Genomic DNA, 144,179 nt, shown 5'->3' with positions numbered 1-144,179 from the left:
TAATTTAGTACATTATACTTCATTTCCAATTTTTTTGACTATATTTATTAATCAATTTACAAAAATTTGACCAACCAATTTAGGGAGGCATTTGTCAAAATAAGTATCTTCAAATGACATGTCAAAAATTTTATTCAAATTTGACTTCTAAAGAAATTACGAGTTTGAATTGAAACTTGAACTCGAATCATGCAACACAGATGAAACGAGTTTGAAAAAACTCATATGTGCTTGCATATCCTATATATTTAGGGATGGCAATAGGGGCGGGCACTTGTCCCACGGGGGTACAAATGGGGTAGGGGATGGGGCAACATACACCCGCCCCGTCCCCCGCATAAATATATATATATATATATATACAAAAGTAACAAAACCCCTAGCTGTTCAAGGTATTTTTTGTTAGTGTTTGGGAATTCTTCCTCTCTCCTGTTAGTTCTCAAAAATGCTTGGACATACGAGGAGAGTTTTGCTTTTCGTATAGGTTTGCTCTGATTTTTTTTTGTTTCATGTACTAGGCTTTTGTGTGCATAAATTTCTGAGTTGTTCAATCCTTTTAGATAGTCATGGATATAATTTATTATGGTGGGGGTCATCTTTAGCTAATTAGTTCAGGAGACCTGTGAATGCTATTATTTAATGGGAAATGCTCTATGTTGTTGTAAAGTTATGCTGTGGCTTTGGATATGAATCTCTGGCATCTTATGTACTAATACTCGTTTTATGGCAATTAAATGGTTTAAGATTTTAGTATTATATAAAAAAAAAGATAGCCATGGAAATATGTATAATGCTGAAATAACTCCAAATGATATATTTTGATCAGGAGATGGGCTGGTAACTGAAAAGTCAGATATTCATAGAGGGGCAATCAAGTGTAGCGTAATAAAAAATTCAGTGAATTATTGTAAATGAATATTTTATGATAAGTTGATTTCTTTTCTCGCGGGGGACCGCGGGGAAAATGGGGGGGGAACGGGGCGGGGGGTGGGAGGCAAGGGGCGGAGGACAGGGAGAGTTATTTGACAACGAGGCGGGGGATAAGGGAAGGAACCCCCGCCCCATTGCCATCCATATATATATATTATTGCAACTCAACAAATTTAACCAATTTAGTTAACCTACTAAATGAGAAATTTTCACCAAATATAACAAAATCTCCAAAACTTTTTTTTTTTTAAGAAAACAAATCCTAAACAATCATGGCAAGTTAAATCTATATAATTGTTAAGGAAAATTAAACACACTACCTTGAATAAATATAAACGAGGCTCAATGAGCTATTTCAGAGCTATCATTTATGAAAAAAGCCTAATTTTATCTTCGAACTTGGCTCTTATAGTCGAACGAATGATGCCGAACTCAAACTTATACTAGTCGAATCGAGTCTAACTCTTGAACAACTCGATTCATTTAATAGCTTTTAGTTGTGCCCACGAAGGAACACTCCAAGCGGTCGAACCGCTTTGATCTTTATTTCTTTTCTTTTATGGTTTTATTTTTCTCATATTGCATGCTGCATTATGATTTTGTTTTGGAAAATTGAAACCGAGGCTCAACCACTCAATATCAGTTTTTTTTTTTACGGAAACGATAGGAAATATATTGATTTCAAAAACAAGCTATACAAACTTGAGCAAAGGCCTATCACGAGCTTTACAATTGTGTTGCTTGACACAGAGGACTTAGATATTCCTCATCTTGCACTAATGTAGTAGCATACTTGCTAATTCTTTTCCCTAATCTATTACACTGGTTTTCAGCCAAGTTGAATAAGCAGTTCATAAACAAAGCTTTGAGCATGTGAATATCTTCTAATTGAGCAAAAAGTCTGATGTCTTGTGTGTTGTGAGTTCGCAGCATTCGTAACAACTGAGCGGATGAAACTAGTAGATTAACATCTAGCCAAGGCTTTTGTCTAATTTTACACAATGATAATTTGAGCGCGGTAGAATAATCCAGTAAAAAGTCACACGTACTTCTGTCTCGCATGGCCCATGCAGCGTGCACATTGTTTTCTTTTGTTGCCACTATGCCAATGCCAACAATTTTGCTTTCCTTCAGCTGGCTCACCTCCACTTCAATTGTCATCTTGTTGCTGTGTATAAAGTCGCACGGTCCCTCTTCATCACTAGCTGATGTTTCGTGGCTGCTCACCCGCTTCTCCCTACTTTTCACTTCAGTGTACTCTATCCATTCTAGATGAGCTTTCTGTACAATGTCAAAAGGAGTCCTGCACTTGTTGTTAAAGACCTTCTCATTTCGAGCTTTCCACAGTTGCCAGAGAATGTTCACAGTAAGAGCTTGGTGCTTGTGCCCTTCATTTCTGCTTGTTGCTTCCATTAGACCACTCCACCATTTGTTGAAATTGCCTCTACTGTCATCAATGCCATCCCACTGCACTGGTGCGAACCTCCATACTTCCTTTGCCGGGTTGCAAAAGAAAAACAAGTGTTCTATGGTTTCCTCTCCTGCGCCACAAATTTGGCAAATTGGTTCCCCCATTCTGGTTCGGCAGTATATTAGCTCATTCACTGGTAGAGCTTGGTTCAGACATTTCCAAAGAAAAGTCTTGTGTTTACCCTTGATGTCCAGTCTCCACATTTTGCTCCAGTCTTTCTCCTTCTGTCCATTAAAGCTGGTTTCCCCTTGCCATCCAGCTACTCCGCTTCCAATATTAGTAGTTTTCTCCTCCCCCTCCAACATCTTGTAGGCTGACTTCACAGTGTAGTTTCCATTGGTGCTTGCTATCCAGTAACTGCTATCTGCCCTTCCTGCCACACTTATTGGGATTTTGAGGATTTCTTCAGCATCTTTGCCATTGAAAGTATTGAAAATCAGTAGTCTATTCCACCTGAAGTTTGTTATCAGTTCTTTCACTTTGTTTAGGCAGCAACTTTGGAGTTTAGGAGTAGTAGGTGTCCCTCTTTTATTACCTGGGATCCAACGATCATTCCAAATGTTGGTACTGCTACCATCCCCAATTTTCCGGCAAATTCCATTCCCCACTGCATCTCTAACACTGGCTATACTCTTCCAAACCCAAGAAGCAGCTGGGCTCACCTTACACTGGAATAATGATCTGTCTGGGAAGTACTTCGCCTTCATAACTTTACTTAGCAATAAATTGGGGCATGTTACCAGTCTCCAGAGTTGCTTGCCATGGAGAGCCTTATTAAAATTTTGCAGGTCCCTGAATCCCATTCCCCCCTGCCTTTGTCCTTCGTAAGTTTTGACCAGGAACACCAATGCATCTTCTTTTTTCCTTTGTCTTCTCCTCACCAGTACCTTACCATCATAGCACTAATATCTTTACAGAGTTTTCCTGGAAGTTTAAAACAGGACATGGCATATGTAGGCAAGGCCATTGTGATGGCTTTCAGTAGCACTTCCTTCCCTGCATTACTGAGCATTTTATTTTTCCAGCTTGCCATCCTTTGTTGGCAATTATTTTTGATAAAACCAAACAGCTGCTCCTTCGTCCTTGTAATGACCATAGGTAGTCCAAGATATTTACCTTGGTTTACCATTTGGACATTTCCTAACTTTCTGCAAACAGCAACTTTCTCCCCCTCCGGTGTGTTCTTACTGAAAAACACGGATGATTTGTCATAGTTTACCATCTGACCAGAGCCTCTTTCATATGTGACTAGAACGTTCATGAGTTCCTCAGCTTGATCTGGGCTGGCTTTACAAAAAACTAAAGTATCATCAGCAAAGAACAAATGTGATACTGATGGGCCTCTTCGACTGATACTAATACCTGATATCAGTTTGCTTGCCTCAGCTCTTCGCAACAGGTTTGATAGACCCTCAGAACAGATTAAGAACAAATAGGGGGATAGAGGATCCCCTTGTCTTATCCCTCTCTTGGGAGTGACAAAGCCTTTCTGATCACCATTAATCTTGAAAGAGTATGAGACAGTTGATAAGCATTGCCATATCCAGTTTATCCATCTCTCTGAGAATCCCATTTTCTGCATAATTGCATCTAAGAATTTCCACTCAACCCTATCATAGGCTTTTGCAATGTCAAGTTTTAAAGCCATACACCCTACTAAACCTTGTCTTTTGTTTTTCAGATAATGGAGATATTCATGGGACACAATGACATTATCTAAAATTTGTCTCCCTGGAACAAAAGCTGCCTGGTTCTTGCTTATACAACAGTCCAGAATATGTTTAAGTCTGTTGGCAAGCACTTTGGAAATAATTTTATACAAAACATTGCAAAGGCTTATGGGTCTATACTGTTTAAGATTGATTGGCATCTCAACATTGGTTGAGGGACTTTAGCATAAAACCTGAGTGGAAAAAGCTCTGTATAGTTGGAACAACATCAGACCTGATAACCCTCCAGAATATTTGAAAAAATAGAGGTGTCATCCCATCAGGCCCAAGGGCTTTGTTGGGATTCATAGAAAAAAGTGCAGACTTAATCTCAGCCTCAGTAACAGTTCTAGTTAGATTTGCATTCATTCGATCAGAAATTGTGTTTGGAATTCCCCTCAAGATATCCTCAACGCCTACAGTGCCTTGACTATCAAAGAGCTGTTGGTAATAGCTAGCCACTTCCTCTCCTAGTTCCTTCTCATTTGAAGTCCATGAGCCATCATCTCGTTGTACATTACCCATTCTATTCCTTTTCATTCTTCCTTTGACACTAGCATGGAAAAACTGTGAATTTTTGTCCCCCTCCTTCAATCAAGTAACTCTAGATTTTTGAGACCAGTACATTTCCTCATTAGAGTAAGCTCGCTTAAGTTGAGTCTTAAGGTCATCCATAGCACCTTTGTGAAACTCAGTTGACTCTTTAAGCCTCTCTATGTCTGCCTTGATTCTGTTAATCTCTTTCCTAGAGTTATGCTGAAAACTATTTTTCCACATCAGAAGAGCCACTCTACAATTAGAAATCTTTCTAGTGACTTGGTACATTCTTGATTCTTCCACTTCTAAATTCCAAGCTTCCGCAATCACTTGTGTAATCCCTTCTTGCTGAATCCATCTTTTGTCAAAAATGAATTTTTTCCTTCTTTTGTTCTTTTCAGGTTCAGTATCAACCATAAGCATACTATGATCTGAGCTGTAATTGTCGACATGTTTGCACCTTGTTTTGTCAAAAATCTGGAACCAGGTATGAGTACAAAGCATTCTATCCAACCTCTGTTTAATTTCTCCTACATTGTCCCAGTTATTACACCAAGTCCAAGGATTTCCATCAAAACCTACATCAATCAGTTCATTATCAGCAATGAATTGCTTAAAATCTCTAAAGGTCCACTCCTCTCTTCGTCTTCCTCCCCATTTCTCTTCGTTGGACACTATATCATTAAAATCTCCTGCAACAATCCACCTTTGGCCCCAAAGTCTTTTCCTTGCATTCAACACTTCCCACTGATTCTTCCTAGTTGCCGCATCACAACTTGCATATATACCAATCAGCCACCAGTCCGTATGTTGACTGTGGTCCACTATATGAGCCTCAATGGTGAAAGCTGTCTTATGTATTTCTGTAATTTTCACTTCCTGTTTCCAAAAAAGGGCCATCCCCCCAGATCTATTCATAGACTCTACAATCGCACCATGATCAAAATTCAGCCTTTTCCTAACAGTCTCCATATACTTGTCCCTATTCTTAGTTTCACATAAGAAAACAACACTTGGGGAGAGGAGGTTGCAAACCTCCCTCAGTTGGAAAATTGTCAAGGGGCTCCCTGCACCTTGGCAATTCCACACCAGCACCCTCATTGTCCACTTGGGGACCCATTAAGGCTGGTCCTCCTCCCACCTTCAGCAATCTCTAAACGTATTTCCAAAGACTGATCCCTCTTATTTCTTTTTAAATTCAAGCACTCACCATTAGCTTCTTCCATATCAGTATCCTCTTTAAACGTTTTCCTCTTTCCTCTAGTCTCTATTTTCCTGACCTCTCCATCCGAATCACCTAAAGGAGGCCTCTTCCTGCTCGGAGGCTTAAGTTGTCTTCTAATCCTAGTGTTCATCTTCTGGATAGCCACTTGTTTCCTCTCCTGTATCTCATTTGCTACCTGCAGCATTTCTTCCATCCTTACATCCCCCTCATCCACAGTTACAACATTTGTTTCCTCACTTCTCCTCTCCCTCTCAAAACTACATTGGTCTCCTGTCCTCATATCCTGTCCTTCAGTTAATGTTAATTATCTCCATGTCTTGTACCTCAACAGGTGCTGAAAATCTCGGATTTCTACTTGTCCCCTCTAAACTATCCTCCCGGCTCCTTATACTTGGAAATGCTTGGGCCTTCCTTTCCTGTCCTTCTATCACCTTAGGTGGCACCTCTTTCCCCATAACCCTTTGTTCATATCCTCCCTTCGTGCCAATCTCCAAATCTTGAGGGTCCTCACTTCCTCCTTTTCTCACCAGTTCCCCATCCTTAAAACCCCACAACACCTTATCTTGTCTTCCTCTACTTATGGACTGTTCAGCCTGTGGAATTCCTTTATTCCAGGTACCTCTTAACCAGGGTCCGTATTGGTTATCTGATAGACCTCTCCCTAAACTAGAAGAAGTTTTACAATTTCTCTCACTGTATCCAACTATACCACACCCATAACAGAAGTCCGGGCACCTTTCGTACTTGAAACTAATCCATTTCCCTACTCCGCTAAGATTTACTACTGAACCTCTCGGCAGTGGATGGGAAATATCTACAATCACCAACAACTTCAAATGCCTCCCTTCTTTTCCTCCCGTTTGGGGTATTATAAACTCCTTCACATCTGAAAAAATGGATCCAATTTTTCATCCAACCTCTTTCGAAAGCCAATGCACAGGAAGATTCCACACCTGTAACCACAAAGGAGCCAACTTAAAAGCACCATCGTCCTCCTCTATCCCATTATACCACCTTCTGAGGATCAATATTTGGCTATCTACTAACCAGGGCCCTCCATTCAAAATCCTCTCTCTGTCAGTAGCACTCGGAATGATAAACTGAAACAAGTTAGGTCCTAACTCCATAACAGTCAACCCACGAGGATAGCCCCAAGCCAAGCTAACGAAATTTTTCACCCCCACAAAATTAATCAGCTTCTCTCCTATCACTTTGCCTACCAGACTCAGCTGGCACTCCTGAATACCAGAATTGGCATTTCCCATTTCAAGAGTTGTACCTCCCAACTCTTGTTCCGAGAGTGCGAACCTCTGCATTATAGAAGCTAGTTCCTCTGCCATCGATGCTAAACCTCCCAGGAAAGCCAAACACAACTTATGATAATGAAAGCAAAGCTAAGCAAGAGCTGATCCCGCCAAGCAAGAGAAAAGTCTGACCTTTATTGACCAAGAAGGACTACTACTCCTAAGACTTACGCAAAAAGAAAATAAGAACTACAGTCACCAGAGGAAAAAAAAAAAAAGGAGAGGAAGAGACAAAAAAACACGATCGGACAAAGTTCAGCAGGGAGATGTTAACCCTTTACCTGACAAAGCTAATGGAACGGTCGAGTGGAAAGACTCAGTTGTTGTTGCACCCGTGCAGGTATGAGCTCTGTTTTCAGTACCCATATGCTCTTCATTTGTTAGCCATAAAAGATGTTGGTAGGTAAGTGGTTGTCGGACAAAAGTGCAGATTTGTCGCCGGTCCCTACATAATCTGATTTTGTTGGTAGCAAGGCATTTGGGAATTCAATGTCTCGGGTGAGTGAGCTTTTGAAAACTTTTTGGAACTGTTTGGCCTTTCAGACATAAACTCCCACACTCAGGAAGAAGAAAGCACAACTCTCAAGAGAGAGAAAAGAGACTCCCAAGAGAGAGACGGACTCAATATCAGTTAGTGGATCTCCAAGCTGGCTTTGCTAAACAGTATTTACTTAGTCCCATCCAGAGGACACTCGCGTTGTGCATGAGATTTGCCTGTAGTCCCTCTTTTTTTGTTACCAGAAAGAGTTTATCCAAAGATCTTGACCTTGTTTGATAGATAAGTTTTTTTTGCAAGTTTGTCCGTAATAAATTTTTTAAAAACTTTAGTTACAATAACCTCAAAAAATTTCTCAAGATTTTTAAACTATATACTTCAAAATATTAAAAAAAACACTTCAAAAATTTTTTTTAAAAATTTTACAGTAAATTACAGTAAAATTTTAGATAAACATCTAAAAAATTTATTTGTCAAACGGCCCTTGTTAGCAACCTATATACGCTAACCCTCCCAAGATTGCCTTCTCCATCACAAAATGGACTTTCAAGAGATAATCAAATAGGCCTGCTTTGAGGCATCAAATTGCGAAATTGGCTAGGTGTTGAAGAACTGTTATACTTGATCTAAGTGAAATAGAAGAAGCAACACCTTAAGAACTACATCAGCAGGAAAAGTGCTACAGTAATTGTTTCAAATAATACTCTGTCCAAACAAACAGTGTTGCAAACACCCACAAGGCGTATGTACCAAAAAACTGATGGATGAACTAAAAATTGAAGAACTTCACACGCATTGGCAGTTTTTGACCAAAGTGGCGAACAAATAACAAACAAGAAAGTGAAACAATTTGGAATAGTAAGAAATTGGACTTCCTAGTTATTCAGAATGCAGATATATCATGTATCCAAGTTTCATAACTATATCATACATCCTACATAGAATAATCTTGACCCGCTATATCAATTCCTGAAAAAGACGACTCGAACTATTACCAAATACCAATATCCTCAACAGAAGAGTCAGGCATTCGAGTCCAATGAGCAAAGGGAAAGCCACTAACAATATTAAAAAACTAAGTACATCACAAACTGTAGGCCCTCAAAATATTTAATCAACTAAATTGCAAACAGTGGACACAAAACATGCCCGAAAGCTTCGCTCCTCGATCAAGCAAGAAAGGAAAAACAAGTTCCTGAGGCCAGAAGACAAAAACAAAGAAACGGGACTACGAGGCCTTTTGTTATTAAAACTCTGAATCTTTTCTTTCTCTTATATCGATAGACCAACTGTTATGATCTTTACATAAACTATCAAGTATCAAAATTTTATTGGAATTTAAACTACCAAAACATACTAATAATAGGAAATCACTACTAAACAATAAAATAATTAGTTTCCAAAATAAATAAATAAATCCTAAAAAGATTTGGTTTAATAATCCTACATTACCTCCTTTAAACCAATGTTTTCAAACCGTATCATACCAAACATCTTCTCCAACTTAAGAAACAACTCCACCTTCAATAGTTTTGTGAAAATATCCGCGACTTGATTTTTACTTTTGCAATAATCAATGATAATTTCTTGATTTTGAACTAGTTCACGAATAAAGTGAATGTTGATATTAATGTGCTTGTTTCTTCCATGAAATATCGGATTTTTTGACAATTTAATAACAGTTTTGCTATCATAATAGATCTTGGTAAGATCAACTTGTTCATGTTGTAGAAAATCAAACATTCTTCTCAGTCATAATGCTTGAGTAGCACTATGTGTAGTTGCCATATACTCCGACTATACTGTAAATAATGCCACCACTTATTATTTCTTAAAAGACCATGAAAATACACCATTACTTAGATAAAAGACATAGTTTGATGTACTTCTCCTTTGAATCATGCTACCAGCCCAATCACTATCTGCAAAGTCAACAAGACTAGAATTGTTAGCATATGTATAAAAGATACTATCAGATTGTGTGCCTCTAATGTATCTTAAAATTCTCTTGGCTGCCTGCCAATGTGATTGGCATGGAGGCTGCATAAACCTACTAATAACCCAACACCAAAAGTAAAATGAGGTCTTGTTGACGTCAAATATCTCAGCCTTCCAACCAATATCCTAAAATTAGTGGCATCAACAAACTCACCATTGCCATCTTTCACCAATTTTAACTTTTCTTCAACTGAAGTCAACATAGGTTTGGCGGTATCCATTTTAAACCTCTTTACTATGTCACCTGCATATTTCTTTTGCATCATTAATATGCTAACAACTATTTGAGAAACCTCAATGGCAAGAAAATATGATGTCACTCCTAATCAGTCATCTCAAAATGACTAATCATAACCTCCATAAACTCTAAAATTACCTTGGAATCATTGCCAGTAAAAAGTAGATCATACATATATAAGTATATAACAAGAATATCAGCACCAGAATTGAATTTAATATACAAAGTATGCTTATATGGACATTAATGAAATCCATTTCCAATAAAGTAAGAGTAGATATGAGTGTACCAACCTCGAGGAGTTTGTTTCAAGCCAAATAAAACCTTTTTTAACCTGTCAACTTTATTTTCTTTGCCTTCCCTCACATATCCTGCTGGTTACTCAATATATACTTCCTTCTCAAGAATACCATTCAAGAAAGCAGACTTCACATCTATTTGATAAATCTTCTAAGAATTATTGGAAGCAAAAGATATAATCATATGAACAGTGTCAAGTTTAGCAATATGTACAAAAACTTCAAAGTAATCAATACTTATCTTTTGCTTGTATCCTTTAACCACCGATCTTACCTTATAACGATCTACCTTTCCAGTTGGCTTGTACTTGATCTTATAGACCCATTTGACACCAATTGACTTTTTCTCAAGTAGAAGTGAAATCAACACCCATGTCTTATTTTTCACAATTGCATGGATCTCCTCATCCATTGTTTGATTCCAATGATCATCGTTGACAATCTCTTCAAATGTAATTGGATCACAATTTGCAGATAAATCAAAATTTACAATATTTTCGTCAGACAAGTCATTATCATTACTAACTACATAATCCTCCAAGTGAGTTCGCTTGCGACATTCTCGATGTGGACAAATAGATAACTATATAGGATTTGACTGCACCCCAAAAGTTGAAAAATCTTCAGTAGGTTGTCTGGACTACTCTACTGGTTGATTAGAAGAATTCCCTTCATTCAAATACAGCGGTATTAGTGAATGCTTTTGTGTAGAATCTTACACTTTCTTAGACTAATCTCAAATTTCTTACTTATCAAATGTGACATCCCTATGAATAATCACCTTTCATGTGTTTGGATTGAAGTGCCTGTAACCTTTAGTTTCATGACTATAGTCAAGAAAGATACACTTTTCTACCTTGTCATCCAATTTCTTTCTTATAGCATCTGGGATATGGGAATAGGTAAGACAACCCAATACTTCTAAATGAGAAATATTTGGTTTCTAATCAATCCATAACTCCTGTGGTATCTTTCCAAAATTGCATCACATAGGAGATCTATTAGAAACATGTACAACATATGCAACAGCTTCTACCCAAAAATTTTTAAGCATATTATTGGTATGCATTATCGACCTCACCATATCCATCAAAGTGTGATTTTTTCTCTCTACTACTCCATTTTGCCGAGAAGTATATCTAGTTGTCAATTGATATTTAATTCCTTGTTTCTCCAAAAAATCATCACAAATAGTAAATTCAGTGCCTCGTCAATTCTTAAAATTTTAATAGGGAAAATCGTTCAAAACGTCCTTCACATTTTGTAAAATAACTTTTTTCGTCCCTCACTTTTAAAAGTGTAATTTTATGTCCCTTACTTATTCATATCGATCAAATTTAGTCCCTAACTAAGTTTCCGATCATTTTTTTGGCTGGAATCCATCACGTGCAAGGCACATGATCATTTTTTAAGGGTAAATTTGTCAAATTATATTTTACATAATCTGATCTATAGTTCTCCACATTTTATAAAACAAATTTTTTCGTCCCTCACATTTTATAAAATGATTTTTTCATCCCTCACATTTCACAAAATGAATTTCTCCATCCCTCACATTTCAAAAAATAAATATTTCCATCCCTCACTAATTATGTATGTGAGGGAAACCCTAAAAAAAAAAAATGCATGTGAATACATTTTGTTTAAACACATGTATATGTCTATTTGATTTTGCTTAATAATACGAATAGAATAAATATATGTATGTGTCTATTTGATTTCACTTAACAATACGAATACCATATATTATTCGTGATCATTTGATTTCATCTGGTATTAGCTAGTAAATAATCTTGCATTCATTGTCAAGTTGGCCAATAAAGCTATTTTCGGTCAAAATACAATAAGAATATACAAATTAAGGTTCTATTGGTAAATATTAGTCATAATCATACAAAAAGAGAAGATAGCCCATAAGTTGGGCTCAATTACATACATGTGTTTATGCTATTATTATTAAGCAAAATCAAATAGACATATACATGTGTTTAAAAAAATGTATTCACACACATAATTAGTGAGAAATGAAAAATTCATTTTTTGAAATGTGAGGGATAAAGAAATTCATTTTGTGAAATGTGAGGGAAGAAAAAAATCATTTTATAAAATGTAAGGGACGAAAAAATTTATTTTATAAAATATGGAGGACTATAGTCAGATTATGTAAAATATAATTTGACAAAGTTACCCTTCAAAAATGATCACGTGCCTTGCACATGATGGATTCCGGCCAAAAAATGATCGGAAACCTAGTTAGGGACTAAATTTGTCCGATTTGAATATGTAAGAGATATAAAATTACACTTTTAAAAGTGAGAGACGAAAAAAGTTATTTTACAAAATGTGAGGGACATTTTGGACGATTTTTCCATTTTAATAAAAATGGCTACTTTGCTTCTCAACATACATTTTAAAATTCTTAAAAATATCACAAGTATCATATTTATTTTTCAAAAAATGTACCCAAAATTTTCTGCTAAAATAATTAATGAAGGTATTAAAATATTTACTACCATCATTGAAAGGTATCTCAACTGAGCACAAGTCTGAATGTTTCAATTCCAACTGATGACTAACCTTCTAAACCTTGCCTTTAGGAAAATGATCTCCATGTTTCTCTTCCAAAATACAAGACTCACAGTGCTTAGCAGAAAAATCAATAAAAGGAAGCCCATACATCATATTCTTCCTGACAAGAAAGCTTAAATTCCTAAAATTCAAGCGACTAAAGCGCATGTGCCATAACCAAATATCATCAAGAACAACAGAACTAAAGTAAGGTAAATCATGACAATTAAGAGTGATAAACTATGAACGGCTAGTGTTCATGTATACCTTTGTTATTTGTTCCAGATGATCATCAGTAATAGTACCAATGCCATATTTAAACCGTAAATCATATCCTTTCTCAGAAAGCTGCCTAAAACTCAGCAAATTATGATAAAGGTTCGGTATATAGAAAATATCAGAGATAAAATTAGATTTACCATTATTCAAAGTAATCTTGATTTTTCCTTTCCCAAGCACAGGTACTCTTTCATTATTACCAAATTTAATAAATAATTTGAAAGACTCATCCAAATCAACAAACATATTTTTATCACCACACATATTGTTATTGTAGTTAGAATTCAAAAACCAATTATTCTTCTCATTTTCTTCTATCCTTGAGTTAGAAAATAAAATAATCTCAACTTTTTTACCATTATTCTCTGCCATATTAGGATACCCGCATTTATGGTACCAACACTTATATTTATAATGATTATTTTTTGTAATTATGGCACTGAATATTACATTTACGAGAATTATTATTGTTTTCTAACTTATTATTGGGATATTTATTACCTCTCTGGTGGTAAAAATTACCTCTGCCACGACTTCCAAAATTGCATCTACCACATCCTCGTTCTCTTCCTCTGAAATTCTAGTTCCTTTGATTGGAACTATCACCCTTCTCTTGGATTTATCTATTTGCACCTATAATTCCTTGTCCACCGTTTCTTTTTCTGCACCATCTTCCAGTTTTCTGTTAATTCTCTGCTTGTGAAGAATTAACGAATCCTGTAATTCCTCAATGGTCATAGTTAAAAGATTTTTTGTCCCTGGAATCATAGCCACCACAAGATCAAATTTCATGGGTAATGTATTGAGAGTTTTTTCTACTAGCACATCATTGCTAAAATCATAACCATTAAGCTTTGTCACGTTTTTTTATGTCAATGAATCTGAAAAAATATGATTCAATGATTTCTAATTTTTCCATGGTAATCAATTCAAATTTCTATTTTACCATCAGCAAATTATTTTTCTGGACTTTATCATCTCCTTTGTATGTCTTTGCCAAAATATCTCATGCCCGTTTTACAGTTTGGCATTAGCAATTTATTTAAAAATTGAAACATCAATTGTCTGGTGGATTTGAGACAGTGTCATATTTCTTTGCCTCTTGACACTTGCATCTTTATCTGCAGCAATTTTTTGCTGAACAAAATGAAACAAATTATATGTCTCAAGATGGGTTTCCATCTGAATTCTCCGAAAACAGCAATTTTTTTTTTCCGGTGAGTTTTGGTACTACATAGGTAATATTAGTTGGTACAATTGATGCAATTGGTGCAGACATATCTTCTTATTAACAAAAACGAAGAAAAAAAAATGAAGAAATGAAGAAAAAACGTAGCTGATGCAGTTGGCCCAGAAGACAAAAACTAAGAAACGAGACTAGAAGGCCTTTTCTTAGTAACATTCTAAAACTTTTCTTTCTTTTAAATCGAAAGACCAAAAGTTATGGTCTTTATATAAACTGTCAAGTACCAAAATTCTATTGGGATTTAAACTAACAAAACATACTAATAATAAGAGTTCAGAACTAAACAACAGAATAAGTAGTTTCCAGAATAAGTAAATAAATTCTAAAAAGGCTTGATTTAATAATCCTACACCAACAAAAGCTGACTGAAGATCTTCTTTGATAATAACAAATTTTCCAACAACTTGCTTAACGTTTGGTCCGTGAAGAACAGGAGTCGGAGTCTACTATGGTTTTGCTTTCTCCTCATGCATCCAGCCAAGTTGCCAAACCCTACGATGGTGGCTAAGCAAGCTATGATTCACGATCTTGAATTTAGTGGTCATCATGCTCTTTTTCTACTCGTATCTTTCAAAAAACAAACACGCAATGATGAGAAGAAGCTATTATTTCATGCACCTAAGATTCGTGCATGCCGGCTCTTTTTTGTCTCTTATGTTCAAGTTATTTTTATACAAATCTAGGTTAGATAACACTCCAACAAGGATCTTTGTATGGTCTGTTACAGTCCCAGAGGCTGTTTCTTTGATAATGGCCTTGCCTCCAATGTTCTAGGGACAGGAACACAAATTTTTTTTGTATACAAAACTATTGACATCTATGCTTTTCTTTTTTTAAGGGTAAAAAACAAAAAAATCCCATGGTAAACCTAATATACAGAAAAGTATCCCGTGATTTTAAAATGTACAACACGAGATCTTATGTTTGAACTAAATTACAAAGGTGACGGAATCCGTTAAATTTAATAAAAATGGACCAAATGACAAAAATGCCCTGATATAATTAAGCAAAAAATAGCTCAACAAAATCATTTGTTTTATTCTCTAGAGATAGAAAATTGATGGCTAAGGGGTAAATCATGTATATTTGTTAAAAATTAGATATATTTTTTAAATTCCAATAAGTCATTTCTGTTAAATTTAAAGGATTCCATCACCTTTACAATTTAGTTCAAAATATGGGGTGTTTTGTTGTACGTTTTGAAATCACGGGAGGCTTTTCGATCTGTATATTAGATTTATCACATGAGACTTTTTTTTTTACCCTTTTTTTAAAGAGAACTTTCTTAATCTGACATTTCACATTGAACAACACAATGTCATGTTTTTCCTGCTAAGCTACACCAATTATCGTATGCGATGGTGTGGAGATTCGAGCCTCCAAGATTTTAATATTGTGATATTTTTCAACTTAAGCATAAGGTGTTTTATTGTAGATATGGCGTTAGAAACATTAGATAACCCCATTCCCAACCCCAAAATTATGCTTAGGCCCCCAAGTCCCATACATTGTACATGTACCCCACCCTGATCCTTAAAATCCTGAATCCCATGATTGTTTTAGTTACTTTTTTTCAATAATAAAATACATCATAGTTTTATTAAATAACAAAATGTACACTAGTGGCAGAAGTTAAATGAGGTATGCCTAAATACAACAGATTAAAAAAAACAGATACTAAAAATCTAAAAAATTATACTGTCAAGCTAGTTACTTAAACCTTGCACGATATTTGGAGACACAATAATGCTGAAAGCACTACCATGAAGTGACCCCAAAAGAAGGGGGGAGCGGGGTGGTGTTGGGGGAAACAGGTATGCCCTGGTTGTGATGTGAAGAATGAGAACTGACGAGGGGAGGCAGGAACCAGCGGGACATCAAAACTGTAAGACTTTTTGGGCATAAGAATCGATCGGAAACGTAGAATTGGCTAATGATGTTGCGTCCATTTTGGAAGGGACATTTAAGAAGAAAAGTACATTGAAAAGAGTAGGATTAATTGATTAAGCTGTCATTGCCCACGAGATATTGGTCAAGTGATGGAAAAGATTAATTTAACGCCCTAAAAGTAATTAAGTAGGATATTTTAAATTCATATGTCAAAATTGTGCTTTATAATCTAAAATTATGTCAAGAAGAGTAGCGGTATGCAATCCCAACTCCAAAACTCAGATCGCGCAAGTTTATAGTAGTGCTCCTATAAGTGATTAAAACTTGGGGGTAAAGATAATTTAAACACTAGATAATTTGTATATTTTATCTTCCAAAATTTAGGGTTTAAGTTTACGTTAGTTCATATCTGAAATTCGGTTTCACGTTCTTTATCATTATTTCAACTTGTGATTAAAGCATACTTCATTATAAATTTGTTTAAAAATTTGATAAAAATTAAATGTGCAAATGATTGGTTATTTGGTAGATGCCTACAATTATGAAATGTTATAATCCTTTAAATATGATAGGACCATTTTACCCTTGACAACAATGGTAAAAGATCACAAAATGACTTGCTCCGTTATGCCCTTAGGTTTTGTATACTTAATCATCACAACTTTGTTGCACTCTTATCATTCTCAGCCCTACAATAACGAATAGTAATTTGATAGTTGCCTACAATTATGAACAGTTATGATCTTTCAAATATGATTCGACCATTTTACCCTCACGACAATGGTAAAAGATCACAAAATGACTTGCTCCATCATCCCTTCAGGCTTTATATACTCAACGTATCACACGATTCACACCCTTGTTGCACGCTTATCATTCTAAAACCCCCGCAACAACCCCCTCCCCCCCCCCCCCCCCCCCCACAAAACACTATAAAACACAAGAGCTGTCATATTGTTTCCTACATTCTATGCTGTGATGATGAAGGAATGATTGCTACGTGCGACTGTCAACGCATTAGACCCCACTAATAGATACAGAAGATTATGTATGAGAATATTATGTTGACATACTGGCACCATGCATGAGAAACTTTCAGTGGCATTGTTGAAGTTCAAAAGATGAGACAGTATACTCTCTAATGGCAGATAGATCATTTAAAAGATCTTCTTCTGCTGTTAACAGTTCTAGCCATTATTGTATACATAGACTGGCGACTTTACTACACCCTGGTTATGCTCTGCAACTGGTATGTCAATCCACCAATTCACAGCCATTCTTCCTTTAATCATTTGTAAGCATATTCGTGGTTTCTGCCTTGATTCCAATGAGCTAGAATCTAAGACAACATTATTGCAGAAATAGCCACCAATAATATCAGAAAGTGTGACTCGAGTGCAGCGATTTTCTGTTTTGGAATAATGGCTGAGGTCCAAAGAGAGTGGAATAATTGTCTGGTTTTGCATATTCATGGAGCTTAGGACTACTCCCTAATGCTAGCGTACGTGCATGAATGACCATTGATTAGTTGCTGCGAATGAAGGGAAACCAATATTCATCATACACGTACATATGCGTGCCTGAGGCCCTGATGTTCCATCTTTGTCATTTTGGTAGGTCCTCGGCATATCCAACACCGACTTTATAAGTTTATATGATTAGAGGAATGATACTTATGCCTCAACTATCACTAGCAAGTTAAGCATGCTAAATCAAAAAGTTGCGTTTGACACAATGAAGAGTTGACGGGTTTCTGTATCCTTATTGGGGGTAACATTTTCCCTTTAAATGGGGTTTCACTATTTTGGGAAAGCAAGAATATTAAGAACTCCCCCCAAGTGTGACAATTTCTTAAGATTTCCAAGATACACTTGTCTCCCTCTTTTGAGTTTCGATGTAACATATCGACTTCAAAAATTCATATAAGATGCTAAGAGTATTATCCTGTGTAAAGTTGAAAACCTTCTCTTGCATTCCTTTTCTTGAAAATCAATGAAGTACATATGTAAATCTTCCCTTATATTCATGTTCTTTGATGACATATTTTAAACCAAGCATATTTAGAATTTTAATAGTTTTATAAATTTTAGTAACTATATTAGATTTGGTATAATAGTTGGTTTAGGAAATAGGATGGGTCGTGTTTTTGTATTATAATTAGAATAGGATTTGTGGTTATATTTGTCTATTTAAGCATTTGGAGTCCTAGGTTTGTAATTGAGGGAAATTAATGAATTGAAACAGAATTTTTTGTTTCCTCCCGTGGCTTTTTTATTGTTTATTAGTTGTAAGATTTTAATGTTACTTTCATTGCAGGATTTTTTTTTAAGCTAACAGGTGATATCAGAACTCTAGATTTTTCGAGTTTGATTTTGGGGTGTCTATGTTGCCTGTAGGGTGCGCAAAGGTTTTGATAGAGGAGCTTGTACCATAGAAGGGTGCAGAGGTTGTGGTAGAGTATTCATATATTAAAGAATTGGACCATAAGAGTTGGTTTTAAGTACTCGTTCGTTAATTGAAATTAGGAAAAAATGATTCTAATTGGACAGAGATCTAAAAAGAAGGATTCTGTTGAGATTATTAGTATTGTGCAGTGATCAGGAAAAAAAGGGTCCTACCAGATTATTGATTGTCATAATGCTGTTTGATCACATTGAAACTAGGGAAAGCAAGAAATTCAAGTAGGGAAGAAAAATTTTGTGAAGGTACATAAATTATTTGGAATTGCCATGGAGAGAGAATTTGTCAATAGTGAAAATTATTACTATAAAGAAGATTATGAAAGGCATGATTTATTAGTTGAAAGTTATATAGATTATTTAAGAAAATATAATGGCTCTAATTGCGAATATGTCAATATCGATGACTTTTTTGATCGAGGAGAATTAGCAGCAAAATTGAATGCAGATAGCCGATTTCCACAGGTAAATATGTAGATGAATATTAGTTATAAATTGGAGTTGTAGCTGAGTTATACTGTTTTAGAGGTTGCAATAGCGATTGAAACTCATGATCGTATTAGAAATGACTACATCAAGAACTTGATTTACGGGAGATATTGTTGAAATATTTTAAACCAAACATATTTAGAATTTTAATAGTTTTAGAATTTGATTTATTATTTGGTAGCTATATTAGATTTGGCATGACGGTTTAGGAAATAGGTTGAGTCTTGTTTTTGTATTATAATTAGAATAGGATTTGTTGTTATATTTATCTATGTAAGCACAGGGAGTCCTAGGTTTGTAGTCGAAGAAAATTAATAAATTGAAACAGAATATTTTATTCATTCCGTGCCTTTCTTATTATTTATTATTTGTAAAATTATAATGTTACTTCTGCTATGTGATTTTTTGTACTAACATTCTTGAAGATCAATAAAGGATTGCTAATAGTACTTTCACGTGGAGATTGGCCTTGCATGGCCAACAAAGTTGATAGGCAAACACTTGGCTACACTCAGTCTATGTTAGGGTTGAAAATGAGTCAGGTCGAATCGAGTTTTGAACTTATCGAGTCGAGCTGAACTTGTTAATATGCGAGCTCCTTGAACTCGTTGAGCCCAAAAAAATGAAGGTCGAGGTCGACTCGACTTAGGAAAAGGAAAATTCGACCTCGACTCGTTTCTGGCTCACGAGCAGCTTGAGTTTTGCTCGACATTTTGACTCGTGAGGAGTTCGAAATTAGCTCGAGTTTAATTGATGGATATTTTTATAATTTCACGTCAACTCAAACTTTTTGAGCGGCTCGTTAAGGTATCAAATCAAAAAAATGGTTGGTCGAGCTCAACTTGTATATATTATCGACATGCTCGAGCTTGAGTCGAGCTTCGACTAACGAGTAGTTCGAGTTAATTGCAACCCTAGTCTATGTAGACCATGCGATCCATATTTTGTCATACCGCTCGCGAGCAACTCGAGTCGATTATAGCCCTAGTTTATGTAGATCATATGATCCATATTTTATCACATCACCTCACCACTCCAAGAATTAAAGGTGTTAAAATTTGAACCACACAATATTTTTTTTAAAAAAAATTATTCTAAATAATCTCTTATCCAACCACACAACTTACTCACCGAAAAGTTCTAAAAAATGCAAGAGAGAGAGAGAGAGAGAGAGAGAGAGAGAGAGAGGTTGGTTTGAACTTTGAAGCATATCTTCTAGCAACCAGCGAAAAAGTAGGTATCCTATAACAAGCCGCGGTGGAATTATATCTAAGGGTGTGTTTGGATCCCTTGTTTTTGGGGTTGTTTTTGAAAAACTGTTTTTCACATTCCAAATGCTACAGTAAATGTGTATTTTCAAAACAATTCCAAAAACACCATATCCAAATATTATATCAAAAACAACTACATATGTATATTTCAATTATGTATATTATATATATAAATATATATATTATATTAATATAAATTGAAATATACAAATTGAAAATTATATATATTATATATTATATAAATATTTATATAAATTAATATTATACATAATATTGTATATTATACATAATATAATATACATAATATGTAATATTGTATACATACATGTGTAAATATTTATACATAATATATTATGTACATTATATTATAATATATACATTATTAATGTATAATATTATTATGTACATTATTGTGTATAATAATGTATAATAATGTTATGTATAATATATAATATACATAATATGTAATAATGTAATAATGTATATTATGTATATTATGTATAATATATTATATTATGTATATTATGTTATATATACAATATTATGTAGATTATACAAATTGAAAATTATATATTATATATTTATATAATATATATTATATGAATATTTATATAATGAAATATACAATAAATATTACAAATTGAAATATTATATAAACACCATATTTATAATATTATAATATTTATAATTAATATTAATGTATATAATAAATTTTAAATATTTATTTATTTATTTATACATATTATAAATACTTTTATATATTTATATGAATATTATATATTATATAAATTATATATCATATAACATATATTATATATTATATATTATATATATTATACATTTATATAAATGTACATTTATACATAATATATATATATATATATTAATGCATATTTATAATATACATTTATATTATGTATTATATCTAATATAATACATTTATACATAAAGCTTTAGCTTTTCTTTGAATGTACCTAAGCCCACTACGTAAAGAAAAGGAAGAACCATTAATCGCTGTCAGCAGTTACTTTTTCACAGTATCCAAAGTAGATAATACTTTTTAATAAACATATAAATTCAAGAGACAGTAGAAATCTTCTTCTCATATGAAAAGTCAACAATAGATACAACTTTCAACACTAAATTAAATCTATGTAACCTTTAACATTAAATTTTCTTACTTGTACATATAGCCCGTTATATTATAACATTTTTTATGTGGTGTGTATAAAATAAAAATAAAAAATATTAAAAAAATATATTTATTATGTAATCAAATAAAATTTAACAAATAAATCACAGTCCAGATATACTCTCTTTATTGTGGTTATTAAAAGTATTTAATTTCCGGGCAAAGGCAAGTGAAATCCTTTGTTGCTTTTTCCTTGCAAGATCTTGTAAGAAGGCTTCTGACAATTCCATCAAGCACCCTAAGATTGGTGCACAGTCCTAGGGTCGGCATTCCCTGATTTGACAGCATATTGACACAATTAAAAAGGTTAATGAAAAAACTCGCTTTTGGTATATCTAATTTCACACTTTACCTTATAACTTTATCTTTTTGTCACTTAGTCCTCTCCATTAGTAAAACTCATCAATGTTGCCAAAATGCCTCTGCTGTAAATCGTTGAAATTAAAAAAAACTGCCTCTCAGCATATTATATTGAAAAATGACCCTAAAAGCTTTGGAAGCCAAATCTACCATGTTTCTCCCCTTTTTTATTATGACTAACATAAAAAAAAGAGTAGATTTTATATATATCATCGGTGTATACACTATCACTATTAGAGTATAACACAGGTAAAGAAGTTAATTTTAAATTCAAATTTTGCATAGTTGTTATTCATCCAAAAGTGATAGACAATGTATACATAATCAGTGTATAAAAGATTATTTTTTTTAAAAAAAAATATCTAGTTTCATACGCTAAATGCATACCCACATGCGCATTGGGAAAGAGAAACTAACAGCCTATGGGAATTTTCAGACATTAGTAGTATTTTTCAAATTTTAATTTTTCAATAACAGTAAGTTTTATTTATTTTTTTCTCTTATCATTTGAAATTAGGGGATATTTCCCTTTATCTTAAAAAGGTAAAATTATGAGATGACAGTGAACTAGACTTTTGTCCCCAAGACCAACTCGGTGGAAAATATGCATCAAGTCACCTTGAGATTGTTAATACGATCCTCAAGCCCTTTCTCGATCTCCTTTGTAAGGCTAACGTCTTTTTGGGGGAAAAAAAATAACTGGAGAAGTATCCATAAATTTATTATTCTGTTCATTGTTGTGTCAGGATCAGGGCCCTTACTTTGCCCCCATCCGAGTGAGGGCCATGGCCCAAATAATATGGGCCTGTTGCTTTTTACATGCATAAAGAGCTGCTAATGAAAGCCGCCTGACTTCATAAGGGTCTCTTTTTTGTACTTTGTTTTTAAACTAATCACAAAAAGTTTGTGTTGCTATTGAATTTGTTTATATTCCATGATATTATTTATATACGAACGTCGGTATTTTTTTTTCTGTGTTCGTAAACATCTCCGTAGTTTTTGGAATATGAATGACAAATATTCTGATTTCTTGAACAAAAATTTTAGTTGAAAGACAAAACGACATAAACCAGTGACATTTTATGATAAGTCATAATTTTTTATTCCATCCGTCTCATTTTATATGTCGTGGTCAATTTTACATGCTGTTTAAGAAAAGTAAAATTTGATCAAGACACATAAATTACCAAAAAATGCCTTCCCATTATTACCCCTCAATTAAATTTTAACATTTTGTTAGTTGGGTTTGGATTTATAAAAAAAAGGCACAACTACTCAAACATAAAAATAGTTTGTAGCATGGTTTATTACAAAAGATGATTTAAATGCTTCTCCTTGAAAATTGTATTAATTAAGGGTATAATAGAAAAGTTGGACTTCATTTATTTCTATTTTAAACCATGATAAATATTTTGGGTCATGATAGGGCGTAATTTGTGGTACATTTATAGGTATAAGTTGCTAGTTAACCGTGTTACTTGATCTTTATCTTGAGTAGAAACTACTTAATTTTGATTTTATATTGTTCTAATTGGTGAAAAGTTCAATTGAAGAGAAAATGGCTAAAACGTGGTGTGAAGAAACAATGGAAGAACAAAACATGAAAAGTGAGAGGTTTGGCAGGATTGACATGTTCCAAAGTTTTGGCGATAAATTGAGCTACGCAAATTGGATTGAGATGATTCTTAATTTATCTTGAAGCTAAGAGAATGCTCTCCAAATCTTATGAGACATCAAAGTTTGGTTTTCACGTTTTCATAGCCAAATATTCAAAATACTGAAGTATAGTTGCATTGTGAAGTTCTTCTGACTAGTTATTAGTATTTTGGGCATATCTTAGCAATCAGATTCCAAAGACTTGATTCTTGTGGCGTTGGAAAACTAATTCAAAGGGTTACAATTTTCATGTTTTGAGTAAGAGCTGATTTGGCCTCGATGATGGAGATTTTTGGCCTTGGAGTGGATTCGCGTGTCCGAAGCAATCTGTCCGCGGATCTTTAATAGATTGTGCCAATATTCATGTTGGAGTTCTTCTGGTCAAGTCATTTGAAAGAACTCCGGCGCCAGAGTTTAGGCCGCTGTTTGGGCTGGTGTTCATTGAGAAAATGCACGAAATTGACGTTTTCAGCTCCAGTAAGTCCAATCCTACCCTTGTTTTAGATACTACTTTAAGAAACTATAAATAAGGGCTATCTAGAATGTTTTTTGGGGTGGAAAACACTAGTCTAAATTAATTTTAACATATTTTCAGTTTATTCTTGAGAGATCAAGATCAAATGGAGGCGAATCAAAAGAACACGCAAGGAGAAGTTAGAGCAAGCAACTAAGAAGTTTCCATACTCCTTTTCTTATTTTTGTAGCAACTCTTTGAATTTGTGGTTTTAATTTTCAAATCATGTTGAACTAAATTGTTTCTAGGGTTAGGGTTTTTATGAAGGAATTTGATTAATTTTTCTAGTTTAATTTCTTGCATTTTGCTATATTTATCTATTTTGATTTAATTACGTGTTTTTGTTTGGCCATCATAGACATGCTTTTAGGGTTTGTATTGAATTGAGAAGGGATATACAACCGTGCACTAGATAGATACACATATTTAATCTAATCACGAGAGTAGGTTAGGATTCACTTATATCACTAAAGTTCTTAAAGGGTTTAATTGAATACTTGCAATTTTGAGAGAGACGTACGATTTAATTAGGCACACTTTAAATGTATCGAGAGATAATCTTAAATATAATTGTGTGATGTGTTCATGGTTTATTGAGAAATTAATGAGAAATTAACTAGATAATTGATTCAAATTTTGGATTAAAACCTGAAACCCTACGCTCGCGTCTATTGTTTTCTCACCACTACTCTATTTGAATTGATTATTCCTTTATTGTTTAGTTAGAAAAAACCACTCCTTGAATTTAAATTTTATTATTTTAAAATAATTAAAGTAGAAAATTAACTCGTTTTTATGGGTTCAATCCTGGAATACTCCAAATAAATTATTACTACGATTGATCTTGTGCGCTTGTAGAAAATCGCTAATCAAGTTTTTGGTGCCGTTGCTGAGGATGACACTAAGTTTTTCTACTTTAGTTCTTTTTTTTATTTTGTCTTTTATTTTTATTTTTATTTTTTTTATTTTGTCTTTTATTTCTACAAAGTTTTTGTTTTTCTTGTTTAGGTACCTTGGTTTAAGATGGCTTTGAACATTCCTAATAATCAAAATCCACCACCAGCTCCATCTGCTTGACTTCTTCTGAGGGACATTCAACATTTTGTAATAGCAGTTTCCCCACATTATATTTGGCTAAGTGATGGGGTTAGGAATCACAAACTCAAGACCTTGCATTTTAATATGCTTCTTACTTTTCACGGTCTACCTAATGAAAACTCACTATCTTTTATCTGAGAATTTTACTTGGTGATGCAGACTTTTCCATTGAGTGGGATATCAGAAGATCATCTGTGGATGAGGTGTTTTCTTACTATCTCAAGGGCTGTGCTAAATTTTGGCTACTAAACTTACTTAAGGGATCCTTGAGAACTTGGGAAGCTGTTTACAATATCTTTATGATCAAGTACTACTCTCCACAGAAAACTATTGATCTAAAGAACAAAATTTGCTCCTTTACTCAAATGGAGGGAGTGCTCACTCACGAAGCTTAGGAATGATTTAAGTTGATGCTTGCTCAATGTCCTCATCACCAGTATCCGTTGGCTCTACAAATGCAGTTTTTCTATGATGGGTTGACTTCACGACTCAAAACATGGTAGATTTTGTAGCATGAGGGTACATTGGTGATAAAACTCCGGAAGAATTAGTTGCAATATTATGCGATCTCGACCCAAAAAGAACTTATCTTGAAGAACCGAATCAATCAGGCAGCGGAAGGATCTATCTTAATTAGGTTATGGATAAATTGGACGGATTCTAGACAATCAAGGACCACTCAAGATTAAATAGAAAGGTAGAATGACGCCACAATTCAACGTGATCTTGAATTGATAAGTCAATTGAAAAACTCAAAAATCCTCTCAAGTATTCAAGTTGGATCTCTTGGACAAAAGATGTTGCTAACACAAAGTGTTTGCTGGAAATTTTCTTTCATAATTCACCTCCAAAAAACATTGGACTTTAAGGCTCTTTTATGGCCTTTACAAAGACTCAAAAGAAATCTAACTAAATTGGGAAACTTCTTAACTAAACCTAATTCAACCCTAACTAGGAAACTAACTCGTCTTAAGGCTTAACTATGGTCAACATGACCTAGCCTTTTAGTTAACCAACCTAATGATTCATTTAACTCTTCGGCTAACATGAATCGGACCAACTAACAATACTTGAACCAACCACAACAATTGGTTGGAAAATATCATAAACACATGATGCTAAGGACTTAATAACCAAATAAACACACTAATTCTCAAGAAAGAGATGGCTGAAATGTTGGACTTCAATTACTCAACCATCTTCATGACTTGAACATGAATCATAGACCCCATGTTCATATCATTCCCCTCCTCTTGAAAGCGATTTGCTCACAAATTGTCAGATTGGAGAAATTGTAGTAATTCGGGCATCACTTTCATATGAGCATACCTAGTTGCATGGCGTTTATGCAACTACAAGAAACTCACAAGTAACGTTTTCAACCAAGGAATGTACCAACGTAGATGAAGTTGATTACAGTGCCTTCTTGCTCTTTGTTTCTCACAAACAATCTTGACCAAGCTGTTATCAAAGCTTGGGAAATCGACACCTTGGATTCGAATGTACTTCTTGATGCTCAAGAATTCAAGTTGCGCATAAAACTTAGCTCATGTTAGCAGCAACATGATAGAATTAGCAGCTATATCTTCTTGTGAACAAGCAATCGGCAATGAAGTACTTAAAGAGAACAAATGACCCAAGTCTATGGATCAATGGTGATTAGAAAAATCATGGGTAGCTGTTGGTTTGGGAACGCCAAATTCGTCGGGAACAAACATGAAATCTGGTTACATTCCACAAGATAAGTCTGAAAATTTTTGGACAGCTTTACAACCTACAAAAATGAAGTAAGTTTCAGCTTGTAACGAACCAGAAATATGGTATATAAGCAATGGAACATCATTAGCTAAGTGATAAGAAGGTGTAGAATAAGAGTTAAACGTGAAAACTCCTTTTGACACTTCATTATTCCTTCCATCAACAAATTCAATTAGATGAGTCATTGCTGGCTCTTTACACTTTCCATCAATAAGAACGACAAGAATTAAGACTAGTAACATGCTCAAAATAAGACAAAGATGATGAATGAATCATAGGTAAAGAATAAGAAGTAAAATCTAGAATTCCCTGTTTAAGGTGAACTGGAGTTGACTTTCCAAAGGTACGGACAGATTTGACCTTATCCGATTCCATGAATTGACATCAAATTGACTTAATTCCTAGAAGACAAATTCCGTAGAGACCAGTGAATTGTACAAGTGACTTTGGAATGAAATATTGCATGACTAACTCCACTTGACTTTGCTTAATCTGCATAAAAGAAAAAATACTAAACAAAGCAAAGGTAAGTTTGTTAGAAAAACAATATGCTCTGACATTCTCAGTTGAAATTAGCTCACTTGATTTTGCACTCATCTCATCAGATTTTTCCATCTCTTTTTTTAGCTCACTTTCTTCAACTTTTACCTCAAGTGTTACTTCACATTTCTCACTAACAACTTCATCTTTCCACTTTTCAGTGTGAATGACAACTTTCTCAATCTCGGCCTTTTCAACTGGCTTTTTCTTTTGCTTTTATTGAAGAAGACGTTGGTAAATATCTCACCAGGACTTCTCCTTAGATGACTCAAATGCAGCTTTTGACTTTGAGGAAATTGATGTAATAGACTTCTTATCCCTTTTGAGTGGTCTTTCCTCTTTTAGTTCACCATATGTTGACCAATTGTGAGAACTTTTAGGATTCACAGCTTGATTATGGTCATGAGACCTCTCATATGAACAAACTGATATGGTGTAGAATGAGCTCTTTTTAGATGCTCGACACGTCCTCTTTTATTTTTTCATATAGTCATCACAAGTGCGCTTGTATCTCTCATAAGCTCGTTGTGCACAATCACGATCCATCTCCTCCTTGAGGGTATGAAATTTATGGTTTGACACTTTAGCATGGCTAGATTGAATGGAATCCCTCATCTTGTGGATTCGTTCTCGATTCAATCAAGCCTTTTATGCATGAGTTGGACTGATTTGTCTAACCTCCGTTCAAGGTCCCCCAATATGGATTCCAACATAAGGGTAGGATCAAAGTGGTGTAAACTACCTTTGGTATTCATCTTTGACCTGCAAAATGGTTAGTAAAAACAAACAAAAGTTTCCTCACAGCACTCCCTTACGTGTATGCACTCGCACTCATGTATCACTCAAGTATTTAAAACACTCTAATAAGCTTACCAAGCAAATCTCTTGGTCATTGATCTCCTTATTTGAAGAAATCAGAAATGTTAGGAGAATATTAGTATTCTTATAAATAATAAATTAGTAAGGGTATTCTTGTAAATAGTCTGTTAGGTTTGTATTCCTATAAATACTAGTTGGTCACTCATAATACGGTGACTAGATATTTTCCTCCCAAGATACCTGTTGACATGGTATCAGAGCAAAAGTCCTAGGGTTAGGGTTAAACATCTAGCAAAAGTTTTGGCAATCGCGACTGTTCACGCGATACTGTTCATCGCGACTGTTCACGCGGGGGACTGTTCATCGGGTACTGTTCATGCGACACTGTTCACTGTTCACGGCACTGTTCACGCGGCGCTGTTCACTGTTCACGGCACTGTTCACGCGCTGTTCATATCGAGTTTTGACCCTTCGTTTGGTTTGGAGTGCTATTCGCTATGGCTGAAAGTCTATCAAAAGGTATTGTGACGTCTACTAATATTATGCCAATGGTGATGCCTCAAATCACAAATTGGAAGTTGAATGACACTAATTATCAACAGTGGTCAAAAGCCGTTAAGATTTATCTGACAGGCTTAGGAAAGCAACGATATCTCACAGATGACTCTCCTACGGAGGACATCAAGAAACTAATGTGGATTCAAGAGGATGCCCAAATTCTTGGAGCAATATGGAATTCTATGGAGCCACGAATTGCCTACATGTGTTCTCATTGTGAGACAACAAAAGAAGTTTGGGATTATGTCCGGTTATTATACTGTAGTAATCTTTCACAAATGTATGATATTTCTTTGGAGTATTTTCAGTTGCAACAAGACAACAAGACAGTAACTGAATACTTTGCTGATCTTAAGCGAGTATCAGAAGAATTAAATGCTGTAATGCCTCTCTCAAGTGATATTACAGTTATGCAGAGGTAAAGAGAACAAATGCTTGTGCTCAAATTCTTGGCCGTTCTCAAGCCAGAATTTGAACAAATCAAATCTCAAATTTTAGCAGGTGAACAATTACCATCCTTTGCAGAGGCGTATGCTCGGGTCTTACGTTCTGCATCTAAGGACACTGCACAGGGTGATGGTGCTCTAATTAATGACAAATCTGCTTTAGTTGCTAACAATGGTCGGATAGAGCAACTTAACTTGGGACGTGGCTCTCGTGGAGGAAGAAGTAGAGGAGGTCGTGGGGGTCGTGGAGGTCGAGGCACCCGTGAGTGCACTCATTGTGGTTTGAAGAATCACACTCATGATACTTGTTGGGATTTACATGGAAAACCACCTCGGTTTGCTAATGCAGTTACCATTGACCAAGCTGAATCAAGTTCTTCAGCACAAGGGTCCCAGAAGACTTTTACCATATCCGAGGAAGATTATGTCAAATTTCTGCAGTACCAAACTGCAAATCACGCATCTCTTCCCTCTGCTTCTTTAGCACAAAAAGGTAATGCTATGGCTTGTCTCTCCACTTCCAAAAATTTTGACTCATGGATCATTGATTCCGAAGCTACTGATCATATGTCATGTACCTCTAGAAATTTTTTTAATTTTCAAGAGTCTACTTCCTTCTCTCATGTTACTTTAGCTGATGGATCTACAACTAAAGTTAAAGGACTAGGCACTGTAGAAATTAACCCATCTCTTCCGCTGTCTTCTGTTCTTTACGTACCCAATTTGCCTTTTAATCTAATGTCCGTTAGTAAGCTTACCAAATTTCTACAGTGTTCAGTTATTACCATCACAGACTTTTATCTAACTAAATATGGCCTTCTCTGCTTTCTCTGATCAACACTTCTTTTTCCAGCCGGCCCCTCACGCTCAAGGTTCATTAACTTCTTCAGACGGTACAATGCTGCTGAATAGTTTCAATGTCCAAGCCTTTGAGCTTCACCACTGACTCAACATGACCCTTGAGTGTATGCAGCTCCCGAAGCCTGGCCATTTCAGCTCTCCTTTTGGCTTGTTCAGCAATTTCAGAAAGTTCTCTGTAGCTGCTCTTTTCGTCCAAGATGCCAGAGGCATCAGGTGGTTGAAGTCCGTGCAAAGTCCTCTGAGCAAAAACCCATTGAGCTTCCCTCTCCTCTTTGCCATAATCCTTCTTGGTTGTGAAAGCGATCTTGTTGTCGATCAAGTTTAGCCAAGCCTTTCCACTTAATACATAACGAATGAAGAACTTAAGGAAGTCAAGTGGCACATAAAACACTACACTGTAAAGCCAGATTACACCAGCCCATCCCCAACCGCATCCTTTAATTCTAGCGAAACTCCAGTTAGCATAAACAGCAATCAATGTTGCAACCAGCTGAGCAATGACAAAAGCAGTTAACAACAACAGCCCAGGGCGTTCAACATAAGACCAACTGCGCGACCGAGTGACAAAAATCAGAGCCTGGCTAACAATACTGACTTGTAGGTATAGAGCAGCCATCATTTCATCCTCACTGTTCCTTATATTTTTTACCCCAAATTTGTCGTGGAAAAAGTCAGTTTTATGCATTGCCCAAAAGAAAACAACAGTCATCACTGCCAGGTAGCCTCCAAGCACAACGCCAGTGGCAAAAATCTCTTTTAGTTTCCAGCTATCAGGGAGAGGTGATGGCTTCACTCTGTTCTTTGAGATTGTCATAATTGTTCCGTCATTCAAGATAGCAATAATCAAAACCATAAAGGGAAAGAAATCAAACTTCCATATCAAAGCAATAAGCATAAAGCCAAACATAATACGAATGGTAATGGAGACTGCATATATCGTGTAATTCTTCATTCTCTGGAAAATAGCTCTACTAGTCAAAACAGCACTTATGATAACACTTAGACCAGGTTCAGTAAGCACAATATCAGAAGCACTTCTTGCAGCATCAGTAGCATCTGCAACTGCAATTCCAATGTCTGCCTTCTTCAATGCAGGGGCATCATTTACTCCATCTCCAGTCATCCCAACAATATGCTTCCTCTCCTGCAACTTCTTCACTATTTCATATTTGTGCTCCGAAAATACTCCAGCAAATCCATCAGCCTTCTCGATCAACTCTTCAACAGGAAGGCCAGCAATGGACTCATCTTTGTGTTGACCAAGTAGAGAAGCAGAAGGATACATGTTTGTTCCCATTCCAAGTCTGCGTCCAGTCTCATTTCCAATAGCAAGTTGATCACCTGTAATCATCTTGACATTTACACCAAGATTAAGGGCCCTGCGGATTGTCTCGGCACTATCATGTCTTGGAGGATCAAAGAGGGATAGCAAACCCACAAATTGCCATGGACCACCAGGACTGTCTTTTGATTTTGCAGGCACTTCCTGTCTTGCAACAGCTAATGATCGCAACCCACGTTCAGCAAACTTATCTATGATAGCATGAACCTTCCTTTTAAAGTCTTCACTTGCATTGCAGAGAGTTAGAATCTGCTCTGGGGCTCCCTTGCTAGCTCTATGCCAGTTGCCTTCGGCATCAATATAAGTCAAAGCAGTTCTCTTGTCCACAAGGTTGCGAGGGTTTGTCAGGAGGAGAATCCGCGGTTGGTTTGTCGTTTGAAAAAATCCTTATATGGATTAAAACAGTCTCCGAGGGCTTGGTTTGGCAAGTTTAGTAGTATTGTCATGGAATTCGATCTAACAAGATGTGGAGTAGATCACTCTGTATTTTATCGGCATTCTAATGCTGGTAAAATTTTATTAGTTGTTTATGTGGATGACATTGTGATTACAGGTGATGATGTTGTGGGAATCCAGAAACTTAAATCCAATCTGCAGGCAAACTTTCAGACAAAGGATTTAGGTCATCTACAATATTTTCTGGGTATTGAGATAGCTCAGTCTAAATATGGAATTTATTTATGTCAAAGAAAATATGTACTCGATATGTTGAGTGAAGTTGGAATGTTAGGTTGCCGACCTGTGGATACTCCTATGGATCCCAATGTGAAATTAGCAGGAGATCAAGGTGCATTACTTGATGATCCTAAGCAATATCGAAAACTTGTGGGTAAATTAAATTATCTCACTGTAACGAGACCTGACATTTCGTTTGCAGTGAGTGTTGTGAGTCAATTTCTTGACACCCCTCGTACTAGTCATTAGGATGCTGTTATACGGATTCTCAGGTATCTTAAGAGTGCTCCTGGAAAAGGGTTGCTGTATCAAAATCATGGACACACTGATATTGAAGGATATAGTGATGCAGATTGGGCTGGTTCTGCCTCAGATCGAAGATCGACTACAGGATATTGTGTGTTTGTTGGTGGTAATTTAGTGTCGTGGAAGAGTAAGAAGCAAACAGTTGTATCCAGATCAAGTGCAGAATCTGAATACCGTGCTATGGCTCACACTGTGTGTGAGTTGGTTTGGTTGAAGAGCATGTTACTGGAACTTGGGTTTGAGCATAAACAGCCTATGAATTTAGTGTGTGATAATCAGGCGGCTGTTCATATTGCGTCTAATCCAGTGTTTCGTGAAAGGACAAAACATATTGAAGTTGATTGTCATTTCATTCGAGAGAAATTGCTTGACGGGGTCATCAAGACATCTCATGTACCGTCTGTAGATCAATTGGCTGATGTGTTTATCAAGAGTTTAGGGGGCTCTAGGGTGAAATACATTTGTAACAAGTTGGGTGCTTATGATATATATGCTCCAACTTGAGGGGGAGTGTTAGGAGAATATTAGTATTTTTATAGATAATAAATTAGTAAGGGTATTCTTGTAAATAGTCTGTTAGGTTTGTATTCCTATAAATACTAGTTGGTCACTCATAATATGGTGACTAGATGTTTTCCTCCCAAGATACCTGTTGACAAGAAATTCCTCAAGTAGTTCAATGACTTATCCAACAATGCACAAGGAAGTGATGTAGATGAGATTCGGTACACTTGAGTTGAGATTTGATCACAACAAAGACTGATTTGAATGACTCAAAAGTGCTAAAACAAGGCTGAAAATTCCCAAGTTTGGTTCGTGGTAAGTGGAACTCGAAGACCCTAATAAAATTTGGTGAAATCCGAATAGATTTGATGCCAGTTTGTACCAATTTTGGACTAGATTTAAGACACAATTTACACTTAAATTCTTACTGAAAATCAGCACCAAAAACTTGATTTGATTTGGTGATTAATTCAACCAAAAAAGACACAAGACAAAGAAGACTCGAATTAGGAAACTATGGACTCAACTTAGTAAACTTACGGACTCTTAGACTCCAAAACTGACTTGGATTGTTTGGACTCATTTAAAAGCTAGAAAAAGAACTTAGACGCGGACTCTCAATGGCTAGACAAGACTCAAATAAACAAGACACAAATGACAGAAATTTTGGGATCCTAGAAAATTTCTACCCAACTAGGAGTGGCTGAAATTTGGAAACTTGTTTGGGTGACGAAATTTGGGAATTTGTTTGGGAAACTTTGGTTCACTTTTGAAAAGAAAGATATTAGTTTAAGAGTTTTCCTAAGTGCGGCTTAACAAACGAAATTGGACAAGGATTGATATGACCAGATTTGGCAACAATCCAAGTCAAATTAAGTTTTCAAATTCAAAACTATTTTCTTGTTTGGCTTGGATCTATTTCCTTTTTTTGTCTTTCCTTTTTTTTCGTTTATTTTCTCTTTTTTTTCACGATCAATCTATGTTCTTTCTTTCTTTTTTCTTTTTCAATTCAACTTGTAACTTCAAGAAACAAAAATTAGCCGCAAATACCCAAGAAGATGAACTAGGGTTTCAAGAATTTGGAAAGTTGAAAACTTTTGTATCAAGATTTCAAGAACCCAACTAGGTGATCCAAGAACTTTAAGAAATTACCAAACCAATTACAAGACTCAAGCACAACAAGAAACAAACACAAGGCATGCAATTTTTTTTCGGATGAACAGTACCACTACAGTATTTCAGATGAACAGTAAAACGACGCGGTGAACAGTATCACTACAGTAGCGATGAACAGTAGCTATGCTACAGTACGACATTTTTTTTTTTACTCAAACAATGAATCTGATCAAGGGAAACAAATGACACAAGGAAAAAAAAAGAACCAAACGAGCGACATAAGGTAATCACAAGATATTCAAACCCTATAACGATGAACAGTTTTTTTTTTTTTGAATAAGAATGATTAGGGCTTGGTAGCAAAACAAAGAGAAAATCAAGAAGAACAAAATGATATTAACCTGAATCAAGAGCCGAAACTCTGATACCAGATGATGCGATCTCGACCTAGCAAGAACCTATTTTGAAGAGCCGAATCGATCAGGCAGAGAAATTATTTATCTTGATTAGGTTATGGATAAATTGGATGGATTCTAGATAATCAAGGACTGCTCGAGATTGAATAGAAGAGTAGAATGACGTCACAATTCAACGTGATCTTGAATTGATAAATTAATTGAAAAACTCAAGAATCTTCTCAAGTATTCAAGTTGGATCTCTTGGACAAAAGATGTTGCTAACACAAAGCGTTTGCTGGAAATTTTCTTTCATAATTTACCTCCAAAAAACGTTGGACTTTAAGGCTCTTTTATAGCCTTTACCAAGACTCAAAAGAAATCTAACTAAATTAGGAAACTTCTTAACTATACCTAATTCAACCCTAACTAAGAAAATAACTCGTCCTAAGGCTTAACTATGGTCAACATGATCTAGCCGTTTAGTTAACCAAACTAATGATTTGTTTAACTCTTAGGCTAATATGAATCGGACCAACTAACAATACTTGAACCAACGACAACAATTGGCTGGAAATTATCATAAACATATGATGCTAAGGATTAAATAACTAAGTAAACATACTAATTCTCAAGAAAGGGATGGCTGGAATGTTAGACTTCAATTACTCAACCATCTTCATGACTTGAACATGAATCATAGACCCCTTGTTCATATCACAATATATGAGTTACTTGCTAGTAACTCTCAACAAAAGGCAGGTCGAGATAAAAGAGCAATTGTCCATGAAGTGTCTATTTGTAAAGATTTGGATTCACAAGTGGCCGAATTAAGTCGTCAGATGCATCATATGCAATTGTTGCTAAAAGGCAAAACTCAATCTTTTGAGCCATGTTCTCAAATGAATGATCTTTTTTCTAATACGTACAATGAGGAATGGAGAAATGTCCCTAATTTATCATGAAGAAATCAAGGGATCACCATTTTGGGACCACCTCGGTTCCCAGATCAGCTGCAGGGATCTTAATATTTGCTTTCGCCAGCTCAAGAAAAGAAGCCAAGTGTTGAAAATATGATGTTGCAATACATGCAGAAACTGGAGCAAATAACTCAATTTCAACAAGCTTCTATTCAAAGTTTGGAGAAACAAGTAGGCCAATTGGCAAAGTCAATGACTGAGAGGGGTAAGGTAAACTGTCCAGTACCACTGAAGTGAATCCTAAAGAAGCTACAATGGCAATAACCCTTCACTCAAGGAAAGTGTTGGATGATCCAGAAAATAAAGTAAAGTCAGTATTTGACAAGAAAAATGACGTTAAAGTGGATGATAGAAGTGAAAAAATTGAGGATGAGCATGATGGATTGGGCAACAACAGTGAAGATGATCAATGTATAAAGGTGCCTGAAGTTAAAACTCACGTGCCACCTGTCCTCTTTCTGTAAAGGCTTAAGAAGAAGGCAACTGATGAGATGAATCAGAAGTTCGTGGATATGCTTAAAAAATTACAAGTCAATATGTTTTTTTCGAAGTTTTGGCAAATATCCCTGTTTAGGCAAAATTCTTAAAGGAGATAGTGTCTAATAAAAAGAAGTTAAAGGACTTTGCAGAGGTGTCTTTTCTGAGGAATGCAATGCAATGCTTCAAAATCGTATTCCAATTAAGATGAAAGATCCGGGGAGTTTTAATATGCCTTGTCAATATGAACATCTTCTTGTTGATAAATGTTTATGTGACCTTGGATCAAGTGTTAATTTGATGCCCCTATCACTTTTCAGAAAATTGAAGTTTGCCAACCTAGTGTCTACTCAAGTGATTTTGCAATTAGTTGATCGTTTAGTTCGATATCCAATAGGCATTGTAGAGGATTTATTGGTAAAAGTTGGTAAATTTTATCTTCCTGCTGATTTTATTGTTCTTGATATGAAAGAAAATATTTCTATACCTATTGTCCTTGGTAGAGGGTTCTTAACTACGGGAGGAGCTAATATAGATTTATTTGAAGGAAAATTAACTTTAAGGGTTGGTAAAGAGAAATAAGACTTTAATATATTTGAACCCTTAACATACCCTTCGTATGAGGAATGTTGTTCTTATATTGCAGCTGTTGATGAGTTATATGGTGAAAAATATGTCTTAGAGCAGAATATAAGATTTATGCCTTTGCATGATCATCGTTCATCTATTTCTTCAGCGGTCTAGAAACGCAATATTAATACGAATAGTTATGCAGTACTGTAGGCACATAAATTAGAGGATGTACAAATATCTGAACCATTTCATCCTCCTTCAGTTTATTGGCATTGTCCGATTGAAAAGATAAAATTTAGCACTTATCGGGAGGCAATTCGACTTTTTTTTATTTAATATTTTTCTTGTTTTTGGTATTAATGGTGGTATTTAGTTTCTTATGATTTTATTACTTTCTAATTTGGGTTATTTGGTGGTGTGTTTAACCCCTGTTTATGGTGTTCCTTTGTTCATTTAGATTGGTAGGATGGCTTCCAAAGTTTAACTATTGGATGGTAATTGGCAACTTTCCTCCCACTTTGCTTGGTCATTGGAATTATTTATTATCAGGGAGTTTCACTTTCAGCTCTTTTCTTGTTATTATTATTATTATTTTACTCACAATATTGAGGACAATATTGTCTTAAGTGCCGGGGAGGGGTGAAAGAGTGAAGTGAAATTTTTGGAATTTTTTTTTTAGATTTTTGTTCTTATTATTGATTTCCTGATAGGCAATGGGTTATATTCAAAGAGTTATTATTATTAAAGTTTATTTGTATGGATGTGTTAAGTGTTAAATGGTGTTGCCTTAGAGTGTTTCTTTAGTGAATATTTGATATTTTGAGACTTTTCAATTTTTGGTTAATTTTTCTAGGTATTGTAAATATTTTTTTAGCATTTTTCTTGTGAATTTGACCTAATTATTAATCTTAGTTCTCCATGATAAAGGGAGATGAGCAGGGTTTTATGTTATTGTTGGTGTTAAATGCTTATTTTATTAATTTGACTATATTCCACTGGTTATTGTTGCCCAATGGGTCTTCACCTAAAAGTGTCGATTTTCACGTCAAAAAGTAACGATAACTATGAGTATGTGATTATTAAGTGGTGAAAGCTGAGTAACCGAGTTCTTTCATTTGGAAGATGTTGAAGTTCGTATCAAAAAGTTTGAATGGCTGAAAATTGAGTACATTCCCCTTGTTAAAATGTGAAAAAGGTCAAGTGTGGGGGAATTTAAAGAAAACAAAGAGAAAAATAAAGAAAAAAAATGTGAATTATAAATAATAGTTTGTGGATCCATGAAGTTATATATTTGAGATTTGGATTAATGGTTGGTCCATTTTGCTACAAAATGCTTGTTAAATATTTTATATACCTAAATTGGATAGCCGAACTTGAAAGGGTTGATGGTGTTAAAAACTAACTGAAAAAGTATCTCTTTGGTTTTCATTATTAGCACTTGACACTTACTTAGAATGGTTGTTTTAATAATGATAGTCTTAAATATAACCATTGTTTGGAGTTAATAGGTTTGTTCTTGTGCTTGAGAACAAGCACGGATTAAGTGTGGGGGAGTTTAATAGGGCGTAATTTATGGTACATTTATAGGTATAAGTTGCTAGTTAACCATGTTATTTGAGTTTTATCTTGAGTAGAAACTACTTAATTTTGCTCTTATATTGTTCTAATGGGTGAAAAGCTCAATTGGAAAGAAAATGGCTAAAACGTGGTGCGAAGAAGCAAAGGAAGAATAAAACATGAAAAATGAGAGGTTTGGCAGGATTGACATGTTCAAAGTTTTGGCGATAATTTGAGCTACACAAATTGGATTGAGATAATTCTTGATTCATCTTGAAGCTAAGAGAATGCTCTCCAAATCTTATGAAGCCATCAAAGTTTGGTTTTCATGTTTTCATAGCCAAATATTCAAAATATTGAAGTATAGTTGCGTTGTGAAGTTTTTCTGACCAGTTATCAGTATTTTGGGCATATCTTAGGAACCATACTCCAAATGACTTGATTCTTATGGCGTTGAAAATCTAATTTAAAGATCGAGGCGGCACTTGCGATATTTCGGCATGGGACGCATTTTATTTAGCGATTTTTTGGATGTTAATTCAATAAAATAAATATAATATACATAGAAATGAAAGTCTATTTCTCGCATCCATCACACAAAAATATCGGATGCAAAACATTTGGTACATGAAGCCACGATACAACTTTCATGTTTTGAGTAAAAGCTAATTCGACCTCAATGATGGAGATTTTTGGCCTTGAAATGGATACACACGCGGATCCGAAGCGATCTGTCCGCGGATCTTTAATAGATTGTGCTGATATTCACACCGGAGTTCTTCTGGTCAAGTCATCTGAAAGAACTCCAGTGCCAGAGTTTAGACCAGTGTTTAGGCCAGTGTTCATCGGAAAACTACGCGAAATTGACGTTTTTCAGTTCCAATAAATCCAATCCTACCCTATTTTGGCTACTACTTTAAGAAACTATAAATAGGGGCTATCAATGACTTTTTTTGGGGTGGAAAACATTAGTTTAGGTTAATTTTAACATTTTTTCATAGTTTATTCATAAGAGATCAAGATCAAACGGAGGCAAATCAAAGAAGTGCACAAGGAGAATATTGGAGCAAGCAATTGAGAAGTTTTCTTACTCTTTTTCTTATCTTTGTAGCAACTCTTTGAATTTGTGGTTTTAATTTTTAAATCATGTTGAACTAAATCGTTTCTAAGGTTAGGGTTTTTATGAAGGAATTTGATTAATTTTTTTAGTTTAATTTCTTGCCTTTTGCTATGATTTAATTACGTGTTTATGTTTAACCACCACAGACATGCTTTTAGGGTTTGTATTGAACTGAGAAAAGATATACAATCGTACATTAGATAGATGAACATATTTATATCCTAGTCACGAGAGTAGGTTAGGATTTGTATGACACACTTATATCATTAAAATTTTTAAAAGATTTAATTGAATACTTGCAATCTCGAGAGAGACGTAGGATTTAATTAGACATACTTATATCATTAAAATTTTTAAAGGATTTAATTGAATACTTGCGATCTCGAGAGAAATGTAGGATTTAATTAGGCATACTTTAGTTGTATCGAGAGATAATCTAAAATACAATTATTTGATGCGTTCATGGTTTATTGAGAAATTAATTAAATAATTGATTCAAATTTTGGATTAAAACCTGAAACCCTAGGCTCGCGTCTATTGTTTTCTCGCCACTACTCTATTTGAATTGATTATTCCTTTATTGTTTAGTTAGAAAAACTCACTCCTTAAATTTAAATTTTGCTATTTTACAATAATTAATGTAGAAAATTAACTCGTCCCATGTGGGTTTGATCCTAGAATACTCTAGATAAATTGTTACTACGTTTGACCCTATACGTTTGCAGGAAATCATCGATCAGGGCAAATCAAAATAGAAATCACGGCATACAAAATGGAACGGATGGGGTAATAAATAAACTAACTTTTGCATATCTGGAAGTTTGTTAATATGCACTTGTAGTAATTGTTAATTAGAGTACCGAAAAATTTCCAAAGTTGAATTTTTAGCAAGGGTACTTGAATGGTAGGCTGTAGGACATGCATTTGCGTGTATCATGCACTTGTAAATCGAATTTTTATTTGCTGTTCTTAATTTTATGAGTATTTACGTTGTGAAAGCAATTTTCCTTTTTCTAAACGTTCTGAAAGAAAATCAATAAGAAGAAAAAGAAAAAAAAAATCAAAATCTCCTTCTTAGCTTTCTGATGAGCACCTTCTACAGCTTGAGAATTTCGTACTCACATCATTGCCAAACAAGATAATGTTGCAGAACAAATAATTGAAATACATTAGTTACATAAGAAGCCATAGAAATAAGCCAAGTGATATAATGTATCCGAGATATAAAAATTACTTGTGCATGATACTCGCAAAGTGATATAATGTATATGAGATATAAAAGGGGTTTAGAATACAAAAAAAATGTGTTTATAATTCAAGCTAAATAATATTTAGAAAATATTGGAATTGTTTCTCGAGACTATGTATATAGAAAAGGCTAAATACGTTCTCTAACCGACTATTCAACTCATAAACATTTTTAAACCCCCCCCCCCCCAACAAAACAAAAAACAAAAAAAAAAACTGCAAAATAACCATCCAAGCAGACTATTGCAGATAGGATAAGTACGTTTAACTATTTAAGCTAGTGCCTATTTCTGTAGAAATTTTCTATTTCGTTTCCCATGAAATAGATGAAAACAAAATTGACGTCAGAATCACCACACTTTTGTAGGAAAAATATATAATTTTCTGAATTCGATAAAAAGCTTATTTGTTGACCCGTATAACTCCATTTCAAGGTCCCATATGAGTCGTGAAACTTACGGAAGTGGTCCTCTCCATTTCTTGCTCATGGAAATAGTAATACATCATGTACAAGTGTACTGCATGTACTGCAAACACCATCTTAGAAGTTCAAACTTGATATGTAGTACAATACAATCATCAACTTTTCTTCAAAAAAAATTTTTTTTTTTTTGGGATAGTAGAGGGAAGAAATAAACGGGAATATTGTCGAATTAGCTAGTTCACAACTTCACACAATCTTATAAAAATGTTACTACAGTGAAAAATGCGATACAAATGAAGCCGATTTTGAATCATATCTATCATACTTCTTGATGTTACATTCGTGTTACACGATATTGTAAGGTGGTATTTGTATTCTCGTTTAAATTTTGCGAATTTATATCGTAACTGTGAAAAAGTGTAACAGAAGACTCAATTAATAGAGTCTGACATGCTTTGGAGTTTGGACGAAGGTATGTATTCACTAATCATTTAAGTACTTGAACATAAATATCTCATGCAAACAAGAAAAGTATCAAGGATGAATTAGTTGATTTGATGTCTTATTCAAGGTGTATGTAGCTCTATGTGCTTGAGAATATGGTATCAATAACTGAGGAAAGTTCATAAAGAGAAACAGCTTCTGGGGCCAGTTACAACTTTTGCTGCCAATTGGGCAGCTCGAGAAGATTCAGTTCTTCGAAAATCAGCATTCTCCCATCTCCGACGAAACGAAGGCCTTGGCAGATTTTCAGGCACAATAGTTTCCAATGAGTTCACATGCCAAGAAGGGCATGTTCTTCTGTCACTCCATCTCTGAACTTTGATCACTGATTTTGACGCCATCTCTTCTTGTTGCTGTAGATCCCAAGCAAGAGCCATTTCTTGTTCACCTACTACTAAATTGCTCATCTCTAGTCCTACAAGTAAGGTTGCCACCCCTAACAAGCACTTTCTCTTCCATGATCTTTCCTTCGGATTCTTAGGCCTACACAAAGAAAGCCATGTTTGTTACCCAACTGAAGAAAGACAACTCAAGCAAGTCATAAGTATTTACCTTTACCATTGGAAAATGTTACAAACGAAAATAAAGAACAAAAATTTTTTTAAAAATATCTGAGTAGCAGAAGAGATATCCACATTTTACAAATGGTTTACTTACCAGGCCAAATGGGATGCTTTTGAAGCCAAAGGTTGATCAGAGGTAGCAATACAAGATGGTGGAGGAGGAAGATTGAGGCAGCAACTGATGGAAAGGGCCATTTTCTTGATTTCCCTCCTTGCTTCTTTTGCACCTCTACTTTTCTCACTTCAGCTTAATCAATCAATGATCTCTCCAATAACTGAGGAAAAAGCAATCACCAATAAGATTCTAGTATTTGGTCATATATATAACGTGTACTGTGTACTACATGCTTTGCAGAAGTTGGAAAAATAAGAAAAGTAGATGGTCAAAATATAGGTAGCAACAAACAAGGACCCCAAGTGTGGCCTTTTGTGTTTTGGTTGAGACGTGGGGTTGGACCCATCTGTACAAAGAAGATACTTCTTCTTAGCTTGCCGTCTTCCACTTGTACTGTTACACCCTGTCCAATATTTCGTGTCCTTTTTCTTATTTAATGCAAAATTATATAATTCCACTATTATATTTGTTGATGTGGCACGTAAAAAAGAAAGGCTATTTGACTACCTTATTGGACAAAGGTTCCCAAAATTGTTTGCTTTCACTTACACCAAAAAGAAAAAAAATTGTTTTGTTGAAGAACTTCCTTCCTTCGTCTTCTAGGCAGAACAGGTTTTGGGAATTGTAACGGTAACAATATGGTTTTGGGAATTGTAATAAAGTTGTGTAAATAAAGGAAACCTAAAAAGAAAAAAAAAAGTATAAGGCAGCCAAACAACCTTTCTTTTTTATGTGTTACGTCAACAGATATAATAAGTAGAATTATGTAGTTTTGTATCGAATAGGAAAGTGGACATAAAATATTGGACAGAGAATCCGTCTGCTATTACACTGTACATTTAGCAACCTTCTTGACAGCTGGCCGCGTGTTTGGGATGTTTGGGATGGACAAAATTTCTTTGCTAATCCAAGCAAGCCGCCAAACTGATGTATGTACACATCGCAAGTCGCAAATCCAGGCTAATTGAAGCTTGCACGTTTAACTTACGCTTTCAGACTCGAACTGGGTATTGATTTGGCCAACCTCAACAGGTTCGATCGTGGTTAAATAGGATGATGTTATAAATAAATATATATATATATTAGGATGACGTTATAAATATATATCATATATATACATGTAAACAGTTCTAAGTCCTTGGGCTGGAGTTCATAAGATAATTAATCTAGAATGATATTAAGAATCATGTAAAAATGCAAAAGCTAAAGTTGCAAATGAAAATAACAAAAGAGATTTATGTGTAGTTGCAATTATTCAAAACATTTAGGCGTCAAAATGCAATATGTAAAAAGTTTTGATTTAAAACGGAAATCCCTATCATTTCTTCTTCCCCGCACTAAATAGCTTTGCTGTGCTTTCTTTGGCATCCAAAGCATTCCAGACTTCTAGTTCCAGTTGTGTACGTCTTCCTTTATTTTTTCTTTTTCTAATATTTTGTTTTGTTTCATTTTTCAAGTCATCACCATTCTTCTCCTATCTAATGCTCTCTCTCTCTCTCTTTCCTTTTTTTTGGCCCTTTATTGACTCCTGCAAACATTCACAAACACACATGGAACTGTTTCCATTTCGATCCAATCCCTGTTTTCTTTTCATCTTCTTGCTAATTCATCTTTACCCCTTTTTTTTTTTTAAATTTCAGATCTAGCAATCATTTTTTTTTAAGTTCCATATCTAGCAACTATAGCAACTATGGTGGTAACTACGAAAGGCTCTTTGCTAGATTACCACCATGGAAGCATCGTGAGAGAACATAGGGTAGTCAAAGATTAGTAATTATCTCTTTAGAGATAGGAACATTCAAAAAGTGAAGAAGAAAAAGCAGAAAACCAAACAAATGAAACAAACCAGATTCTTACGGTTATTTTCAATTCTCGATCAATTTGACTGATTTTTATTCAAGATGGTTTTTGAATGAACTCAAACCGGAAGCTTAACCGATTTTCGGTTCAACCGATCAGTTCGATTCGAGCTTAAAAACATGGCGTTTGACTGGTGTGGGTGATCTTTTATCATTTGGAAAAAAAAAAAAAAAACTAGTGTGGGTGAATGTGTGTTGCTTGTTGCTTATTAGTTTTTAGATAGGATTAATTTTAAAATTATAGAATAAGGTGAATTGCAAAACGATTGTGGATGTTCAAACCTTCAGTGCAAGATGAAGATACCAGGAGAAAGGTTTTGTGCAGGAATTAAGATACAAAAGCACAAATTAGTAGGCTACAAGAGAATTATTCACATTTACGGTGAAAAGGCTGTATATATATGTCTATGTCAGGTTGTATCTCGTCTCCATTTAGTTTTGAGTTACTCCACTAAAAAGGATAGCACAATATTAGCTGAAATGATAACATAAGATTCAGGATTTATTGTGATTTTAGAGGCCTTCCAAACAAATATATGGCTGAAGCAATTATGTTCCTTCGAAGAAATATAGAACAACAAAGGATAATGGTGTTTTTTTTAATCCCCAAATGGATGCATTCTTTCTGTATTCCTTTTTTTTTAACTCTCCCGCCCCTATATCCTACTTATTCCAACTGTCAGACACAGGATTCGAATCATAAATCCTTAAGAAACACCCTTTGAATTTTCTTTTCTTTTCCCTTCTTATGAAAAGACTACACAATGATTTTTTTTATAGAAAGCTACACGGTAAAGATTTTTTTTTTTTTTTTTATAGAAATCTACACGGTAAAGATGTTACACGCCTACATGTTTCCACTTAATAATTTTCCAATCGTTTTACTACATTTTCATTGTCTCTCAAAATTGTAAATATATTATACAGGACTAATCATTTTCCCATAATCGACACTACCTATGTCAATGCATCCGGTATTGTCTATACTCAACCCAGATTTATCATATTTTTCTTAAATTTAAATTTAATTTTTCAACTCAAACTCTACCTAGATTGAGAACCTACATGAAAGAATCATGAGTGATTTGATTTTGTATGATCCATGCTAAAACTTAAACCATATAGAAGCCCAACCTAGAACCATACGTACAACATGTACTGTAAACAAAAATACAATCTCATTCGAATTTCATTTGTACTGCATTAACTTAGACATAAAATAGAAACTTTAGTAATCACAACTCCATAAGTTGTATAACTTATAAATCGAAGAACCAAATTTTATATTATTTAAATACTGATTTGGCTAATGGGTATCCGTTAAGAGGAGTTTCAAGTGTCTTTTTGTTTAAAAAAAAATGTAGTTTATTTGGAAAAGTATTACAATTTAGAGGTGTAATAAATTTGAGTATGTGTATTTAAATGATAACTCGTGTGAGATTTAGGTATGTCCATTGAACATCTGTTAGAAAAATCTTTTAAACAATTGTTCTTGTTATAGAGTTAAGAGATAAAACCATCCTTCGTTCCATGCCGATAATCTAAAGAAAATTATAAATTTCAATTTAGTAGTGATCTAGAATGAGTGCACTGCACGACCAGACAAGTTGCTCCCTCGGCCAGCAGCGGTAGTATCTGTCTTTTAAGTGAAGTCATTTCCTAAAGGGATAATTTGAGAAACTTACCCTGATATTTCTGACAATTTCGTTAACCTTCCCTAAAGTTTGCAAAATTTCACAAATCTCCTCTAAGGTTAAAGTTTTGATAACAAAATTAGTCCAATTAAAAAAGTAATATTAAAAAAGTATTTTAAAGAGAGAGATAAAACTTCTATTCTGTAAATACTCCTTATGCATGCATATAAGTTGTATTAATAAAAAACTAGAAACAATTAATACACACATTTTTTCACTCAAAAAGTTCACATTCAATAAATTAGACATAGCAAATAAGCAACAAAACTACACTAATGATCACAGAATTCAGCAAAACAAACTAATCATCTCTTTTGACATGATCTTTGTTACAATTGTTGTGATTTTGAAAAGAAAATTTTTTAAAATTTGTCTTTCTTTTCTTTCATTTGTCCTTTATTAATATCTAACGATTAAGTAATTAGAGCACTCATTAACTATTAGTAACTAATTAATAGAAATAACTGTTGAAAATTTCTTTAATGATTAACGATGACTTTTAATTACAAAATATATCAATTAATAAATCTAATGGTGCTATTTTGTGATCCATAGACTTTGACAATGGTCAAGAATCAGTTGTACATAATGCGGGAAGAAGGGTTTTGGTAGAAGAAAAAATACAGGTCAAAAGAAGATTGTTCATGAGGATATTTTCTTTGAAATTCTTAAAATTATGACACTTGTAAAGTAATTTTGTGGAAGTAAAGGAGAAGGAAGGAAAAGAAAGACAAAATTCAAAAAAAAATTCTGTTTAAAATCATAAGAATCATAACAAATATCATGTTAAAAGAGATGATTAGTCTATTTTACTGAAACTTGCGATCATTAGTATAGTTTTGTTGCATATTTGTGTTATCTAATTTATTAAATTTGAACTTTTTGAGTGGTGAAATATGTGTATTAATTATTTTTAACTTTTAATTATTTTTATTCTTTTACTAATACAACTTATATACATCTATAAGGATACTTATGAAATAAAAGTTTCATCTCTCTCATTAAATTACTTTTTTAATGTTATTTTTTCTAATTGGGCTGTTTTTGTTATCAAAACCTTAACTTCAGGGAGATTTATGTAAATTTATAAATTTCAGGCAAGACTAGTGAAATCGTTAGAAATCTTACGAAGGTTTCTGAAATTATCCCTTGCCTAAAACGTGCTCTTCTTATTCCATGATGATCCAAGTAGCAACTCCACGAGTTTGTTTGGAATTGGTCGATTTCTAAGCCATTCGTTCTCTCTCCCCGCCCCCCCCGCCCCCCCCCCCCCCCCCCCCCCCCCCATTCCCCTCCGTTGGCCTTTGCCAGCCACTAGAGTAAGTAAGAGAACCTGCAAGCAAATAGAGAGCCCCCGCTCGTTTTGAGCCATTGCAAGTTGGAAGGTGTACCGACTGTTTGAGTGGCGAAAGGGCCGCTTGTTTAAATTAGATTTTTTTTTTTTATAACGAATTCTAATAATATAATAGATATAATATTCTAATCCAATGTGTTTAGCTTTTTAAACAGTTTTGTTAGATTCCGTATTGAATTAGGTACCATGATTAAGCATCTACAGTGCTGCTCGTTGTTTCTCGACTTCTTAGTGAATTTAGATTTTGAGTATGTTAATATGCAAATTTTAGCTTAAATTTTTAGAATTTATTTTTGAACCTAAATTAGGTTAATATCCTAGTTATTGTGCTGAATTTAATATTTTCAATTGTTTTGCTTCCCATAACTTCAAATTCTAGTTTCGTCCCTGCAAGCGTTCCTGTCCTGATCCATTTTATTATTACGAGTTTCATTGTACTTCCGTTATGCCTCGTCTTCATTTTTGGGACTGAAGAACTTAATAGAACTTCTATTTCGTTTAAGTCCTCCAATAGGGACTTAATAGACCTTCGAGGTCGTGCCTCTCCTAGTTCAAATATGAAGTTGATTCGTCAATAGATAAAAATAAGAGTAAATCTTACATACACTGACAGCACATATACTGTTACAATTAGATACATGACATATGAGTAAAATTTGAATTTTGAATTTAAATTCAAATGAGTTATTATGCATCAAATAGTTATGGTATATAATACTGTCAGTGTATAAAAGATTAATTCTAAAAGTACATTAGCTGAAATTAGGTTAAAATGAAAGAAACCAAAAAAGAAAGAAAGAAAGAAAAGATTTGATATTAATTAGCTTTACCAACATTAAACCAAAAGCAGGGAAATAGATTTTTGAATTCAACTTAGAGAGAAGTTGCACTTTATCCCTCCATCAAATTCAATAAGCATCTTACCCCTCCAACTTAGAAGCTCTGGATTCTAGTTCCCGTTTCTTAAATTTCATCCTGCTCTGTTAAATTTTTTTTCTTTAAAAAAATAAACACATTACCTTTTTGAGGCAAGTCGAATATGCTAAAAAGTAAAAACAACACCACCTAACTCTAACTGAATGGACGAAACTACAAACCATCAAAACCTGATCGAATGGACAAAACTACGAAAAAGTTATAAATGATGGATAACTACAAACCATCTTCTTTTGCTCGAAGTTAAAGTCCTTTAGCTTCTGATTGACTGAAAATATATGGCAGCATAAACAAATCCTAGTGCCTTACATCCACGAGGAACTACTGCAAATACATCTATCTGCTTCCTATGAGTTGCCATTAGCTTTACTTATTATCACTTTGGTTCCAATAGCTTTACAGAGCCTTGACTTTTAAGAAACTCTCTTTAATAGGGCGCCTGAATTTTTTTTTTTTTTTCATATTTAAAGTGGAAATCTCCCTTTAGCAAATCAAGTACCTATTCTGCTTTTCGATCCGACTGTAGTACCTAGGCTACGCCAATGTACCTACGTTAAGAAGTGTGAGATTTAAGAAGCCAAGATAGGGGAAGGAGAAAATTCATTCCAAGGCCTTTGATTATTAAAATCTCAACTTTGTAACTAAGCTAAGATCTCCTCTGCAAACACTTAAAAAAATGTAGAGTATCTTCACTTGTTGACAGGTGCCGAACCTGTGCAATAATAAATACCTACTCGAGAAAAATACAGATTTTGTATATAGCGGTGAGTAGGATCGAATCCACAGGGACTGGGGATAATTCGTTTCTTCTAGAGTCCAAAGTATGGGGGGTTTTTTGGATCAAATACTAACTAAATAAATTAACTGCAGAAAATAATTGATTAAGAGAAATAACTAAGAGAAACTCTAGCCAAGGGTACACTTCAGAAATGGGTCAGGCACTGATCCTCGATTCACAGATAATTCCAACATTTATTAATAGATTAGTTATAGTTATCATGCACGCGATAAACAACCAACCTTTCCTAAATTTTTCGATAGTTAAGGTACGACCGTTAACTATTTTCCTAACCCAAAAACAACCCTAGGTACGACCGTAGGATTTAATTTCTAGATTGCATTAATAATTAGAAAGGTCCAATCCTAACTAACAAACACGCTACGAGGGTTTGTTTAAACTAGATCGTATGTTCCCCTGACATAAACCCAATTACGCCAGTTGCTACTGAGATAGGGATAACGAACAGTTACGGATTCAATTACCCCTAACTAGCTAAATAGCCTACGTGAATAATTAAATATTGCGCATCTATTCAATCATAAACGATAACTATAACAACAATTAAAAGCAGAAAACATACGAATACCAATAAATGGAGGAAGCAGTTAAAATAGTTTAGATCTCACAGTAATTGTTGAACCAAATCTTCAGTTTCCCTTGACTAGAAGTAGGAGGTTAGTCCTCCATTAATGGAGAACAACCATGCGAAAAAGCTATCTGAAGCTTACAAAATTGTTCCTGGCCAAGTTCTGTCCAAGGAAGAAAAGTAAAAGACGAAAATCAAAATCCAAGCAATTGTCCTCCCCAAGGTCGGCTAAAAAGGAAAAGTACAAAGACCTAAGTCCCAGCCGAATTGTTCCTCCCGAATTTGTTGCTGCCTTCAACTCTTAATCACGCGGGATCCGGCTTCCTTTTTCCTATTTTCTCGGTCGGCTAAAGGAGCAAAATCAAGACCAATTACAATGCTATTTTGTTTCTAGTCCAAATTAGCCAAAGTCCAAATACAAAGGTCCACCACCGTGGCTTTCTCTCGATGGTCCCCACATAGCAAATCCAAACAGAAATTCATGCCAAGCCAAGTAGACCTACTAGGAGTCTAATACTTCCCTCTTTTTCCTTTTGGTAGCCACGAAATTGAAGGAATTGATTTTCCTAATTTTTAACTTTTTGAAACCAAATAGACTTCCTCCTAATCTTCTGTCAATAATCCACGTAGACTCCATTTTGAATTAGAAAACTCTTGAAAAATCACATTTTTTTATCTCTTTTTGCTCCACCTTCCTGCAATTAGTACCAAATATAAGTAGAATCAATCAATTAAAATAATATTTGGCTAAAATCTAGGTAAAAATAATTATAAATTTAGCAACAAATTATGACCTATCAATTTCCCCCACACCTAAACCATGCTTGTCCTCGAGCATGAGAACAACAAATCAAATTCAAATAATAGCTATTGCTCAAATCTTCTATTGCCAAGATACAATTAAAACATATGTCAAGTATTAGTGGTAATTTCTCAAGCAATATCTCTCCAGTTAGCCTTCAAGATTAAGAACTCTTCCAATTTATGACTAACTAATCTAAGAATATAAAATATTCAACTAGCATCCATAAGCAAATGGTTCGACTATTAAGCAAAATCTCAACAATAAAACTCATGGGTCAGCGGGCTAGCAATTCATTCATATTTTTCACTATTAGCATTTTTTTTTAATATCCCCACTTGATTGATTTTTTTTTTCGGGGGAATGCTTAGTTTTTAGCCATTCAAGCGTTTTGACGCGAACTCCGACATTGGCCACATGAAGGAGCCCGGTTACTCAGCCATCATCGTTTAAAAACCACATACTCATAGTTATCGTCGCTTTTTGACGCGAAAGTCAACACTTGTGGTGAAGACTCCCGGTTACTAGGCAATGATACTAGCGGAGTATAGCCTAATACTATTCATAAATAAGCACCAAATTAAAATTAATAATCACACATACCCGCTTCATTTCTTAAATATGGAGAACTAAGATTAATAGCTGAACCAATTTGCATAAAAAATGCTAGACAAATATTTACAATACTTAGAAAAGTTAACCAAAAAGTGCAAAAGTCACAAAATCTCAAATATTCATCAAAGAGATACCCTTAAACTCAACCATGTCATACTCAACACCTTAAAGTGTAAAATCTTAGCAATAGAAAAATTTGAAACATCCAACCATCGTTTATTAGGAATAATCACAAATAAGCACAAAGATAGGCAAAAATTGGACAAAATTCAACAAAGTCAAACAAAAATTCCAACAAAAATGCCTACACTTGCACTTTTTCAATAAAATGCCAATATACTACTCCCCCCACACCTAAATCTTGCATTGCCCTCAATGTAAGCAAAGAAAGAGCAAAACAGAGATATTGGGGCAACGACACTTCCCTTAAAACGGAGGAGGGCGGCTGGTTGCTGGGGGCGCAGTCGCGGCGGGCAGCGACGCGATGGGCGGCGGCAGTCCTTGGCTCTGGTGTGGGGCGGCGGCAGACAGCAAGAAAAAGGAAGAAGAAGAAGGAGAAAAAGAAAGAAAAGGAAGAAGAAAGAAGAAAGAAAGAAAAAGAAAAGAAAGAAGAAGAAGAAAAGAGTAGGGTTCCGTGTCTTTTTCATTTCAAAAATTTTTTTTTTTTACGAGAAACCCAGTCTTAGGCGTGGGCACGCTCAACTGCTATAGAGTCCGCAGATCCTGAACGAAAAGTCCTTCCCCTCAGGCGTGACCACCTGGCGTGGGCACGTCTAACTGCTATAGAGTCCGCAGATCCTGAACGAAAAGTTCTTCCCCTCAGGCGTGACCACCTGGCGTGGGCACGTCTAACTGCTAATTTCCTGCCACCAAACATCAAACTATTAATTGACACTAACACTTAACTAAAACTTCAAAAATGCATGAAAACTGAAACAAATAGTCTTGGGTTGCCTCCCAAGTAGCGCTTTTCTTTAATGTTTTTGGCTAGACATTTTCATGTGTATTCATGGAGGATAAAATCTTGTGGCTCGTTTCAATACTTCATCTTCTATGTAATCCTGATAGCCCTCATAAATAGAGTAATTCTTGGGCATACGAGCTACGGGCTTCCATGGACTAGTAAATGGCACCAAACAAACAAGTGATGATCTTAAATATTCACTCACTCCTCCATCAAGAGCACTTATTGGTTCGAGATATTTTGCCATCATGACTCTTAATTTATTCCTGACATGAAATTCAAAATCGTCTGATATAATAAAATCAATCTCACTAACAGGAATTAAAGAATAAGAGTCAGGAAAATATTGATCAAGGAATGGAGGAGATGTCATCGCATTTGGAGATTGTTCACTGGATTCATTCACTTGAACCATTTGATGTTGGGGTCTCAATTCTTGCTCTTCAATTTTCTTTTCAACTACATCTTTAGATTCTTCTTCTTGAGACTCTTGCAGTACCATGTCATTTGTCAGAATAATTGCACTCTCATCTTCCTCATGGTCGATAATAGTCGGTGAGGGCAATTCTTCATAAACTGGAGAAATCAATTTGCTCGTTTTAAATGCCCATTCAAGCCTTGCTTCTTTCATCTCTTTACTCATCCTTTGTGTCTTCTGTTGAAGTTGATGTACCTCCTGTTGAATTTGATATGTGTTAGTAGCTATTAATTCAACTATTTTTTCAAGAGACATACCTGACATGGATGACGGTTCTTGAGACTCATACTGCTGAAAATTCATTGGCCATGTTGTATAATTATAACTGAAGTTATCCCACCATCCTTGATCATACCCATTTGGATTAGGGTTATACCACGTTTGAGACCATGGTGAAAAATCTCCATAATTATTGAGTGGGACACTCAGATTATCTTGATATTCGGGGCACATACCGGTCGAATGATCCCTGGCATAACAAATTTCACAGGTTGCAGCAGCCATTCTTTCTCTAATAGAGTTTAGTGCCTCTAAATATGCAAACTTAGAAAAAAAATCAGTCTCATTGCCTTCTTCGGAAACAAAATCCAGTAAATCACCAAAATACGGAGTGTTAGAAGCCATAAACTATATAATAAAAAAAATAAGAGAAATAAATTAAAAATGAAAACAAGGTGAACTAAAAAAGAAACAAATTAATTTGACACCAGTCCCCGGCAGCGGCCCCAAAAATTGGCAGGTCGCCGAACCTGTGCAATAATAAATACCTACTCGAGAAAAATACAGATTTTGTATATAGCGGTGAGTAGGGTCGAATCCACAAGGATTGGGGATAATTCGTTTCTTCTAGAGTCCAAAGTATGGGGGGTTTTTTTGGATCAAATACTAACTAAATAAATTAACTGCAGAAAATAATTGATTAAGAGAAATAACTAAGAGAAACTCTAGCCAAGGGTACACTTCAGAAATGGGTCAGGCACTGATCCTCGATTCACAGATAATTCCAACATTTATTAATAGATTAGTTATAGTTGTCATGCACGCGATAAACAACCAACCTTTCCTAAATTTTTCGATAGTTAAGGTACAACCGTTAACTATTTTCCTAACCCAAAAACAACCCTAGATACGACCGTAGGATTTAATTTCTAGATTGCATTAATAATTAGAAAGGCCTAATCCTAACTAACAAACATGCTACGAGGGTTTGTTTAAGCTAGATCGTATGTTCCCCTGACATAAACCCAATTACGCCAGTTGCTACTGAGATAGGGATAACGAACAATTACGGATTCAATTACCCCTAACTAGCAAAATAGCCTACGTGAATAATTAAATATTGCGCATCTATTCAATCATAAACGATAACTATAACAACAATTAAAAGCAGAAAACATACGAATACCAATAAATGGAGGAAGCAGTTAAAATAGTTTAGATCTCACAGTAATTGTTGAACCAAATCTTCAGTTTCCCTTGACTAGAAGTAAGAGGTTAGCCCTCCATTAATGGAGAACAACCATGCGAAAAAGCTATCTGAAGCTTACAAAATTGTTCCTGGCCAAGTTCTGTCCAAGGAAGAAAAGTAAAAGACGAAAATCAAAATCCAAGCAATTGTCCTCCCCAAGGTCGGCTAAAAAGGAAAAGTACAAAGACCTAAGTCCCAGCCGAATTGTTCCTCCCGAATTTGTTGCTGCCTTCAACTCTTAATCACGCGGGATCCAGCTTCCCTTTTCCTATTTTCTCGGTCGGCTAAAGGAGCAAAATCAAGACCAATTACAATGCTATTTTGTTTCTAGTCCAAATTAGCCAAAGTCCAAATACAAAGGTCCACCACCGTGGCTTTCTCTTGATGGTCCCCACGTAGCAAATCCAAACAGAAATTCATGCCAAGCCAAGTAGACCTATTAGGAGTCTAATACTTCCCTCTTTTTCCTTTTGGTAGCCACGAAATTGAAGGAATTGATTTTCCTAATTTTTAACTTTTTAAAACCAAATAGACTTCCTCCTAATCTTCTGTCAATAATCCACGTAGACTCCATTTTGAATTAGAAAACTCTTGAAAAATCACATTTTTTATCTCTTTTTGCTCCACCTTCCTGCAATTAGTACCGAATACCAAATATAAGTAGAATCAATCAATTAAAATAATATTTGGCTAAAATCTAGGTAAAAATAATTATAAATTTAGCAACAAATTATGACCTGTCACTTGTTTTTGTTAATTTGATGCATTACATTCTCTTAACTATGGCTTTATTTTAGTGCTTACGTTAATTTTCCCTTTCTTCTTGTTCTTTGAAGGTAAATTAACATCAGTTTTACTACTCCTTTAATCCTTATTTCTTTGCTGGTTTATCTGTTTTAACGACTAATGGGGAAAATATTCTAATGAAATCCTTTTAAGCTTACTAGTATCAAAAATAAGACGTCAAGTATTATCTTGTACTCTTATGCTCCTTTCGGGGTGATTTCATTAAACAAGGGATTATCAAACTTCGCGTTCCATTTAATATCCCGGGTGGTTGTCAGCCAATAAAATCATATTCTATGTGTAGTGCTTTTTACCCCACCTCTTTTGTGGAAGAACAATATGTAGTGCTTCCCCCCTCGTTCTTTCCCTTGTCGCTGAAAGCTTGTACCTCAGGAGGAAGATAAACTTGGTTGCACTTAGTTTTAAATTAAGGTAAATTATTTTTTATTCCCCTGTAATTTGATGTTTTATTACATAACCCTTCTATAGTTTAAAAATCTAAGTATAATTTTCTCATAATATGGGTTAATGTGTTATTATTAGTTTTTTCGTTAAAACTAACGGTTAATAGTAAAAAGTCAAAGTCAATCTAATAAATTTATAAATTTACCCTTTCATTATTTTTTTCCCTCCAAACATAAAAAGAAGAAATTGAAATAAAAATAGATAAATAAAAAATAGAAAATACCATTAAAGATTTGGTTTAAAAACCTATAACGACATTTGTAGTAAAAAAAGATTTGGTATTTTTTTATTACTTAGTTATTTGTTTTATATTTCCCTTCCATCTTTTTTGTTTCTTATTTATTTTTTTTTATTTTTCTTCCATCTCTTTTGTATTTGGAGAAAATTAACATTTCGTTGGCCCAAGTATAAGTTTTCAAAATTGTTTTTTCTCTTCCGAAAAAAAAGAGAGAAAGAAAGGGAAAAAAAAGTAATGAAAGGGTGAATTTGTCAATGTATTAATTTGACTTTGACATTTTGCTATTGATAGTTAGTTTTAACGGGTAAAAATAATGATAACCTTTTAACCCAAATCATAAGGAGGGACGTATATAAGTTTTTAAACCATAAAGAGATTATGTAGTAAAGTACCAAACCACAGAAGGGTAAAAGGTAATTTATTCTTTAACTTTTTTTTTTTTTTTAGGTGTGTCCCGTAGGGTTGGCAGCTTTAACTAATATATATATGAGAATCTTAGTGCTTTGAAAAGATTTTTAACCCGTTTGGTAACATTTCATATGTTTCTTTTCCTTTTTTTTTTTTTTCTTATTAGCTCTCTCAATTTGAGAGGTTTTTTTTTGAAACTCGATATATTGTAATCAGCAAATGGCCAAAATAGCTACTAAACTATTCAAAATGGCTCGATTTGATCGTCCAACTTTTTTTTAGTTGCCAAAAAGGTCACTCAGCTGACAAAAAACAAGCCTTAAGTGCAAATTTTCGGGGGCAAAAATGTCCTTTTAGTCACACAACCCTTCCTTCTCATCCCCTCCTTCCATCTCAACACCCCTTGTCCATTTTTCCAGTTTCTTGCTTCTCTTGCTCTCCACTGATGAATGCTTATAACGTGTTCTTAGAGGTTTGGAGTAGGAGTACGTGGACACAATCATCCAAGAAACGCGAATGAAAGCAATGCTTCATTATTGTTATTATTTAACTCTTTCCTTGTATCAAGATCATCACCGCCATCATCATCATCTTCTTCTTTGTCTTCTAGTGTGATATCAGGCTGTGATAATGCTTATTGGTCCGTAACTTGGCCCTTGATGGCATTATTTGCAATGGGCTCCACCCTCTTTGCCTGATTTTTTGATAGATCTCAACCTCTTTTTTTCTATTTTTGCTCATTTAATTTTAGCTTGACAGAACACAGCAGTCGAGAGATGTCTTTTTGCTCCACCTCTCTTCTTAGCTATGATTTCTTCATAACCCGGCTCGGGGAAGGAGGGAGAGGAGGGAATGGGGGATCGGGGGAGACGAAGGGAGGGGCGGGGAGGAGAAAGGAGGGAAGAGAGTGCGGTGGAGGAGGAGGAGGAGGAGGAGAAGAGATAAAAGGAGAGAATGATGTCGTTGGTGCTTTTCTTATTAATAATTACATTTACCTTCGATAAATTTTGGTCGCCATGCAGATTAATCCCTAAAATTTGGGTTTTTCCTTAAAGAAAAATTATGTCAATTAGAATTGGACATTTGTATCCTTGAGAACCTGTAATAGTTGGTCAAAGTTTGCTTTTTTCCTTTTTTTTTTTCAGTTGATTTACCGACTAAACCGTCCTAACGAATTGAGTGATTTTTTTTTTTTATCACAAAAATGTTGAGAAATTAAACTGTGCCATTTTGAATAGTTTAACGATCATTCTGGCCATTTAGTCTAAGTATAAAACAAAACTTCAAAACGGAAGTTGATGAGTGAAAGCAACTCCAATCTCAAAAGTCAGTGACTAAGGCAGCATCCTTATGAAGCTGCTAACAGCCATGACTGGGAAATATTGCAGATGGCAGTAAATGAGAACGCAACAGTAGTGTAAAAGGGATCTCAGCATCAGCATTTTCGTGCACGAAAGCCATAAAGATTTTTTTGGGTTCGTTCACTATACTCTCATAATTAAAAAAAAAAAAAAATTCATTCCTTTCATTGTTGACTTCAAGTTCGAGTTGAACAGAATTTACAAGGCCGAATGTCTTGTGTTAACTTTTCCTGCATTTGAAGGGCCTTGCTCTGTTCACAATACCGTAAACATGAATACAAGAAGAACAAGTGTTTTGCTATTTATGAATACGGTTTGACAGACAGACGTTCAATGAACACTCGTTAAAAGGGGTTTTATGGAAAAAAAAATATAGTTGATTTAGGAAATTGTGTTAAATGAATGCGGTGCTATGATCGTGTGTAATCGCATGGTAAATTAATTTATAATTTAGATGTATTAACGAGTAATTACCGACACTTAATAAAAAAATCCTTCCGATTATAATAGAAAGGGACCGTCAACAACTATAAAATTCCCCTGAGGTATACACGATACCAATGATACAAGAACGAAGATAATAATAATGATAATTTTAGACAAACACAAGTTTGATTGATTATAAGTTGATTACTTTTAAATTGTTATCAAGATTGACTTTCATCATATATAATGTATTATTACGCAACATGTTGACTTGAGCGGAGGGCGCGTCCCGCCTAATCCGGTCATTTTTATTTATTTATTTTTTTTAATTTACCAAACAGGGTTTACTTTAGGTCCCTTTGGCTGTTGGGAAAAATATGGCCTTTTTCATTTAAACACTAGGTTTTTGGAGTTGTTCTAATTCATTGATACGTACATTTATTCTTTCTCTATCTTTCTTTCGTTTCTTTTTTTCCACAAACAGATCTGTATTCTTTTAATGTGTCATAGAATATCTCTTCGACTATATTATTTTTTTTTTCTGACATTTGAGTTACATTAGGTTGGACCTTAGTTAAAGCAATAAATTCTATTAATACTTCATCAAAAACTTAAAGTTTTTCCCTCTTTCTAGAAGTCAAATTCTTTTTTTTTTTATATACATTTTTTTGGCGGATTTGTTGAATATTTTGGTGTGATTACATAGGTCGAAACATCATCAAATTCTGTGGCTGGCATAAAAAATTACAAAATTTAAAAAAAAAATTATCGTGAAAGTTCACCTGGCATGCTTAGCATGAACTCAGCTTTTAAAAAAAGGGTTTACCAAGTCAAATCACAAAATCAACTAGTACTAGAAGACAAACTTTCTCAATTTGGCACCCCCAAAAAAAAAAAAAAATTCTCATTTTGAGTCATCGACTACAAGAGGGCACAACAATGGTGTGGAATATGGACACACTAATTAGTTTCATCACTCGAGAGAGTTTTGTAATTGTACACAAAAGTATATAAAGAGTAGGGGTGTGAATTTAAGAGTCAAATATCCACTTCTTTCTACTGATTGGCTTGTTGTACCAAAAAGTAAAGTGCAATCTCTTCACTTTAAATGATCTTTAAACGGGTAAATTATCTCAAATTTTTCTAAGGTATTTTAATCGTTAATTTTTAGCCCCGTATTTATTTTAAATCTCAAATTAGTCGTCAATAATAAAAAATATCAACTTTTAATTCGCCGATCCATTTCCATCATTAAAACTAGTGGATGTAAGGGCAAAATTTGATAGATTTAACTCCATAAAGATGGAAGGTAGGCTATAGGGGATTTTTGATAGAAATAAACTGAATTATCAAAATTTAACGCTTTTTATTATTGAAATACCAGAAGTTGTTGATGTTTGGTAAAATTACAGGTATAAATTCATACATGAGATATCTGAAAGTGAGAAACTAAAAATATGGTTAAAATTACTACATGTTTTAAAGATTATGCCACATTTATACCAATTTTCACTCTATTAATATGAGCATTAAATTTATTGAAAATTTATCACCTTATTACTTTTCAGATGTATAAATCTGGAAAATTATGTTATGTGTCGCTATTACTATATATGTAATTTAGAAGATAAGTCACTATCCTTAATCAAATTTTAATTTTTTTTTTCAAAAATTGAAGTATAATATATCAAAAGTTCATTACATGTTTTATATGGTCAATCGAAAAGTACAAATATTTTTTAGTCTATGTTGTTTGAAATGTATGAAAAATAGAATGTTTATATTATATGTATAAATGTGTATTATATAGGCATAATATGAGTATTTACCTAGAAATGATGATATACAGCTTGAAATCTGATTTTTTAATGTGAAATAGTAGTCATAAATTCTAAAAGTTAAAGTTATGTAGTGCTCAAATATATCCCTAACATAAGTATAAATCCTAAAAACTAGCATTAATCCCTGTGCTATGCACTGGACTTACATATTTATTAAAAAATCATTAAAATTTTATAATAAATTATTCAACATTATTCTATTAATGAAAAACTATCTCAATCGTATAGAATTAAATGCAATTTCATATGAAATGCATTGTAAGGGTTGGGAAAGATATACAAAAATTAATTATTGTTTGGATTTCTGATTCTTATTGAAAGATGTAGGTGCTTTTCACACCAATTAATCTTCAAAACATGTTGCATTGATGGAGGATCTAGTGACTGAATTGTACTTTAAGGAGTTGGATAATAAACATGAAAGCATGATCTTTGCAGGATTGCACATATTAAAGTAATATTATGCTACACTTTTCCTGAAGTAAAAAAAAAAAAATTGTAAGAATATAAGATGTATGCTGTAGAATAGTGACAATTGATTTTTATATGACAGAAATTATCTTTAGTTTCAACTCTTTTAAACAAGCTGAATGGCAATAGAGGATCATTTCTGCTTGTTTATCATAAAGTTTAAGTTGTGTGTAAGTAGTTGAATCCCGAATAGTAATGTTGATGCAAAATTTGTTATGCAAAAATAAAAATAATTATTTCTATGAGATATATTAAACATTAGTAATTGTTAAATTAATACTCAGAATATTCTACAATAGTAATCTAATTTACCTGGATATTGTGTTTACGACATCATTGTAATTAATGCAAACCATTTTTCCATAGCATGTAAGTACTTCCAAACCACATATCCTGCAATACTCATTCTATATATCATTTGTATCAATGTTTTCAATGATGTGAAAAAATTGAACTTGTAAATGTTGTGATTTAGATAAAATGGAATGACTAATAAATAAATGTATTAATGCTCTTGTAAACATTAGAAATTGTTTTTCTTGTACTAGATGTTCTGTTTCTTCTTATTCTAGTACTTGATTCACCAATTGCAAAGGTAGAATATGGGAATAATCTCTTCCTCTTCATGCATATCTGACATTTTGATACTCCCTTGCCATTTTGAATGGAAGGAGTTTTTCATTCATTTTCAATATTTGAAATGAAAGTCATATATATTCAGACAATGTAATTAGATGCCATTTAATTATGATGCCAGCCGAGAAGACTAGTAAAAGGAAGGATCAAGAATGTTATATATTTCAGGAGCTAGTAAATATGTTTATGTAGTTATGTAAAGAAACGGTCTAAGAACAACTATATAAATAGCAATAATATAATGGAACTTAATTGAGGTGCTATTTAGTTGTTGATGGCAAGTGGGAAAGTTTATAGGATGGAAGAATGGAGAATCTTAGAAATAGGGAAAGTTTGTTGTCAATGGACAGAGTAATTATTTAATGTAGATTTTAAGTGGTTTATACTTTGGATGGTTAAACAGATTGAATTTGACAATATTTTGTTTTAAGTTTGTAGAGATATGTGATAGAAGGACGTGATTTTAAAAGCAATTTGCAAATAAGTGATAATTAACTCACTAATTAACTAATTAAATGTAAATAGATTGGACGTGGTAGTACTATTTTATCTGAACTATTTTTTTTTCAAAAAAAAATTTGTAGAGATATCTATCAGAACTTTGTAAAACGTAATTTTAAAAGCAATCTAAAAATAAGTGATAACTGACTAACTAATTACTATTGCGCGTGATAGTACTATTTGAAATTTGTACATATAACCAATCGGCTAATAGCTTTATAACGGAGTGTGATAAACATTGATTTTGATAGTAACGAAGTGTGATCCACATTGGATTTGATAGTAGTCTTTATTTCAAATTTGTACAAATAAATAACTACCTAATTTTTTTTTTTTTTAAGTAACAAAGTGACATTGGTAGTAGAAGTGGCAAAATGGATTCATATCCACTAATCCATCCATATAAACCAACCTCAAATGGATTTGGATGATCCATATAAATTCAATGGTTTTAAATGGATAACCATTTAAATCCAATTATGTTAGTGGATTTAAATGGATTATCCATCTTATCCATATACATCCATTTAACTTAAAAAATAGAAAACACATTTATAAAAATGTCAGATAAAATCTTGTGGGATCATCTATTCTTTTCTTCGTAACTTCCTCATATGTCAAATTAATTTTGTGGGACCACCTATTCTTTCCTTCATAACTTCCTCATATGCCAAGTTGCCAATAACATTAATTGCATTTTATTTGCTTCTAGTTCCTAGACTTCTTCCATCCTTTTCAAAATTATATTTTAGTCTCTACTCTTGTTTTTTTTAATTAAACTCTCATGTAGTAATGATTGCAAACATTTATATTCTTAAGTAAAGAAAAAGCGAGAATGCATCATGCAGTGTCAAAATAATTTTTATTTTTTTAATTCTTTTATTTATAAAAAAAAATTTTCTAACGAGTGTTCCCGCAACATTGGTTAAGATATGTAAATGACACCTTTTTTTTTTTTTCCAAATCCTCATACTTGCAATCCCTCTTCCCTTATCACCCAACTCAACTATCCAAAAAACAAAAGACACCTAACTTACTAATTAATATAAGGTAGCTTGTATATCAATGGTATAATAAGGAGTTTCATACATTTTTAGGTACTACGTGCACATGTGATGCAAATATTTTACTTGTCAAATAACATAAGATTTCTTATTAGAACTCCACTTTTATTCAAGACATCACTCTTGAACAGGAGTGCAAAAAATTGGAAACGTAAACTTTTTTTCACTGTAAAGCTGTATACAATTCATTCAAAAGTTCTAAAAATATAGCCAAGTTCTTAATTGTTCATTACTTTACAAAATGATACTTAAAGTAATGATGAAAGGTTAAATTGACCACAACAATTAAATTTTCTTGGAATTAAACAAATTTTATGAAGAACTGAAATAGAGTAGTAGTACAAGCATTTGTTATTACCAAAAGGTTTTAGGTGATTTAAGGACAGAACTTTGGGGATCTGTATTTTTTGGAAAAAAACATTTTGATCTTAAATTTAGGATTTGGGAGAGTAAATGGATAAATGGATGGATCATGGTTTACACTATCCATTTAAATGACATCCATTTATATCCATTTATTAAATGGTTTTAATTGGATTGGATCAATTTGATCCACAATCCATTTAACTAAAACCATTTATCAACCATATATCCATTTTGCCACTTCTAATTGGTAGTACTGTTATTTGTTAAACACGTATCAGGCTCTAATAACATTACAAGCCTTCTAGAAAATGTAAATTGATGAGTAGATATATAGATAGATAGACTAGACGATATCGAGAGTTTTAAACATAATTGTGTTTCAAATTTCAGATTGTATGTCACTTCATAATTGTGTTTCGACTTTAAGCTCAAGCCAGCTACCAGCAAGCAGCTATCAGTAATTAAAAAGACAAAAACGAAGCTACTTGAAATCGTATTTGAGATCCCACAATCTTAAAATACAAAAGTTTGACTTCGTTAAACACTTTTTGTTGGAAATTTGTAAACTGAAATTTCATCTTCTTTTTTTTTTCCATTCTGCAGTCCAATTTCTTTAACATTTCATAGTTCCAAAGTGGTGTGCTGAATTCTTCCATACAAAAATCATGCATTAATTAACTGTTTTGGAATAATTCAACTTAATTCTAGAGTACGTTCTGGTGGACGAAACTTCTCAATGAATTGCTGCAAGTTTTTTTTTTTTTCTTTTTTGGTGTATAAATGGGAGGTCTTGAATTCTAGATTTTCTAATTAAAATTTCTCTCACCTTACTATTCAACCCAACCCTTTTCTGATTCCTACGAGTTTGTTGATATTGAGCTGCAGGCATATAATTTCACTATATTATGTAGAGAGAACGACTTTGAACATTCCTTCAACAACAACGCAAGATTCTTTGAAATGGTTGGTAGGGTTGTTCAAGCTTCAAGGATGGGACCAATTGCTGGACCAAATGGCTGATTCAATGCAAAAATCGGATCAATCATTTTGTGATATGGACCTGAATTTGGATCCGAATTCTCTGTAGTAGATATTCTGTCATCCACTTTATATGGGATTTAATCAATCGAGTATTCAATTCACATCTGATTTTCACTTTTTCTTTACAAAAAAAAAATTAAAAATCCTAAAAGACAAAATGAAATTTAAAAAGTGTTTGAGTCTCAAATTATCATATTGAGTACCAAGATATGAATGTTTAGCTCAAATTGATCAATATTTTGTTTGCAATATAAAGTACTACTATCTTTTCTCACTCATTTTCTTTTCACTCCAATTAATGCCTACAAGTTTTAATACTTCATCCACAAATTTTCTATTCTCCCACAATTTATACGAAAATACAGTTAAAAAAGTTACGCCACATCCAAAGAAAAGCGATTTTCGAAATAGACATAAACATAAAGAGTAAGAAACAAGAGAAAATTTATGATTGATTAGTCGATTTAATATTAACATTTGTAGTAAAATGTTTCTCAAAAAGTAAGAACTACAATGTGAATATCTATGAATCATTGAAAATCATTTCCAAATAACTTCTTGATCCGCATGTGATCCGGTGGATCAAATATCCGCAAGATCAGCTTGGATCCAAATCATATCATCGGATATCTTGAACAACCGGATCAAGTTGAACCCCTAATGAGTGGTGGGCGGGTAGAAAGTTGGGCAGGTCATAATTGAACGAATGCCATCCCTAGATGATGATTATCAAGTCAATATCTACAAAACTATCTAAAGATTTTCAAGAATTAATAAATGGTCAAAGCTTGAAACTTGAAAGCATCAAAGACGATAGCGTTACCGCGTGGCGAAATTTTAATTTTGTTATTCATCTACTCGTCTATACAAATTTTGTTTCTCTTTAGATTTTATTTTATTTTATTTTATTTGACGAATACTCAAATAACATTGTTAAATTTACATTCTACTGCTTTGTGGTTGGTATCCTGCAAAATCAAATTTTCCATTTAATTTTATTTAATTAGAAAATCAACATTTTAAACCGTGTTGATCCAAAACCTTTATAGATCATTTCTTTCCCCACACCCCCTCCCCTTCTTAAGAAAAGAAGGGTTTAAATGTTTCTAGTAAAATTAAATAAATACAATTAAGAATGTGGTACGTCCACTTGGATTTTCATATTCGCTTAGACGACAGCTCAAACGAAGTCTCAGGTGGATTCATTTATAAATGCAGGCTTAGTTGAAGCTTCCATCCACATTCCTTCCCGCGGATTTGAACAAACCATTTTGTTCAAATCAGGGGGATCGCAGATTTTTTTTTTCTTCCGTTGTGTAGCTAGCTAGGTGGTTATAGTTATTGTTTTTGTAACTATTAATTGTTGGAATGTACATGTTTATCTAGAGAGAGAGAGAGAGTGAGAGGGTTATCTTTTTATACTTTTTGTGTTTTTCTTTTTCTCCGCGAAATTGAATGAAACCGTGATCATGAGCAGATTAACTTCAGCAATATCATCATCAACATCATCGCACGATGAGAACTATCGCAACTTCAAGAAGTTGAGGCGAATCTACGAAAAGCAGGAGTCAAGAATCCTTCGCTTTGAAGAAAAAGCAACATGTCTCAGCATGGCCTATGTAATATTTGGAGCAATTCTATACAACAGCATAGTAAAATCTTCCAGCAGCAGTGGCAAATTGGGACTGAATCGATGGATTCCAATCTCTCTTTTGTTGTCTGTTTCGTTTGCGTTTTGGGTCCAGCTGCTGAGAACTATCAGCAGATATCTGGGGATCAGCCATCAGAGCGATGTCAGCTGGATGCAGCAGAAAAGAATGTACCACAGGCTATTCATCATGGATGAAAATGGACAAAGAAGTATTAGTCATGACAGGAGTTCAGATTTGGTTCCTGCTGGGGTTAGTACTAGTAGTAGCCATCATCAAAGGTATGCTTACATTTTTACTGTTCTTTCTGCATTGTTTATCTTCACCATGGCGGTGCTCCTTGCTTGTCTCTCCATTCTTAGCAGTTCTGATGCGCAAATGCAGAATTATGGACCACACAATGAATAAATTTAGCGAAGCAGTGCATTGCTACTAAAGTTCGATGGTAAACTAAATAATTATTGTTTGCGTGTTTATTGTAACGACAATCTTGGTTTGGTGTTCGAGTGAGTTACCTTTTTTAACCGCAATAAAATTCCAATGTTATGTTGTACCTTTTTCTTTTGTTTTTAATAATTGAGCAAAGTTGTACATTACTCGAGCTCGAAGGTAATTAATAATCTGTTTACGCGTATATTGTCTTAACGATTACCCTGGTTGGACATATGTGTTGTGATGTTATTCTTTTTTAAGATAATTAATTTAGGATGGCTAGATTCCTGAGACCTTCACGCCAGCAGGTTGATTCTTCCCACCAGCAGGTTTGAATACAGATCCCTCGTGTTTTTGTTTTGGACATTTTAGTTCTGGTGCGATTTGGTGGTAGGTATTCTTTCATAACATAAGAGGTCAACGTAGTTTGGGCTAAAACATAAGGGTCATGACTCTCAAACCAATGTTTCAAACTCGAACCAGCAAAGCAAATTGCTGGCCGAGGCCACGAGTTAATTAGGATCAAGTGAGTTGTCCGGTGAGGGTGGTAAGATTGATTAACAATCCACTTTAATGTTTCATTTGATCGAAAGCAGGATGACTCATCCGGTTTAATCTCATTATCCCCTCACCAAGGATTATGCGCAGGCAGAATCACTAATCCATAGGGCTGTGGTGATATTAATGGTCGTATCAAAGTGGTTAAGGCATAATATGACTTCAACTACCTAACAGCCAATGTTTTTTTAAGAGCAATGATTGTTGTCTTGGAGTTACTATATTAGTTGTAGAAGCTCCAAAGATCACAATTACCAATTTTTGTGTCGCGACACTAGGTGCTGTTGTCATTTCATTTTCTTTTCTCATCAAGAAGATGGCTTGCATTTGCGATTGAAAGTTAATGAAGTTGAACACTTCACCGTCAAATTCAACGAGAATATGTTACAAACTTGGAGAGTTCTACGGTCACTCGGGAATATAATATCCAATGAAATTGAATTCACCGTTAAATATAGAATAAGAATTATCAATCCTTAGATTATTCCAAGAGTTTAAATCGCGAAATGTTATAGCAAGATGTAAGTAGATTAGAAACATAGGTATCGTATTCAAAAAGGACTGTAGCATTTTCCTATAATCTTTACACCGCCTATAAAATCTCCGTCATTCAAATAGATTATAGCACAAGTGTTAGTCAAGGAACAAGGCTGCAAGAGATATTGTTAGCACTAGAAGCTAGATTAAGGTTAGTTTTAGGTTATAACTTAATGCGATCCGCAGAACCACATGATCGGATTTTGATCCCAAGGATCAGATATATCCGACAAAGAATGGACAGAAGCAGATCCGATTCTTCAGAATTAACTCAGATTTGAAAAGAGAATTGTATGCACAGAAGATCCGATCGGTAGAGTGTATGACCGTAGGTTGCTGACGGACAAACAATTTGAATATGTGCATAAACCATATCCAATTCCGTTTAGGGACGAATTGTCTATTCAAGGACATCATGGAGTATAACAACAGTTTACACCTACCGAAAACCTGCGTCAAAAAGATACCTCCGAGATTTGAGCACTAATAAAAGGCATTGCCATCCATATTGTGTAAATGTGCGGAATGACTGCAGGACAACAACACAACACGGAAATGTACACATATACTTAATACTGCTGAGCAGGCAGCAGGCGATCCTTCTGCGATCCAACCACCTAAGGCAGCTATTTTTCCCAATCACGAGACTGTTAACTCTCCACAGAAGACCTGAGATCAGAAAACCCACACAACCAAAGTGAAGACAAAGTAAGTGCATGTACGAGGGTGATCAAGCAACGGTACAACAGACGAAAGCCAGCAGGAGACTCCCAACAAAAGGGAGGGTGCCACAATCATGAACCACTTTGCGTATCCTCTTCTTTATTTCCTTCCTGCATAAAACACAAAATATTAGTAAACAGTCAGTCTCCAGTAGAATTCTTCAATAAAAAGCCCTTTGCTTTTACACCATGAGATGCATGCAGACTGCAGAAGTTCAGACGTATTTTCTGTGTCTTCACCAATATTTGTAACAAAAGCACCACGGAAAGAAACATTGCTAAATAGCCATTTTGGAGTTATATGTTCCACAATACCACCAGCCGTCAGCTTTATCTGACAGATAATCAAAGATGCTACTCTATCTAAATCTTGGATTTATGCTTCTTTTTTGACATACAATGTTGTTGATCAGATACACTCTGGAACCTTCATTGAACCTTACAAAGTGTTATGAGGGTCAATTAGATTTTCATCAAAACTGAAGCTATTTAGACTTTCACACATATTGCACAACATAAAAGATGATAAATAGTAAGAAATATTCTGCTGCAGGTTCAAAAACTTCAGCCTGAAGTGACAAATATTGGCCACGCCAGGTATATGGAACAAGATTCGAGATACATTAGTTTGTGGACATTGAACTGGAATATACTATAACATCTTCCTCACAACCCCAAATACAGAAGATCTATTGCTCAAAATAATTTAAATCAAAATTTTTGCAACAGGAAGCTTATCATTTGCTAGACACCAAACAAACCATTATATTTGGGAGGAAGAGCCAATTTCAAGAATTTAGATTAGCTGAAACAACACTTGCAGATTATGGTCCCCAGGAAGAAAAGAACAAATCCAGATACATTGGAATCACACCAGGAGGTGAAAAAAACAATAAAGCTGCAAAATTTTACTACTTTTTCTCTTTGAAAATGCCTATTTAACATCCTCAAATTTCTCACATCAAAGCCACCCAACTTTTTGGTAGTTCAAACTCTTTGCAAATTTGTTTAAGAAAACCTAGGAGTTTCAGATGAGCTGTGCCAAAAAAAAAAAGATTTTTAATGTGTTTCTCAAGGCCCGGAAGAGGAAAGCACTCATTCCATGATAACCAAAGACTATCTGAACTCCTCAAACTAAAACAACCAGCAAAAAAGCTAGATGTTCCTTTCAGTATATGTGCAACAGTTTATTTGATAGACCAAAGGTGAAGACTACTTCTAGAAGTTTCAACATTTCAAGGCAAAATTTAGGTCGATTATTAGCACCAAAGGTATTGAGAATACACTTGTTTTGGTAATGTGGGTCAGGTGAACTATTATTCTTTGTTATCAGCATAACTGAAGGACTAAACACTCATTCAAGTCAAACCAGAATATCCTATTAAAACTAGAAGCAATTTGTTCCACCCTTTTGCAGACTGAAAAAGGAAAAAGTTCATTGCGTGCTCAACATCTTATCACATACTTATATTTTACATTCCTAAAGAAGGGCTTCACGTTGTTATTACCACTTATATGATTTATCTATCCTGAATAATCCAAAATCAAATCCCAGCCTAATGTTTTTGGATCGTACATGGTAACCATCTGTGAGCTTCATAGTACATGCTTACTACTGTCAATTACATGAAACCATCAAAGTTCAGCCAATCTTAAATTTGATCTAGGATCACGACTACACCCCAGGTGTCTTAGTCCTGTTTAATGAGTATATGATCGAATGCAGAGAACCCACAGGATTTACAGAAGAACTAATTAACTATATTGTCCTGACTAAGCTAATTCAAGAAATAATGCGAGGCCCACATCTTTCAAGTGCTTCAGGTTTCCTAAGTACTTAATTGGATTATTTGCCACAAAAAACAAGGGCTTCCTGATATCAAAGAAAGAAAAGAAATACTACGGGAATGGGAATCCTTTCTTTCCTTGGTCTGTAAACATTGCAGATCTCTAATTCTTGAAGTTTAGTATTTCCTTCTCAAATTATTGACGCATAACTTACACATATCTAAGTCTACCAGAGGAGATCTAGCCTCTCCAAATTTTACCAAAATCAAGCAATTAACATTTAAAATAACTTATGAAAGAAAAGTGTTTCCAAAAATATTAAATAGCATTGCTACATTTTTATATCGCTATTGCATCCACCAAAAAAATAAGGCTACTTGATCTCTAACAAAGGCAGAACTATAGAGGAAATCAATAGTTTGCTTTGCCATACTAGTTCTGCAAATAATTGAAGCTCCTGGAGTTGCAGAACTTTCTTCTCCAATTATTAATGTGTACTTGTGGATAAATATGCCAATCAGAGAAGAGACCTAACCTTCTCCAAATTTTAAAGAGACCAAGCAATCAACCATGTATAGTCAAACTTGTGACGCTAAAAGAATTTAAAGAGAACAGAACCGCTGCATTTTGATATAGCTGCATTAATGCTATGCTAATTAGGAAGCAAACAAATGTGTAATATAGTAATGGGAACAAATAACTGAAACTTACAGAAATTTAGCCTCAAACTGGCTCAGCAGCAGACTCAGTACTCTGCATGTGATGCACAAGGGCTGGTTAGTATCCAAATTGAGCATGACAAAACGTTGCAAAAATATGTTTAGAAGAAAGACAGCAGAGTTTTATCCAGCTAAGTTAATTTTTAGCATCACAAAAGAACAGGGGGAAAAAAGATATGACAATAAGAAAAGAAGATCTAATAAGGGATCCATGCAAGACAGACCAAAAACTCCAGGATTTTCTAAATGCAAGTAAGAAACAAAAGTTGAATATTCGTGTTTGCACTCTAAAGCTGCAAACTAAAGCCATGTTAGTAAAACAGAGTGATTAAAAGGTCAACTCAGGAATCTCTACATTTCTGTAAAAACCTAAGTTCATTTAACAAAATCAAAATCATGAGCAAATAGAGAGGCTAATGCAAAATTAACTTTCCTTTTTTTTTTTGAGCGAATGAAAATGATATCCATACCATATAAGGATCCTCAATGACTTGGACTTTCTCAAACTGGTTAAATAATGTCAAGTGCTTAATCGCAAATTCAGCTTTAAATATTGTTTCCAAGCCAGAAGCAGGAAGCAAAGATAAACTGTTGTATGAAGTTGGATATCAGTTATTTGCATTGTCTCAAACTGTTGAATGTCAAAATGTCCATATACAAATCGAAGCTGAACAGTGCTTCCATGTCATGTTCATGTCTAGTGATTTTCAAAATTTTGGAAATCTTCCCTAATCTTCCCTAAAAGGACTCGGTGCCAACTTAGCCAGCTTCAATCTCTTAATCAGAGATCAGTTAATGCAGCCTTTGCCAAAATTGTGATCTTAAGTGATCTTGGTGTGCAAAATCCAAGGACATGATTCCAGAGAAGAACTTTCCAATGTTGAACGGTAGAGGAAAGCAATTGTCACAGGAGAAACAGTTGGATAGGAGAAAACTGACTGAGAAATCAGTCAGAATCTAATTCTAAGTAGATAGAGCTTGAAGCACAGTAAAAATTTCAGATACACTAAGCTGTCAATTTTGGTAGTTATGGAGGTGGCTAGGATGTCTCCTGGAAAACAACAAATCATCTCATTCACAGACAGAAATTCTTTCTACCTTTTTCTTTTTGCCAACATGTCAATGATTCATATCAGCTAACAGCAGAAAATATGCCCATTAATCTATAAATAACACTTGACTTATGCGGGTGTAATTACTCATGCTACTAGTTGTCCCAGATTAATATTGGCACTGTTCAGGCACTGTCCTGCTTGTGGAGATTACCTAAAGAAAGAAAAGAAATTCATGTGATAGCTATGGAGGCTTAGGGCAGTATTATACTTATGGATGAGGGTCACAAGAAGTGTCATCAGCACCTAAACAATAACTTTGTGGAAGGATTCAGTTTGCAAAGTCTGTTTTAAGGTACCCCTGGTCTAGTGATTTTCAAGGAAAGAAAAAAGAAGAATGCAGATGCTATCAGAGGCTCAAAATACATTAGAATAACAATGCATAATTCAGAGAGGACAAAGGTAATTCAAAGAAAATGTATAACCAAACTTCAACAGAAAATTATAAGAGCCCCTCAATTAGGAAATACATATACACTTCTCTTTTCTTATAAAGTTTTTTTTCTAACGAGGGGTGGGATTTAAGAAGTGGTGAGGAGGAACGGGGATTAGAACCTAGGACCTCTAAGTCCCGGGGCTTCAACCTCAGCCACTAGACCAAGGCCTCTTCGGCGCACATACACTTCTCTTAATTAAGAAGAACTTAATTATTTGTACTTTCCCATCAAAATTGCTCTTTACTGATGAAAATAACTGTTTGAATTCTAATAAAGGGAATGTGAGCAGCTCAAACAGTATCATAAGCAACACAAGAAGAAAACTCAAAAGGCAAGATATACTCCAAGACAATGTTAGTACAGAACACAAAGTTAAACAGAGGAACCACAAAGGCCAGCTAGCAATAGCGGGCTGACTTATGGCAGCCAGATATCTGTTGATTCTCATGAACGACCAAAACACATGACGCACCAAAAAACAGAGGATTAAAATATATACACTGTCAGTCCACTTACTTTTTGCTTGAGCAGGTCCGATTTACCCACATGGACAACAGAATGAAGAAATGTTTAAATGCTTATGTGCTACAGATCTAGACCCGTTGATGCAGAAGAAGTTTGCTAGTGCTTAGAAGATAAACTCACAAAACATACCTTTACGGCAAGAAATTCTCAAAGAATAGTGTCAAAACAATCAAATAACTTAGTTTACAAAACTTTTTATAAAGTCAAGGCTCCGACTATACCTAGAACCAATTAAAAGTAAAAGTGCCAAGTTTCAGATCAGTAAAGAAACATACTCCACTATGTATAAAGCCGAAGGGGAGGCATTAAATTAATGGAACTTTTGCAAAAGTGCCCTTCACTATCTTAACAACCAACGACAAAATTGAATTTTCATCTTATAGTTTCCTAAATAAACTAAAACAATCCTTTACCTCGTAAACAATCATTCTAACAACTGCCTCCACTTTCCTGCTCTTCATCATATTGTAGGCATATATACATATACATGTATATATGCATATATGCATGCATATATGCATATACACATATATATGCATATATATGCATGTATATATGTATATATATACATATATATGTGCATATATACATTATACATACACATACACATGTATATATACATTATACATTCATATGCATATATACATATACACGTATATATGTATATATGTATATGCATATACGTATATGCATATACATATACATGAATATGTATATATGCATGTGTACTATATATGGATATATATAATATATACATATACATATGTATATGTATATATATATATATACACACACACACACACACATATATCTGTGTGTGTGAATGAGAGAAATTTCACCTTGAATTGCAGAAAAGGATTATCATGAATTCATTGATCAAATTAAAGAGAAATCAAGAAACAGAAAAACAAGGAACTGAAATCAAGTAAATTAACCCCATTAACCAAATAAAAAGGAATGAGTCAAATTAAAATAATACAAAAAATGAACTAATAAGAAAAAGAAGAAATTCTTACCAGAGCTGAAAGGATATGATCAATCCTCTCTTTAATCCCGAAATGAGGAATCCAGTACCTAGACAAAGTAAAACACGAAATATAGACACAATGATAGTAACAATAACAAGAGGAGAAAAATGAAGAAGAAGAAGAAAAAAAGGAAACTGAAACCTACTTTATCCACGCATGAGAATAAACTCTCCGCCTTTGAACAAATTTCTTGGCCAATTTGTCAGTATCATCATCAAGTTCGACCACAATTCCGTCACAAAAATCGAGCTCAAGCGGAGAAAAGCCGATGAATTCGCTTTCACCTCCCCGGAATATACGAATCTCCAGAGGAGCGAACATGGTCTTAGACAACCGCTCAAAGTACGAGCGATTCAGTAACTTGTATCCATCACGCTTCAGTCTATAAACTACAGACCCATAGCAGCCGCTGCCGTCTCCATCTCCAATACGGTAAAAAACCCTGATTACGATTTCTGATTTGGTTTTGTTGATAATAACTACGGATGGCATCTCCTCCGAGGGGCGGCGGCTATGGCAAATTCAGTTTCAATTACAGTCAAAACTCACTAGTGGTCGAGTAGTAGAGTGCAGCATCCGTATTACATGCCGCCACAAATGGCCACGTAATTCGGGCGTGTACTCGGCCGGCACGCGGGAAATTCTTAAAGTGTCACTGCCAGAGCATTTGGGATCCTCAGTGACATGTTTTCTATGTCAATTCAATGCCACCAATAATATTGTACCAAGTATCATGTTATTATTTAAATTTGTGTTAAACCAAGCCAAGTTGAATTATTAGAAAATTAAAATATAAATAATAACAAGACACTTGTCGCAATATTATTGGTAGCATTGGATTAGCATAGAAAACATGTCACCGAAGATCCCAAGTGCTGCCAGAGAATCAGTCAAAATCTCAACATTTGGCGACAATTTTGGAGTAAGTTACCTAATTCCCCCACTACACATTTAACATTATATATACTTCTGGTCATACCTAGCGGACCTAGCCCCGTTTGACAACTGAATTTTTTTGAGTATTTATCTAAAATTTTACTATAATTTACTGTAAAAGTTTTTAAAAAATTTTTTTTTAAATATGTAAATTTTTGAATATTTTGAAGTGTATAGTTTAAAAATTTTGAGAAGTTTTTTGAAATTACTGTAACTAAAGTTTTAAAAAACTTATAGCAGATAAACTTAGCAAAAAACTCAAATGCCAAACAGGACACTAATTCCCCCACTAGACATTTAACATTATATGTATTTCTGGCCATTCAACGAAATTTAACTTAGGGTTAATCACAAAAACTCTCCCTTGGATTGGTCTTTATTTCCCCAAATATATTTGCTTACATCATCATTACAATTTCCAACACATCTTTTTACCTTTCCAATTACCTTTTTATCTCACATACATCACATCACAAAAAGTGCTACAGTAAAAATATCTCAAATAACATACAATCCAAACAAACCCATTATTTTTGCACTTTATCTCCTAATATTATTTTTTTTTTCATTTTATTCCTTAAACCTTTGGTCAATTCTAACATTGTGTAATAATGATGTCAAAAAAATATTTATACCGTTAAGAGCTAACTACGGTAAATCCCTTTAAAGTATAACTTATTTTGCACTTTATCCTTGAGCATCATTTTTTTTCATCAACTTGGTTATTCATTATTGTTTGTGCATGTCACTCTGGCCCTCTCTTATTAAATTTCCACTTGCATCACTCATCTTCTGGTTGTGCGTTTCAGCATTCAAAATGATTTCTTAACACCATAAGGTTCCTCTATGACTCTTTCCTCATCATCTATTTCTTCTATCAAAACATTAGATTTAGGTGGTGGCCCGTATTTCTCTACAATCTCATTGAGTTGCATTTCCAATACCTCTTCAATAGTCTTATGGTCACAATAAACTTCCATCACCTTATATCCTTGTACCCAACTGCAGAATTGGTTGATATGTTGGTCAGTTTGCAATTGTCTCAATCCATCATATAGAATACAAGCTCAAGGTAATAATACAACACAGGTTCCTTTTTCCCATACCCCAGTTTTTTTAACATTTCATTAATCTCAAGTACTGACATCCTATTAGCATACACAAATCTACTTGATCAACTTCACCACCATTATAAATTAAAATGTGTAATCTTAACCATTAAACTTACCCCGATGGTGCAATCTAATACTAAAATATTCATTCCCATGTTCTGTACAATCATGTATCAAAATTTTTTTTTAAATCACTATCTTCATTGAGTAGTAAAAATAAGCAGCGAAATTGCTAAATAAACAATGTGTCATCTACATCAACTATTTTTTGTCAAGCTCTATGCCAGAAATTTCATTAATTTGCTATTTTTAGTACATTAAAAATAGACAACAAATGTAGTAGGACCCCATGCAGCCTACCAATACGACGAAACTCTCATAGACTATTTCCACCCAATTAATTTAAGTAAGCTCCACTTTATCTAAACCCCTAGCAACCGACATCTATTTCTCTAACAGCCCCTAAATCTTTGAATAATAATACAACAATTAAACACGTAAACCCCAATGATATAAGCATACAAATAGAGAGGCACATTGCCGTGTATACGAGATATAGATCAAAATATGCATCTCTTCTCCTTATTACCCAATCTATTCCTTTGTTGATCTGTAGCTTTCACTGGAGAATTTTCCCCCCACAACCTTCAACCGTCATTATTGAACAATTATCAAGCCATACTTATACTTTGGATGATATTTCACCAAGAAATGGGATTTTTTGATGTATAAAACTTGATTTTTCGGAGGATTTTTTGAAAAAAAGTCTTAGGAAATTGAAGAGTTAGCTCTTTTCAGGGTTTTAGTTGCTGGTCCCGATGCTTCCTTTATGAATGAACAAAAATGCCCTTTATATCTGGTCACATTATGTCTAAAGTCACCGGAAGTCCTTAAAGTATGCAGTTTTAATTGTTTAAGGGCCAATCGAAAACAAAATTTATATGAGAACAACAATATATAGTTTAGGGACTCTCCAAGTTTTTCACCCATGTTTATATTAATGTTGGTATGTGTATTTTTGACCTTATATCACCTATAAATTGAGGGTCTACAAACCTCATTTGAAAACTCTGGAACCATTGGTAGAACATGTGAATGAATGAATCATTCTCTTTCTCTAATTCTCTTGGCTCTACTTCATTTAGTAGTTTATATTTTATTAGCTTCACAACAATAGACATAAAATTAATATTATCTATTTTCTAATATAAAACCAATATAATTACGTTTATTCTAAATCATGTATTATTTTGAAACAAAATAAATCATTTTCAAACTAAACTTGAGCACGAATTCGGCTTGTCTAGTTTCAAGAATTGATCTTGTATTCAAACTCGAATATCTATACAAATTAATGAATTGAATTTGAACAACGCGTACACTTCATTGAACAAACAATCGAGCTCGAACCATGTTTGTATAGTATATGAATAAAATTTGAACACCAAGTATTTGGTTTGATTCGATTCGGTAAAAGCTCTAAGTGGCACCAATTAAATATCATTCTTTATACGCTTCAAATTTCAACATTTAGTGTCTGTATGCATATTCCACATTCGGCGACCATGTATATTCATTTGGCGACCATTTGGCAACCAGTTAATTCAAACGAAGCCAATAACTGACGTAGACACCAGACACCAACACAAAAATATGTAAATACTATCATTGAAAGTTGTGTATTTTGCTCTTAGCACTACATCTGTTCTTGGTTGTCCAAATGCAATTGTCGGGCTGAGCTTCTTAATCCATGGCACAATATCATTCTGGATCAATTACGCTTTATTTCCTAAGGTGTGTAAGGTTTAACATGTTTTTTACTTGACAAACACTTGGGTAGATTCGATCTATGTAGATTTAGTGGTTCAAAATTTGTCACACTATCTCACCAATTCAATTATTGAAGATGTGATAAAATTGGAGTCACTAGATCTACAATTCCAGATCTACCCAAGTTTTTGCCTTCTCACTTTATCCCCAACTTTCATCTCTTTCACACTTTGTCTCCTTAGTCCCAATTCACCAATCTAACCAAGATAAATGCCCCTTGGCATGATATATAAGAAAAAGACAAACTTGACTTTGCACTCCCAAACTTGTATCATTTTTTCACTTTATATCCTAAACTTCAATTTTGGATGTTTAACACGTTAAACTCTTAATTTTATACACTTTACACCATAAATTCTCAAATTTCTCCTATTTAAATCTAATCAATGATAACTTCAGCAAACTTAATGATATAAAGGACCCAACAAATAAATGAGGATGTGCCAAAAGTAGTCAAAAGGTACCAAAGTATCATAAGAAAAATTAAAAAAATATTATCGTTAATTTGTACCTTTTTTATCTCGTTAATTTTGCTAACAATATTAGTAATTGAGATCTTATAAATCAATGACAATGTACTAAAAGTGCAGAAAAAAAAGTTAAGGGATTGTAGTTAAAACAAAGTGATTCATTACCATTAATTTTCACCGCTCTTCATCTCATGAATTTTGCAAACATAGCCATTGATTGGATTTATATTAGACAAACTTGAGAGGTTAAGGTACAGACCGTCCAAAATTAAGAATATAGAGTGCAAAGTGTCCAAAATTGAAGTTTAGGGTGCAAAGTGAAAAAGTGATATAAGTTTGGAGATGCAAAGTTGAAATAATCCTAAGAAAAAAGAAGGTTTGGAACTCTAATTCACCATGTTTCTCCCTTTTTTAGCATTATTAAGAGTGAAAAGTTTTATATTTTGATATAAAGCAAATATTCCAACTATTGAAGAATAAATTAACGAATAAATAGAGGAGCACCTTTGTGCAGATTATGGATGTTCAAAAATTCTGGAAAGCTTCCCCAAATAAAATTCTGGAAAAGAGACTAAATATATCTGCGTTTTTCAGGCTTTTGATAATATTTTCAAATTTAATTGTTTCAATATAAATTTTGTGTTTTCATGATAGGTTTCTCCAGACTTACAGTCTTACAGTCACATCTATTAACTGAAAAGAGTAAAATAAAAATTCCACATTCTTGATTAAAAAGAAAGAGAACATTAAACTCCAACAAAGAAACAACAAGAGAGAATACCATGTCTACATTGATGTCTTTGTTACAAGATCTGGTGTGCACATACCGTGCCAGACCAAAGCATTCAGTTGGTTTTGAGTATAAGAGTTTGGTATATCTGTACATCAATTCTTGTAACAATTACACTAGCCAATGGAGGAACCAAGAATTTAAGGCCTTGGATTCAAACTCTTCTTCTCCCTTCTCATTTCTTATATCCTATAAAAGAAAAAATTACACCAGCCACACACAACTATACCCTTCAAATTGTATGTGCCCAAACTACATGCATAATCGTAACACATGAAAATTAACAAGCAGAACAAAACATAGATCAATTCATACTTTATGTTATACCATATATTGATGTGAAAATTGTGTCTCCATTTGAATTAATGTCACCTTTAAAACGAAGTGTAAGTGTGTAATATAGGTGTAACAGAAGTGTATTAGAGTACCCAGAATCTCTAGATGACTAGACACCGTCATGCCTTGTGACAAAGAATTGCCACAGTACCATAAATGTTAATCGCAGCAAAGAAGACAAACAAAACCATGCATGCAATAAAAACGGTTTCTCGCTCGAGTTTTCTGACCCTTGTGTCAACCAGTTGCCTTTCTCTTTGCGGAACCTGGTCAGGCACTTTGTTAGCTTCTTGATACCAAGCTTCGTATTCCCACTCAAGCCGGTGTAGGCACTTTGTATACTTTTTCCCAATCACGAACAAAGTGATCAGATTCAGAATAGCAGCGGTTAGAGATAGCAAGAGAGGGATTAAACGAAAATGGCACTTGATGGAAGAAGAGCCACTGAATATTGCTGTGAAAATCACTCCTTGGAACACAAAATAATAGTTTGCTAGCTGGAAAGCGTTTGTTTCCAGCTTATGGACTCGCTCCTCCTGCTTCTCAATTCTTTCTTGCAAAATTTCTCTGTTTCCTTTTGCTGTCCCCATATGGTATTAGTTAGCTAGGAAGGAAACAAGGAGGAGAAGGGAGGAATTCGATTTTTTTTTTCTTTTTTTTGGCAAAACTAAGTATTTGCTGAATCAAGCTTGCTTTCTTTTAGCCCAATTTATAGTAGTTAAGGCATATTCTTTGTTGGGAAGAGCTGGAAGAAACAGAAACAGATGTATAGTTTTTTCTTAATTTAAACCAGAAAATGTGGTTTGCTTGTGGTGTGAAATAATGGTATACTTTAAATTGATTACTAGTATTATATAGTAGGAAGGAGGAGTGGAAATGCCCAACAAATGCAAAAACTTAGCTTGAATAACGGAAAGATAATTAAATTTCTCAAATGAGTTTTGATGGCCAAGTTGGAAAAGTTTATTTGTTTGTGGTTTGTACATCACTGTTTTTCTCTTATTTTATGTGGAGAATTTAAACAACACGTATAATACTACTTCAAATTTGTAATTTTACTCGCAACTTCTGATCCGTGTCTCATCTAATAAAACTTCTTTAACCTCTACTTTTGTTCTAGGCTTCCTACTAAAACTATTTTACATCTATTTTCATGAAAGCATTTTTCCTCTGCTGAATTATGGAAAAAGTGGGGTCCATATATAGGTATCTAGATCCCGCAACGGATTTTCTGTCCCACTCTCTATCCTACTTTTTATTATATTGCTATTTCTCCTACATAAACATCATGTTTTAGTTCTTTTTTGTTTCCTTAAAATCCAATAACTATTAATTGAGTAATACACAAAATTTAACAAACTCAAAAAATCAAAATGCATAAAAAATGAGATTTTTTATGAATTTTCTGCTATATTTTTTTAATTTTCTATTATATATTGCTTTTTTTAAGCTGCTGTATTCATTTTTTACTCAATTAATAATTATTGAATCTTAAGAAAACAAAAAAAAAAAAGAACTAAAACATGATATTTATGTAGAAAAAATAGCAATATAATAAAAAGTGAAACAGAGAGTGACACAGGATGTAAGACAGAAAATCCGTTGCGTCTAGATCCTCGAATGAAATGTGGTTGAGCAAAATTGTCAACGCTGTGTGTGTGTGTTAATTAACTAAGAACTCTTGGTTGTTAGTATAGAGATATCATCAAAGGTTGTTTTCAGAAAATTCGGTGGAATGTTCTGATATGCAAATTTGTGTTTTAGACCAATAGCAGCAACAGACGACACATGGGTAGTTAATACATCAGCTGTCTGTTGCCTCGACTCCATAAACAAGTCATAGAAAAGGGTTTACTTTGAAAAAGTCAGATGAACCAGAAATACTAAGAAAAGACTTTGATTACCAAAGTCGAAAGTACTAAAGATGACCAATCATAAATCCATATCACCGTCTCTTTAGGCTCTGTTTGGATTTGAGAGTTTTTCAAAAACTTGTTTTTCATCTACAATACTATAGCAAAAATTTTATAAAAACAACTTCAAAAACACCATATCCAAACAAATATTTTAAAAACAACTCCAAATATACAAAAAATATATTAATATATGTATATATTTATATATAAATATTACATACAAAAAATATATTTTGTTTAATAAATATATAAATATTAATACAAAAATTAATATACAAAAATATTTATATATATAAATATATATATATTATATACAAAAAATATATTTTGTTTAATAAATATATATTTATATATAAATATTAATACAAAATATAAATATATATAATTAAATATATTTACATATATTTATAAATATATTTTTATTTATTTATTTAAATATATAAATATATATAATTTATATTTAATTATATATATTTATATAAATAATATATTTATATATATTTATATAAATTTATAAATATTTTTATTTCAAATATTTTTATCATATGTAAATTAATATATATATATATTAATATGTATATTTTGATATTTATATTTCAATTATGAATATAAGATATATATAAATTATAGTAATATTAATGTATTTCAATTATGTATAATATATATATTATATCAATTGAAATAAATATTATATTTCTATGTATAAATATTAATATTTTGTTTAAAATATATTTATATATATTTATTTAAATATAAATATATATCTATATATATTTATATAAATATATAAATATATTTATTTATATATTGATATAAATATGAAAATATATTTATTTCAACTTTGTTTTATAATATGTATATTAATATATATTAATATGTATATTTCAATTATGTATATTTTATTATATATATAAATTATATTAATATTAATATGTAATTTAAATTATGCATATTAATATGTATGTTATATATATATTATATCAATTGAAATAAATATATGTATTTATATATAAATATTAATATTTCTTTAAAATATATTTATATAAATATATACATATCAATTTTGTTTTATAATATGTATATTAATATATAGTAATATTGTTGACCTTGGTCGATCAATCCTTGGTTTTGATGATTAACAAACCAAAATGTAGATTTGGGCTAATGTTTTTATGTGAGTAATTTGTTAGAACAGATTCTTGTGGCATAAAAGAAGAAACAAAAACAGGGCACTCATGTCAGACGCTATCGGACGTCCGAAAGGATGAAGAACATCAAGAAGGAAACTCTGTCGGACGCTCGTGAGGAAGCATCGGACGTCCGGAAGGATCGGATGCACGCCTCGGACGCACATCGATTGCATCGGACGTCCGAGAAATTTCGCAAAGATTTGATGACTCTCTGCCTACGTTCGGACGCAGGGTTCGGACGTCCGACAGGTGGTTTGGACGCAGGGTTCGGACGTCCGACAGGAGGTCTCGGACGTCCGACAGGCCAACGGCTAGTTTTGACAGCATTTAATATTTGACCGTTGGAGAGCCTTTTGAAGCCATTTCTCACCTTCTATAAACACCCCAAAGCACAAGAAGACAAGTGACTTTTGCCAACACAAAATACAAGCTTACAAGTGAGATTTTTGAGTAGAAAGATTCTTTGTTGGTTGTACAAGGGGTTGGAAAAGTTGGGTTGTGAGGTTGCTCAAGTGAAAACCTTGGTGAAGGTGAACCTATCACTTGGAGTGGTAAAACCTTGGTGAAGGTTGCCTCATTTGTATAAAATAGTTCTTAATTGGGTGAGTGATCTTTCAAGTGTAGGTTGTTGAGTGTTAACTAGAATTGTTGTAAAACTCCTTGGCTCAACCAAAGAGTGTTTGGGGTGAGGAAGGAGTGAACCTTCACTTGTACATCTTGGTTAGCATCGCCATCAATTGAAGAGGCTATTGGATTGATATTTGGTTTGCATTTCTTATCTTTTCTCTTTAATTAAGTTTTCTTTATTGTGCTTAAATTTGATATATCTTTGTGCATTATTGTGAAATTGTTTGTACTCATTGGGTTGCACCGGGAACTTACAAATATATATATTTGTATATGTATATTAAACCTTTCTATTTTAAGTGGCATTCTTTGCTTAGAACTCATTATTAATAACGTTTAAAAACATTTATTGAAATTAAAATAAGGCAAATGATATTGGAACACTAAAAAATGCTCTAAGCACTCCACCATTTCTTGTTGTTAAAAAATCACATAAGAACCTATAATATAGACTCTCTACCAATTTAAATGTCAAAATTACCCTCAAGGTACAGTTTAATGACAATTTTGCATTACTTTTATGGAGAAGACTACACTATCAACTGCGAAGTCTTAAAATTTTCTGTTTGGAAAAAAAAACCAACATTGTGTAATATTGTAAAAATCCACTTAAAAAAATATTGAACAGCTCCAAAACAAAAATTATAGAACTTTACTCCAGGACGACTAAATAATTGATCAATGCTATTAGGAATTTCCTCTATTATTAGTTTATAACAATTTAAGACTAATTTAAGAATAGGGGAAACTAAGTAAATTCAAGAGATAAAGTACAGAAAGTTATTAGTAAATATGTGAAGATTAAAATTTATCCACTATCAATGTAGTAGATTTCTCACACTAACAAATATGCAAACAAGTGAATTTTAAATTTTAAATTGAATTATGTGGCATGCATCTACCAGATTATGTATACACTGATGGTGCATAAAAAAATTACCCAATACATAAAAGGATAAATTCATCTCCTAATGTGTTTTGTAGGTTTTATGTCAATTCATTAAGTCAAAAAAGAAAAGTAAAGTTTCTGGAGCTTTTTTGGGAGTGCTAATATCATTGAACTTAAAATGATTTAAAACTTTGAGAAAAAAGCTATGAGAGTTTGGAGCTCTCTAAATAGCTAAACCTTAAAAACCCCATCTACAATATGTGTGTTGATAATGACATTTTACATATTATATTTTGTGGTCATTTCATGTGATTTTAAATCATGTTTAGCTTAGAACAATAGTATTAAGGACGAAAATCTTTCATAAGTTAATGCTTAAGCACACGTGAACTTACATTGAAAGTTTTTGGTTTCCTTTCACTTGTTTGGATGATTTATTTTTGTAGGTGAAATATGGAATTTTCATTGAAATTTGATCACCAAATCAAGCAAGGAAAGCTTCAAATATGCAAAGAAAAAGTCGAAAAACAAGGCAAGAAATCAGTTATTGGACAAGAAATGGTTAGAAGCCTCGGTTTGGTGACAAAACGGTTGAAGAAGATGATTGAAAACTTTTGTTGAGGCAAAACCGGTTCTTGTCCAAGATCCATTTTTGAGGTTCGATTTCTCTGTCGGTTCCAGCTTTTGCCAATTGCATAACTTGTGCAACTTGATTCTTCTTGATGAATTGGTGCTAGCTGGATCAACCATGATTAATGGGACATAAAGAAGGCTAGATTAACTTGTCAAAAAGGTTCATTAACACTTTTTGAGCATTCCAAAGTTGGAAAAATCATGTAGCTTTCTTTCTTGACTTTTGAAACATTACTTTTGCTTGTGTTCATGCCTTGGTATAGGGCAAACTTTGCCTATAAATAAATGAAGTTGTAGTAAGAAGAGGAGTAGAGAAGTAAGTGAGTAAGAGTCAGGAATTGGAGCGAAATTAGTTCCTCCAAGTAGTAGAAAGAGTAGTAGTAGTAATTTTCTCTCTTTGAAGGTAAACACTTGTCCAAGAGGATCTCCTTGTAACAAGCTTATTTTGGAAGTTTAATTGAAGATCTTGAAGAGCTTTGTTCTTCATTGGCTAAGCTTTCTCAAGTATTTCTACTTAGTCTTGTCAATATGAATTGTTGCATGGAACCTTTGTACTTTGTTGCTTTATTTTTTCATGATGAACTAGATATTTTGTCTAAACAATAGATGAAACTGATGGAATCTTGAATATGAGTTAAATGTGAATTACTCTTGTTAGATCTTATATTTGTTAGTCCATTTGTCCTTACTTCAACATTTGTAATTGTTTCATCACCAATTACAAATCATTTAGTTGTTGTTAATCAATACAATTTGAGTAACAATGATAGAAAAAAAATGAATGAAACTTAAGGAATAGACACATGAGAGTAGTGATATATTTGGGTGGATTTTCTTGTTGCATTTTATGAACTATATGAACTAGCATTTATATCTTCACCACGAGAGTAGGAAAGAATGATGTTAGTTACAATCAATTTTATCATAAGGGTGAGTCTTGATTATCCTTGGAAATGAATCCCTAACAAGATAAAAATAACTAGCATAAGTATGATCATTTCACTTGTATTCTTGACCATCAGTGGAATCTATGCCCTTGAACTTTATAATTGGTAATTCTCCTCAAAGATTTACATCTCCAAGTCTAGCTTACAATTCTAGTTTATTAGATATAGTTAAATTTTATTGCTTATTTTATTCATTGTCTAAAGAATAAAGTGAAGTAAAGACGGATAGTTCTAAATGAAAGCTCAAACTTTCTTTTTCTTATGCCTATTTTTTTGAATTTTATTATATGATATATACTCTCTCCTTTAAATTATGAAGTTTTGTATAAAGTTTAGTGACTTGTGATGAACTTTATCCTAATTTTAACCTTAACCTTTCGTGAGAAGAATTGTAGTTAGGGTTTTAAAAGGGTAAAATCCTCATAAAATCTTACGTTAAAAATTTGGGTAGATCCGATTTTATAAATCATGTAATACAAATTTTCCTGCATCTTCAACTCTTGGGTTGGACAAATGGTCTGACAAAATTTGTACTATATAGTCTACATACATCAGAACTACCCAAGTGTTTGCCAAATTTCACTAACTTGAAGGTAGTTTGTCTAGAAATTCAGTCAAAACTAGTTGGTATTATTTGATTACAAATATTTTGAGTACTTATTGTAGAGTATGTGTGTACTATACTACTTGTCAAAAAAAAAGATTTTATTACCTCCAAAATGAAGGTCTTAGGCCTCCAATTCTAATTTTTCTTTTTTTTTTTCACCACTTTACTTTCATTGCTCTTGCCCCTGCCTTGATTAAATTTATGTTGTTCAAATTATGCTTTTGTTCTCACGTATTGCATTGTAGAGAGTTTCCTATACCTAATCCAAACCTAAAATAAAAGTGTTTGATTTTTTTTTTTTTTGTCAATTGTCATAATCTACACTTACTCCTACTCCTACACTCTAACTATTTCCTTAAATTTTTTTTTTTGTTAATTGTCATCATCTACAAGAATCATTGGTACATTGAATAAGGGAGATACATTGGATGAATCATTTCAGTTCATGGAACTATTTAATTGATGTACTTGAAATACTAAATTCATGAATGAGTATTTAATAGGATTCATGCACCTTTGATTTTGTAGTACTTATATATAGAGGTATCTTGGCACCTCTTGTAACAACTTTCATCAATTAAAATAATAAAAAAATTATTCTATATTCTTTCTACTTTTTTATCTAATATTTCAATCCCTATTATAGTAGTTTATTTTATTAGTTTTACAACATGTTATTAGCACAAGTCTCTACTTCTAAGCAAAAGGTGAAAACGCAGCCTCTATCTTGAATGAAAGCGAAACACGAGACTTTGTCTAGATTCTACTAGTGTCAAATCAACTTTTGGGCATTCATTCGAGTAACTCTTGACTATATATTAACATCAATTTCTAATCTACAAATTTATTTCAATTTCTTATGGTTAACCTTACAAAACAAGAATTTGTACCTCTTGATATTTCTGAAAAAAAATTATTTATCATGGGTATTGGATATTGAAATTCATCTTGAGACAATGAGTCTTGGTAATACTATTGTTGGAAAGAGTGAAATCTCAAACCAAGACCAGACCAAGGTTATGATAGAATATCTTACTGTCAAAAATCCTCTTGTCTATTGGAAAAATTTGAAAGAAAAATTCGACTACCTGAAGTTGGTCGTTCTCCCAAAAGCCCGGTATGATTGGGTTCACTTATGGTTAAAAGATTTTAAATCTGTTAATAAATATAATTCAGTCATGTTCAGAATTACTTTTCAATTAACATTATGTGGTAAAAAATTATTGATAAAGATATGTTAGAGAAAACTTTCATGTTTCTAACATGCTCTTACAGTAGCAATATCGAGAGAAGGAATTTAAGAAATATTCTGAACTTATTGCATGTTTTCTCTTGGTTGAACAAAATAATGAATTATTGTAGAAAAATCATGAGTTTCGACCAACTGGTGTCAGTCCATTTCTTAAAAAATTTTGTTGACCTCTATCAAGTATCATTGAAAAAAAAAAACAAAAATATCGAGACAAATTTTGAATGATCGTAAGGTACAAGTACCTACTATTGAGCAACCACTAAGTACAAACACATACTTTTCGACATCTTTGAAGTAATATTTCTTCTTTCAATTCTACTTATTTATCTTTATTATCCTAAGAATTATTTGTTTTAGATACTTACATTCTGATGCAATGAGTTTTGAAGATGTTGTCCTTTGAAATATTTTAATGAAAATGATTTGACCACCTGAAAATGGTTGTTTTCTTTTAAAGAATAGATTTGGCCACCTAAAAATGGTCATTATTTCAAAAGTCTGATATGATAAATTTACTTATGGCTGCAAGTACACAATTCTACTATATTTAGAATTATTTCTTAGTTGAAAATAATATTCTCTACATAATTCTCGAATATGCTCCTGTAGTAGTAATATTGAGAGAAAAATTTGAGAAATATTCTATATTTATTGCATACTAGTTTTAGTCCATTTCCAAAAGTAAATGCTACTAAAGTTCAACTTACTAGCTATGGTTGCAGTCATGACTATAATTTTGATAAATATGTATTTTATCATGGCAAGAGCAAAAATTTTCACTTCAAGTGAAATAATAATGTAAGGACAAACAAATAAGTATCTTGCAAATAAAAGTCCTGAAATACATTTGATCAATCAAAATTATAACAGCATCTGGACATGGCTAATTTTTTTAAATGCCCTGAAGGCGTATGATGATCGATTTGATTTATGATAATAATTGAATTTTCTTCCTGAAGAAGAAATAAATGTCAAATATTTGGGATCAAAGGATTATGGTGATGATATTTGTCCCATAAGAATTATGGTAACAACGATATGTGTTTCCATAATAAGTGCTACTATGCACACTATATTTTAATTGAAAATAAGAGAGACGAACACTACTTTCTCGAAAAATTTATTGAATTTGAATATCCATCAAAATAAATATCAAATTGAGACTTTGAATGAGACAATAATAAAAATCATGTTTAGAAATCAAGTGAGATAAATGTTTATTTATTATAATAACCGTTCGAGAGAGAAATGGTTATCGATATCGTGTCTTTATTCTCATTTGGTTCAAAATCATCGCCCATAGTAGATCAAAAGTTTACTAATCCTAATGAATTTATGATTTGACAAAAGATGAGAATATTTGAGAGCCGACAAGTATTTATACATACCTCGTATATATATATATATATATATATTATATGACTTCAAAAGAAATTTAAAATTTATGTCTGATATGAATCACCTTTTACGATTAAATATTATAAAATATTGAAGGGTAATCTATTGAATGATTTATTTATATCTTGATGAGTTATGATTCCCGACATTAGGGTGAGAAAAAGATCAACTGAAAGGAAATCATTTGAAAAATATTGTTGGATTTCTTCGATCCTTAACATATTGTGAATTAGAAGTTCAAAAGATTATCCGTTTGCAGAAAGTTGCAAATCTATTGTCAAATATATTTATTGACTCCAAAAGAGTCATTAAATCAAATATTCATACAGGAAATATTTTGATTAAAATTGATGTCCCTGAAGGATATGTACAGGTGCTACAAATGAATTTAACAGTAGTCTACTTAAATAAAGTATAAATTGATTTTAAATATCTTCTGAGATTAAATAAATGTCATAACAAAATTCAACTTCCTGAAGAGGTCACTCCTGAAGAGCCAACTTTTGAAAAGAATGAAATCATAGAAAATTTAATTGGAGTCTAATGAAATGTAGCATTCGATATTATTAAAGTTGACGAGAATCATGAATCTCGATCGGTTGATAAATGTCAGTGTAAAAATGCTTTGGCCGAAAAGAGAGATACAATTCCATTAGTATCGAATTCACTGGCTAAAAGAAAAATTTTTAACCCTATAGTCCAAAGACCTGAAGGTGTAAAGTCAGCGAGATATAAATGGGTATTTGTGAACAAAAATGAGAAGAATGAAATTGTGAGATATAAAGCAAAACTTGTAACCTAAGGATTTTTACAAAGACCTGAATTTGATTATGATGAAACGTATTCACATGTAGTGAATGTGATCACATTTAGATATTTTGTGAGTTTTGCAGTGCATAAAAAATTAGATATGCGTTTAATGGACGGTGTTACTGCGTATTTATATAGGAATCTTGAAAATGATATTTATATTAGAATTCCTGAAAGATTCAACATGCTTGAAACATGTAATCAAATTCTAAAAATATTTATTCTATCAAATTACAAAGATTTTTGTATGAGTTTAAATAATCTGAACGTATGTGATATAACCGCCTCAGTGAATATTAACTAAAGAGGATTATACCAATGTCCAATATATCCATATATTTTTATCAAGAAAAATGGGTCAAGTGTTGTAATATTTTTCTATATATGTTGATGATGTTAATTTGATTGGAACTCCCGAAAAGATCCAAAATACTATTGAATATTTGAAAAACGAATTTGAGATAAAAAATTTTGGAAAGACAAAATTTTACCTTGGTTTACAAAATGAACATTTGTAAGGCCCGGTGCAACCCAATGAGTACAAACAATTTCACAATGATGCACAAAGATATATCAAATTTAAGCACAATAAAGAAAATTTAATTAAAGAGAAAAGATAAGAAATGCAAACCAAATATCAATCCAATAGCCTCTTCAAAAGATGGCGATGCTAACCAAGATGTACAAGTGAAGGCTCACTCCTTCCTCACCCCAAACACTCTTTGGTTGAGCCAAGGAGTTTTACAACTATTCTAATTAACCCTCAACAACCTACACTTGAAAGATCACTCACCCAATTAAGAACTATTTTATACAAATGAGGTAACTTTCACCAAGGTTTTACCACTTCAAGTGATAGGTTCACCTTCACCAAGGTTTTACTCCTCCTAGAGAGTAACCTTCACTTGAGCAACCTCACAACCCAACTTTCCCAACCCCTTATACAACCAACAAAGAATCTTTCTACTCAAAAATCTCACTTGTAAGCTTGTATTTTGTATTGGCAAAAGTCCCTTGTCTTCTTCTGCTTTGGGATTTTTATAGAAGGTGAGAAATGACACCAAAAGACTCTCCAACGGTCAAATATTAAATGCTGTCAAAACTAGCCGTTGGCCTGTCGGACGTCCGAACCACCTGTCGGACGTCCGAACCCTGCGTCCAAACCACCTGTCGGACGTCCGAACCCTGCGTCCGAACGTCGTCAGAGAGTCATCAAATCTTTGCGAAATTTCTCGGACGTCCGATGCGATCGATGTGCGTCCGAAGCGTGCGTCCGATCCTTCCGGACGTCCGATGCTTCCTCACGAGCGTCCGACAGAGTTTCCTTCTTGATGTTCTTCATCCTTTCGGACGTCCGATAGTTTCCTTTCGGATGTCCGATAGCTTCCTTTCGGACGTCCGACATGAGTGCCCTGTTTTTGCTTCTTCTTTTGTGCCACAAGAATCTGTTTTAACAAATTGCTCACATAAAAATATTAACCCAAATCTACATTTTGGTTTGTTAATCATCAAAACCAAGGATTGATCGACCAAGGTCAACAATCTCCCCCTTTTTGATGATGACAAACAAAATGAAGATTTCTTTTATCAAATAAGTTCAAATAAAGCTCCCCCTTAGAAAGTGCTAACATACAAAGAAATTTCAATAAATCCTGCTCCCCCTTTTGGCATCAATAAAAAAAAAATAAACTCCCCATTTATTTTTCAAATCAAGACCATATTGAATATCAAAATTTTCAAATGTACTTATAACCATTTAGCACTTCTTGGATCAAATCTTCATGATGTACCTAAATATGAGAAATTTCATTTGGTACCCTTTCTTTATAGGGTCCTTGGAAGTTAATACGACATGATCTAGCAATCCACATGGATTTCATGCCTTTTCTCATATTTTTCTTTACATAACAATCATTTTGCATATGTCCAAATTTGCAACAAAAGTGACACATGATAGAAGTATTTTGCACATAGGTGGATTTAATGCAACTAATTTTCTTACTTCTTATCATAGCAAACTTATTTGTGCCTTGAAAAGTTTTGCTTTCTTTTGTTTGAGAAAACTTTTGTTTTTCATTTTGGAGAAACTCGTTCAAGTCATTAATTCTTTTCTTTAACAAATTTTGTTCCTCCAACATTTTTTCATAAAACTTTGTTTTCTCTTCCAACTTTCTTTTCAAATTATTTTTGCAATCAAAAACACTTTTTTGATTTTTTAAATCATCATTTTCCATTCTCAAACATTTGTTTTCTTGAAAAAGTTTGGAGTTTTCTTCCAACAAATCATTTATTTTTGTTTTCAAATCTTTATTTTTAACATAAGATTTTCTCAAACTTTTATGCATTTTAATCATAAGAATTTTCACATCATCATCTTCATTATCTTCATCACAAGAAGAGTGATAAGAATTTACCTCATCTTCTCCAAAGGCCATTAGTGCCATTTGTGCCAACTCTTCTTTTTCTCTTTTTGAATTGCATTCATCCCATGTAATTTTGCAATCTCCTCTTGAACTTTGATAGAGCAGTTAGTTGGCACATTTTGCAGTGTTATTTTGGTCTAATTTTGGCTATATAATGTGCTAAGTACTGAGGTTTAACTCATATCTCACATTCGTATGAATTATAGGTGAGCGGCATTAAAAATGATCTCGCGGGGTAGATTTCCAGAAGACTTGTCATCCCAGAGCGTGACCACGCCTTGGAAGGTGGACGAAACCGAAAGACGGACCGTGGTCCATGTGGACCAGGCGCATGGAATCAAAACTCAAAAAGGGCAATGGCTTTTGGAGATTCAATTGCACCAGACGTTTCCTTCCTTGACTTTTCCTGCGGCGGCTATAAAAAAGAAAAGGACAAAGCAAGATTGGGGCATCAACTTTTTAGCCTTAGCCTTTGAATTCTCTCTTTCTACCTTTTTGTGCCAGACGCTTTCTCCTGTTCTTTTCTTTTCACTTTTGTTCGCCTGGGGCTAGCGGCCAGGCATTGAATATTTTTACGGATTGCATCTGGGCTCCGTAGAACGGAGACCCCTTTTTACCTTTTTGCCTTTGACTCTTCTAAATTCGGTGAGATTACTCTTGTACTTTTCCAATTCTTCAGAAATCAATTGAATGTATTCAATTAATTTACGCGGGATTGGCACGATGAGGAGCGGCTAATTTCCTCTTCTACCCAAAGGGTGACGCAAGGGCGCGGTCCATAATATCTGTGAGATCTAATCGAATCTTTATTATTTCTCCCAATTTATTGCTATTCGTGTGTTTCCTGAATTAATTGTTCATGGGTATTTGATTAATTGAATATCAGCGGCCGGGTATTTGATTTAATTTAATATCCTACTGCCACGTTAATTAAATAGAATCCGTAATTGTTCATTTAATTGACACCTCGTAGCAACCACCATAATTGGTTTTGTGATGGGGAAACGCAAGATCTAACTTAAATAAACCCTCTTAGCGTGTTTATTGGTTAGGGTTGGGTTCTTCTAACTTTAATGCAATTGGGTAATTAAATTCCTACGGTCGTACCTAGGGTTGTTATCTGGTTAGGGAAGCAGTCAATGGTCGTACCTTGACTGTCGAAAAGGTAAGGAAGAATTGGTTGTCAGAGTTTATTGATAACTATAACCAACCTAGTGATGAATAGATGAAATATCTTTGCATCGATGATCATTTAATTGGACCGTGCCTGAGCAGTTGATCCTTTGGGTGAAATTTTGTTGATTGCTATTTTTAGTGAATTGTGCTCTGTGAGTTAGTTTTGAATTTTGTTTGTTTTATTTTATTTTACTTTTATTTGCCTCCTATTGAAAATCCCCCAATTTCGTTCTACTAATTTGGAAAGAAATAATTTCCTACCTGCTCCCTGTGGAATCGACCCTACTTGCCATTGTATGCAAAATTTATATTTTTATAGACGAATCCGGTATATCAGATCAAGCAAACTCTTCGGGAACAGGGTGAATCAAGTAACCCATTGCACACCTACGATCCCTGCTCCAGTACTTGGATTCGTTTTATAATTGAGGTGGTAATTAGGACTTTTTAGTAATTATTATTGCACAGGTTCGGCACCTGTCAATTTTTGGCGCCGTTGCCGGGGAGCGGGCGTTTGGATTATTTGTTTCTTTTCAAATTCAATTTTTATTTTTATTTTTATTTTATTCTATTCTTCTTGGTATTTTTGCTAGTTTATGCCCCGTTCTTCTCGCACAGGTGAATTAGTATACGACCCTGAGGTTGAGAAGGCAGCGCGTAGGCGGAGGCAAGAGACCAAGAGACGAAAACAAGGGCACTTATTTGCTGCAAACGAGTCAGCGGAAGACGAAGTAAGCATGACCAACAACCAAACATTGAGGGAGCTGGCTGCCCCGGAGCTGACTCACCAGCCCTTATGCATCACATTCCCCACTTTGGGTGAGAATACTTCTTTTGAACTAAAGTCGGGGTTGATTCATCTCCTACCTTTTTTCCATGGTCTCTCTGGTGAAGAACCCCACAAGCACGTCAAGGAGTTCGAGGTAGTTTGCTCTAGTATGAAACCTCCTGGGGTCATTGAAGAGCAAATTAGACTGAGAGCCTTCCCGTTTTCTCTCAAAGATGCAGCTAAAGATTGGCTGTACTACCTACCAGCAGGTAGTATTACCACATGGGCGCAGCTGAAAAAGAAATTCTTGGAAAAATTCTTCCCTGCATCCCGGGCTGCGAGTTTGAGGAAGGAAATCTGCGGTATTAAACAATATCCCGGTGAGTCCTTGTATGAATACTGGGACAGGTTTAACAAGTTGTGCACTAGATGCCCGCAGCATCAAATTAGTGAACAACTGTTAATCCAATACTTCTATAAGGGACTCCAATCAACCGATAGAAGTATTATTGACGCTGCAAGTGGGGGAGCACTGGCAAACAAGACATCGAGGGAAGCGTGGGAGCTCATCGAAGCCATGGCAGAGAACTCCCAGCAATTTGGCTTCCGTGAGAGCAACCCTCCCCGTAAAGTCAACGAGGTAGAGATTTCATCCCTACAGCAGCAAATGTCAGAATTGACATCGGTTGTTAGGCAATTAGCCATGAGAGAAACACCGCTAGCAAAGGTGTGTGGGATCTGTACTAGCATGAACCACTGCACGGACACGTGCCCCATTTTGCAAGAGGACGGGGCGGAGCAGGTGAACATGGCTGGAGGCGTGCCCGCGCCTCGTAGGCAGTATGATCCATACTCCAACACGTACAATCCGGGCTGGAGAGATCATCCCAATTTCAGCTATGGGAACAGGCAACAAAATTCATTTTCGAATCGTCCACCAGGATTTCAGCAACAATGGCAACCGAAATCACAACCATCATCCTCCAACACAGGGAGTTCCTTGGAGGATATTGTAAAGAGTCTGGCTACGACTACCGCCCAGATCCAGCAAGAGACTAGACAGTTCCAGCAGGAGACCAGGTCATTGACCACAAATATGGCTCAACTCCAGCAAGAAACTAGAGCTTTAACCATGAGCACCAATCAGTTCCAGCAGGACACAAAATCAGGCATGAAGGATATGGAGGCTCGAATAAGCCAGATGGCAACTGCCATAAATCGCTTGGAGTCCCATGCTTATGGAAAGTTACCTTCACAACCCGAAATAAACCCCAGAAATGTAAGTGCCATGACCCTGAGGAGTGGCAAGACACTGGAAGGGCCGAAAGAGGGAAATTCAAAAAGCAAGAGTGAGGAGGAGATAGAGAAGGAAATTGAAGAGGAAGGGCGTATTCGCAAGGATCCTGAGATAACCTTCACTTCTCCGCCCACTCTTAAATCTAACTTACCTCCTTTTCCTTGTAGGCCGGAGAAGACAAAAAAGGTAGAGAAGGAAAAAGAGCTTTTGGAGGTGTTCAAAAAAGTGGATATCAACATCCCCTTGTTGGAGGCAATTAAACAGGTACCGAAGTACGCGAAATTTCTCAAGGATCTATGTACCCATAAGAGGAAACTGAGAGGGGACGAAAGAGTAGCGATGGGAGAAAATGTGTCAGCAATGCTCCAAAGGAAGCTTCCACCCAAGTGTGGAGATCCAGGTATGTTCACGATCCCCTGTAAGATAGAGAATACACCGATTAGGAAAGCAATGTTAGATTTAGGGGCGTCAATCAATGTGATGCCCAAAACTATTTTTGCTTCTCTAAATCTTGGGCCACTTAAAGAAACAGCCATCATAATTCAACTAGCTGATCGTACAAATGCATATCCAGAGGGGCTAGTTGAGGATGCCTTGGTACAGGTAAATGAATTGGTTTTTCCTGCAGATTTTTATATCTTGGACATGGGAGATGAGAAATCATTAAGCCCATCATTTATCTTGTTAGGTAGACCATTTCTTAGCACTGCCAGGACTAAGATAGATGTGAATGAGGGTACTTTGTCAATGGAATTTGATGGTGAAACTGTGAATTTCAAGATTTTTGAGGCGATGAAGTACCCAGAAGAATCTAACTCGGTCTTTGCTTTGAGTGTTATTGAGCCTTTTGTGCAGGAAATTTTCGAATTAGAAGGCGAAGACGCTTTGGAAGTGGCTCTAGCCAAGCACTTGGAGTTGGGTGTAACTCATGATGTGGACCTAAGGGGAGATTTGCTCCATGCAGTGGAAGCCTTACACTAACTTCCACCCGTATCCCCAAGGTATGAACTTACTTCTCTTTTTGTGCTAGAGGCTCAAACGAAACTGCTTCCTTCAGTTGTGCAGGCACCAGATTTAGAATTAAAGCCTCTGTCAAAGCATCTTAAGTACGCATTCCTAGGAGACCGGGAGACACTTCCGGTAATCATCTCTGCGCACCTGTCTCCAAGTCAAGAAGACAAACTAATGCGGGTCCTGAGGAAGCATAAGGAGGCAATTGGGTGGAGTATAGCAGATATTAAGGGAATAAGTCCATCCTTATGTATGCACCGAATTCGACTCGAGGAAGATGCGAAGCCAGTAAGACAGGCTCAAAGGAGGTTGAACCCCCTGATGATGGAAGTTGTGAAAAAGGAGATCTCAAGCTTCTAGAGGTGGGGATCATTTTTGCTATCTCGGATAGCCCATGGGTGAGTCCTGTCCAGGTAGTCTCGAAAAAGGCGGGAGTGACCGTGGAGGAGAACCAGGAGGGTGATATGGTCCCGGTCAGGAAAGCTACTGGTTGGCGTCAGTGCATCGACTACAGGAAGCTAAATGCCGTGACTAAAAAGGACCATTTCCCCTTCCCTTTATTGATCAGATGGTAAAACGATTGGCAGGTCGTGTTTACTATTGTTTCTTGGATGGCTTCTCAGGTTACTTTCAGATCGCGATCGCACCAGAAGATCAGGAGAAGACTACCTTCACATGCCCATTTGGCACGTTCGCCTACCGCCGGATGCCTTTCGGACTCTGCAATGCTCCAGCGACCTTTCAAAGGTGCATGGTGAGTATTTTCTCCGAGTATGTAGAGAAAATAATTGAGATATTCATGGATGATTTCAGTGTGTATGGGGACAGTTTTGATGAATGCTTGGAAAATCTGGCTTTAATTCTGAAAAGGTGCATAGAGACGAATTTGGTACTTAATTGGGAAAAGTGTCACTTTATGGTAGATCATGGCATTGTCTTAGGACACGTTGTGTCGGCTAAGGGCATAGAGGTAGATAAAACTAAGATAGACCTTATTTCTGCTCTACCTTACCCCGTATGTGTACGGGAAGTGCGTTCGTTTTTGGGCCATGCAGGTTTTTACAGGAGATTTATCAAGGACTTTTTGAAGATCGGAGCACCTCAGTTCAAATTACTGCAGAAAGACGTGCCGTTTGATTTCACAAGTGAATGTAAGGTGGCGTTTGATAAATTGAAGGAGTCACTGACATCGCCGCCTGTCATTCAACCCCCAGATTGGAGCCTTCCGTTTGAAATTATGTGCGACGCAAGTGACTATGCCGTGGGGGGCGTGTTGGGACAAAGAATGGGAAGAGCGCCACACGCGATCTACTACGCATCGAGAGCCTTAAGTGGAGCCCAACTTAATTACTCCACGACGGAGAAAGAATTACTAGCTGTTGTTTTTGCACTAGAAAAATTTAAGTCATATCTATTGGGTGCAAAAGTAATAGTTTTCTCTGATCATGCAGCCTTGAGGTACTTGCTGGCAAAGAAGGATGCTAAACCAAGGCTGATCAGGTGGATTTTACTCCTGCAGGAGTTCGACCTAGAAATCAAGGATAAGAGTGGAGCTGAGAATTTGGTGGCTGATCATTTGAGCCGGTTGCTCACAAATCAAGAAGATCTACCGTTGAGAGAGTCGTTCCCGGAGGAGCAACTTTTGGCCATTGATTCGTCGATACCTTGGTACGCGGACATTGTCAATTTTTTGGTCACGAATCAATTACCTGCAGGTTGGCCAAAAGCTAAAAGGGATAAGCTAAAGAGTGATGCCAAACATTATCTTTGGGATGACCCGTACCTGTGGAGGCAATGTTCAGACCAAGTTATAAGAAGGTGTGTAAGTGCAGGTGAGTTTCACTCTATTTTGACTTTTTGTCATTCGTTTGCATGTGGAGGGCATTTTGGTCCAAAGAGAACAGCTCGTAAAGTGTTAGAAAGTGATTTTTATTGGCCTACTCTGTTTAAATATGCATATCTGTTTTGCAAATCTTGCGATAAGTGTCAAAGGGTGGGGAATATCTCTCGAAGAGATCAAATGAGTCAAACTCCCATATTATTTGTTGAGATTTTTGATGTCTGGGGTATAGATTTCATGGGTCCATTCCCCTCGTCTTTTGGTTTCTTGTACATTATACTTGCTGTTGACTATGTTTCCAAATGGGTGGAGGCAAAAGCCACCCGGACTAATGATTCTAGAGTGGTTGCAGATTTTATAAGATCTAACATTTTCGTCCGTTTTGGAATGCCGCGAGCCATAGTGAGTGACAGGGGCACCCACTTTTACAATAAAACGATCACCGCCTTGTTTCGTAAGTATGGTGTGCTCCACAAAGTGTCCACTCCCTACCATCCTCAAACGAATGGTCAGGCCGAAATATCGAATAGAGAGGTTAAGTCGATCCTGGAGAAGATGGTGAGGCCTGATAGAAAGGATTGGAGTGTGAAATTGGAAGACGCTCTCTGGGCTTACCGCACTGCGTATAAAACGCCAATTGGAATGTCCCCATACAGGTTAGTTTTTGGTAAGCCTTGCCACCTCCCGGTGGAATATGAACACAAAGTATTCTGGGCACTTAAGCGGTGTAATATGGATCTCATGGAGGCTGGAGGACACAGAAAGCTCCAATTACAAGAGTTGGAAGAGCTAAGGAATGAAGCCTATGAGAATTCCGCAATTTATAAGGAGAAAAGCAAAGTTTTCCATGATCAACAAGTTTCGAGAAAGTCGTTTGTCGTAGGGCAAAAAGTCTTACTTTATCACTCAAGACTTAAGCTTTTTCCTGGTAAGTTGCGCTCCCGTTGGATTGGTCCATTTGTTGTTACTAATATTTCTCATTATGGTGCAGTGGAAATACAAAGTTTTAAGACGGAGAAAAGGTTTGTAGTCAATGGTCACCGTCTAAAGCCTTATTACGAAGGGTTTAATAATGAGCAAATGGAGGTTTTATTCCTTGATGATCCAAGTGGAGAGATTTAAAGAATTGAAGGCCATGTCTAGCCAAAGACGTTAAAGAAAGGCGCTGCTTGGGAGGCAACCCAAGGATTACAATATTAGTTGTGATCATTTTTACTTACTCTGCAATTTTTCAGTTTTATCTTAATGTTTTGACTGTTTTTGTGGTGTTGGACAGAAGACTAGAGGTTTCAAGGCGTGCCCACGCCTTGGGAAGGGTGCGCCAGGTGCCCTGAGCGAATTGGAGACTAGCAGATCCAAGGCGTGCCGCGCTTGGACAAAAATTCGCTTGAGTTTCATTAGGATGCGCTGGCCAGAGAACTATGCCCTTCAAGGCGTGCCCACGCCTTCCATACCCTCCGATAGCGAAAAAAAAAAAAAAAAAAAAAACCTTTGACCGAGACCTTACTTTCCCATTCTTTTCTTGTCTTTGTCTTCTCTAGTCTGGTCACCGTCCTTGGAATTGAACACCAACTTTTCCCAATTTTTTTTTTTGTTTTGTCCTAATCTCACTTTCTTCTCCCTTTTTTCTTGCTGACCGCTGCCGTCCGCCGCCCCCTCGGAGTTCTACAGCCACAGCCACCGCCGTCGAGCGCCGCTACTCTTGTCAGCGCCGCGCAGCCCACCGCGCGCCAGCGCCCAGCACGCCAGCGCCCAGCACCCCAGCCGCTCGTGACACTAGCTCTAGTGCGTAGCCTCTTGGCGTAGCAGTCCCCTTCGCGCACGCCTCAGGCCCAGTAGCGCCAGACCTGCGCCTGCCCACCTGCGCGCGCCCACGCCTGCGCGCGCCTGCGCCTGCCCACTTTCGCGCCCGGCCCCTGCCTCAGCCCAGAGCCTCCCCAGCGCGCGCCAGCCCCAGCGCTCCTTGCAGCCCGCGCGCGCCAGATCCCTGCGCCGCAGTAGCTCGCGCGCGCCTCTCCCTCTTCGCCATTCTCCTCTCCAGCGTGGACAAAGCGAAATTGTGGTACCCCTATTTGCCTTTCTTGTTGAACTGGTGACTTCGATTGGGAATTTTAATTGCTGAATTTGTGCCTCCGGTTGGGTTGCTATAATTGTTGGTATTGTCGGGAGACTGGTTATTTGATTATCTGTAGGAAGAAACCTTATATCTGCTTCCCTGTGATTATATACTGGAGATATCTGTGGGCTCTAGTGAGTTTATTATTTGGAACACGTGGTTGGTAGCCCTCTGATTGTTGCCTTTAATTGACCAGTATCTTGATTTGAAGGGCGTTAGTCGGTTTACTTTATTGTTGTCGGCTAATTGGCGACAGTGGGGCATTGGTTGGTGTGTGGTCTGGTCGCTGTTTGGTGGGGTAACCGTGTCCCCTTTGGTTGTTGAACTGCTGAGTATTTAGTAATTCTTGTTGACGGTGGTCCCATATCTGCTCTTGGTGATTGGCTGGCTATATCTAAGCTAATCTACTCTGTCTGTGGTCCCTCAATGCCCCCTAAGAAGACAACTACTGCTGGGCCGTCTGGGTCCCAACCTCGGAAGAGACGAGCCCCGGTACAACCCACCATTCGGTCCCGTTTGGGCCTGAATAAGAGCACCATGTCTCCTGGAGAGTGGGGGGAACCGATAACTAATCTTACAAGGGCCCAACAGGACCGGTTTAACACTTTGGTGAATCGACCTGTTGCCCCTTGTAAGTGCTTCCATGCCCCAACCCTGGACCACCTGCGAATTGCTCGGGAGGTTGAGCAATTGTTCTCAGCGATAGGTTGGGAAAAGTATTTGAGCATTAACTACCCCACGTTTCAGGAGCTTTGTTGTGAATTTTACTGCTCTTTTGAGTTTATCAGAAATCAGTACATCACTTTGGATGAGCCGGAGATTATTCGGTTTCGATTAAAAGGCAAACATTTTGATTTTTCAATCAATGAGTTTAATCTGACTTTGGGGTTTGTAAGTGAGGACACCATTGCCTCCGGAGCATATATTAATAGTGCTATTGACTACACCAGACCGTTCAGAACTGAATATATTGACATCTGGAGGGAGTGGTCTACGGATCGGCTAGTTTATAATCCGAGTCAGTCCAAGGCCTCTGAACTGAAGGATCCGGTCTTAAAGGTCATCCACAGGTTCTTGGCTTACAATTTCTCGGGGCGAAAGGATTCCTCCGGCACCCTTACCAAAGCAGAATTCTATTTCCTTTGGTGCATGCGCAACAATGTTAAGGTTAATTTTGGGTGTTGGATAGCCACTCAAATGGAGTCAGTCATTCATAAGCAAAATAAACCGATTATCCTAGGCTCGCTCATTACCCACTTGGCCATCCGATTAGGAGTGCTAGACCTTGACAGGGAACACAACTTCGCCCTAACTCGAGAGATTGAGCCACTGGATTTGCGCAGTTTAGAGCGAATGGGTGTCATTCGAAAGGTGGGCGATGTCTACCAATTTACGCTCGCTGGTGAAGACGGCCCACGGCCTCGGATGCCCGCCACTGCACCCTCCACTGACTTGCCACCGCATCCGGATCAGGCGGAACCGTCCTCCTCGCATCCTCCTCCTGCTAGAGACCCCCGCTACCCGGACCTCCAGGAGGGTGTCCATGAGCTCAACACCCAGCTATCACAGATAGATGGCCGTCTTATGGCGCTCCAGGTCTTCGCCCGCATTCAGGCAGAAAATCAGGCGGCCTTCTACGCTCACATTGGATTCACGCCGCCTCATCCCCCCCACCTTAGTGTCTCGCTTTCATTCCCCGGTGATCAGGGAAGTTCATCTCAGTTCTCCTAATACCTCATTTATCTTTCCTACATTGGGGACAATGTCGGTCTTAGGTGTGGGGGGAGTGGTTTTCTAGTCCTTTTCGCCTTTGTCTCATCAGTTCTGTGTTTTTTGCTTCGTCAAAAAAAAAAGAAAAAAAAATTTTGAAAAAAAAAGAAGGAAAAGATAGTAATGAAAATCATTGTAGTTAGTCGGTTCGTTAATTATGACTATGCTTGTCAATGTTGGGGCATGTGCTGTGATGAAAGACACAATCAACGTAAGTGGTTATGTGGTTAAGTATGCTAGCTATGCATTTTGTTTCCCTTGGCAATGTTGTTGAATGATGAATATGCTGGAATTGACCCATTCTTGTAACTTTTGGGGAGTTTTTGAGCCTTGCTTGAGCATATTATTCTTGTTTGCTCCATTTTGTTTGATTGAGTGGGTATCACTCATGGTATTGACATTCTAGAACTTGCTAGTTTATGCATGTCGAGGCCACATTTGTATTGAATTGGATGCATTTGAAATGATAAGGGCATTTAAGGTTTAACCCTCTTTAGCTATCTAATAGAATCAAGCCATTACCTTATCTCCCAATAGTAAACCAATTTGAGCTTTTGTCCTTCGTTTCTGGTTGTTACCCGTATTTGTTAACCCAAGACCTCTTTAAACTTTCTTGTTTACCCCTGTGTTGTCAAGGGATGCCTGAATTCCATCATTTGTGCGAAAACAAACAAATTTGGGGATTGCAAGTGGTTTAGATTAGGTGCCATATGAGGTTAGCCTTGTAGAAAGAATGAGAAATTGGAAGAGGGCCACTGACCAGTGGACTTTGGCTTACAGGGCGTGCCCACGCCTTACAGGACTCTCCCTTTCAAAAAAAAAAAAAAAAAAAAAAAACCTGAAGAAGCCCTCGTGACCAGAGGACCAAGTCCTCCAAGGCGTGCCCACGCCTTGCAAGTTTTTCTTCAAAAAAAAAAAAAAAAAAAAATTTTGGGCACTTGTACAGTGTGTACAGCAAATGGGAACTGCCTAGCTAGTGAACTTCCTCCAGTAAAGTACTATGGTTATTAGTAAGTTTCGGACATTCTCTTGACACTTTACCCCCTATCTATACTTTCTCAACCCGCTTTTCACCTGAGCCCCATTACAACCCTATTAAAGCCCCTTTGATTTATGTGTTTAGTTCACTTTTAAGTGGTGGAGATGTGATAAATGTGCAAGTCTATGGTAATGACATTCCGTGATGTTAATTTGAGCATTCCTAGTATTCTTATATATTCTTCGATTCAAATTACGACATGTCCAGTGTGTTCTACCTTTGGTGATATCGTCAGGGACCCTAGATGCTTGTATTAGTATGGACTACTGCATGACCTCTGCTCGCTTGGTTGTACTTCTGAGCTTCGAAATGCTTGAGGGCAAGCATTGTCTAGGTGTGGGGGGATTTGATAGAGCAGTTAGTTGGCACATTTTGCAGTGTTATTTTGGTCTAATTTTGGCTATATAATGTGCTAAGTACTGAGGTTTAACTCATATCTCACATTCGTATGAATTATAGGTGAGCGGCATTAAAAATGATCTCGCGGGGTAGATTTCCAGAAGACTTGTCATCCCAGAGCGTGACCACGCCTTGGAAGGTGGACGAAACCGAAAGACGGACTGTGGTCCATGTGGACCAGGCGCATGGAATCAAAACTCAAAAAGGGCAATGGCTTTTGGAGATTCAATTGCACCAGACGTTTCCTTCCTTGACTTTTCCTGCGGCGGCTATAAAAAAGAAAAGGACAAAGCAAGATTGGGGCATCAACTTTTTAGCCTTAGCCTTTGAATTCTCTCTTTCTACCTTTTTGTGCCAGACGCTTTCTCCTGTTCTTTTCTTTTCACTTTTGTTCGCCTGGGGCTAACGGCCAGGCATTGAATATTCTTACGGATTGCATCTGGGCTCCGTAGAACGGAGACCCCTTTTTACCTTTTTGCCTTTGACTCTTCTAAATTCGGTGAGATTACTCTTGTGCTTTTCCAAGTCTTTGGAAATCAATTGAATGTATTCAATTAATTTACGCGGGATTGGCACGATGAGGAGCGGCTAATTTCCTCCTCTACCCAAAGGGTGACGCAAGGGCGCGGTCCATAATATCTGTGAGATCTAATCGAATCTTTATTATTTCTCCCAATTTATTGCTATTCGTGTGTTTCCTGAATTAATTGTTCATGGGTATTTGATTAATTGAATATCAGCGGCCGGGTATTTGATTTAATTTAATATCCTACTGCCACGTTAATTAAATAGAATCCGTAATTGTTCATTTAATTGACACCTCGTAGCAACCACCATAATTGGTTTTGTGATGGGGAAACGCAAGATCTAACTTAAATAAACCCTCTTAGCGTGTTTATTGGTTAGGGTTGGGTTCTTCTAACTTTAATGCAATTGGGTAATTAAATTCCTACGGTCGTACTTAGGGTTGTTATCTGGTTAGGGAAGCAGTCAATGGTCGTACCTTGACTGTCGAAAAGGTAAGGAAGAATTGGTTGTCAGAGCTTATTGATAACTATAACCAACCTAGTGATGAATAGATGAAATATCTTTGCATCGATGATCATTTAATTGGACCGTGCCTGAGCAGTTGATCCTTTGGGTGAAATTTTGTTGATTGCTATTTTAGTGAATTGTGCTCTGTGAGTTAGTTTTGAATTTTGTTTGTTTTATTTTATTTTACTTTTATTTGCCTCCTATTGAAAATCCCCCAATTTCGTTCTACTAATTTGGAAAGAAATAATTTCCTACCTGCTCCCTGTGGAATCGACCCTACTTGCCATTGTATGCAAAATTAATATTTTTATAGACGAATCCGGTATATCGGATCAAGCAAACTCTTCGGGAACAGGGTGAATCAAGTAACCCATTGCACACCTAGGATCCCTGCTCCAGTACTTGGATTCGTTTTATAATTGAGGTGGTAATTAGGACTTTTTAGTAATTATTATTGCACAGGTTCGGCACCTGTCAAACTTCTCTTGTTGAAGATCTTCTTGAAACTTTTGATGTGAGGAGTTATATCATTGTCCGCTTCCATGTTTTCATTACCCATGAAGGATGGGTTATCCCCCATTTGAGATGCTTTAAAAGCTATGCCTCTCTTATACATTCTTGCATTTTCTTCCTCTTGCACTTTGAATTTCAGCTTTAATTCATAAGATGTTAGGGAATTTACAAGAGATTCAATGGACATAGAATTTAAATCCTTTACCTCTTCTATAGCATTTATTTTATTTTCCCATTCTTTTGGCAAGGCATTCAAAATCTTTCTATTTTTCTCACCCAAAGAATATTCTTTTCCAAACAATTTAAGATCTTCAATAATGTCACAAAATTTACTACACATCTTATCAACATTTTCAAGAGGATGCATTTTGAAAAATTCATATTGAGAAACAAGCAAAGATTTCTTTTGTTCTTTAATATTTTGGTTATTTTCATGAAATACACACAATTTATCCCAAATATCTTTAGCTGATTTACAATTTTTAATCCTATTAGATTCATTTACATTAATGCATTGTACAATATACACATGGTCTTGGTATTCAAAGAAATGTATCTCTTGTCTTTTTCATTCAATTCTTGTCTAGTCTTTAATCTACTCAAATTGGTGGTAGAGTCAACTATTCTAGCTTCATAAGGACCATCTTCTACCATATACCATAATTCAATATAAACGGATTGTAAGAAAATCATCATTCTTTGTTTCCACATGCTAAAATGAGAACCATTAAACATAGGTGGTCTATCAATAGATTACCCTTCTAAAAAAGAAACTTTTATGGTTGCCATGATCTTTACTCTAAGCGGTTAACCTTGATCAAAAGAGACCAAGCTCTGATACCAATTGTAAGGCCCGGTGCAACCCAATGAGTACAAACAATTTCACAATGATGCACAAAGATATATCAAATTTAAGCACAATAAAGAAAACTTAATTAAAGAGAAAAGATAAGAAATGCAAACCAAATATCAATCCAATAGCCTCTTCAAAAGATGGCGATGCTAACCAAGATGTACAAGTGAAGGCTCACTCCTTCCTCACCCCAAACACTCTTTGGTTGAGCCAAGGAGTTTTACAACTATTCTAGTTAACCCTCAACAACCTACACTTGAAAGATCACTCATCCAATTAAGAACTATTTTATACAAATGAGGCAACCTTCACCAAGGTTTTACCACTTCAAGTGATAGGTTCACCTTCACCAAGGTTTTACTCCTCCTAGAGAGTAAACTTCACTTGAGCAACCTCACAACCCAACTTTCCCAACCCCTTATACAACCAACAAAGAATCTTTCTACTCAAAAATCTCATTTGTAAGCTTGTATTTTGTGTTGGCAAAAGTCCCTTGTCTTCTTGTGCTTTGGGGTTTTTATAGAAGGTGAGAAATGGCTCCAAAAGGCTCTCCAACGGTCAAATATTAAATGCTGTCAAAACTAGCCGTTGGCCTGTCGGACGTCCGAACCACCTGTCGGACGTCCGAACCCTGCTTCCGAACGTCGTCAGAGAGTCATCAAATCTTTGCGAAATTTCTCGGACGTCCGATGCGATCGATGTGCGTCCGAGGCGTGCGTCCGATCCTTCCGGACGTCCGATGCTTCCTCACGAGCGTCCGACAGAGTTTCCTTCTTGATGTTCTTCATCCTTTCGGACGTCCGATAGCTTCCTTTCGGACGTCCGACATGAGTGCCCTATTTTTGCTTCTTCTTTTGTGCCACAAGAATCTGTTCTAACAAATTGCTCACATAAAAACATTAGCCCAAATCTACATTTTGGTTTGTTAATCATCAAAACCAAGGATTGATCGACCAAGGTCAACAACATTTGAAAGGTGAAATTTTTGTCCACTAAACTGCTTATACCTAGAAAGTATTAAAGCGATTTTATATGGGTAAGGCACATACATTAAGTATCCAATGGTCGTCAGATCACTAAATCCTACTAAGAATCCTTTTAGACCGCAAAATGAAAATGAAAAAATACTTAGTGCTGAAGTACCATACTCAGTGCAATTGGAGCATTAATGTATCTTGCTAATTGTACAAGATCTGATATATCATTTGTAGTAAATTTATTTGTAAGATTTAGTTCTTCGTCTATAAGATGACATTGGATGGTATTAAACATATTTTTCGCTATCTCCAAAGAATCGTTGATCTTGGTTTATTTTATTTAAGTAATTCGAAACCTGAATTGCTTAGTTATGCTGATGTTAGGTATTTATCTGACCCACATAAAATAAGATCTCAAACTAGTTATTTAGTTACATGTGACGGTACAACTGTTTCTTGGTGATCTACAAAGCAATTATTAGCCGTCACTTCATTGAATCATGCTGAAATAATAGCAATTTATGAGACCAGTCGAGATTGTGTTTGGCTAAATCAATAATCCATTACATCCGGAAGAGTTGTGGATTATCCTCCGAGAAAGAAAATCCTCCATCTATATTATATGAAGATAATGCAACTTGTATAGTTCAATTGAAAGGATGATATATTAAAGGAGACATGACGAAACTTATTTCATCAAAATTCTTCTTATACTCATGATTTGTAAAAGAATGGTGAAATTGATGTACAATAAATCCGATCAAATAATAATTTGGCAGCTTTATTTTACCAAGACATTGCTGATTGCGACATTTGAAAAATTAGTGTAAAATATTGGAATGCGTCAGCTAAAAGATTTCAAATAATGCTTTGCATGAGGGGGAGAAATTAACACACAAAAATAGTATACTCTTTTCCTTTACTAGGGTTTTTATCCCACTGGAATTTTCACTAATAAGATTTTAATGAAACTTATGCTTTGTATAATGGACGTCCAAGGAGAGTGTTATGAAACAACAAAAGATGTGGATGTCCATTTGTATTCCTAAAAAAATTAATTTATGAATCCTCTATAAGATTCATTCGTACATTGAATAAAGGAGATATACTGGATGGACCATTTCAGTTCATGGAGCTATTCAATTGATGTATTTTTTTTTGGTCACACAAGTATATCCCAGCATTTTTGCCGGACTAATTTGCTGATGCTGTATAGAGCCCCGCCCAAGGATGCACATCAAGATTCGAACTGGTGACCTATGGGATACTATCGCATATGATCACCAACAGGATGTACTTGAAATACTAAATTCATGAATAAACATTTAATAGAATTCATGTACCTTTGATTTTGTAATATCTATATAAAAATGTATCTTGTTACCTCTTGTAACAACTTTCATCAGTTGAAATAATAAGAAAATTATTCCCTATTTTCTCTATTTCTTTATCTAATATTTCAATCACCGTTATAATAGTTTATTTTATTAGTTTTAAATACTTCATTAGATTTATTTTTGCCAGCTGTCGGATATAAATACTTCATAAGATTCTTTTTGTCAAACTGTCCGAATCTCGTGTTTCACGCAATCCCATCAAATTAAATACTAAATAAATATCTCACCGGAAAAATTCCTAAAAATCAGACACATGTAAGATCGTCCTACCTCACACGACACCGTTTCGCCACGTCCGCGCCCTTTCTACCCAACAACTCCTAACGGCACATCCACCCTTTCCCAATTTTCCAAATCTTCTTTCCATAACTTTCCGCCTATAGATACACTGTATCTATAGATTTCCCTATATGCCAAACCCTACTCTAAACCCTAGCTATACCCCTTTCTTAATTATAACTTAAATCCATCGAAAAAATTGGCAAAATTTGGAAAGCCCTGGTTATTCTAGTCTAATTGAACTAAAAAATTATCTTTGTGTTTTCTTTTTGATTTCTATTTAATTGGTGATTAGGGTTTTTGGAAATGGTTGAAAATCAGAATGGAGGAGGGCAAAAATAATTGTAACATAGTTAATGTCGGCAATGGTGATGGTAAAAGTAAGGAGAATGGGATCTCCGGCAGTGAAGGCCGCCCGCCCAACCCTCTGGCGGCCGTCTACCGCCAGTGCTTGAGTTCCGGCGACCCTCTTGGCGACGCTTCTTGTAAGAAGTCCCTGGTTCGACATCCTTCCTTGGTAAAAAAAAAAGAACAGAAGAGAAAATTTTGAAGTTTTCGTTTTGAATTGCTGTTCTCCTTGTTTAAAAATTTAATCTTTTTTGTTTTGAATGTACTTCCTGTGTTTCTGGCTTTACAACTTGATTTTTTTTTCTATTAGGTTTCCTTGGTAAAGAAAAAAAGAGGAGAAAATTTTGAAATTTTCTTCTTGTTTAAAAATTTTGTCTTTTTGGATGTATTTTCTGTGTTTCTGGCTTTGCAATTGGATTCCTATTTGTTTCCATTTTTCCTTTTAGGTTTTCTGTTAGTTAGTTGATGAATCTGAACTAAAATACGTGACTTTTGTTGATACATCATGAGTTCTGATTTGAGTTTTCTTTCTTTCTTTCTTTTTTATTAACAAAAGATTAAGACATATTGTTAATGCAGATGCAGGAGTAGAATAGTTAAGTGATGGTAGTAGGCCAGACCAAATCTTGTTGTATTTTTTATTGTACTGTACTGGATTAGGTAAAAGGACGTATGGGAATTTTAAGGTTGAAGAGATTTAAGGCTTGTGATGCTTTTCTTTTAATAGTTTGTTCTGATAATACCTTTTCCTTTTTGCTGGATATATTAAGGTTGCTAGGTTTTTATGGAACTATCGATACATTATAGTTCACCCCTTCTTTATTTTTGAGTGAGTTACAATTTTTGAAATTGTCCTTTAATTGACCATTAACTTGTATGTAATTTTGCTTTATTTCTTTTTGTTGGTCTTGATTGTAAACTCCTTTGAATTTACATTGATGGTTTTTGATGGGACTGTAGCAGGTCAAGACAAGGATGTTGGATATATCTGTAGAAGGACTTAATATAAATGATTGTCCAGCAGATTATGTTCCTAGTCTTCGCTCTGGTGCATGGTCAGACATTGGTGTTCGCTCCTCAATGGAGGATGTGGTTGTTCGTGCTGACAATTTTGTGCATCATTATGGGTTGAAGGATTCTGACCAAGGGCCTAGTGCCTTCTATGCGGTAATTTTCTTCTTTTGGTATAGTTAAGCCTTTGTTATTTTTGTGAACATCTTGGTAACAACTAGTAGCTATGACAACTTTCATAAGGTACTTTATTTGATTACTAACACTCATTGTGTATGTGGATTGTTTTCTCCTTTGTTTTGTAAGCCAACCTTTTGTGATTGATATGTTCTTTGTTTGCGATGCTAACCATATGGTAATCACCCTTGGATTTCCTGCATACAGAAAAGGTTGAAAAATTGCTTGCTGAAAAATTATTTAGGTCTGCTTTGTATGATACAATGCATGCTAATGTTTAAGCATGTTATGTATGTTATTTCTTCAAAGATTAATGCACAACAAACTATTGTTGATTCATCCTGTAATGCACTACATGAACTAGCTGGCAAAAATTGCACGAAGAAAGTCAATGTGAATCAGTTTGGACAACCTTTTTGTTACTTGAGTTATTTGAGTGCATTCCTGACTGTCGATGCCTACTAGAGATGAGCTGTTATGGCAGAAAATTGTTTGTCCAAAAAGTACTTTAACCTCTTGTAAGAAATTATGGATTCGAGGTAGACAATTGCGTTATGGATCTCTAGAGTCAATATACCTCCTTTGAGATTTATAGTGCTTCAAATTTGAATTCTATGCCGCTTCGTGAAGAGGGAATTTGTTGCAAGAGAATATATATCCTTCATACAGTGAAGGAGCTCTGCGGGAACTAAATTGGAAGCAGCAGGAGATGATTATAACTTTACAACGAAAGAACAATGTGTTGTTCATTATGTTGTACGCCAAATTTTTGCTTGGCCTTGAAGACGAAGCCAACTATTTTATCCAGTGAACTTGCTAAAAAAGAACAGGACAAGAATAACAGTCTGATATTGTATGAAATTAAGTACGTTTTCAATTGGGACATATTGCTTTGGCCTACTGGATATAAGTTTATTAATGTTATTATGGCAATCTTTTCTGTGGTTATGATCTGGTGTATGACTGAGTTGCTAATTTTTAATATTCTCTTTGGTTGTTCAAGGTTTTTGATGGACATGGTGGGAAGCATGCAGCTGATTTTGCATGTGATCATTTACCAAGGTTCATTGCAGAGGATGAACACTTCCCTAGGGAGATTGAGAGGGTTATTTCATCAGCATTCCTGCAAACTGATAATGCTTTTGCTGAAGCTTGCTCTTTGGATGATGGTCTTGCCTCTGGTACAACTGCTTTGGCAGCTCTTGTTATTGGGAGGTTAGAATTTATATACTGATTGATAATTTTTACAGATGTTGGATACCAGAATGAACATGTAATTTTTTAGTCTAATAGCATCAGAACCTTATGATTTTCTGCTGACAGACTGTGAATGCTAATCCATGGGCAGTAACTTGAAGATGCACGAGCTTTATGTGTGTTTGGAGATAGTGTTATATGTGAATGGTTATCACCATAAATTTGCTGTGTGAATTGTCCAGAATATTTGCCATTACTCTTAATTTCTGGTTAAGGTATCACAAACAGATGTAGTCAGGGGACATTTTTGCATCAAATATAAAGTCGGAAAAAAAGATGGGCGTGAACTTGGTGAGCCTGTCATCTAAGTTTGCATAAGTCTGAACTTGATCTCTTGGTACATTTTGCAAGAGGTTTTATAAGGTTTTGCCATTAGCTTCACGAGTTAACAAATATTTACCAATTCAGCTCAGCTATGGGACAAGCCAAATTGGTTTTTTTCACCCTTTGGTGTATGTGGCACTTGTCCGTTTTGGTTTTTTTTTTGATATCCTAATACCTAATGGTTTTGTGAAACATATGATTTCTAATATTAAGAGCATATTGCTGGCGCAAGTTTGTGTTTTGGAGGTTTTGCTGCTCTACTTGTTTCTAAATTTCTTACGGCTGACTTGTTTCTGTTTTTTTATTGAATTTGGTATGTAGTTCATTGGTGGTGGCAAATGCCGGAGATTGCCGAGCAGTTCTTTGTCGTCGGGGTAAAGCAATTGAGATGTCAAGGGACCACAAACCTCTTTGCTCCAAGGAGAAAAAGCGTATTGAAGCTTCTGGAGGATATGTATATGATGGATACCTCAATGGACAGCTCAATGTTGCTCGTGCTTTGGGTGACTGGCACTTGGATGGGATGAAAGGCAGTAATGGTAGCCCTCTCAGTGCAGAGCCTGAACTTATGAACACTATACTGACAGAGGAGGATGAGTTTCTTATCATTGGCTGCGATGGAATCTGGGATGTCTTTATGAGTCAAAATGCCGTGGACTTTGCTCGTCGAAGGCTTCAAGAGCACAATGATCCAGCGATGTGCAGCAAGGACCTTGTTGATGAGGCTTTGAAGAGAAAGAGTGGAGACAATTTAGCTGTAGTTGTAGTATGTTTCCAGCCACGGCCACCTCCTAACTTGATTGTTCCCCGAGGGAGAGTACATAGGAGTATATCTGCCGAAGGTCTAAAGGAATTGCAAACTTTCTTGGATCAATTGGATGCATGAGATGGTGGTGAAGGTGTCCTTATTCTCATCTTTCTGCCTCCCTCTCACCCTTCCCCCTCCCCTTCCCTTCCATATTTTTACATCTAAACCAGTCTTTTTTGGCTTTATTTCCTCTCTATTTCTCAGTCTATGGATTTTACTTTGTTTAATGTACCTGTTAGGTTATGTGAGAGGATTTATCGTCCAACTGTAACATATGCGGCAGGAACACAATTTTTGTTGTTTATTTCCCCTCGAGCACACATTGTGTTTAAGTTAGTGATCTTCAGGATACATTGATAATGGAATTTGTTTGAACATTTTGTGGAGTCTTTTTGCTAGCATCTTCGTGCTATGGAGTCATAAATACCTATCCTATGTCTTTGTAACTGTGAGTAATTGCCATGGATTTAACGTGCTGAATTCTGCAGATAGTGCATCATTGTACACTAGCATTTAGCATAGTGGACTTGTACATGCCTTCCTAAAGCACACGGGTTTTACACAAACAAATTAATGCAGAAGAAACCTTTTCTCCAATTGTATTAGATTTGCTACGTCAGTGCCATTCATTACTCTTTCATTTCTTTACCAACAACCATTTCAAGTACTAGCAAAACCTGTTCAACAAATGTCAAGCTGTGGGAGTTACCTCAACCCTTTAACTCTTACCTTTTCTGAAAGTTAAATAGCTTGATGGAGATGGCAAATATGAAGCCGAAAAGCACTGCAAATCCAACAATGATTACTGCAACATAACCCAAGAAGTCATGTCTGAATCCGAAGTAGCTCCTAATGAAGTCTTCCACTCTGTCACCTGTATCAAGCTCCTCTTTTATGTCTCCGAATTGTGAAGCAACTAAGCCATACAAAGTCCAGGAGACAGGACAGAGGTAATAGTACCACCTCCACCACACTGGAATTCTCTGCAGTCAACAACAAAATGAATCGAATCAATTCCTTATTTTTTGCTTGCTTCTTCTTCTTCTTCTTTTGAAATAAGACTTGTTAAAGATTATACCGTTCGAGGAATTATAAATCCTGAGAAAAGGTTCCATATTGCGTAAAAGGCTGATGAAACTACTGCAGCAATATTCTGGTTGGGTGTTACCGCCACTGACATCATCCCATAGAATGTGTAGTATAACAAGGTAATGTACATGAAAAACAGATACCAAAAGAACTTGGTAGCTGTCCATTGGAATCCAATCATTGCATATACAATAGCTCCATAGCTGAATGCTTGAACGAGAATGTAAGGCAGCTCAATCACCATCTGCAGAAAACAAGCATTTGATGAATGCAAAAAATGGTTTTAAGTCGATCTAATTTTTTGATGAAAAAAAGCTCGGATAATCTTGGCAAGCCAATACAGGTATCTTTCAGACTTGCTAGACCGGACACGGTCGAAGCTATAAAAGTGATACCTGTGCAAGAGCATGTGGCACAGCCGAATACATTCCGGCAGCTCTTTCCCTGTAAAAGACTGTTCTCTCAGTGGCTACAATTGGTTGAACTGATGTAGAATTTAGTATACCGATAAACAGAACGGCCGCATACATGGAGCCCATTGCATTAAAGAGATCTTGTCTTTTTTTCCTGCAATTTTATGTACCGAAAAATTGGAAATGTTAAATTCAGAATCAACTATTTATTCAACAATGGAGATCTCTGGGTGATAGTACTGACACTGATTGTTTAACTCTTGTGATGTTTACCTTTTAGTGCCAAGATCCCAGAATATTGTTCCAAACATTAAGGCAATGATTACTGTGTAAAAAAGTCTGACTGCTGAGTATCTTGGATTTCGCCAGTATGACCAGTGCTGCTTCCAGAGGCTAGCAAGGAATTGGTTGTAAAAGGGCTGGGGATACTGAGTAGGGAAGTATAATTCTTTAGAACCAGGGGCAGGTTTACTCAGTTCCTCTATTAATGCTTTGTTCCTCCTGATTCACCAAAGAGTAATTATCAGCAAGCAATGAATGTTGAGCCACTTAGTATAAAGATACAACTTCTCATCTAATCCCAAGTATGAACCCAATTACCTGAATAAAGATGCAAGATTGAGTTATGTATCTAGTGCTGTATTTGTGCAGATTCCCAAGTATGCACCAAATTAAGTGATTATCCATAGAAATTCTGAGAGAAGCCTACCTATACAGTTCAGAGTTCTTGTACAGCTGTGCGAAATCAATTCCAAGAGCAGCTTCCTGTGCAATTGATGTCACCTCCAACATCCAAGTCGCAGGGTTATAACCATCTTTTATTTTGCTGACTCGATTAATCCCCTAAAACAAACAGAAATCAACTATAGAAACAAAATGCTCTCTTAGATGGCAGAATATTTCAAATGTCATGTGGATCATCACCTCAAAATATTTGATGAGATTAGATGAATGGCGTCCTAGTTGGCCAACGTATATTTCTTCTCCTCCTCGTTTTAGGAGAATCAGCTGCAAGAGCACAATAATAGAACTTTATGATTCCTTTCAAGCTTATAGATGAAAACAATACCTGGATCCAATTACCATTCACCTCATCAAAAGCATCAAAGATGTCAATGCTTGGCTGATGGATAGTGCACACAACAGTTCGGCCTGTATCAACCGTGTTTCTTACTGTTCTCATCACTATGGCAGCTGCCCTTGCATCCAGCCCTGAAGTTGGCTCATCCATGAATATTATGGATGGATTGGCCACTAGTTCAACCGCAATAGTTAACCTCTTTCGTTGCTCAGTTGAAAGACCATTTACTCCTGGCAAACCAACTAGTGCTTCTCTAAGTGGAGTCAGCTCCACGAGCTTCATGACTTCTTCAATGAATGTCTGAAATTTCAAGTAGAAACAACAATAGTTAATAGTCTGTATAAGTAGATCCATCTATCCATTACATACTGCAAATCAGGATCACCTTTCTGGCTTCAGCATCGATGTCAGGAGGCAGTCGAAGCCATGCTGAGTATTGCAAGGACTCGTGGACAGTAACATGAGGAGAGTGAATGTCAAATTGCTCACAGTATCCTGCTACACGAGTGAATGTTTCTTGTTTCTTTGGATAACCTGATATAGTAATTGTTCCTTCAATATATCCTCCTGTTTTTCTACCGGCTAATACATCCATCAGGGTAGTTTTTCCAGCCCCACTAACGCCCATTAAAGCTGTTAGAATCCCCGGTCTAAAAGCTCCACTGACACCCTTCAAGAGAAGTAGCCGATCCTCAGATATACCACGAGTTTTCATTTCCTGCAAGTATAGCATGATTTGGTTACGTACGAGCCAGAAATGACAAGAAGTCTATAAAATTTAATAACAATTTCATGAAAAACATATGACATGATTCCTGATACCTGCGGCATATCTACTGCATATCTTAAATCGTTGAAGGTCATAGCAAGAGGTTCAAAGGGAATAACCATTCCCTTCTTCTTGCTTCTATCACCTTCATCAGGATTGCCTATTCCAGGAGACTTCAACCTGGATGACATGCTTTTTGGAGCATCTGTACTGGTTTCTGCATTGGTTGGATTGAATGCGTTAGAAGATACAAGATCTAGCAACAGGAAGATGACTTCTTGATTGATGATGATACTGTTCTAATTTACCAGCACTACTGTTCGGTTTTTCTTCCAAAGATAGTACCGCCTGATGTTTTCCGATTGCTGCATGAATCATTTAATTGTTCACACAAACATGTTTAAAAGATTTAAACTTTGTCATAAAAAGGAGTAAATTTGAATTTGATTTCACTCAATACTGACGGTTGAGGTATGTAAGAGCCAAAGTGTTCAGGAAATTGAAGAGGAACACATATCCAAAAACGGCTCCTACTCCTATCCAATACCACCGTGCTTCTGGAAAAACACCACGAGACTTTAAGACTGAAACACCTAGTGGCTCCCTGAAACCTTCAGGAACCTGTAAAAGAATTACTCTCACAAGATTAGATCAGCAGAGGAGACCCATTTTGCAGTCCATCTATTCCATCCCTCTGTGCAAGACTGAAGTTGGTTCAAGGATGCTTACATGTCTCCAACTGTTTCCTAGAAATTCATTTACAGAAATAGCATTCTGCCCGTACATCAAAGGTGAGATCCAGTAACCCCATATCCACCAAGCTTTGATGTCATCTGAACAATAAACACATTGTTTCTCATGGAATCCTATATACAGCAGCAAGATGGAAAGTACAACGAAGACATAATTTATTCCCTATGTGTAACTTTATACCTCTTGATAGAATGAATCCTCCTAGGACAAGTACAGCAAGTATTGTGAATGCTCCAAAGGTGTTTGCAACTATCATGTCTCTTCCTAGTGCAGCCATAAAGCGAAAGAGTGCTAAGGACATCTGGTGAATGCAGATGAGAAGAATAAACTGTCTGAAAAACCTGCCCACACAATCAGACAGTCACTTAAATTGTTTCATTCATCTAGTCTTTTGTACTAGCTTTTCTACAGGGTCTTTTTGCCATATTAAGTCCTTGGAACCTACAAAGATTGGACATCAAAGGAGAAGAAAAGGTAGTGCAACCACAATCCATATCGAGGGAGTTGTTTTCTGTGCTCACCTTCCACCATCAGGATCAAATCCAACAACGTAATAAGTCAAAGATATCCAAATGGCAATTTGAACAAGTGTAATTGGGAACTTGAGGATCCACGTAGGAATAGAATATGCCCATGCAGGGAAGAAGAGAAGGTCTCGTTGCTTGTAGAAAACAGGAAGCTTCAAAATACTGAGGGAAAGCTCTGAGAATGCATTGAACATGATTGCATATAAAGTGAAAAACAGGGCCCCCATGTAAATTCCACCATCTGTTATGGTACTTTTGTGCATCTCAGTTCGCAGAAATATAGTCATGAAGATCATTGCAATCAAAATAAGCTGACATGTAAATAAAATACAGTTAGCAAAGTCTTGTTCAAGCAAATGGAAATTATAGGTTCTATCATTCTGATGTCCATTGACAACAAGAAAACATTTATGGATAACTTACTTGTGCCATCTTGAATATGTGGACAAATGCATTCCTCTTCATGAGTAGGAATTCTCTGGATGCACAGGCCCTCAGAAGCTCCATCCTGCCAACTCCATACTTTTCAGTTGTCAGAGCAGCAGGATGTCCTTTTGATTTATCAAAAGGAACGGTAAGTTCATCATGTAGTTTACTTCCAACATGGAATGATTGAAATGCTTCTGAGAATTGTCTAGCAGAAACAAAATTGTAAGGCTCATCTCTGCGTATCCAGTATTGTTCTTGATCTTTCTTCGAAGTTACCTACATTTCCAGTCAAAAAAAGTATGTAAAGAGGAATATCCAGCATCTTTCCTGGCTACTATTGGCAAAATATATAAGAAACAACTCAGAAGAAGGTAGATTACTTCTTGAAGGAAATCAGCAACTCCTTTTCTCTCAGGGCATTTGAAACCCATGTATTCAAAGAATTCAAGTACATCTTCACGGGGCCCCTGATACACAATTTCACCGTCTGATAGCAGAATTATGTCATCAAATAACTCATAAGTTTCTGGTGGAGGCTGTAAGAGGGAGATGACTGCAGTTCCTCCGAGAATGTGGATGAATTGATTGATTGCATTCACTATCTGAAAAGTTGTTGAACTGTCTAAACCAGTAGATATCTCGTCCATAAATAGTGCCTTAGCTGGTCCGACCAGCATTTCCGCTGCATTAGACAGTACGTTGTGATGAGTTTTGTTGTTCATTCATCCCTTGTTTAAGCACAACAGTTCTACTTGGGGATGAAAAATTAGGCCTGCAACTCTTTTTACAAAAACAAGATGAACTAACACGTTTCCCGTTGCTGTTAGAATCAGAGAACACGGACACTAGTTTCATGAAGGGCTTCTATCTTAAGTGCCAAACCTCCCTCCCATTCCAAATTTTATCACCTTTCACACCATAGTACAAAACAATGCCCGACGATTCAAGAAAAGAGTCGGAAATTGTAGCAATTTTCCTCTTCTTTTACCATTTGGGGTTGGGAAAGCCAAAGCACTGTGTGAGCCTTGTGTCTCTACCTGTTGTCACGCGTTTTTTTTGTCCTCCGGAGATCCCTCGTATCATTTGATCCCCCACCAGTGTATCAGCACAGACATCAAGTCCCAAAATCTGCATCAGTAAAAATAACATTGGAAGTTTTCAAATCTACATATTTGGCATGTGTTTGCTTGGTTACACTAATTTAGTCAATTACCTTCAGAACATACTCAGTTGCAACATGGGACTCTTGCCCTTTGAGGACTAATGACTGCAGGATAAAATTAATACTAGCTTGAGAAAACAGAAGACACAGAACTGGGTGAAAAGCATTGCACAAATCACTTAATGTAATGCAATAAACTAAATTATAGTTGACAAAATATAACCTTCATATATATATCAAGATCAGGGTCTGGCTTAATATTTGCTTCCTTTTCTCTTCTCAAAAGTTCTGCCCCAATTTCTGCCATTTTCCCAATTAAATGAGCCAATTGGAACTCTTTATCTTTTGCAAGTAAAGCTAAAATGTTTTGTGTTTCAATAACTAAGACAATTCCAACAACCTTGACGAGGTCCAACTCCTTGGCATCTTGCAGAAAAGGCTATTGTTTCCCTCACTGTTAGTTCTCCTATATGAAGATCATGCTGACTTATATAGGCTGATGATCTTTGAGGAACAAACCCATTCATTGCGTGGCCATTGTATGTCACAGTTCCAGAAACCTGTGTCACAGTAATGCAAGACTAGTCATCATAAAAAGCAAATTATCAGAATTCAGATGCATGACGATTTCTGTTTCATTACTTTGAGATCAGAATGAAGTTTTCCTGCCAGAGCTAGCAATAGTGTGGTTTTCCCTGAACTTGGAGGGCCTAAGAGCAGTGTCATTCTGCAAATTTATGACATCAAAAATCAGAGGGCAAATTTGAGTTTAAAAGTTTGCCATTTTAATGCTACTATTCTTACCTTCCAGGTTTAACAATTCCACTGACATCACGGAGGATCAGAAAGGGTTTCTTTCTTTTCGGAAGGATATGGAGATAATTTAGGAATCCCTTCACATTTGCAGTGACTTTTAGGAACAGATCAATAATAGAAACATTGAAATGGAATTAATGTTTATAGATGCATCACCTCAAACATATTTACAGAGTAGTTGAATATTGTAGGCAGAGCTCTACTGCCAACATAAGCTTCTGCTTCAACATTTAGATGCTCAAAGCGAACTTCAATAGTTGGAAGCTCAATACCAACTCTACAACCATTTCAGAATCAAAACAACCATATGTACAAAATCATGCATGAAATTTGAAAATAAGGTCAGAAAACATTCATTACTTGTGTGACCAGGAAGCTGAAAGCCACAATAACCCTTTTTTTTTTTTTTTTTTGCATGAAGTTCAATTACCTGTCAATGCGTTCTCTGAACTTCAAAAGAAACCTTTCGTTATCTTCCTCTGCAGTTTTGATCAACCTCTCTACTACACTCCTTTTCTCTAAAGGTCCAAGCTTTCTCACATCAATCTCTCTTTTCTCACCCTCTTCTTCTTCTAGTATGCCAATTCTCAGACGTTTGAATGTTGGAAGTCTCTCTAAAGCAGCCCATTTTAGTGCTGCTTCTTCATCTTCTTCCTCTCGTGTAGACCTCGAAAATTCTTCTATGACTGTGTTTGTCCATAAGTTGGAACTGCTTAGCCTTAAGCTACTGATTCTGAAAGATTCAGCAGTTTCCATTCTAGTGCATGAAACAGCTGCAGAATTTGCCAATCTTAAGTTCAAGAATGTTTACTCAGAAGTTTAGTTGAGATAACTTGAGCTAAAGCTCAGATTCTCTCAGTGACATTCCTACTGCTTATATCTTTATTATCTCTATCCTTGAGGTGAGTTTTGGTGATGGAAGGACAAGCATGCATACATATATATTGATCAAGGGTAGATTACTTTTATCAGGATTTTGACTCTTTTTTTTTTTTTTTTTTCAACTGCATTAAGTTTAGGAATCAAAGGCAATTATTGAAGTGTTTTAGATTTCAAGAATCAAATGCAAAAGACATTTTGGTGGATATGATGTCAATTCATGAACTCAAAGGCAGATGATGGACTTTTTCTGCCATGTTCACTCTACACAAATACAGATCTTTACTTTAGCTCCCACAAGCAAGAAAGAAACCAAACAATGCAGATTAAATATTAGAAAATGGTCATCAAGAAGAGACAGGATTAGAGGAAATATTTGACTTGTATGCTTGGCTACTACATCTGTATTGCGAATCTTAATAATTCATCCCCACTAAAGAAATTAGATACAATTTCAAGAGGAGGGATTAAGATACCTTAATCTTATTCTATAAAGTAAAATAATATTCATGTCAATGTTAGCATTATAATTGTTCACAAATGTCACAGTTTTTAATTAACATTAATGAATCAAATGCTGATCGTTCCTACAAAGCATGCCAACACACCTCGTGATTGGATCTTTTACTACAAAAACTTTGTGGTCTATTTTGGATGTGTATTAAAGTAAAAATAATCCCTGAAAATAGGAGAATGTCTATCTTGAGTCAAACATATTTTGTTTCTCTAATTTTTGCTTTTTCAGTCATTTACGCATTGTTAATAAAATTACATGGGGTTCTATATCACCATTAACTTTCAAAGTAATAGTGTTTAACAAAAGGGCAGCCAAAAAAAAAAGAAAAGAAAAGAGAGTTTCAAAGTAGCCTTTGGTTGATAGTGTAAGTATTAAAACTAATCACTTAGCTAGCCTAATTGTGAACTGTTGTTACTTGATAAATTATAAGTGACGTAACAAAATTTTTGCACAATATGACATATCCATCAAAGAAATATGAGGTAATACAAATCATTCACTCTCAATTAAATATGAAAGAATGATTTTAGATTAAAGAACAATATTTGTAGCCGCCACCACTACCCCACCCATTGTCCTCCATCTTTGTTGCACAATTATTGGGCCTCCACTAATTAAACTTATGAGTGGTATTAAATAAAGAAACACCTATGATTCGTATGGATTAAGTGTTTTTTTTTGGGGGTGTTTTTGAAAATCTACAATGTAACATTGAATTTGAAAAATTTCCTACTATAAATAGTTTGTATGGATTAAGTGTTTTTCAGAATATATTTGGGAGCGTTTAATAAATTTAAAATTTTATTGAGATGTTTTTTAAAATTTATTATTGGGGGAGGGGGGTGATGGCGGTGGAGGAGGGCGAAGAGGCGGACGGTGGTGGTGGTGGATGAAACAAGAGAGATGGTAGGGTTTGCTTTCTTCTTTTTTTTTTTTTTTTTTAAATTTTTTTACTTCGAGTGTTGTTGGAGTATGTTACTGTAGATTCTAAAACAAAAACACGTAATTGGAAACTCCCTAAGCCAAGCAGATTAATCTTTAGTTATCCCCTTAGGCTTTCGACCTCGTTTAATTAGGATTATGCAGAAGAGAATTTGCAGCCCGATGCAACGTCCTAGTTACGCTCTCGTTTGGGGATCCGGTTCTTCTCCTAGTTTCAAGTGATATAAGTACTTTTTGAGTGTTTGGTAGGTATAATTCTATCAAATTAATTACGGGTAGAGTTTTTAATCTTCAAAGCACTCTCAATACAAGATCAAAATTAGTACTTTTAGAATTACCATAACGTTATTAAAAGTAAACAATAAGCTTTGACCATTTCATCGTAAATTCTAAAGAAGTAAATAAAAGGGATAAATATATTTCAAAGTTCAGAATTATATACTATCAAATAAAAAAAGTTCTTTTGCACTATGCATCCAAACAACGTAACTAAACACTTCATAAATATTTTTGCTGAAAATTCTATCGAGTTAAGTGCTTCTCCATAACCAACTATCTCTAGAGGAGTTGACCACCGTATTAATTGTAGGGTGGGAGATCAAGGATTCAAACCTTACTTCCCATCAATATGTCTCTATACGAGATTTGTTCTAAATTCATACGTCCGTCTAATCTAACGGTGATTCAGTTTCATCAGTTTCCTCCATGAACCACCACAATAGCAAAACTAGCATCAAAGTATTCTTTCATAATGATTAGTTGATGCCTTATTAAAGTGGACAAGATCATGATATTATTGAGCTGGCAATCACCAGATTCCTATAAATTTTTTATTGTGTTAGTAAAAAAGTTGTCCATTGATGTTAAAAAATGGTGTCATATTATACCCACTTTCATCTTATGCACTTCATGTTAATTCTTTGACTTTTAAATAATTGAAATTTTAGGAGGAGGTGAATGTTTTCATTCCAACGCCAGACCAGGCTACCAATGCATCTTTCAGCAGCTATCAAAATTTCTAACAGTTATTGCATATTGAATTATTACACAGAGCAAAATTAGAGTAGTAGATTCTTCCACAACTTGTTGTAGTAAATTCTAACAGTTGTAATTATGTCATTTCTTAATAAGGGACTATTAAGAGAATTTCAAAGTTATCAATAACAACAAAAATCCTTAAAATTATAGCCCTCCCCTACATTGTATACAGAGTTCTGGAAGTGATAAGGTACTCAGGTTCTATCCTCTTTAACTCTCAAAAGACACAAAATATTTAAATAAAAGGAGACATGAATCCATCTTTCCATTTAGTGCTCTTGTCAAATCAATTTGGAAAAGTAAGGGTTAGTCTCATCTCTTATTCTGTCAAAAGAGAGGGTGAAAAAAAAAAACAAAAAATCTCATCCTACGGGCTACCCACATGCCCCTAGACCAGCACTAGAACAAAAACAACTACAGGAAAAAGCTATCTGACGGGTATTTTTGCAATCAATTAACAAAGCGAAGTCAGTTAAATTCAGATCAGATCAATTTCTTGCGCAATTACTGCAATGATATATATATATATGTATATATATAGCATAATTTTATAAATAATAAATGTGTATTAATGGCAATAATTTACTCTGAATGCTAAATTTGGTTTCAACGAACAATCAACGCTGACTTTAGTTTTCTAACAAATAATAATTGTCACCCTTTTTTAACCTCCTTCTCCACACCTTTCCATCCCCAATTGCTAGATCAAGGATTCGAATTTTGAATCGATCCCTAGACCTAACAGCAGAAAAGACTCTAAGAACTTTCCTGTTATTATAAGTCTCATTCAAGCATGTAGAATTAATTAGTATATAAGTGTGATGCCGATTAACAAAGTTCAACGTTGATTTGCAATAAAAGCCTTTCAGAGAGCTACTTTGAATTGTTGGGGCTTTATGATTAAATGGTGTTTCAATGCTGATTTTCCATCAGAAATCAACAATAATTGGTATGCAATCTTGAAAAGCCCGAAAAATAAAAAGGAGATATATTGAATGTTACTTTCATGAGGCAAATGGTACAAGAACAAAAGTTAACATATATTTTCATTCCATGAAAGTAGTAGTATTATTTTGAGTCTAAGAAGGGAAAGTGCCCGCTCAAGTAAGCCACTTTCTCAGAAAGTTGCCTTGAGTCTGTCTTGTTGCTTCAGAACTCTTACCTTTTCTGAAAGTTAAATGACTTGATTGAGAAGGCAAAAGTGAAGCCAAAAACAGCAACAAATCCCAACAGGATTAGTGTCACATATCCCAAGAAGTCATGTCTAAATCCAAAGTAACTCCTCATAAATTGTTCCACTGTTTCACCTGTTTCAAGCTCCTCTTTTACATCTCCAAACTGTGAAACAAGTAGTCCATACAATGTCCAAGAGACAGGACAGAGGTAGTAGTACCATCTCCACCACACTGGAATTCTCTGCAATGGAAGGAAAAAAAAAAATGAAACACATTGAATTCTAGTTACTTCTAGACAACTATCATCTATATCTTGAGGAGGGTTGCTAGGGACCTTACCGTTCGAGGGATCAAAAATCCTGAGAAAAGATTCCATATTGCATAGAAAGCTGATGATACTACTGAAGCAATATTATGGTTAGGTGTTGCTGCCACTGACATCATCCCATATAATGTGTAGTATAACAAGGTGATGTACATGAAACACAGATACCAAAAGAACTTGGTAGCTGTCCATTCAAATCCAATCATGGCATAAACTATAGTTCCGTAGCTGACTGCTTGAATTAGAACGTAAGGCAGCTCAATAGCCATCTGCATGAAAAAAGAGTTTGATGGCAAAAAGTATTGTCATCGTAATCTTTTCTCTAACGAATCAAAATTTGGGATGAGCATCTTTCAGCATATATTGGACGCATACATTTTTGCCTGCAATATGGGTAACTGCGACATCACATTTTGCAATTGTAACTAGGTTAGTCATTACCTGCGCAAAAGCGTATGAAAGAGATGAGTACATTCCTGCAGCTCTTTCTCTATAAAAAACTGTTCTCTCAACAGCCACAACAGGCTGAACTGATGTAGCATTTTGTACACCCATAAACAGGACAGCCGCATACATTGAGCCCATTGCATTGAAAAGATCTTGTTGCTTCCTCCTGAAATTGTACATTCCAAGAATTGGAAAACTTTGCATGGAGGAGATAATAAACAAATGGATATGAAAGGTGATATTTGAAACTTCATTTCTTCCCACAAAATTCACCTTTTGGTGCCAAGATCCCAGAAAATTGTTCCAAACATTAAAGCAATAATTGTTGTGTAAAAAAGACGAACAGCAGTGTATCGTGGATTTCTCCAATATGACCAGTGCTGTTTCCAGAGGCAAGCAAGAAATTGGATGTAAAACGATTCAGAATACTGCGTCCGGAAGTATAGTTCTTTGGAACCTGGGGCAGGTGAACTCAACTCCTTGATAAGTGCTTTATTTCTCCTAAATCACCAAAGAGTCCTAATCAGTGCATTTGAGGATAGTAACATTTTAACGTTATGAGGTATGTTTGGATCCAGAATCAAACATCTACCAAGCATGAAGAATATATGTCAGATCAATGTGACATTTGAGAGTAGTCTACCTATAGAGTTCTGAACTCTTGTACACTTCCGCAAAATCAATACCAAGAGCTGCTTCTTGTGCCACAGAAGTTACCTCCAACATCCAAGTTGCAGGATTGTAACCATCTTTAATTTTACTAACTCCATTGATCTCCTAGAGAAAGAAGGAATGCAGAGTTACAAACTTTACCATCTCGAGAACTTTTTCAAGTATGTCATAGGACGCATCATCACCTCAAAGTATTTGATTAGCTGAAACGAGTGGGTTCCTAATTGGCCAACATATATTTCTTCTCCTCCCCGTTTTAGGAGCACTAGCTGCAAATCTTACTCGTGTTATTGATCTATGTTTCCTTTTTAGCTGAGAAATGAAAACAAATGAGATGTCGGAGCCAGACCAGTACTTACTTCATCAAAAGCATCAAAGATGTCAATGCTTGGCTGATGTATTGTGCACACAACAGTTCGGCCTGTGTCCACTGTGTTTCTCACTGTTCTCATCACTATTGCAGCTGCCCTAGCATCCAGCCCAGATGTTGGCTCATCCATGAAAATAATGGATGGGTTGGCAACAAGTTCGACAGCAATAGTTAACCTCTTTCGTTGCTCAGTTGAAAGACCATTTATTCCTGGCAATCCAACTAGTGCTTCCCTCAGAGGGGTCAGCTCCACTAGCTGCATGACTTCTTCAATGAACATCTGCAATTCATTCACCGACCTTCAATTGATTCACATGTGTACAGGAAGAAGAAAATCTGCCAAATATTTTATCAGGTTAAAACATTTCAGATCATGGACGACCTTTCTCATTTCAGCATCAACTTCACGAGGCAGTCGTAGCCATGCAGAATATTGCAAGGACTCATTTACAGTAACATGAGGAGAGTGAATGTCAAATTGTTCACAGTATCCTGCTATACGAGCAAATGTTTCTTGCTTCTTTGGAAACCCAGATATAGTGATTGTTCCTTCAATATATCCACCTGTTTTTCTACCAGCCAAGACATCCATCAGAGTGGTCTTACCAGCCCCACTAACACCCATCAAAGCTGTTAGAACTCCTGGTCTAAACGCACCACTGACACCTTTCAAAAGAACCAGCCTGTCTTCTGGAATACCTTGAGCTTTCATCTCCTGCAAGAACAGTGTGTTTCAGATGTGTGGATGGCAAAGAGTATAAGAATAGCCTAGATTTTGCAATGATATCAACAGTGAACTATCAAATGAAAATCCTGGAAGGAACACATTTTTAATAAGAGTTTTCCAATAAATTTTCTTATATTTGTGAGAAGAAAAAGGAAAAAGAAATTAGATGTCTGTAAAGAGGATAACTTCAGCATCTGAGTTTCATCATTTGTCCTCTTTCCCTCAGATCAACAGTAAAAAGGTAACTGTAACAATTATTTCCAGGTTCAGGATATACCTGTGGCATATCTACCGCATATCTCAAATCTTCAAAAGTCATACAAAGGGGTTCAAATGGTAGAACCATTCCCTTCCTCTTTGAGTTAGATTGATCAGGGCTGCCTGTACCTTTGGACCTGGACTTTGATAAAATAGTTTCTCCAGCATTGGTACGTCCTTCTGCAGGATTTGATACCGAATGGCTTACTATCAATCAAGTAATGGTAACTAAGGGCAGTGCAAGTGATGACTCACCAGAAGAGCTCTTCCCTTCTGATGACAATACATTAACCTCTCCTTTTTTTGCACTGTTCTCTGGTAACTGTTCTTCAGACAGTACTGCCTGATGTTTCCCCATCGCTGCATTTATAAATCTTGACATATATAAAGATTCGTTTATTTGCTTCACTGTTAGAGATAGTAAATTAGGACAAACTTTAACACTAACGTTTGAGGTATGTCAGAGCCAATATGTTCAGAAAATTGAATAGAAACATATATCCAACCAGAACTCCTACTCCAGTCCAATACCAATGCGCTTCTGCAAATATACCACGGGACTTCAAGACTGATACCCCTAGTGTCTCTCTTGGGCCAGTAGGAACCTGCAAAACAAACATTTACAGAATCTCCAGCTTCAGATCAAGAGATCATTTTCAAATATTTGCAGAAACCTATGAAAAATGCTCACATGTCTCCAGCTCTTTCCTAGAAATTCATTTACAGCAATAGCGTTTTGCCCATACATCAAAGGCGAGATCCAGTAACCCCATATCCACCAGGCTTTTATGTTTTCTGCAAACAAGTAGCAATTATCTCAAGAAATCTTGCTTACATAAGCAATAAGAAAAATACTTGCAGACAAATATAATCCTTCAAAAGTTATACTCCTTACCTCTTGATAATATAAATCCACCTAGTACAAGAACTGCAAGTATTGCAAATGATCCAAACGTGTTTGCCACTATCATATCTCTTCCTATAGCAGCCATAAACCGAAAGAGTCCTAAAGCCATCTGATGAATGCAAATGAGAAGAAACATTTGTCTAAAAAACCTGCCAATCAACATGAGACATGAAGGTCTAATCAATTTTTCATCCTTTCTGGTAATTTTTCTAAGGGGTCTAAATTAGGTCTTACAACCTGGTAAGAGAGAACATTAAAGACATCAATACTCAATATTCAAACAATATCATATTGCATTTGTAGATTTTGATTCTGATTCAAAGTTCTCCAGAAATATTGGATAATCTCAATCAAAAGAGCAGTAAAGATTTTCCCCTTGTGTTGAATAATGATGCAAAACCGTTTGTCAGAAGAGCTTGACAGTGATTGCAAAAGCTGCGCTTAATAAATTTTTGGCCTAAATTTGAACCGAGTAATTATTTGTCTTAGCGTATCACTTAATATGGGCAGTCGCATTTAGTCAGAAAATTGTATCTGAAAGGTCAGAAATGCAAAAATTACTCTTAACTTATGATCAGCTCTAGCCTGCTAAGAAACCGCAACTAAAATCCACTGAGAAGAGACTATTTTGTAACTTACCTTCCGACCTCAGGATCATATCCAACAACATAATAAGTTAAACAGACCCAACCAACAACTTCAGCAAGGGTGATTGGTATCTTGAGGATCCATGTGGGAAGAGCATATGCCCAGGCAGGGAAGAAGAGAAAGTCACGTTGCTTGTAGAACACTGGAAGTTTCAGTATACTGAGGGGAACCTCTGAGAATCCATTAAACATTAGTGCAACAGTAGTGAAAAACAGAGCACCCAGGAAAATTCCACCATCATTTACTGTATTTTTGTGCATCTCAGTTCTCAGAAACATAGTCATGACAATGATTGCCATGAGAAAAAGCTGAAATGTGAGAAATAGCAGTCATTACAGTCTTGTCACAAGACCTGAAAGCCAAATATTTATATATTCACCTATTCCAAAGAAAAGAGGAAATGGTTACGGCATCCAACCAACCTGTGCCATCTTGAATATGTGAACAAATGCATTCCTTTTCATGAGCAGGTATTCTCTTGATGCACATGCCTTCAGAAGCTCCATCGTGCCAACTCCATATTGCTTACTTGTTAGAGCTGCAGGGTGTCCTTTGGATTTGTCAAAAGGTACAGAAATTTCATCATATAGTTTAAGTCCAACGTGGAATGATTGAAATGCTTCTGAAAATTCCCTAGCAGAAATAAAGTGGAAAGGTTCATCCCTCCGAAACCAATACTGCTCTTGATCTTTGTTTGATGTGACCTTTAATTGCCAGCCGAAACAATAATAGGCAAAGTTAGTGGCTTGATTTGATCTTACTTCAAGGTTAGTCTTTAGTAAAGGCGTATAAGGAATCACCATACAAAATCTGTTCTTACTTCTTGGAGGAAATCAGCAACTCCTTTCCTCTCTGGGCATTTAAAACCCATGTGTTCAAAGAATTCAAGCACATTCTCACGGGGTCCTTGATACACAATTTCCCCATCTGATAGTAGAATTATATCATCAAATAGGTCATAAGTCTCTGGTGCAGGCTGCAGCAGTGAGATTACAGCAGTTCCTTGGAGAATGTGGATGTATTGTTTCATTGCATTGACAATCTGAAAAGTTGTTGAACTATCCAAACCAGTAGATATCTCATCCATGAAAAGTGCCCTTGATGGTCCAACCAGCATTTCCCCTGCATTATCCATTATACAAAAAGAAATCCTTGAGAGGTGAGGATACCTAATGATAGGTTCAGGTGGAATTTGTAATGGTCTACATGCTACAGATAACCACAATACTTCTACTCAGGGATGGAAACATAACCACAACTTCTTTTGAACAAAGGAAAAGAAGTCTGTATGCATTTCCATTTTTCAGAAATAATAGTAGTTTCCAAAGGCTTAGTAACTCTACTTGTAGTTTGCACACATCCCTCAATTAGGCGAAGAGATAGAGGGACCTGAGAATCTGCCTTGAAGTGCACAAGATTCTATACGCTTTTAAAAAAAAAAAAGATTCTATACGCTTTAAGTTTTTACCTGTTGTGACACGCTTTTTCTGTCCTCCTGAGATCCCTCGTATCATTTCATCTCCCACAAGAGTATCAGCACAGATATCAAGTCCTAAGATCTGCATACAAATGAGAAGCAAAGAGAAACAACCTGATAGTTGAAAATGTAGTAAGGGGGTAAGAAATTGATCTTATTAGTTTTTACTAACTTCAGTTATTACCTTTAGAACATAATCTGTAGCAGCATGGGACTCTTGCCCTATAAGTGCCAAAGACTGAAAGATCAAAACAATCATATTAAGGCAAATTTGAGATGAGAAAAACAGATGACTGATTCAAGCTTACTCCAGTTTGCAGAAGCGTTTTGGCCAATGCCAACATGTTAACAAATTTTTGAGTTGAGATAATTTAACCTTCATGTAAATATCAATGTCGGGGTCAGGCTTAATGTTTGCTTCTTTTTCTCTTCTCAGCATTTCTGTCATCAGCTCTGCCAATTTTACAAGTGAAAGTGAATTAAGAGGACTTGTATCATCTGGAAGCAGAGTTGGAATCTTTAACCAAAATGTTTTAATGATTAGAAGACTCTTACTCACCATAACGAGGTCCGACTCCTTGACATCTCGCAGAAAAGGCAATTGTTTCTCTCACTGTCAATTCACCTATATGAAGATCATGTTGACTTATATAAGCTGAAGACCTCTGAGGAACAAACTCATCCATTGTATGGCCATTGTATGTTACAGTCCCAGAAACCTGTGGTCCCCAACAAGGAGGTATCAAGTCATTGGACGAAATAAGTCATCATCAGCAACCAAGAAATCAAGAATTCTTGTTTCCTTACCTTCAGATCAGATTGCAATTTTCCAGCCATAGCTAACAACAATGTTGTTTTCCCAGAACTTGGGGGGCCTAATAGCAGTGTCATTCTGCCAATTAAGATCACATTTTAGAAACCAACTTTTAAGTCTAGTCAACAAATTCTCTTTGTAATACTTGCTTCCCTTACCTTCCAGGCTTGATGATTCCACTGAGATCGTGCAGTATCACAAACGGTTTCTTTCTCTTTGGAAGAATATGGAGATTGTTCAACAAACCCTTCAAAATAAGAAAATTATTATCAATTGGAAAACTGCTGATAAACATGGCAGTATCAAAAAGTGAATATTTATAGATCCATTACCTCTAAAATATTGACAGAGAAGTTAAATACTGTAGGCAGAGCTCTACTGCCAACATAAGCTTCTGCTTCAATGTTTAAATGCTCAAACCGAACTTCAATAGTTGGAAGCTGAATGCCAACTCTACAACCAACTTATAAGACACAATTAAACCAAGAAAAAGGAAATTGATCCCACATTAATCTCAAATTTGTTTTGCTTCAAAATTGAACGAAGTACAATTACCTGTCAATACGTTCTCTGAGCTTCAAAAGAAATCTTTCATTATCTTCCTCAGCAGTTTTCACTAACTTCTCAACTATGTTCCTTTTCTCTAGAGGGCCAAGCTTCTTGATATCAACTTCCCTGTGATGACCCTCTTCTTCTTTAAGTATACCAACTTGTACACGCTTGAATGTTGGAAGTTTCTCTAAAGCAGCCCATTTTAGTGCTTCTTCTTCATCCTCTTCTTCTTCTCGAGTAGACCTCGAAAAGATTTCCATGCCTGTGTTTGTCCATAAGTTTGAACTACTTAGCCTTACACTACTGAGTGTGTGTAATTCACCAGCACTACTTAGCCTTATGCTACCGAGTCTGTGTAATTCACCAGTCTCCATTTTTCAGGACTTGAAGCAGCAGAAATTGGTTATGCCAACTTCAGCCCTCCTGGAACTGAAGCACAACTAATCAGATAAGATCTAAAACTATACTCTCTGTTTCTCAGTGAATCATTTCTTCAGGTGAACCTTTTCTTCAGACAAAGTGATACCAAATTATGCTCTGTGTTTTGTAGCACTACTAAAAGATTTTAAGATAGGATAACTCATAATTGGGACACTGTGTAGTGGGCTCAAATATATATATATATATATATATATATATATATATATATATATATATATATATATATATATATTTTCTGAAACGAAAGGAATATATTGATCAAAACATAACTATACTGTGCAGTGGGCTCATGCAATACCAAATTCTGCATATTTATGGAGAGATTTCATGAACCTTTGATCTCTTGGGATGCTAATGATAATTGAACGTCCTCGCATACATCACACTAGGACCTAACTTTAACTGATAGAAACATTTATTATATGCATGAGCAGTGAGCCCATCACCTTTATTGCTATAATTATCAGCTCTCTAATCTTTATTTCAATTCTCAAATCTCCCTTGTTCCTCTTCGTTCTTATAAAATCATGATTAAAGAATGAGATATAGAAGTTGAATAATTTTCTTACTGTAAACTCTACCTACTTATTTGCTTCATCTTGTGGCTTAAGAACCACAAAATTTGTACAGAATGTGAATTCTCATCACCTCGTCGTATAAATTGCATTTTTTATGCGATGATACTAGTACTATATCACAATTTTTGGACAACCACAGTAACTTTTGAACATAAGTAGACGCAAAATAATTAAACCAAATTACTAATAGTCCATCATTGTAAGTAGATATAAACCACTTTTATCTTTTCATAACTTTTGGGTAGATGCGGGGCACAATTTGAATCAGGAAGTTATGTCTCATGGTTTTACATGTGTGGCCCTATATCGATGATGGATGAGCTGAAACTAAAAGCATAAAAGTGTCTTTGAAGTACAGATTTCCTGTGCATTTCTGACAACTTAATTTACTGTTTTAATTTTTTCAATATTTTTTTTTTAATTCAACACTTATGGAATAATGGGAAATATCGCAACTAGAAGTTTAGCTTATTCTCTTTTTGACTTTTTCTCCAATGCGTGGTGGTCTAGGGAAACCCATATATTTTGTGTTTTTGCTTTTGTTATTTATGATAAAGTCTCTCTTTAACATTTCTTAACGAGAGTTCTGTGTCTCTCTTATGCATTCTTAGTGCGAATTTTCTGTTTTTCTAGTGATATTTTTCCGTAGCTTTTCTTATTTCAAATCTAGTTGTCAGATTTATCTGAATTTTTTTTTTTTTGGATTTTGGTTCAATCTTCATACATCTCATCATTATTATTGGAACTTAAATCAATTATTAGCAAATCAAACAATTGTAATATGCACAGGAGGGACTTGCAGCGATTTATTTTCTTAGAAAAGATTTTGAAATTTCTTGTATTTTTCAAAATCAATTCACAATTCCTTTTGAGATCTTTATATCTATAAAATTGCAATATGTTATTTTTAGTGCAAATTTAACGTGTCAATTAAATTAATACAGATTTCTATGATGTAAATCAAATTGTGGTGAACAATTTTCAGAAATTAGCTTTTTCTTTAAAGTCGTTGAAAATCACAAGATTCGATGTGATAGGCAAGTCAATTTTTGAACACACAAAATATCTCATGCAGGCTGTCCTACACTAATTGCCCCAGAAGCGGATAGAGCTCAAGCCTTCTACCACCTTGCAATCTTTTTCCACGAGAACAGGAGTGGAGGAATCTCACCTCCTTTCGTTTTTTGCTGGGGGGGGGGGGGGGGGAAGAAACAAATTTCGTTGTTTGGAATTCAAGTTTTTTGTCAAGTTTGCCTGCTATAAGTTTTTTAAAAACTTTAATTACAGTAATTTCAAAAAAAATTTCAAAGTTTTTAAACTATACATTTCAAAATATTCAAAAATCTATACATTTTAAAAGTTTTTTAAAAAACTTCTACAGTAAGTTACAGTAAAGTTTTACACAAACTTCCAAAAAACTCAACTTCCAAACAGGGCCTCACCCAAAATTTCAATATCAAGCAGCAAACTTGAAGATCCAAATCCAATATGAGTTCAGTGAGTTGGTCACCCACAACAGCCTTTTATATATATATATATATATATCCACCATAAGCAAATATTGTGTCGACAAAAGGGAAAAAGGAAAAAGTGAAGCAGACTTGAAGAAATATGGCTATAATGTAGTATAATTGTATACTACTACTACTTAATCACGTCGTAGTAATAAAATTCTCAAGTCTACCAAAATTTCCACCGATGAAAGCACTTCATGCATGTCACTGAGATGGTGGTAAGATATAACGTTTTAGTAACTTTTTCTGTCTAAGATTCAATGCATGTAATCCTCTATGGCAGTATAATCTTTTGATATTTGAAAGCAATCGTTTTGAACTTAACAAAATTTTCATTCCAGCAGGAACTTTGTCAATATTACTCAAGTTAATGGGATTGGGATGCCAACACAAGTCAGTTTGGTTAGAAAGGCTGGTCACTTTCTCACAAAAGATTTTGATTTCGAGTTCTCGCTACCAATGCGAGGGTTATAGTGGCAGTGATATGTAAGAAGTAAGAATCCCTATAAGTGACTTATGATTTTAGAATCATACCTTGATCTATGTTGATTTTTTCCTACAAAATAAAGGGGGAGGGGGGTGGGGGTGGGGAATGAGATAAGGTAATTGTGTTTGGTTGATTTATTTTGTACAAGATTTAATGTGCACTTACATAAGTTATTACTCTTATATATTGGATAGATGTGCACAAACAAAATCTTTTACATTATGATCTTTTGATATTCGGAAAAAAAACAATTCTTTTTGAACTTAATAAAATGTTCATTTAAATAGGAACTTTGTAAAAATTACTCAAGTTAATGGGATTGGGGAATGTTAATCATGTTTGGTTGATATATCTTGTGCAAGATCTAATGTACACTTACATAAATCATTTGAGTAGGTGTGCACGTACAAAATCTACACGTATAACAAAGGCATTTTTTTTATTTTATTGAAACTAGAAAGAATTTGAATTTGAGAGCACTTACTCTTTTCTCGTACCACTCAATCCGTCCCTCACCCAACATAGATGCATGATAGAACAAAAGTTGTATGTCCGGATATGAAATAATGTCCAAAAAAAAAAATTTATTAATACACACACTAAGTGGAACGAATGATTCAAGTGAAATGGAAATAAAAATGAGACCGCCGCCCCCCTCAGCGCATCCAATTCCCCTCTTTCTCTCTCTCAATAAATAGCCCTCCACTTGCTGAAAATTTGATGAGTGGTGTCCAAAACATTAGTGCTTTGACTGCTTTTTTGTTAGTGCATCACTTCATCTAACAAAATCCCCTTTTGCTTTCAACATTCTACCAATAATACAGTGCCTTATTGCAGCCAAGTGCAATGATACTATGTAATTTATGTCAATCTCAATCCATTATTGCTGCAATAAAGCTTGATACAAGCTTTACAACAATCATCTATATATATAAATAGTAGTGGTTTTGAGTTACACTCTAATTACACTAAGTTTCAGTATAGCCTGAAAGTTAGCATGTCTTTTGGGTTGGGCTGTGGGTTTTCCTTAGGTAGTGTGTGTGTGTTATTTATGGTTGTTGGTGACTTACACTCTAATTAAGTGTATGTGAATAGTAAAAGCTATAATTATTTGCCAAAGGTTTTTTCAAAGAAATTTGTTTTACACTTTGAGATTCGTTTTGTTAAAATTCGTTTTGTTAAAATTTTTTATTAAAGTAAAAGTGTATAGATAACTAGTTTTTTGAAGTTAAAAATCATGAATTAGAGGTTCTGGATTCGGATCCTACTCTCCCCTCCTCCCTCTACCATTTCTCCATCTTGTTAGATCCAACTCTTCCTCTAATTTAAAAAAAAAAAACTATTTTTTGGTAGTTACCGATAGTTATGGATAATTCTTGACATAATTTAAAGTTTTTAATTGAAGAAAAAATGATTTTATGAATATGATAGGACCATTTTCCTTTATTGTAAGGAGAAAATTGGTAATTTAAAAATGATAGAAAAGTTAACAGCACTAGGCGGCTCCTACTAAGATAAGAATGTATAAACAAGCAACTGGTGCTAGCATACTTGTCACTTAGAAAGGTTAAATCATTGCCAATTTAGTATGGATGGAATTTGACTTCATCTCACCTCATTTTCTACCCAAACAAATAAATAAAAAGTAAAAAGATAATAGGACTGTATAAAGCTATAAACCAATATATCATTAATAAAGGGCCACAAGGAAATAGAATTTTCATTATTAATGAAACATTTCAAGGAAATGCATAAATTAGAAAAATAAATCAAGTGGCTACTTGGTTGTACTTGTCCAAATGAACAAAATGTTTAAAGATTAAAAATTTATAAAATTATTGAAACTAAGAATGAAAATTAATTAGATGCAACGAACTCGAATCATATCCTGGCTATTATTAGTTTGGGTAAAATACATAAAACCCCCTGTGGTTTACCTATTGTACATAAAACTTCCTCAGTATTTAAAAACCCACACATAACCTCCCTATACTTTGGACTTCTTTGGAACTTGGATGAAAAGCATCCAAACTAACGGAGTTTGTGATACACGCGTGTATTAAGTGAGTTTCAAGTGACATTGTCAAGGACAATTCAGTATTTTGCAGTTTTTTGCCATTTCCTTTCCTTTTTTTGGTTTATTTTCCTTCTCCATTTCTTCCCTGCTCACTACCAAACTGGTCAATGACACCAGTGAATACCAATCATCATCAGTACCACCACCGATCACCAGTAGCTCCACCATCGCCACCAATCACCAGCAACTCTACCACCAATCATCACTAATTTCAACGCTCAATGATCCCAAAATAACACCAAAAAATTTCCAATTAGATAGAGCGCAAAATAACAACAAAAATTCTCAATCTAATAGTCTCAAAATATTAACAAAAAATTCTCAATCAATGATCCCAACCTAACACCTAAAGCCTTCAACATATCAATCATATAGTGGCTCTGCTCTCAACTTCAAATTAATCCCAAATTCAATAGAAACAAGAATAGCAAAATTAGATCTGATGATGGCCATTTGTCGGTGGTGTCAGTTGAAGAACGGATGGAAGGAAAGGAAAAGGGAAACAAAAAAAGAAAAATCAACTGGCGGGCAAGGAGGAGAAATCGAGGTCCACTGCCTTCATGTAATTGGAGAGTGAAGACCCTCTTGGCTTGCTTGGAATACTGAGAGACAGATCGTCCTAATCAACTGCGATGGGGCTGAGACCTTCGAACGATTGGTGATGAAGATATAGATGAAAGAGCCGGTTTTGTTGCCTAAGAAACTAATGATTCAGAGAAGAAAGAGACTAAGCAATCCAAGTCTCCAAAAAAAGTTGCTGCTTAGATTTGGGTTCTTAATTTTACAGAAGAACACATGAAAAAGTCATGAGCCTAGATCGGCGGTGATAGAGATGCTGTTGAAAATGAAGATGGCAAGATGGTGATAGCGAGATGATGGCAGCAATGAAAGGGTGGTGTTGGCTGGATTGATGAGGCAAGAAAAAGAAAGAAAAATCAAAGGGGAAAGGGAAAACAGAAAAATGTTCTGAAAAAAAGGAAGAAATAAAAGCCCAGAACGTTTTGATATTTCCTTGAAGAAGATGATACTTCTTATAAAATTTCAAATGAGCCCCTTAGTTCTACCTTTGTTTCAAATGAAGGAATAAAGTTTTTAAAACTTTAATTGAGCCTTAAGTTAACCTTTGATTTAGTTTGGAAATAGGGTTAATATAGGAAATTTATATCTTTCCGTCAATTTGGATGATTTCTGTCCATTATCCAAAGAAGTCCAAAGTATAGGGAGGTTATGTGTGGGTTTTTAAATAATGAGGAAGTTTTGTGTACAATAGGTAAACCACAGGGGGGTTTTATGTATTTTACCCTATTAGTTTAGACAATTTTCTTTTAATACAAGTTTGAACATTAAAATTAAAAGGAAATGATATTTGAACAACTCTAAAATGTTAGGAAGGTACAAATTATAGTCGTAAATGTGACAATTATAGCAACTATTTTCATAATCACTATTTCTCCAGATTTTATTTATTTTTGTAGTTATCCTAGTAAGAAGTCACAATCTTCTCCACCTAATTCCAATTAGAAGGGCAACAAATGCATAGAACTACAACCATAACAATGCTAGACAACTAAAGCAAATATAGATGATATAGATGAAGTTAATGAAAGATTAATTTAGCAGAGACAGTGTGATTAATTTAGTACACGTGCACAAGTTTAAATTACTACACTCTTCTCCGCAAGTTTTATTATGGTCATTGAACAATTTATGGATTGCCGCCACTCTTCAAGTGTATAGATTGTTACATTCAATCGCATGAGAGTTCAAAAGATCAGGTGAATGTCTATAGGGGCTGGATGTGCCGCCTAACACATAGGGATAATGCAAGAGAATTATATAGAGTTTAGTTGTATTAACATAAAATTAATTGTTAACAATGGTCGATAACTTTTTAAATAGTAAAAAACATTGTAAATTTCTTACAGGGAAAGATAGTATAATTTTGTGCATATTTTATATGGTGTAAAGGACATGATCAATGGATAATAGGGATGTGATATTGTCTGAAGTATAAAAAATGAAAATTTGAGATCAGTATTGGTAGAGGTTGGTGCAAAACTTGGAAACAAAATCCAAGAGGAGAGGTACCAAGTAGTTAGCTAGTCTGACTGCATAATGAGTCACCACTTTTGACTCTAATCATTTGCTTCCTCATGGTTCATCTGTAGAGCTACTCTTTATCTTTTCTGGAAGTTGAATATCTTGATTGCGAAGGCAAAGATGAGTGTGAAAAGAGCAGCTGTTCCAACTATGATAAGTGCCACGAATCATCAGAAGTCATGGTTAAATCCAAAATAACTTCTGATGAAGTTTTCTACTGTTTGATTAGTGTCAAACATGTCTTTCTTTGATGTCTCCAAATTGTGAAGCAACTAAACCATACAATGTCCATGCCACAGGGCAAATGTAATAAACCACCTCCACCAGATTGGAATCCGCTGCTGAAAAGCAGTGAAAGAAATAAAAAAACATAGTTCATAGCTCAACCTGATGCCAGATTAAGGAAAAGAGTTTACTGGTTTCGGAATGATGAAACCTGAAAAAGAACTCCATATTGCATAAAACGAAGATGAAACAATAGCCGCAATGTTGTGGTTTGGAGTAATTGCAACTGTCATCTTCCCATAAACTGTGAAGTACAAGAAGGTAAAATACGTGAAAAAAAGTATCAAAAGAAATTGACAGCCATCCATGCAAACCCAATCATTGCATAAAACTAGAACTCCATATATTAAAGCTTAAACAAGAAAGTAAGGGAGCTCGATCGCGACCTGCTTTGACAAGGTAATAAAGCTATTCTTAGCATAAAAAGAATCTGACAAATACTGCAAAACTGCAATAGTACAGAAAGTGCTGAAAGGGATGTGATCAATGTTGGCAGTAAGACTGTAAAGAGTAATGAAACTGTTTAACTGAAACTTTTGTAAAAATGTTTGCAATTTGATCATCAGTCTTGGAATGAATTACTTCTTTTGGTTTCTTGAGCCAAACTTCAAATTCAGTACTAAATTTCTTAATGTATCCAAATGACTTCTTTGCAACTTGAAAGTGAAATTCCCATGCATAATAGATGAACCTGAATAAGAAATTTGCAATACAAAAAATGATTGTTATGAGAGACATAAAACAATTCTTCAAAATTTTGTATGGTTTTTCATCAACTTAGTCACCACCATCATCTTTGGGCAGCTTTTTGTGAATCTTCATAACATAATCTCCTTCGATTACCTCATCAATGATCTCCTCTTGAATTTTAGCAACATCTGAATTTTTTTGTTCACAGTACTGCACTTTAGAATTATCAATTTCTAACAAATTCAAAGAAAAATTATTGCCTATCATTTTCACTGAGAAAAACTCATTGTCAACTAGATCATATATACCACAAGTCTTATTTTTGAAGATGACAGAATAATTTTTCTCCGATAACTGCCCAACACTTAACAGATCTTGATTAATTTCAGGTACATACAAAAGATCAGAAATAATTTTGGTACCTAAACCATAATCAATAGCAACACTACCTTTGCCTTTCACCTCAATATAATCTCCATTTTCAATTCTGACTTTGGAGATTTGTGATTTGTCAACCTTTCTATATATAGATTCATCATATGCCAGGTGATGAGTGCAACCACTCTCTATTAGCCAAATTTCAGTATTGGAATTACTGCTTGCAAAACAAGTGGTCACAAAAAGTTGTTCCTTCTCTTGTTTATCAACCATCTAAGGTTGATGTCCTCTTTTTCCTTTATTTTTGCAAACTCTCTCTATATGTCCCATTTGCTTGCAAAACCTAAATTGAATGTTAGGCCTAAACAAACAATATATTGAAAAATGTGAGGTTTTTTTTTACAGTGTGCAAACAGAGGATTTTTGCCATTTTTCTTTTCATCTTTGGTATTTTTCTCGCTTGTTTCTATCAACTTGTTAAATTTGATCAGTATCTGTTACCTGAAAAGCACCTTCAACGAGTTCCTCAGTTCTTGTGGCTCGTCTTTGTTCTGGTGCCTTTAAAGCATTGGCCAATTCTGCCAAGGTCATTTGAGAGATATCCTTAGATTTTCAAGATAAGAAATCTTGGCTTCAAACCTCTCTGGTAAATTCACCAAGACTTTCTCCACAACTCTGCTATCTAGAATTTGTTTTCTAATTAATCTGATTTTGTGTACAACATTTAAGGGTCTGTTAGAGTACTCTTTAATGTTTTCTATGTCTTTTATCCTAAGGAATTCAAATTCTCTCCTAAGGTTCAAAACTTGCATTTGTTTTGTTCTATCATTGCCTTGGTAAGCTACTTTGAGAGCATCCTGAGCATCCTTTGCAGTCTCACAAGTTATAATTTTTGTGAATACTGCATTGAAAATTGTTGAATGAATGCACATCATTGCTTTTGATCTCCTTTTGATCTCACAATTGTTGAATCTTTCGTCAGTTCAGGAACAGAATCTGTCTCTACCATATCTCAAAGATCACTAGCCATCAAGTAAGACTTCATTTTACGGCCCAAATTTGGTAGTTGTCACCGGTGAATTTGAAAGATTAGACAAAAAATTGTTTCATGACATTTTGTTGTTGAAGGTTTAAGTGTATAATTTGATACTACAAAGGGGATCCTTACCACATTCACTCACTATAAAAAAAAGACTTAGGCCCTTACGATATAGGTTATAATACCACTTTGTTGGTTTTTTAAGATATAAGCTTAGCAACAACACCTTAGTGTTGCAAAAAATTAGCTTATAAAATACTTATATTAAGTTGGAAAATGAGCTTGTATTATTCATTTATCAACTCACTATTGATAGTGTTTACAAAGAAACAAACTAACACAATTTCAGCTAACAATTCTCTAAAAAAATCTCAACAAAAAGCTACTTGATAACATGAGCTTCTACGTAACAAATCTTAGCTAAAATATTTGTTAACAAATCAATATGATTTTTTTGGTTAACAAATATCTTGACAAGACTTTTTTTTCTACTAACTAAATTATTCTGGTATCAAATACAATCTAGTAAAATCTATAAAAAAATTTGGCATATCTCAACATTAGAACTCATAAAAAATTTGACTTCCATAGTTGCAAAAATATTGAGGATTTTCCAGAGATGGCAAATCAATTTTTTCCCAAAAAAACCATTTCTTCTTAAATTTATACAAATCCACATTTGTCGCTTTATTTCCTGCTCGGTGAATTTTGCAAATTTGAAATTTTGAGGATACAATAATATATAACAAGAAGCAGCCCTTTAAATCGGCTGAGAGGAAGTTGATTTTTACAGAGCTACCAGCACTTCCTATTCTCTATACACTGCAGATCATTTTGCTCTCAAGTATATCTATCTGGAGTAGACTGTAGATTATCTTTTCTGGAAGTTAAACATCTTGATTGACAAGGCAAAGATGAAGGTGAAACTGGTTGCAAATGCAACTATTATGAGGGCCGCAAATCCCAGGAAATCATGCTTAAACCCAAAATAACTTCTTATGAAGTCTTTGACTGTTTGATTCGTGTCAATCATCTCTTCCTTTATGTCTCCAAACTGTGAAGCAACTAAACCATACAATGTCCAAGCAACAGGGGAGATGTAATAATACCACCTCCACCAAACTGGAATTCTCTGTCAAGAACCAGAGAAAAGAACATGTAAAGTTGTTGCACTTTATTTATGATAACTATCTGTCTCAACCAGCAGCTAGTGTGGACAAGAACTTACCGGCTTTGGAACAATGAATCCTGAAAAAAGGTTCCATATTGAGTAAAATGAGGATGAAACTATGGCAGCAATGTTTTGGTTTGGTGTAACTGCCACTGTCATCATCCCATAAGCTGTGAAGTACCATAAGGTAAAATACATGAAGAATAAGTACCAAAAGAACTTGGCAGCAGTCCATTCGAATCCGATCATTGCATATACTAGGACTCCATAGATGGCTGTCTGAACCAGAAGGTAAGGAAGCTCGACAACAACCTAATGTGGCAAATTAAGGAGTTTCTTTAGTTTCCAAAGGATATTACATTTATTGGCGTCAAAGTAGAATTTCATAGGAAAGGAACATGTAGATGAACATGTTAATGGATAAGAAGAGGGGATGCTATAGAATGTGTTTAGCATCTTCCCATCATCATGCTCTAGTTTGGCTTCCGAAATTGATTGTGTATAGTATATACCTGTCCAAAAGCATATGCTAAAGCTGCATACATTCCGGCCGCTCTTTCCCTGTAGAATACTGTCCTCTCTATGGCAACAACAGGCTGAACTGACGTTGCATTTTGTATACCCATAAATAAAACAGCAGAATACATAGAACCCATGGCGTTAAGTAGATCCTGAAGCCTTTCCCTGAGATCAAATGCAAGAAACTGATTCACGGAGGGACTAAATGGCAGGAAATGCAAGTTAGAGAGTACTTGAGTATTCATTTTATTCTTTAGTTTATCATCTATTTACCTTTTGGAGCCGAGCTTCCAGTATATTGTTCCAAACATCAAAGCTATAATTGTTGTAAACAACAGTCTTACTGCAGTATAATGTGGGTTTCGCCAATAGGACAAGTGCTGTTTCCATAAGCAAGCCATGAACTGGATGAAGAATGGCTGAGAGTAACGAGTGCGAAAGTACAACTCTTTGGAGCCTGGAGCAGGTGTGCTTAGTTCTTTGATTAGTGCTTTGTTTCTCCTGAATTTTGGCCAGAACGTTGATTAAGTAATGATTGGAGACATCCATGTTATTGCAACTGACAAGTTGATAATCTTCTAAAATTCTGTGTTTAGTTTTATGATTTTCTTTTCAGGTAACTGAGATTGTGAGAGATCTGCAGCTAATATAACCACTCAGTAACATCTATCATTCTGTCAAAAATAATGTAGGAGTTTGAAGCAGCAATTATGTGCAAATTTAGTACTAACTAGAATTTCAGATGTGACAAAAGATTGTACCTATAAAGTTCTGAGCCTTTATATATTTGTGGGAAATTAACTCCAAGAGCTGCTTCTTGTGCAATTGAAGACACTTCCAACATCCAAGTTGCAGGATTGTAACCATCTCTAATTTTGTCTATTCCATCAACGGCCTGGGCGAAGAAGAAAAGGAAAACAAGAAAAAGAGAGTTTTCTTTGTCAAGAATTAGCACTTCTGGAAAAGCTCCAACCAATTAAAACTAGATGAAACCATACCTCAAAGTACCGTATGAGATCTACACAATGGCGGCCCAAGGGACCAACAAATATCTCTTCGCCTCCACGTTTTAAAAGAACCAGCTGCAGTCAAAATTAGCAAGTACTTTGTTTTAGTTTCAAAGCTGAGACATCCATTTAGTTTAGACTAAAGAACGACCATTCACCTCATCAAAAGCATCAAATATATCAATGCTTGGTTGATGGATGGTGCAGACTACTGTTCGACCTGTATCCACTGTGTTTCTCACTGTTCTCATAACTATGGCAGCAGCCCTGGCATCAAGTCCAGAGGTCGGTTCATCCATGAATATAATTGAGGGATTAGCTACAAGCTCAACTGCAATTGTCAGCCTCTTGCGCTGCTCAGTTGAAAGTCCATTCACTCCAGGCAATCCAACAAGTGCCTCTTTCAATGAGGTAAGCTCGACAAGTTCCATAACTTCTTCAACGAACATCTAGAGTATATAAAATTCATAAGTCAGATATTAGCCATTGGAGAAGAAGATAACCTATATATTTTTTTGTCCACCTGTATCACTTATCTAAAATTCACCTTTCTGGTTGCAGCATCCGCTTCAGCGGGCAGCCGAAGCCAAGCAGAATACTGCAAAGACTCGTATACGGTTACATGAGGTGAATGAATATCATTTTGTTCGCAGTATCCTGCTATACGGGCAAAAGTGTCTTGCTTCTTTGGGTACCCTGATATGGTGATTGTTCCTTCAATATAACCACCTGTTTTTCTACCAGCCAAGACATCCATCAGAGTTGTCTTACCAGCCCCGCTAACGCCCATCAGAGCTGTCAAGACCCCTGGCCTAAAAGAGCCACTCACACCTTTTAAAAGTTCAAGTCTGTCCTCAGTAAGTCCTTGTGCTTTCATTTCCTGAAAGCATATCTATATTCTCAGATTTCACGAAACATACAGACTGGTGTTCACCAGGATCATAACCAATTAGATATCATTGACACCAAAGGCATCCAAAACAGAGGAGCAGGATTACTAAGTCTGAATTTAGCCTGGACCTTACAAATAGAAAGAAACTAAATTCACATTAAGAAGATAAAAGGGTTTTTGTTGGAATACTGGAGATGAACATCTCTCAAATCACCAAGCAGACAATCTGTCGAAACACATGTAGAAGTACCATCACAATTACTACGCAGACCAGCAAAATGTTAGGGTAATCACTATTCTCAACTAACCTGTGGCATGTCTACCGAATATCTTATGTCGTCAAAAGTGATTGCAAAAGGCTCAAATGGTAGGACCATCCCTGGTTTTCGTTCTGGCTCATCTTCACTAATGCTGGCCACTCTAGATGACATAGATCGCGATGATACATTTCTCCGGGCATCATCTTCACTTTCTGCATAATTTGGAATGCAACATAAGAGCAATCATTCAAACTTAAAAGATAAGTTTACAAAGGTGGATAGCCCACCGGATAAGCGCTTCCCACTTGATAAGTCAACAATCTCACCTGTCTTGATCGAGCTCCTCTCTGCCAAAGTTTCTTCAGATAAAACTGCCTGGGCCTTCTCAAGTGCTGCACCAAGTTTACCCATGATTAGAGGTGCCAGACTGGTTTACCATTTGAGAACAATCCAAAAGATGAATCATTTTGAAACTTACGTTCCAGGAAAGTTAAAGCCAAAGTATATAAGATATTGAACAGAAGTATATATCCAAACAGAGCAGCAGCTCCAATCCAGTACCAGCGGGCCTCCACAAAAATGCCTCGAGCCTTCAAAACTGAAACTCCTAAGGGTTTTCTTGATCCAGAAGACA

The 144,179-nt window shown here is 35.3% G+C and overlaps 8 protein-coding genes and 1 non-coding gene across 13 annotated transcripts in view; 2 read left to right on the top strand and 7 right to left on the bottom strand.

The window, feature by feature from the left end:
• Nucleotides 1–30,145: 30,145 nt before the first annotated feature.
• LOC113706059 (plasma membrane ATPase 4-like) lies at nucleotides 30,146–33,621 on the bottom strand. Its single transcript, XM_072062862.1, has 2 exons — nucleotides 33,603–33,621; nucleotides 30,146–31,939 (listed from the first exon to the last, which is right to left on the bottom strand). The coding sequence occupies exons 1-2, from the start codon at nucleotides 33,619–33,621 to the stop codon at nucleotides 30,237–30,239; spliced, it is 1,722 nt and encodes a 573-aa protein (XP_071918963.1). The 3' UTR covers nucleotides 30,146–30,236.
• Nucleotides 33,622–41,460: 7,839 nt separating this feature from the next.
• On the bottom strand, nucleotides 41,461–42,323 carry LOC113707478 (protein CHLOROPLAST VESICULATION). The gene is made up of 2 exons (XM_027229827.2): nucleotides 42,090–42,323; nucleotides 41,461–41,915 (listed from the first exon to the last, which is right to left on the bottom strand). The coding sequence occupies exons 1-2, from the start codon at nucleotides 42,188–42,190 to the stop codon at nucleotides 41,552–41,554; spliced, it is 465 nt and encodes a 154-aa protein (XP_027085628.1). The 5' UTR covers nucleotides 42,191–42,323; the 3' UTR covers nucleotides 41,461–41,551.
• Nucleotides 42,324–66,760: 24,437 nt separating this feature from the next.
• Nucleotides 66,761–73,368, bottom strand: LOC113706347 (uncharacterized). Its single transcript, XM_027228235.2, has 4 exons — nucleotides 72,904–73,368; nucleotides 72,747–72,804; nucleotides 69,649–69,690; nucleotides 66,761–67,260 (listed from the first exon to the last, which is right to left on the bottom strand). Exons 1-3 carry the CDS (start codon nucleotides 73,248–73,250, stop codon nucleotides 69,661–69,663), a joined length of 435 nt encoding a protein of 144 aa, XP_027084036.1. The 5' UTR covers nucleotides 73,251–73,368; the 3' UTR covers nucleotides 66,761–67,260; nucleotides 69,649–69,660.
• A 19,328-nt stretch (nucleotides 73,369–92,696) lies between these two features.
• LOC113706058 (uncharacterized) lies at nucleotides 92,697–95,147 on the top strand. Its single transcript, XM_072062861.1, has 2 exons — nucleotides 92,697–94,114; nucleotides 94,334–95,147. Exons 1-2 carry the CDS (start codon nucleotides 92,697–92,699, stop codon nucleotides 95,145–95,147), a joined length of 2,232 nt encoding a protein of 743 aa, XP_071918962.1.
• On the bottom strand, nucleotides 93,210–93,316 carry LOC113707506 (small nucleolar RNA R71). Its single transcript, XR_003452235.1, has one exon. It is a non-coding gene; the product is annotated as a small nucleolar RNA R71 (small nucleolar RNA).
• Nucleotides 95,148–107,369: 12,222 nt separating the features above from the next.
• On the top strand, nucleotides 107,370–111,697 carry LOC113706374 (probable protein phosphatase 2C 22). 5 transcript variants are annotated; one of them, XM_027228268.2, is made up of 4 exons: nucleotides 107,370–107,894; nucleotides 108,707–108,910; nucleotides 109,935–110,146; nucleotides 110,834–111,697. In XM_027228268.2, the coding sequence occupies exons 1-4, from the start codon at nucleotides 107,718–107,720 to the stop codon at nucleotides 111,396–111,398; spliced, it is 1,158 nt and encodes a 385-aa protein (XP_027084069.1). In that variant the 5' UTR covers nucleotides 107,370–107,717; the 3' UTR covers nucleotides 111,399–111,697. The 5 variants fall into 5 exon arrangements, with proteins under 5 accessions (XP_027084069.1, XP_027084068.1, XP_027084067.1 ...); XM_027228267.2 differs by having other exon boundaries at nucleotides 108,704–108,910; XM_027228266.2 differs by having other exon boundaries at nucleotides 107,371–107,912.
• A 193-nt stretch (nucleotides 111,698–111,890) lies between these two features.
• On the bottom strand, nucleotides 111,891–119,533 carry LOC113706373 (pleiotropic drug resistance protein 1-like). Its single transcript, XM_027228264.2, has 24 exons — nucleotides 118,790–119,533; nucleotides 118,516–118,636; nucleotides 118,348–118,436; nucleotides 118,186–118,270; nucleotides 117,944–118,103; nucleotides 117,767–117,843; nucleotides 117,595–117,648; nucleotides 117,419–117,509; nucleotides 116,762–117,063; nucleotides 116,376–116,657; nucleotides 115,947–116,263; nucleotides 115,606–115,766; nucleotides 115,402–115,505; nucleotides 115,137–115,293; nucleotides 114,981–115,037; nucleotides 114,726–114,889; nucleotides 114,289–114,621; nucleotides 113,913–114,203; nucleotides 113,747–113,830; nucleotides 113,532–113,665; nucleotides 113,096–113,323; nucleotides 112,805–112,976; nucleotides 112,399–112,653; nucleotides 111,891–112,303 (listed from the first exon to the last, which is right to left on the bottom strand). Exons 1-24 carry the CDS (start codon nucleotides 119,113–119,115, stop codon nucleotides 112,046–112,048), a joined length of 4,302 nt encoding a protein of 1,433 aa, XP_027084065.2. The 5' UTR covers nucleotides 119,116–119,533; the 3' UTR covers nucleotides 111,891–112,045.
• Nucleotides 119,534–122,700: 3,167 nt separating this feature from the next.
• On the bottom strand, nucleotides 122,701–130,625 carry LOC140013661 (pleiotropic drug resistance protein 1-like). Its single transcript, XM_072063300.1, has 24 exons — nucleotides 130,111–130,625; nucleotides 129,888–130,008; nucleotides 129,714–129,802; nucleotides 129,549–129,633; nucleotides 129,301–129,460; nucleotides 129,118–129,194; nucleotides 128,926–128,979; nucleotides 128,733–128,823; nucleotides 128,085–128,386; nucleotides 127,687–127,968; nucleotides 127,256–127,572; nucleotides 126,605–126,765; nucleotides 126,401–126,504; nucleotides 126,158–126,314; nucleotides 125,965–126,069; nucleotides 125,729–125,889; nucleotides 125,107–125,439; nucleotides 124,714–125,004; nucleotides 124,540–124,623; nucleotides 124,326–124,459; nucleotides 123,956–124,183; nucleotides 123,677–123,848; nucleotides 123,250–123,504; nucleotides 122,701–123,151 (listed from the first exon to the last, which is right to left on the bottom strand). The coding sequence occupies exons 1-24, from the start codon at nucleotides 130,479–130,481 to the stop codon at nucleotides 122,894–122,896; spliced, it is 4,392 nt and encodes a 1,463-aa protein (XP_071919401.1). The 5' UTR covers nucleotides 130,482–130,625; the 3' UTR covers nucleotides 122,701–122,893.
• A 9,777-nt stretch (nucleotides 130,626–140,402) lies between these two features.
• LOC113706425 (pleiotropic drug resistance protein 1-like) overlaps nucleotides 140,403–144,179 on the bottom strand; it is an 8,051-nt gene continuing 4,274 nt past the window's right edge. Inside the window, exons 14-24 of the mRNA XM_027228327.2 lie at nucleotides 144,024–144,179; nucleotides 143,872–143,937; nucleotides 143,594–143,757; nucleotides 142,941–143,273; nucleotides 142,552–142,842; nucleotides 142,385–142,468; nucleotides 142,148–142,281; nucleotides 141,660–141,887; nucleotides 141,380–141,551; nucleotides 140,925–141,179; nucleotides 140,403–140,828 (exon numbers count right to left, since the gene is read on the bottom strand). The exon at nucleotides 144,024–144,179 is cut by the window's right edge and continues 1 nt beyond it. Of these exons, the coding sequence (XP_027084128.1) occupies nucleotides 140,568–140,828; nucleotides 140,925–141,179; nucleotides 141,380–141,551; nucleotides 141,660–141,887; nucleotides 142,148–142,281; nucleotides 142,385–142,468; nucleotides 142,552–142,842; nucleotides 142,941–143,273; nucleotides 143,594–143,757; nucleotides 143,872–143,937; nucleotides 144,024–144,179 (2,144 nt within the window). The 3' untranslated portion in view covers nucleotides 140,403–140,567. The remainder of the gene's footprint in view (nucleotides 140,829–140,924; nucleotides 141,180–141,379; nucleotides 141,552–141,659; nucleotides 141,888–142,147; nucleotides 142,282–142,384; nucleotides 142,469–142,551; nucleotides 142,843–142,940; nucleotides 143,274–143,593; nucleotides 143,758–143,871; nucleotides 143,938–144,023) is intronic.

This window comes from Coffea arabica, chromosome 8c (genome assembly GCF_036785885.1).
Source record: "Coffea arabica cultivar ET-39 chromosome 8c, Coffea Arabica ET-39 HiFi, whole genome shotgun sequence".
Classification (NCBI taxonomy): Eukaryota; Viridiplantae; Streptophyta; class Magnoliopsida; order Gentianales; family Rubiaceae; genus Coffea; species Coffea arabica.
This window is presented reverse-complemented; position numbering and strand designations above follow the sequence as displayed.

Excerpts from the sequence above, each read along its gene's own strand:
- LOC113707478 (XM_027229827.2), bottom strand. The coding sequence starts at position 42,190 with ATGGCCCTTTCCATCAGTTGCTGCCTCAATCTTCCTCCTCCACCATCT. Across the intron at positions 41,916-42,089 it reads AAAGCATCCCATTTGGCCTG|GCCTAAGAATCCGAAGGAAA; the intron begins GTAAGTAAACCA and ends TTCTTTGTGTAG.
- LOC113706347 (XM_027228235.2), bottom strand. The coding sequence starts at position 73,250 with ATGCCATCCGTAGTTATTATCAACAAAACCAAATCAGAAATCGTAATC. Across the intron at positions 72,805-72,903 it reads TATTCTCATGCGTGGATAAA|GTACTGGATTCCTCATTTCG; the intron begins GTAGGTTTCAGT and ends TACTTTGTCTAG. Across the intron at positions 69,691-72,746 it reads ATCATATCCTTTCAGCTCTG|AGTACTGAGTCTGCTGCTGA; the intron begins GTAAGAATTTCT and ends CATCACATGCAG.
- LOC113706058 (XM_072062861.1), top strand. The coding sequence starts at position 92,697 with ATGCCCCGTTCTTCTCGCACAGGTGAATTAGTATACGACCCTGAGGTT. Across the intron at positions 94,115-94,333 it reads GAGTCCCATGCTTATGGAAA|GCCGGAGAAGACAAAAAAGG; the intron begins GTTACCTTCACA and ends TTTTCCTTGTAG.
- LOC113706374 (XM_027228265.2), top strand. The coding sequence starts at position 107,718 with ATGGAGGAGGGCAAAAATAATTGTAACATAGTTAATGTCGGCAATGGT. Across the intron at positions 107,913-108,703 it reads TGGTTCGACATCCTTCCTTG|CAGGTCAAGACAAGGATGTT; the intron begins GTAAAAAAAAAA and ends ATGGGACTGTAG. Across the intron at positions 108,911-109,934 it reads GGCCTAGTGCCTTCTATGCG|GTTTTTGATGGACATGGTGG; the intron begins GTAATTTTCTTC and ends TGGTTGTTCAAG.
- LOC113706373 (XM_027228264.2), bottom strand. The coding sequence starts at position 119,115 with ATGGAAACTGCTGAATCTTTCAGAATCAGTAGCTTAAGGCTAAGCAGT. Across the intron at positions 117,510-117,594 it reads CAACTGAGTATGTTCTGAAG|ATTTTGGGACTTGATGTCTG; the intron begins GTAATTGACTAA and ends TTACTGATGCAG. Across the intron at positions 115,294-115,401 it reads TAGGAAACAGTTGGAGACAT|GTTCCTGAAGGTTTCAGGGA; the intron begins GTAAGCATCCTT and ends ATTCTTTTACAG.
- LOC140013661 (XM_072063300.1), bottom strand. The coding sequence starts at position 130,481 with ATGGAGACTGGTGAATTACACAGACTCGGTAGCATAAGGCTAAGTAGT. Across the intron at positions 127,573-127,686 it reads ACATATTCAAGATGGCACAG|CTTTTTCTCATGGCAATCAT; the intron begins GTTGGTTGGATG and ends CTCACATTTCAG. Across the intron at positions 125,005-125,106 it reads TTGATGCTGAAATGAGAAAG|ATGTTCATTGAAGAAGTCAT; the intron begins GTCGTCCATGAT and ends AATGAATTGCAG.